The 144179-nt window shown below is 39.1% G+C and overlaps 2 protein-coding genes across 3 annotated transcripts; one reads left to right on the forward strand and one right to left on the reverse strand.

Annotated features, from left to right (window-relative positions):
* The first annotated feature begins 17618 nt into the window (after positions 1–17618).
* Positions 17619–46303, forward strand: SNX7 (sorting nexin 7). The gene is made up of 9 exons (XM_084211746.1): positions 17619–17993; positions 23311–23493; positions 25293–25403; positions 25813–25977; positions 26911–27112; positions 28947–29146; positions 32457–32543; positions 37991–38143; positions 45938–46303. Exons 1-9 carry the CDS (start codon positions 17820–17822, stop codon positions 46016–46018), a joined length of 1356 nt encoding a protein of 451 aa, XP_084067872.1. The 5' UTR covers positions 17619–17819; the 3' UTR covers positions 46019–46303.
* On the reverse strand, positions 41055–119920 carry PLPPR5 (phospholipid phosphatase related 5). Of its 2 annotated transcripts, none has more exons than XM_084211748.1 (6): positions 119503–119920; positions 98547–98679; positions 96075–96325; positions 88124–88300; positions 86518–86637; positions 41055–41099 (listed from the first exon to the last, which is right to left on the reverse strand). In XM_084211748.1, exons 1-6 carry the CDS (start codon positions 119731–119733, stop codon positions 41076–41078), a joined length of 936 nt encoding a protein of 311 aa, XP_084067874.1. In that variant the 5' UTR covers positions 119734–119920; the 3' UTR covers positions 41055–41075. The 2 variants fall into 2 exon arrangements, with proteins under 2 accessions (XP_084067874.1, XP_084067873.1); XM_084211747.1 differs by lacking the exon at positions 41055–41099 and adding an exon at positions 76130–78263.
* Positions 119921–144179: the final 24259 nt, after the last annotated feature.

Consider the following 144179-nt stretch of genomic DNA (forward strand, 5'->3'; position numbering starts at 1 on the left):
CTGGAAACGTTTCCCATTTTACACATTTCCTACATAAAAGAATGCACAATAAACTTCAGCATGAATTGCAGTGCAAACCACATTTTAACTGTACTCCTTCATTTGCTTCTTTTTAGGAAGTATTGTGTGGTTTTGTTGTTTGGCTGTTGGGGTTTTTTTTTGGAGGGGTGGCGTAGGAGCGTGTATTTATTTATTTATTGATTTATTTAAAGCTTGTTGTGTATTGATTTAGCAAGGAACAGGTAATAGCCATATCAATTTTCTCACAGTGAGATGTATTGGTAGAAAAACAATTTTATAACTAAACAGAAATGACTGATCTATTGGCTAGTATGAGCTGTTCTATTATACATAGATTATAGAGCTGATTTATATAAATAACTTAGGCGAGGTCTGTATTTTAGATATGCTTCAGCTAACATAGGCAGTATTGTTAAAAGCAAACGGGCCACATCAGCAGTATAACATACACCAGAAGCTGATATTTTGCATAGGAAATGGGATATATGTCTCTGAGTTCCTTATTATGTTGATTATTACATTTGGGAGAAATAACATTGAGTATTATTATGGCAGCTTGAGAAATAACAATATATCTGAATCTGCAAAAAATGCAGCTTGTAATAATCTGGGCACACACTCAGTGTTTCAGAAAAAGTAAATGTGATAGAAAGTATGTTTTACATCTTCAAGAAGAGATTTCCCCCCGCCCCCCTTTTGGGTTGTATGCTTCTTCATAATCATCATTTTGCAATCTAATGTCAGAATGAAGCACAAAAGAGAAATTTTTTCCAACAATTGGAATTGCCATGGCAACACCCCAGATCTCAGATAAAGTTTCGTCCTATACTGATAGTCACATTAGCATTTGTTTTTGTGCTAAGTGCAATACTGCATGTGAAAAGCACCTCAGTCTCTCTAGCTATGTATAAGAAGATGTAATTTGATTATTTCAGAAATGTGAAATACAAAATTTTGACAGCACCACAGAAAGCTTCATGATTAAAATCATGTTTTTGAAATTACCCAAATCATCAGAAGAAAATTAGGTACAGCTAACAATATTAAATGCAGTTGTTTGCATCTCTAGTCTCACTTATGCTGAATCTGAGTAACTGTCCACTGTCCCCTTTCCAGCAGCTCTTAAGTTTCCCAATCATATTGATCTTCAGTCTTTGAATTCACATACATATATAAAGAAACTGATGAATTTGAGCAACACCTACTAAAGAATCAAAGGAGACTATTTTTACCAGACATATTTATAATTGCCTTACACTACTGCAAAAGATCAGTTGATGATAAAGACAGACATTTCTTTTCTGACACATAAAAATCCTATCCAAACTATAAGGCAACTAAAAACCTTGAAATTGCAAATATTCTATGCTGGCAAATCCACATATCTATAAAATATATACATGTCAAAACATTTAGGATGTATTCGGGAGGCTTTTATTCTGTATCATTAATCTGTAGGTTTGTAGAACAAGCTACCAGAAACAAAATACAGACGGACAACCATGACCATTTGAGCTGAAAACTGATTCCTCCCCAAGCAGAAAACAAAACCAGGATATACTTTCTATCATGGTAGCATACAGTTCAGACTGCAATCACTGTTTTTTTTAATACTGTAGAGCCAAATGCTGTGTTTCAAAAAAACATGATGGAAATATCTAGGAGATAACCATAATCATTTCCAATTAAACTGCCTAACAAATAGAGAGAGTGACAAATAATTGAATTTTAACACTTACGATGACAAAATAAATAGTAGAGAATGCAAGATGAGACTGAAATTCTGTTGCAAAAATAAGCATTGAGTGTAAATCATTGGGCAAATGTAATGAACAATTTTTAAAAAAAGCGATTCAAGTATGTGGTCTTGGTATACTCAAGCAGGTACCACATACTCTGTAATAAATACAGTAAAGAATGTACTACACAATGTTTCCAGCTGGAGAGAGTAACTCAAATGCAAGATCTGTGTCTCCTTTCTCTTTAAGGGACAGATAGGTAAACAGCATTGGCTAGGAAAGGATTGTTCAGAAGCCTGACATTAAACAAAGCAGTCATGGCTGTCACTGGAAAGATCCTAAATTCTAACATCTTGAGTATACAGGGTCTGCCTGAAATACATGCTGATATTTGAATGTTAGTATTCTCCCGTTCATATTACAGATACAACTTCATAGATTCAGGATGACGAGCTTAACTCCTCAAATTAAAAACCTGACAACTGTATTTAAGGGCAGAATAAGCTAATGACCAAAGCTATGAAAATAAAAAAGCCTAGGACCAGATACTGCTGGCTGTTGTGGGGCTCAGTTTCTAAGCACTCAGAAGAACTTTTAAATCCCTCTTTACTTGCCCCAAGAAGTGTACATTATTCTTCACTGGGTATCTCAATACCTTCACACAACAGCATCCTACCCTAACACAAAAGCCCTTAGAGCTAGGTTAAGAGTCCTGCACCACTTTTGAGATCAAAAACCTCCACTGTTGCAAAATCCTTGGCAGATAAATTCTGCATGTCCTGGATGAGGTCCTGAGAAGCCAGGAACGTATGCTGCAAAAAAGTCAACTTATATGTGATTCCTTTTTAATATTTACTGTGGGATACTAGGGAAGAGAAAGGAACATTATGCTACAATTCCTCAACATCTGTTAATTTTTTTCTTTATCCTATTAGTTTCTATCCTGCAGAACAGGCTGAGAACTTTACAATCATCATTTGGGTTTACGCCTGTTTTAATGCACAAATTCTTAATTAAGAGACCTTTGTTATGGAAAAGGCAAAGCATTCTGTTAATGCACATCATATTGCACTATCCCAAGCAAAATGTTTACTTTGTGCAGGTAAAAACTGGGACCTTGTTGAAGGCACAGGCATACTTTGAATCAGCTTTTCCATATTTGACATTGTTAGGCATTCTCTGTGATGTGAGGCAAAAAATAAGTTGAGCAATGAAAACTCAGTATTTTGGAGATCATAAGCTGAAACAGAAAGCTGGGAGGGAGATGGGAAGACAGACAGCAGTAAGACTACATCACTAAGCATCTGTTTTTTCACACATTTCCTTGCTGCCCTACAATTTTTCTAGTAGCTCTTCTTTGAAGGGAGTAACACATAGGTAGCTGTGTCACTGGCAGCTCTATCTGCAAGCATGCAGCTGTGATTTGCTTATGCAGTGCTGTGTTTTAGCAGCCATTTGAAAGCATGACTGAAATATCCCATTGCACATTACTATGACTCTTGCAGCAGTAACTAAAGATGTAGTCCCCAGGAAGTGCCATTTGTGTCAGTGGAGCACAGCTGCTCTGGAGGAAAAAGCCTGGGGCACCTGCAGCAGCCATAGGGTAGCAAAGAGAACCAGCAGCTTTGCTCTGATTCGAAACAGGATTCGCCTCCTTTAAAGTATTTATTTGCAAACACCTTGCCCAACATTTTTAGAGGAGTCTCCATTTTTTCTATTCTTAATTGTTAATTTCTTCAGGTGTTTTGATTATTTTGCTAATCTTTCTCCATGCAAATATATCTATTCCTTTTTAAAAAGTCTATCAGTTCTTTTTTTAGCATCCAGTATGTTTATACATGGAATTTACACATTGAAAAACATATGCCCCTTTTCAACTTGTTCTTGAGCTCTAATGGAGGAAAACCAGAAGCCTTTGAAATGTCTTTCTTTCTATGAAAAAAAGTTAATTTTCTTTTTTTTTTCCATTTTAGAAAAACATTACAGAATAACAATTGGAAGCAGTAGTTTCTGAAAACGTTTCAAACAGGTTTACAACAGCCACCGTATATAGTTATAATTATTTTGGTAGAGAGGCACAAAGAGGACAAAAATAAAATTCAAGACAATTCCAAACTCCTCACCTTTTCCTAATAATCAGGGCTACATTTCTGATGACTCCTTATTTAGTAGGCTGGGCTAGGAATCTGCTTCTCATGCTGTCAAACTTGTGTGTTGTGATATGGAACAGGTCACTCTATCTGTATCTGCTGCTCTCCTTCTCCCTTCCTTAACTGTCTAATTTATACAGTGAAATATCAGGACAGACTACAACACTGCTGCCGACACAGCACATAGAAAAATGAGGCATGATCTTTTAAATATAGTATTCATTATAACACTGGCACTGGAAACACTTTACTCTTTTACAATGCAAATAAGCACATCTTAGTTATGGAGGTTACATATACAGATGTCACAAAAGCACATTTAAAGACAGACAAATATATGAAAAATCCCAGAAGAATCTGAATGAAGATTAAATTTCATGGGGTAGAACTCTGATCCTGAAGGACACTTTCTGCACATTGCGTAATGGATGGTACAGTGTATTCTTTTTATATTCCTCAAATGTGTACATTTTCAGTGTGTACAGTTTCAGTAATTAGAAAAGAAATTTGGATGTTGGAGTTTACATAAAGAACAAAAACCATCAAGATGCCTTTTTCTTGTGATTTTTTTTTCTTTTTATCTGCTTTATAATTTTTAATTTCCTCTATACAATCTCAAGATATTAAAGTCCAAAGCACCTAGCTATATCACTGGCAAAATAAGTCATATGTCATGCTCAATTTTAGAGTCATTAGCTATCTGTAGACACTGTCTTATGCAGTGGAGTTTAAAAACCTAAAGAGAGAAAGACTGAATATATCTGAGGGTAAAAAGCCTTTGTGGGTGTTGATGGGAGTATATTGAAGAAACCAGCAAGAACAGTGGATAATGGAAGATTGCTAGTGCAGGTAGTGGGCTTATCTATATGACAAATTGATGAAGAATGAGGAGGAAAACTATGTTGATTTAATGCTGGCAATTTGAAGCATAGGCTGCACAGCTGTTTCAGACAGAAATACTAAGATAAATTCAGAAGCAACCCCTGCTCTGACAGATTAATAAAAGACCAGGAATTATTTGAGCTTCTTAGAGGAAGGGATCACTAAAGAGCCCTTCAAATACCCAAGATATTGCACATAAGAATAAAAGAACAGCTCATCCAGCCCTTGCCTGTCTGTTATCAAGAACACGCTTTAAACTGAGAGTCAAGCTTTTCTAGCAGACATGAAAAAATACATACTACAAGTGAAAAAGTAAAGAACAAAGTGAACACTTGCTACTGATACAATTTTAGGAAAAAATGTCATTGGTAGAGCCTTCAAACAGGCTACCTAAAAAAAGACTTACCTAACATAAATTTTTTAAAAAGCTGTACTGGGTCTTCTGTTTCAACTTCTTTCTTAAAATCATTGCTTTTTTATCCAGGTGAAGTGAAGATACAGACCTTTTACACTTCAAAAGTCAGACAAACCAACTCCATGTAAACATTTCACCAGTGCTTTAAACACACCTGTGGTCACTGAGCCCTCCATGCTCTGGTCAAACACAAAAGGGCTCCTTTCCCTGGTTCTGCCAGGAATGCACTATGTGTCCTGCATGCTCACTGCTGGCAATGTAAGCATACACAGTCATTTCAAACATATTTTAGCACATTTTACTAAACAGCCAGCCATGCTTGTTAGCTGAATTTCTGAAAGTTTGATTTACTGGGATTACTGTCCAGCTCCAGACAACCCAGCACCATCAGAAAGGTTATGCAGCATCAGCAGCTTTCCACTGCTCTGAGCCAGAACTCTTTGGAAAAATTATATGGATTAATTCACAAACCAAAGGATCAAAACTGAGAGTTAGCTCTATGTCAGGAGAGAAGGTTCCTATGGAAGAATACTTCAGAAGTGCTAAGACTGCAAGGTAGCATTTAAAAAAGAAAAAAAAAAAAAAAAAAAACCAAACAAAAAAACAAACCAAAAAACCAAACAACCAAACCAAAATAAGCAGCTTTGGTATCCCTCCCCTGCTCCCTCAAAAGAAGGAAATACTTCAGAGTGATGGCTCACTAATGAATTATTCACAGAAAGGTAGGGCTTTCTTTCCCAGAGGTTACAGCAATGTCAAGTGAAAACATGTCAGTCTGCCAAGAAACACCAATGGTGTGGAATATTTCAACAGAAGGTGACACAATCACCCCGCTAATGATGTGAGCTCTTTTGGTGAGTGTATCTGAATTACATTCCTACAAAGGATGCCAGGCATTACCAATGATTTGATATTTAATTTTGGGAAAATTTAAAGATTAACAAGCTCCTCTGAGCAAATTCTAAAGCCAGGTTTTATTTTTAATTTATCAGCATTGCCTAAGCTTATTATTCATCACACAGTCCTCTTCCAGCACTCTTCATAGAGAATAAGCACTCTAAGTAATAATTTTAATACTAAAATTACCTATGTTGTAAAAATGCCCACCATCATCTCATCTCAGTTGTGGAAAGAACTTCTCAAACTTCAGTTCAACAGGCAGTCCTAAACTGTGGGGGAGACCACAGGTCACAAAATGCGACTTTTTCCCTGATATTTGTGTTAAGCCTGTTTTTCTTACAGTCCCTGTAGATATAGTAGAGCAAATGTGGTATTTAGGATGCTTTTTGTCAAGCTGTTGGTGCTGATGGTCAAGAAGAAAATTCCTTTGTCAGGATACCTACTGGTAAAAGGGTCTTTTCACCTCTTAAATACAATTTAGAAATAAATTTAATTTTTCTGAACAGATTGCAATTCACAATTTATGCCTAGTGCTATTTAGAGGTCTAAAATTTGAAATTCATCCAGTGGACTTGATTCTTATGGGAAAATATTTGTAGACTCAAGTGTGTCCTTCACAATCTCTCATCCTCAAGAAGAAAGCTAAGATCATTTCACAGAGTTCACTGCACTCATAAGTCAGGAGAGGAATCTAACAAAAACTCCACAATCTCTGTTCTGCACCTATATTAAGTTTTGGTGCATTGTATGAGACAATTTTAGCCTATAACTGAAATTCATGTTTATGCAAATTTTGATCTGCCCAGAATGCACAAAAATTAAGTTACAGGCAAGGAATTAAGAATAATTTCTAGACTGAGCCATGTTCAGAAACTTAAAAAAAAAAAAAAAAGGTCTAATACTACTTAAAGATCCAAATTGCACAGAAATGTTCCAGCCCAACGCTGGGGTAAAGTGGCCCCTAAGAACACATGGTGTCTGAGGAGGTGTGAGTGTGTGTGCACCGCCTGCAGCGCTGCCAACACCGGCCGTCCTGTGACAGCACACACTCAGAACCAAAGCTGGAATCAGTTAAGCATTTATCTGCAGGTACAGGAAGGATTTCCTTTAAAAGTTGTTCTCAAGCCTCAAGGTAGGACTAACGCTCCCATAACCAGTTGGGTCATTATTCCTGCTCCCTAATCACTGTGTATTTGCTGTCATATGGTCAGATATAAAACTTCTTGAGCCAGTAGCTTTCTGGCCAAGGAACTGTTGGTTGCCACCCGTCACCAAACTGCTTGGATCTCAGTTGCAATGATTTGCATTAAGCTTGTGGACTAATTCCTACTAGGCAACCTCCATTTCTCACCACAATTGGCATCAATGCCTTTAATAAAGACAGAATAAAACATTTCATTTTTTTAGGGCAATAGATTTTATCCCTGAATAGTGATTACATGATGTTTTTAGTAGTTTGTTTCTGAAACTGCTCACTTAAGGTTGAGTAATTTTATCATGTTTAATATCAAGTGCAAGGTCTAGCTCTGCTTGACTTGAATTCACCTTACTCCTATCCTTCTTTAACTCTTTTGCATACATTTCTCTGTCTGTCAGTCATTTCTGCAATCTTTTTACATTCTGCTAATTTACTTTTAATTATGTGGCTATTGATCCAACTATATTATTTCTACAATGCTTCTTTCTTTTTTCCAGGTATTAATGCCAGAGAGTGTTAAAGATTTTGAATAAGGAAGTTCCAGACATTTTCCATATTTAAGTTTCAGGGCTTCTTTGGTAGATTGATTCACATCTGTAGAGTACTGAGCTTTGAAATCCTCAGTTACATACAGATTCCTTTTCCACTTGTCATTTAATTTAATCCGAATCACACATCATACATTCCTCAATCAGCTCATCTAGAATATCTTCATTACTTAAATGAAACCTTATTGATGAAGTGAAAAAACTGTCAGCTATTATCAGCAGAAATAACCAGTACTATCAGCATTTGTTCTCCAAGCTATTCTGAAGAAGTTAAATACTTCCATATGCAGGGCTGCCCACCCATCTGGTTACAACTCCTAGTAGTCCTTAAAAGATTTAACCATGCACAGAATGTTAAAACATAAAATGCTTTAAAAAGATCCCTTTTAATATGCAAATTCAACCCTACAATATCCTACAGACTCACAAAACTAATATAATTTTTCTATCATTCTCTGATTTTGAGGTGTTTTTAAGTCAAAAGACACAGCTACACTAGAGCTATTGACAAGAATGTGTGCAATTCTACCTTTTGTGATTACCAGATCAGATTTCTCACCTGTTGTTCCACTACATGCCTGCAACCCATCTAACACAGAATCATTAAGGTTGGGAAAAACCTCCAAGATCATCGAGTCCAACCTTTGACCTAATGCACCATGCCCACTAAAGCCTATCCCCTCACTTTTTAAACTGTTTCTGCTCACTGTCAGCTCCATCATCATTGGAAAACACTCAAACTGACTTTTTCTTTTAACAGGAGGTAAGTTGGGCAGTTCAAAACTCGATCTTACCCTGTTTCTTGGCTTCAGACTCATTTTGTCCATCATGCCAACCTCAGCCCCCGAGGCAGATTACTGAAGCTATTTCCTATTTCCAGCTTCTTCAGTATGCAGCAGTACATACTGCATTATCTACCAGATAATTTGTATCCATTCCACTCTGCATTGTGGTTACCTAAAAACTGACTGACTCATTTTTTAAACAGATATAATTTTGTTTAAAAATCATTTGCATTTCAGGCCATACTTTTACTGGAGACTCATTCCTCCAGCTTCCATGCTGATCTGCATGTTACTACATTACCTGGCTTTTTTGTACTAAAAATGATGAGCAAAAAATGATTAATTAATTAGATTATACTTTTAAATAAATTGCATAAATGGGATTGTCGAAACCTTTTTTCATGTGGGTTTAAATTCATAACTTCCATGTTTGCTTTTATTGTTGCCTTTCACCTCCTTTCCTTACTCCTATCAGGCATGTTTCTGTGTACCAGTATGCATGTAAAATTAAAGCTAAAGCATCCTAAAACCAGTAGCATATTTTCATGGAAACCTTCAGCTAATTTGCTGTCTTGTGAATAATCTGAATTGGTTCTGCGAAAGCACAGAAATTAGGAATCTTCTTGGGGGATGCTCCTAAAGCCCTCAAAAGGCACAGAGATATCAAAGGAGATTTGCTCCAATCTACTCAAAGACTCCTTTTAGCAGAGGGAATAGCTGGAGGCAAGAATGGCTGCAGCACTATATCCAAAACACTTCCGTATTGCTGTATCGGCATAGGGCTTCAAACAGAATCCATACAGCTTATAGAAAATCATATGAGATATTTTTGGTGGAGTAGGAGCCAAATATAAGTCTTCCAAGCCTTGTATCATTCCTCCTGGTGGCTTGAAGGGCTTTCTGAAACACAGAGATACAAATTTACATGAAGGCACTCTTAAAGTATTCCAGCTTGCTAAAGAGCAGGAGTAATTCCCAGCTGGTTCAAAACCAGATGAGTTTACCACTAAGGCCCTTCCCCCGACACTCAGCTATTGAGTCTGGCCTCAACAGAGTTTGCCCATCTAAGATATAGTCTCGAGGGTTCTAGAATGGTTAAACTGGAATGTCTCTTGAGCAAAACCAAAGGTGCTTTCAGAGATGTTGCACATGGAAAATGTACTCTTTCCAATAGCTGTGCTCTGTTCATTGCTTTTTTTCCTCATGTGTATCACATGAGAACAGAAAAATCTAAAATTCTAGTCTGTTTCAATAGTTTCATATATAGTTTAGAAATGTGAACAATTTGGTAGCATAAACCATTAAGTCAGTTTGAAGAGAAATTTTTACAGAACACCGTAACAACTATTATAGTATATGTGGCCACAGGCTGAGAAATGCAATCTAGCAGATGGTCATTTGCTGTCTTAAGTGATATGGCATATAGAAAAGAAAATATTATTCTGTTAATGCTTCAGAAGCTCAACAAAGCCAAAAACAGCATGCAACTTTGCTTCATGGATTTAAAAAAAGCACAATTACATACTTATGGCAGTAGGAACTGACCTCTCTGATTTCTGAACTTTTTCAGAGTATGGAATAGGTTAAGTGTAAATATTGTAGTAAATGCCTCTTAAGTTTTCATATATTCCTTCCTATAGTCTTCCTTTTTGAAGTCTACAGCATCCTTCTAGCAATTGCTTATCAGAAAGATGAATAAAGAAGAGAAATTTAATGTATTTAAGCTTTCATGTAATATGATAGGGATTAATTCCTAGGAGCTGAGGAGGTACACCTACTCTCCCCTGCAGTTTCATCTTGCCTAACAGCTTTTCTCTTTCTCTCAGTGGTAAACAAGTACCAATGCTAGCTACAGAGCTCACTGCAACTCACCAGAACACAATATTTCAATGCCACAGTCTCTCCACCAACTTCATTTTAAACAGAAGTTCTCTTGCAAATCCACAGGGTCTCCACCAACTTCATTTTAAACAGAAGTTCTCTTGCAAATCCACAGGGTCAACATCATCAGTGCCTTGCTATCACATCATCCCTAAGTGAAAAATCTACTGCATATAATAATGACCAAATTAATCCCATTGTTTTCCCTCTAAGACACAGACCAATCTGGTCTCTTTCATTTTCTCACAAAAGAGAAAACTGCAGGAAGCAAATGACTGCTTGTGTTGCCACTGTAAATCACATATGCTGGAATACTTCCTTCCCATCTGATCTAGAGCTCTTGCAGCTGCATCTGACCATACTGTCCAAAGTCACTCTATTCTTGGACTACATCATGGTATAAAGTCTTGAAATTTGTTTCCCCTGCTATTCTTTTCTAGAATTTGGCAATAGTTCTTAGTATCTGAAGACAAATATTTCTCAGTTTTCAAGACACAGAGCCTCCAAAATTGTACACAATGCAAACACACTAAGACATGCTAAGAGGAAATTAAAAAAACTCCAGTCTACAAAATTACTAAAGTCTGTTCCCTTGTGCATTTGTGCTCATGCACACATTTGCTATATAGCATTCCCACCAGATACACCACAAACCTTAGACAATCCAAGTCATGCAGTGGTGAGGGAACAGACAGTAGCTGGTTTGTTGCTTTTTATGTGTTCTGAGCAATGGGAAATACTCTGTCCCTTTACTGTCCACCAGAAGCAACATATATTTTTAAATCATGAAGACATTTGAAGGGCTTAAATATAAAATTAGGGCACATTAGTAGAACAGTTGTCTACTATACTGCCAGTTTTATATGTATGTATCCTGACAGGAAAATTTTGAGGTTTCCTGCAAAGTTTTACCTAAGGAGTAAGAGATTTACCTAAGGCACAGTGTAAAAAACATTAATTATCCTATAAAGCTATCTCAGCTCTTTTTGAGATTTAGGCATCTATTTTAATGGTGTTGAAACTATTTTGAGGTATTTAGCAACTTCATAACAAATAAAGTTAGGAGAGGAAGGGGATGTCAAAGTGAAGAAGAATCTTAGATCAATTGCCAGGTTTTCCCACAAGGGCTTTTCCACATATTAATCTTTGATAAGAAAACTGTCCTCAAATGGTGTGAGCACAGCTCATCCCATTTTAAGCTTGACATCTTCTATACTGGGTAAGCTCAGTCCTCACAAAGGACCCCAATATTACTCCTTTGTATTTTTAGATAATTCATATGCCTGCTTCCCTGATCAATCAGATTGTCTGATAAGATACATTGTTCTTTGGTCACTTCGGAGTCTCACCAGTTTCCAGATTTTTTAAACAACCCCCACTATTGCATAATTTCTTTGCCAGGACCTAAAAACAGCTCTTCATACAGTGAGAACAGTTTTTCCCTTATAGATTACAAAAAATAAAAACCAAAAAACCAACAAACTGTTACAGTCTGTGCAAATGACAAGAAAGCTATCCATGAAGTAAATTCAGAATTTATACCTGAAGACACTTCAGGCACCCCATCAGGCTGTGTGGATTTTCTTCCAGCTCTGGCAGAGTGTAATTGTTTACTTAACCTGGATATTGATTGTAGTTAGACTGCTGGCTCACTTCCTTCAGCTGCAATTCTCATTTTGGCAGTATCACATACATCACTTAAAATTCCTCTCTGTGGCCATGCTGTTCACATTCTTTCCTCTGGGTCATAATCTAGTAACATGACCATACTTTTATTTCTGCATTATGATGATGGGGCTTTTAAAAAATTTTCTGATCTTTGTAGAACAAAAAGTGGAAGCTTTTAGCAAGAATGTCCTTGAGTCACTGTCCTTTACAATTAGTATTATACTATAGAGTTTTATGGAAGAACTCAGATAAAAGGGAGAGATTCTCCAGCAGTGTAGCTGCAATATGAATTTTCTATATGTTTTATTAATACCTATATACATGTCACTTTCTTTCAATTAGTACTAAATTGTTAATCAGGTTGCATGCTGTTTGAAATTTTATGTCAATAGTTCAGATGTGAATTTGAGGACTAAAAAAAAAAAATCCCTTATATAAAACTTTCTTAGTAGTCATCCTGGTAGCAATAAACTAAGGCAAAAGGCACACAAATTTGCTATCTAAAAAATAAATCTATTAAAACGTCATGAATATGGAGTGTTAATTCAACCACAATGTGTCTTCTGTATTGTTTAAGTACTCTCACCTACTACAAACATACTTAGGCTCACCTACTAAAAAGTTTGAGGGTCACAAAAAGCATGTGCAAACATTAAAGGCTGCTAAATCCATACAAAGCAATTCTGTAAGAGCTAATCTTGAAATAGTGGCAAAACCTGTGCCTAAAGGTCAAAAAATGATCACCAGTTTGCACAGTGTTTTCAGAGCCATTACACTGTACCAGCTGAAATACATAATTCTTCAGTTGAAATGGATTATAACAGACACTTGTAAAGAAATAACATTCATATTAACCACTGTCATTTTTTTTATTTTTTTAATAAGCAGGATTACACCTGGTCATTGATAAACAGAAAAATTGAGGTCCAGTATTAATCTGTTTCTCTTTGCCTAGAGTTCCAAACTAGGCATGAGAAAAATTAAAACCAGAGAGAATTCCAACTCCTGTATCAAATTACTTCAGTAAGCCTTGATATGTATTTAATGTATGAATATTTTTGCATACTTTCTGACTAGGAGATACTCTAGTATTTCATGCCATACAGTACAGATTGCTAAATAAACAGTTCCTCAAAAAACTAGGACAGCAGCATTTATTTGAAAACAGGAAACCATTTTTTCAGCAGAAAAGACAATGCTGTATTAGAACAGAGAGACTCTATTTCACATAATGCAAAGTATTACATCCCCTCACCCCACCCCCCCCCCAAAAATGATGCTTTCATATCTAATGAAGCCTGACAACTGGTTTTAGATATTGTAAAATATGTGGGACCAAATAGGGCTTCACCTGGAATATTTTCAAGTCTAAAATTTGACAGTAACATAACTTAAAAGGATGGCACCTCTCCAGATATTGATCAAGGGTTTGTACAGCTGCAATGCCATAAAAATCATCTGCAGCTATAAAAGAGATAACATGATTATGAGTACACTACATTGTAATTTCCTTTGGGCAGTCAGAAAGGAAAAACAGTCTGATAGACTCTGAAAAAAATAAGCTTGCAGGATATCAACCATCTGACAGATGAATCATTTTACAATATTCCAATTAAAGAATCTTCCAAATTTAAATTAACAACCACAAAAATAATACAATAACTAAACAATTACCTTTCAACCACAAAACAAGAGGCAGCTGAAAAGCTAAGCAGCTCACAATGTAGAGAGTTTTAATGTTCCAACTTCCTTGTGATTTCAGGCATGGAACATAAATAGTTAACCTTATTCTAAGCCATTAAATGGAGCTTACTAAAAAGCTTGCTCTAATAAATGGTATGATATGAAGGTCAGCCCTTAATTCACCATCAAAATATCTTCTGGGTGTAAACATAATGACTTCTGCTTATGCACTACACAACCCTGACAAGAATGCTACTTGACAATCCATTTCAGACCTAGAAAAACGTTCTCATTTGCGTCAAGGTGCTGAATGTCAGCAGATTCACTAACACGCTTATTTGCACTGCAGTGGTGGAACAGAGTAAAACACCAGGAGCCCTCCATGCCCCGCTGCTGCCTGGCTAGGGAGATGGTGAAATAAAACAAGATTTAATCCTGTCCATATCACTGTGCAGTTGGTGAAACTTGACAAGTCAACATTAAGTATTCAACGTGGTATTGTGGCCTAAAGGGATCATATGCAGCCTGCACATAAGAGCAAAGGAATAGCTTGGTTCTGCTTCGGTGTTTGTAAATTTAATTTGTTCAAGGAAAAGCAACTCTGGAAGGGATTACTAGCTAAGATTTACACTCTTACCAAAGAAAAAGAGAAAATGCAAGTAGGAATAATATTGACGTTTTTGTAATACAAAATAGCTTTTTGGGTTTAAGTGAATAAATAAAATTTGGAGGCGATTACAGCTCAACCCCAGTATATGAGAATATTCCACTTAGTGCTCCTGAGTAGGAGGTCCTGGGAAGCTAGAGTATTTCATGAAAATTGATAGGAATTTAGAAAAAAAACATATTTTGCGAAATGTTACAATTCATTTAGCAAAATATTGTCAAGTATTGTTTCAGTGCTATACCTATTTCTTTAAATAAGTGGGGCAACAATATTCATGGTACAACATCTAATATATTGACTTAATTATTGCCAAGCTCTCATTCCACAGGTTCACTAAAGGTTATCTGCAGTAAAATATGTAAATCCCTGGTGCTCAGGAAGCATGGAGCCTGTGAATATACACACATAGAAATAATGAAAAACCAAGATTTCCAGCAATGCAATTCTGAAATAAAAGTTCAAGAGAAACCTGCAAATCTCCTTTTGCTAAGTGTAGCTCTGTATTTACACTATCTGCAATATCTTTGAACAATTAAGCAACTATTTTAAGTCATCTCTTGTCCTATAGCAGGAAATGAGTACAAAATTCCTGAGTCTGTAAAATGCTCTTTTTGCTAAACAATGCAGGGGAGAGGTGCTGGCAACCCCCCTGGGACTCAGCATGGGTGGGAAGGTGTCCTGAAGATGCATTTGCTTACTCAGCCCTTTTAACAGAAATTAGGAACAACTGGCATAGAGGGTGGGGAGGACAGCTGAAAGTAATCACAGAACAGCCTCCCATTTTGTTTTAGCAGGGGTCCTTTTGATGATTAAACCTCCAAATGACTGTTAAATGCAATGCATATTTTTCTAGAGTGAAGGACAATGAATACCTTTTCCTTACAGATTGATACTTCAAATATAAAGCACAGAAAGATAAGCACTGCCAGCAAGGAATCTAAAAATATGTCTTCTTAAGCTTGATTAATGAGCTAATAAAAAGCTATAATAAGAAAAAATCCAATTAAAGCATCTTGTAATATTTCTCTCAAACAAATAAAAAAATCCAAGAGCACAGTAAAACTATGGAATATTAGTATGATTCAGACAACAGCCCTAATATTCAAGCCTACAGTACATCAATTTTATAGTTTCTTTGACTAGCTGTCCTTTATTTATTATCTCTGATGTGTATTGTCTGAAATTGTGGTCCTTGATGAGTTTTAATTTGTTATTGCATCATATCATCTGAATTTAAATAGACATATTAAAAACTTGGGCATTATACAGGTTGCAAGTACTTATTCTATTCAGAAAACCTGTAGGCCTCTAGCGGAACATGTGGAAATAAGGGCAAAGCCACTGGAAACAATACTATCAGCTATACCTAAAGTCAGGAAACAAACTAGCTACACTTCTCACTGATGGACAAAGGACAGAGTAGAAAATTTATATTGTAAAAGCCACTTTTCATCAGTCTTTGGTACCGGAAGGTAATCAGAGGGGACAGGTGCAGTGACGACACTGGAAAGGAGCCGTAAAAGACACGGAGGTAGGAAGAGCTGGAGATTTGACTCCGGACGAGAAGCACCTGCACCAGAAGGAGCCCCAGCGCGGCCCGTGCAGCACCTGGAGGCGAGCAGCACTCACCTGGAGGCGAGCAGCACTCGGCCCAGGGCCCGTGGCAGGTTGCGAGGAAGGCAGCGCACCAAAGAGCCCCGGGCCCCTCAGAGGCGCAGAGCGGAGGCACAGCAAAGAGCAGTAGGGCAGGGACAGTCTACACAGGGTCGGAAAGAAAAGAAGCCCGGGCATCTCGTACCAGGGTCAGTTGTTATTTTAATACTACAGGAACTGTTTATCTGCACTTACTGAAAGGTCCTCAGGCATCGGCGGGTGTCCGAGGCTCCAGGACAGGCGCATCCCACCTCCCTCTGCCGGCGGCTCCGGGCGAGACCCCCTGCAGCAAACGCCGCTGGCACCTGAGGCGTGGAGCGGGCCACTGCCCCCGGCTCCTCGTGAATTTTGGGGTATTTTTTAAACAAAAATTAAAATGTCTCAGTAAACACTCTCTCATTAGGCAGCCGTAGTCTTTGTCTCTTTGCACAGTTCAGTGAACATTTGGTGTTTTTTATTTAATCCCTTAATTTCAAGTTGTGGTTCAAGGCTTCGCCGAAAACCATGAAATATCAAATGTATTTCCTCATCAGCTGCCTGCAGCGCTTCACGAAGGAATACTTTTCAAAATACTTTCGTTTGATTACGGGGTTTGCCTTTTCTAATTTGACAGCAAGAGAATAAAGATACACAAAGACAATGTTGTATCTGCCTGTTTAAGAACCCGCCCACGACTCCTGAAATTTACATTAACAACAAAGTTGACTTCAGCTATTTCAGGCGGCGCCTGGAGAGACATGCCCTGTTCCACACTGAGCAAACGCGGGCCTGGCCCCGCAGGGGCGCTCCCGGCTCCGGCCCACAGTCGGTGCCAGGGAAGCGCCGAAGCCCAGGGCAGGTCAGAGCTGCCTTCCCCTCCCGCCGCCTCCGTGCTCGCCCCTGGCTCCGGCAACGAACGGCGCCGGCCATTACTTCCAGTTCAATACTGGCAACTTCGAAATCCCACAATTCCGATGGTTTTACTTTTAAAAACACAGCTTTGCGCTTTTAAATGTTTGGTGTCTCTCTCCCGCTGCTTTTCTGATGTAATGTGCTGTCACTTTGTTCTCACAAGCACATTTCTGACACCAAAGAGTCCCTGGCCTCTGCTGCCCCGGTGGCGGCACCTGAGTGCCTGCCACGAGGGAAGAAAGACCGACCCGGAGAGCGCAGGAAAGCAAGCCTGGTTACGCCCCTGCCGGCCCGGGGGCTGCCGAGGACAGAGCGAGCGGCTGCCTGGGAGCTCACAGAGCTCTCCCGACCGAGACTGCACACACTTTCCAGCGCCTGCAGCCAGCGGCAGCCCCGTGGGCTACTCGCCCAGTGCCCTGGCAGCCCCGGGGGCGGCCAGGGCGGTGTTCCCCGCGCCGCCACGAACACGCCTGTGGGCGTTGAGCCGCCCCGTCCCGCCTCCGCAGAGGCCGCAGCCGCAGTCCCCGTTGTCCGGGCCTGCCGGCAGGCTCGATACCTCCCGGCCCCGCTCCCTCCCAGCCCTGCCCGGCAGCGCGGCCCTCCTGCCGCCGCTTCCACTCCTGCGCACTGGGCGCGCCCCCCGGGCCGGCAGCGGCCAGGGGCGGGCAGGGGAGCCGCCAACTGCGGTCCCGCGGGGAGCGGCTGTGGCGGGGCCGCCGCCCGCGCTCGCTGGGCAGGATGGAGACGGAGGGCCGGGTACCGGGGCCGGCGCTCCCCGCCGGCGGGGAAGGGCCCGGAGCCGACTCGCATCTCGCTCCGGGTGCCCTCGGCACGGCCCGGGCGCCGCTGCTCGCCGCCGCCGAAGTGCTGGCCCTGGACGACGAGGAAGACGACCTGGAGGTGTTCAGCAAGGTACGGCAGCACCATCCGCGCCGGGGGCGGCCGGGCGGGCGAGCGAGCCGGTACTTTGCCCCAGCGGGCGCCGGGCGAGCCGGGGTGGTGCGACGGGACGGGACGGGACGGCTCCGCCCCGGGCGGCGGTCGCGGCCTCTGCCCGCCCGCCCCTCGCACGCACGGCGCTCCCCGGTGCTACCGGGACTCCGTGACGGGCCGGGCTGCCCCAGGGCGCGGGGCTGACAGGGGCAGCGCTCGGCGGCGCCCGCAGTCCCGGGTGACTTCTCGGGCACGAAACGCGGAGTCGCTGCTTCGGACGAGTAGTGCGAGTCATGACTGCGCTTACCTTAAAAATGTGCCATCTAATCTGGACTCGCTGTACCCTTATCATCACTTATGCTCGTCAGGTGCCATATTTGTATCTGTAAATGAAATAAACAGTCGTGTTTAGTAATTGCAGTGTGTTTGAGTGTAAATAAATGTTTCCAAGTTTTAGTTTGAGTTTCCTTTTAAAAGATGAAGTCTCACACCTTCACATGGGAGATTTGAGAAGATAATACCTGATTTTGATGAAGGGAATAAAATGAACGTAACTGACAATGTATCGGTGTCCAGAGGGCACACAGCCAGGTACATGCATGCCCGTCTGGCTGATAGTGCTGGTTTTAATTAAACCAACAAAGGGGGGGGTACGGCATCCATGTGTATTGTTTCTCATTTAGTACTGATTTAGAACAGGTGAAGACAAGACTTACCTCTTGTCTCCTCAGTAGTTAAAGAAGAAGGTATGCCATGGATCTATTTGCCTTATCAAGGCAGCATGTAAAATATAAGTGCATACAGAGAGCTAGGGTGGAAAAAACATGTATAGGGCTCGGGTGTCTTTCACCATTTGAGACTTGTGAACTGCTGTGATAGGATGTGTGCCATGGGAGAGAAATAGCAGTTACATTTCCGATCTGAAAAAGTGACTGTATTTCTATTCAGTAAGACAGATTGTCACAGGCAGTAAGTGTGTGGTTTTTATATTTCTGTAGGTGAGAAACACTGTTGTGGTATGAATGAATACTACTATTGGAATAAGGACTTCCTTCTTAGGAGCTATGCATTTAAATCTGTAATACAATTTATGTATGTATTGTTATGTATTTAAACTGTAATAGAATTATTGAAACTCATGGCTTTTAATGCCAGAAGGGACTCTTACGTGATTTAATCGTCTGTAACATGCAAGAGATTAGGCTAAATTTCACCAAGTTACCTGTATTTTTCTGAAGCATAACTAGGGTCGAGCTGAATTATATCTTCTTGGAAAGCACCAGTCCTGATTTGATTTAAAACAATGAATGATTCACTGAACTTGCATGCAGAAGCAGTGCTAAAATATCATTTTAGTTGTTGATGCTCACTTTGCATCCATTTCCTTTTACGAGTGAAGTTCAGGCAGTTCTGCATGAAGGTATCTGCTTATCAACACTGTGTATTGATGCTTATGCTGCTTCCTTATCAAGAGCAATTCTCCTTGGGAATAAAAAATAAAAACAAGTGGAGTTGATACAAGTTACTGCTGCTTTATGGCAAATATTGAGATCTTTAAATTTCTACCTGGATTCATGCCAAATGTTTTTTACATATATGAAATCTTAACTACTGTTAATGCATGCTACATGAGAAGTTATTCCTGCAAAGAAGAAAATTTGTCATATTATATGAAAATACAGCTTTCCTTCCAAAGCTTGGATACCTGCATGTAGTGGTTGTATATATATCAACCAGAAATTCATGGTTTGCTTTCAAGTGCAATTTGAGATCTGATCTTTTGAGCTGATGAAAATTTGTGACATTGGTTGGGCTTTACACCCTGTTTATTCATGTTCCATATATTCAGAGGAATCTGACAGGCTAAATGTAGCTTACGACTAAGATTTGTAAAACCAATTTTTCCATAACATAGTGTTCCAGGACTGCCTTGTTTTAAATTACATCTTAATGGGGTTCCTCACACAGTGTTTGTAAGGAAGTGGTGTAGCCTTTGCAGGCCAAGTGGAATGGCAGCAGCCATGCAGAGCTCGCTGCTTGCTGCTCTCGTCAGCTTCATCTTTCTCAGTCTAGGCAGTGGAATGTGCCAACTAACAAAATGGTGAAAAATGAGATTCTTAAAAATTGTCAACCTCAATACCCTGAGTTATTACTCAGAATGTAAACACTGGGCTTTTATTTTATGAAAATCCATAGACGTTTAACCAGATAGTGTTATAAACCATTGACCTGGTATCCTCTGACATATCTCAAATATTACAGACCAGCATCCTCAGCAGCCCTAGTAAAGCATTTCATGATGTGATATGCGTTTCACTTTATCCTAGTTTCCACTGCCACTGAAAAAGTTTGTAATTCTTTTCAGCAGAGACAAATTCTGGAAGCTGAGTTATGACTCAGACAGATGGAATGTTTTCAACCTGCTTTCTTCCCTTAGCTTCAAAGTATAGAGTACTGCCTGTGTCACAAATACCCATTCAATTATCTTTTGCATTCCTTGATAACTGATATGTAGCATTGGCAGAGCTGTCGGCAGTTTGGTTAATACTTAAAATCTTCAGCACCTCTGCTTTCAAACTCTGTTTCACAGTGGTGTCTGCATTTCATAATTACAGAAAACTTAATGATATTTTTGAAAAACATGTATATACCACTTCAGAATTGCATAGAAACTAATTTTTTTTTGAGAGTTTTCTTCAAGTTCATCAAGGATTTGAGACAGAATAGTTCCTTGGCCAGAAAATGCACTTATAAATCAGTCCTCCTGAATCTCTTTGCTCCTTGAAGAATGCTCCAACAACCAAACTATTCACTTATAAGACAAACTCTGCCCCATGTCCTTTATCTCAAGACCTGTGTTTGGATCCTGGCTTCAGATTGTTGCAAGCTCTGGATCCTTGCTGGAAGGGATGGAGGGATGGAGGGATGGATGGATGGATGGATGGATGGATGGATGGATGGATGGATGGATGGATGGATGGATGGATGGATGGATGGAGCACAGAGGTAACCTTGGGTCAAGGACCTATGCTGTGGGAGGGAGCATTGTTTAGACAAACCCCCAGGCTTAGTGTCTTCTCCAAAGAGCTGCAGTCTCAGCTCTGTGCATAGCCTTTTTGAGGCTGCTCTTGCTGCAGGAGTGTTTTCTTCCCTTATATATTTTGGAGTGTTACTGACCAGTTGCAGTCAAAGGAGGGAAGGGGCTTGGAAAGAGAAGGGGTACTGCAGGTAGGTGGGGATGGGGGAGGTGTGGGAAAGGACATCATTTTCTGGAACAGGGCCTTGATGTTCTTTGCATGGGTGAGGAGAAAGAAGGTTACACAACCCGAGAGCTGTCAGTTTTTCCTTTGCTACAAAACTCCTGCCCTCATCTGTATGCACAGAAAAACATAATTCCAACCACAAACTTACAGCTGTATAGAAAATTACCATGGGTTTTTTTAACTGCGTTTCTGTGATGACATCAGGCTTAGGTCACATGAACTTCAAGAATTACTGGAAGTTAACCTGAACTATCATGAAGATAAAAAGACAGATGCTTCTTTAAAACTCAGGTGTATTCATTCGTGTGCACATGAATACTAGAGCTATATTAAACAAAACCAAATAGTTGCTTATTCTATGGATTTTTATTGCCCATATTTTGTTTCTCAAACCACATATTCATAAGTCCTTCCACATAAACACATACTTTTAGACACCTCTATGAATAGAGCAATTTTTAGTAGCAACCTAGAAGAAGGAAGGAAACATTACGACATTAATGCTTCATGTAAAATGAGAAAATATGAAACACATTTACCTTAATCCAATTTAGGCTTTGCAGAGTCGTTACTCCTCAAATTATATGGCCATTCAAGTCCCTTACTTGCTCACATCCATTTTTCTTTCCATAGAAATTTCCCATTGCCTCAGCACTTTGAATTGCATGGGCTGCTCTAAGCTAGCAGTCCTCATTCTTCATCTAGAGCATGGTCATCCAGTGCTAGCAGGCTCTGGGAAGAGCTCTCTTTATTCTGCATGACTCAGGATAGTGCTGGCTGTATAGGACAAAAAGCAACTCTGACACAGTTCAGCAGCACTAAAGTGGGGTTCACTTCATTCCTGTGAGATTGGCCTTGGGATGATGCTGTGACTCCACTTAGTGTGGACTCGCACTATTCCAGTCGTGGCGTTTGAGCAGTTTTCTCTTTAGCTGCATCCCTGTTCTCTTTCCTCTATAGTTAACAAGGCATTGAAGAGGGCAACTCTTTGCTACTCATAGTCAGTGTAGTCTAACAACCCTTTTAGAAAACTTCTAGAAAATTGATTAATTTTAAAGTTTGTTATGAATATGATTCTTTGTATTGCATATATTTAAAAAGCCTCATACTGTATTACTGTATTTGATATTTAAAATATAATGATTAATTTCAATTTCTCTATTATCTCTAATGATTTATTAATTTGTTATGCTCTTTTATGAAGTTAGTGAATTCAATTTATATTCATGGTAACTGTATTCTTCAAGAGTCTAGATTACAGATCTCACCCAGACTTGTGTCTAAGGAAGAAAATGACATTTCTGTCCCATTTCCAGTTTCCACCTTGTTTCTCAGCAGTTTAGTGAGCACCATTGAACGCACTAGGAGAAGCAGCTGCTGTGGGGACATATTCTTACTGAGTTGTGTGGAAGTGGTCAGTAGTATTAAAAAGAGGTTTTTCACTTCAGCAAAACAGTGGTTTGACTTTTTTTTTTAGAAATTAAGCAGCAAATTTGAACTGCATCCTTACTTACTGTTTTCCTTGAGAAAAAGAAAAAGATTAATTTATGTACCATTAATTGTTTTTCATTTCAAATATTAATTAAACTAAACACAAACTGAAATATCTACTTCCAGTAAAAATTCTGATTTGGATTTTGCCTTGTTTTTTTGAATCATCATTTTTTTATCCATCCTGTTCAGGTAATTAGAGATAATTCAAACATCTTAAGTCCTCAGTAACTGGCTTCTAACAATTTTAATAAAACTGGTAAGTACCCTACACAATTAATGGGTGCTTGGTTCATAACTAATGTTACTATTCATAGGAAAGTTCTCTTTCTAGCTATTCATAACATTTTCAAATGGTGGTATTTTGTTCTTTCATCCATTTTAGAATAAATCTCATTTCTTACATCCTCACCAAAGCAAATACTGAAAAGGATAACAGATTTGCTCTGTACTACATAATTCTTTCATTTGCTCTGAGTTTTATCTGTTCTATCAGATTATTTTAAAGCTTTGATATGGATGTCCTCATGTCTTATCTGTAGGATACATCTCTGACTGAGGTAAACTCATTCAGTCCTTCAGTGCCAATATCCCCCTCATCAATGATAAACCAGTATAAATTTGAAGATGGGCCAGAATTAAGAGATCTCTTCATTACAGTCGATGATCCTGAAAGCCACATTACAGCCATTGAAACATTTATCACATACAGAGTAGTCACCAAGGTGAGTATCTATTCATGGTTTAATGGCTTGCTTTGATAACAACTGGCATTTTCACTCTTCTTGCACACCATTCTCTGGCATATTGCTAAATTTAAACTTTAATTTTGCCATGAGTTATAGACAACTAAAACTGCATGCAACTGTGCTGTATATAATGGGAAAAAAATCAATGTGAGTCTGCATACACGTGCTTAGATTCTTTGAGAAAGTAGTTAATAATTCTTCAATGGCAAAATGAATACTGTGAGGCAATAACATTTTCTGTTGTGATCTTCAGCAGGAATAGGAAACAGCCAGAGGACTGATCTTTGAAGACACTGTATTAGCACAAGTATTGATGACTTTTGGATAACTTACAGGCTACCAGTCTTATGTTTTGCATAAACATTACCTCCTACAGTCTTTCAGTTCCATTCTTTTCTAACTGCAGCATCCATTAACACATGGATGTTTGCTTCCCATGTACAGTTGCATGAGATTTCTGGGGAAATTGCCACAATTCTCTAATGAAAAAGTAGTATTAGGAAACAATTAAGTGTATTTTTAGTTGTCGTGAATACAACTTATTTACAGGAAATAAGGAAGAAAATCAGCCTTGTGAGACCAGCCAGATCTTCTGAGATTACCAGTAAATATTCTGCAGGCTCCATTTTGAGAATTGCACTGTTCATTTATTTTACTTTGAGTTCTTTTTAAAATATTCATTTAAAAGCATATTTTCAAATGGGAATTATTCATCTTTAAATAAGAGATATCAATTCCTCATAAAATATTTAAGGAGTAGGAAGAGAGATATCTTTGTTATGTTGCTAGCAATAATTTTCACTTTATGCCTGTTTCTGTAGACGAAAGAACATTTTTTTCTTCAGGCAAGTATGAAGGGGCTGTAAGTTGGATTGGTCTTGCTTTTTTTATCTCTTCTTTCTTATCATATTTAATTTGGAGTGGTGGTTGTTGATGATAAAGTAATAGCATTCCTCCCACACACCTTGAAAAATTTTTATTCAACCCTCAAAAATGTTTGGATTACCAAAAGCAGGTTTTGAGGTTTTTAGAATTTACTTGCATCGCGTTATAAATCTCTGTGCAACAAAGAACGCTAAATAAAAACATGGACTCTTTGTGGCTTGCCTCCAGAAGACAGAGCAATGGTAAAATAAATCTCAGGGTCTGACAATTTTTTAATCTGTAATAAGGATTTTTTGTAGGCATTACACATTTGTTGGCAAGTTCTAACAGGGGGCTGCAAAACTGGAATCAGTGATGGGCTGCAGAATCCATTAAGCAGTGCAGGAAGTGTTATTGCTGTGATATGCTGAAGTTTTCATGTTTTGAATGTGAGGATTATTGAGTAATGTCACCAGGTCCCAAGGACGTGTGTCAGCTCTTTGGGCTTTGTTCAGAGTGCTAAAAAAGGGACTTTCCTCACTTGTAGATTACTAATCACTTTAAGAGAAGTGCCCTCAAAGTAACCAACATAACTGTGATTGCAGAAAGAAAAATGCCGCCCTAAAGTAATTATTGCAATAATTTGGAAACTTTGTGGTAAGATAACCATTATATGTCACTGTACAAAGTGCAGCTTAGTGCTCACTTTTTTTCCCACCCAGTGGAACTTTGAAATAGGATGTGTTAACTCTTCAAGGAGTTGATCATTGTTCCTTAAGATAATAGCCAAACAGTATCAGAGACCAAATAGAATGTATGCATTCCCTCAAGTACTCAGTTTTCTCCAAAATCTAAAATTTTTTTTTCTAGTATTCTAACCTAAGCCTGTTTTTTCTGCTTTTGGTTTTCAGACAACCCGTGGTGAATTTGACTCCAGTGAATATGAAGTCCGAAGACGATACCAGGATTTCCTTTGGCTGAAGAGCAAACTTGAAGAAGCACATCCGACACTGATCATTCCTGTTTGTTTGCTAAAACCTAAGTTATTTTTCTTTGTTTATAAGATGGCTCCAGTTTAATACAGAGATGTTTGAGGTCTTTCTTCAGCTTCTGAAGTTTCCCAAATATTAAGCCAACCTATTTTCCTTAGCTTTATATATATGTGACAAAAATCACATAAAGGTATTTCTTAGGTTAATTTGCAGTAATTTATGTCCTTTCTTAGTTGTACTTCTTTCTGTTCTTCTGCACTGTATATTACAAGAAAAATGGTATACCTTAGTTGAATATGATAAATTTACATAGCTTTTGGGTTGTTGCATGGTGGATTTTACAAGGTATACCTATGTTTTTTAGTAAGCAGAAGAACTGTTATAATACTCTGAATATTATGCAAATTATACAATATATTTCTTCTTTTTTTTTCCTTAGCCGTTGCCTGAAAAATTCATAATGAAAGGAATGGTGGAACGATTTAGTGATGAATTCATTGAGACTCGAAGAAAAGCTTTACATAAATTTTTGAACCGTATTGCTGATCATCCAACTTTAACTTTTAATGAGGACTTCAAAATTTTTCTTACTGCACAAGCCTGGGTAAAATGACTTTGTTTTTATTTACAGTTATGTGAAGCCACATGTTATGTTAGTAGGGTATATTAGGAGCCTCCCTGGTTCAATATTCAGTAGTGTCATCCCATGGCTTGTTACAGAAGTAGCAGAAGCAGGCAGGGATTTGTAGAATATTCATAACCTAAGATAACCTTTTCTTCTGTGGTTTTGGTAATCATGTACATGACCATAAATATTGCTGTACCTTCCAAAGTTGGTTTTGTTACTGCATTTTGGATTTTTTTGGAAAATTCATAGTATTTCAACTCTGGATATTTTTTGGTACACATATAAGTTTCCAAGATTATGAGTAAAACAGTGGTATTAATTAATTATTGTTTTGGCATGGCAATGTCTTTTCCTTCTTTCTTTTTTTTTTAAGTTTTACTAATCTCATAAAAGAAAAACACAGGATTTTCCTGTTTGATTGTTGCAAAATGTGTCCAGTTGCAAATTGGAGTTTTGTACTCAGAAAAGCCTGCCTCTGAATTTCAGCAAAGGTTATTCTAGCAACATATAAAAAAAGTTAAAAAAAATAGATGGATTACTTCCTCCAGTAGGAGCATTGTCTGCTTTTCTCAAAGACTTATTTCTTCAATCATTACCTCTGCTTTCCTGTTCAAAAAGCTAAATTGCAAACTAACTAACTCACCCTGAGGAGCAAAGGGGTGAAGGTTCTCTGCCATGTTCAACCATTCTTGCAACACTGTCATACATGGCATGCTTGTGTTTGCTCAGAAAGGCTTAGCCAATAAATGCACAAGACAGGGATGGTTCTGACAGTGATCTAATAATGATAAGATTTATACACTAAAAAGACAGAGGTTTGTGTATGTAGTTTTGTTTAAAAAAAAAAGAAAAAGAAAAAGAGAATTAATAAAAGTACCTGGAAATAAAGAGACCTTGTTCTGTCTTTAGGAACTCTCCTCCCACAAGAAGCAGGGTCCTGGTTTGCTGAGCAGGATGGGACAGACCGTCAGAGCTGTAGCATCCTCAGTAAGAGGAGCAGTTAAAAATCGTCCTGAAATGTTTACAGAAATGAACAATTACATGGAAACATTTAGTCAGAAAGTAAACTTACTAGATAAAATAGCTCATAGGATTTACAAGGAAGAAAGGGGTAAGTAGAAAATGTGTATCAGTTTTACTGATTTAAGAAATTTAAAAGTAAATTAGATTTCATTGTGGCAGGCAAAATACTCTTTCCAGGAAAAAGGGAGATGGTTATATTTATATTGTGGTCATGTTCATCCTTCTAGTCATGTTTTTGACAAACCTTCAATTTTTTTAATAGGAAGAGTTTTAACATAATTCAGCTACTTATAAGGAACTTAGAAGAAAATTTTAATGTGCTTTTTGGAAAGCTGCATGACCTTTGGTTTTTAACTTGCAAGGGAATGGACAGTTTTCTGTGCAATCTCATAGTGACACAAGGCTGTCTTGATTCTAGGTCTCTAAACTTTTTTTAGTTTTATTCTGGAACCTTTTTCCATTGACAAAGTAGATTTTAATTTTTAATAGCTTTACTGTTGGCCATAATTTTTCTCATGGAAAGCTGTGCCTACTAGAGTTTTCTCAAAAAGGATGGGTTAATCTGAATTTTTTCCTTAAGTAAGAGCAGTCACACATCTAGTTGGAATGCTAAATTATTGACTTTTCCTGAGATTCTGAGATGATCCTGATCTCAGACTATGCCTGTTCAATAGAATTTCCACTGGGCAGCACTTGAAGTATTTACTTGTCTATATAATATAATTTGAAGAGCTGTATCCTGTTAATAATTGAATCCTTGAGCTTTCTTGTGCAGTACCAGATCTCAGTGTGTCTTCAATGAAAGGGTGTTATAAAGGAAAAATACATGTTGGTGAAAATAGTAGGAACTCTTTCCCTGGAGAGAGCAATTGACATTGTTCCCTCCAGTGAAAGGAGTTGTCTGAGCTCTGTAGGTTCAAGGTATCAGTGCCAAAATATTTCTTGGAAAAGCTTAAGAATTTTGACATGCTCCTAAATGTTGTAGATTATATCTTCTTTCTAGATTTTCCAAACAACACTTGTCAGAACAGTGTAGGGCCACACTGTTGTGAATAGGAATTGTTGATAGCTGTGATACAGAGAACATTCCTGCTTGCAGTACCTTAACATGGGGTTCTTGATTACATCTTCCATAGAGGGTTTTTTTTTGTCCAAATAATCTCAAAGTAAACATTACACTCTTTATGCCACACGACTGCTTTCATCTTTCTTAAAAATTTCTTCATTATAAATTTAGTAGTGACAAAATTGCATTTTCAGTGCATGACCAATGTGTTCACAGTCTCCTCCTGTGAACTGCAGCTTGCCCATGTTTAGCCCTACCAAATGGCACCGTGATTTGTAGGCCTTCTCTGTTTATGGATTATCACTTGGTCTAGAAACACAAGAGAAGTAATTAATAAGATATCTCTGTATTTAAATTAATAAAAACTACCAAAGGAGATACCTGCTGAGTTGGGGGAACTTCAATGTTTCTTCTGGAGCTTTTGGGACATAACAAAGCTTCTAGTTTTAATAACTGAAACTGTATTTGGAACATTACTGTTACCAAGAAGCAGGGGAATTCAGGGCAGTAGAAGTCAGCAAGTCAGACCAACTGCAGTGGTTGTTGCTCTGTGCAAAGACAACGGAAGGTAATGTAGGTCATTGGTGTATGAATGCAGCTCTTCAGGTCTGCCTGAGTTTGTGTGTCATTGTGAAATATCTGGGGCATTTTTGCTGATAAAGTTCTCAAAGCTACAATACATTAATTGATTCGTTTATTCATAAACAGTGAACGGGAGTTTGCTTATCTTGGTCATTTGAGCAAATTTAAAATTAGCATCAGTCTCTTGCTTGGTTCCCAGTAAATATGAAGTTGCACTTAGTATCACTTAGAGCTCTGTTCATGAAGAGTAATACGTGTGTATGTTCCTTGTCAGACTACTTCAATGAAATGAAGGAGTACGGCCCCATCCACACGCTGTGGTCGGCGTCGGAAGAAGACATAGGCGACTCTCTGAAGGGCCTGGCCAGCTGCATCGACCGCTGCTGCAGGGCTACGGAGAAGCGAATGGCAGGGCTCTCAGAGCACCTGCTGCCCATTCTACATGAATATGTTCTCTACAGCGAGATTCTCATGGTAAGGTTTCCTGAAGGACTCTTTATGGCTCAGTATATAATTTGGCTTAGTCCAGTGACCATGTCCTGGAGAGAATTTGTAGCTGATGAAAATGACTTCACAGTCCCTGTATTTACTCAATACAAAGCATGCACAGCGTATGATACCTGTCCATTATTGGGGAATCCGATTGGTCCTGTTTCTCTTGCTAAGGTGCCCCTTCCAAATAAGAAGAGCTTGATAGTTTTGCCTGGCAGGCAGCTGTGGGTAGCTGTCCAAGAGTGTCTAGTTTTGTCATCTTCAGGGAGCTCTGCATTGTAGCAATGAGGGTTTGGAAACAGGAGTTGAGAAAGACCTTCTCTGACACTGCCAAAATATGAACTCATTGAGTAACAGATTGTGTGTGGGAAAAGGAGGGGAGAGGTTTTTCCCTTTCTAGGAGCTCTTCCTAAATATGTTTTCTTTTTCCTGAACAGCTGGGAACTTCCAGTCCCTGCACCATTATATAAGCATGTGTTAGTCTTTGCCATAAGCTACTGCTCTCAGTTCCCTTTATGTATGTATTTTGCTTACACTTGGAGAGGATGTAAAAAATCAGACTCCAGAGTTGATACAGTCAGTGCTGGTGGATAATCAACATAATAAAGTAACTGAATTCAGTATGTCATAATTCCCACTCTGCTGCCTACAGAAAGCAGAACATGTGTACAAGCCCATCGTTGTCTAGGTTTTGAGCAATGCCAGCTGCAGAATCTGTTCTTGTGTTACTGCTGGGAACCAGCTCCTGCTGCAGTGGTTTCTGGGTAGGGCTGCAAGAGTCTTACAGTCCATGAGTAGAGCAAGACCCAAGTTAACTGAGCCTTTGGTGGCACTCAGCAGGGTATTGCCAGTTTCTCAGTAAGGCTTAGCTACTGAGATTTAGGAATTCCTGCTGCAATGACTGCTGTCTTTAAAACAAGCTTCACAGAAAAAGGGGCCATACAAAATGTCCTGTATCTCACAGTACTCATTATTTTCTGGTAGATGGAGGTAGGTACTGCTTTGCTAAAAGATCTGAGGAGATTACTGTCCTAGCAATTGCAGGTCATCTTCTCCCCCACTTCCAACCTTGTCTAACAGAATTTCTGCACCTGTTACCCACAAGCAATTGTAGTCTTCGTGCTGCTGAGGAGATGCTGCCCGCCCATTGCCTTCTATTTTGCAGCCTGATTCACCGTCACCCTTTCTCAGGCATTCTGTTTTGTGCAGAGCACAGAAAGATTTCGGGGGACAAGCCCCAGAATGATTACCTGGCTCTTCCTGCACACCTTACTGTTGCCCACTGCAGTTTTTTTTCTGCTTGTAGCTTTCTTGATGCAGCACTTGCAACACAGTATTAGGGTGCCATGAGGACCTGTCCAAGGGAGAAGTCTTCAGTAGCTCATTCCTGTTCCACAACTGTTCCTTTCCCTTCGTTCACCATGGATTTTTATTTTACTTACTACTTCCTTCTTGCACTTTGAAGAGGGAAATACAAGTCACTAAAATAAAATGCCTAAATTACCCTATGGAAGTCACCCACTAGTAAGCATTTCAGAGGTGTGTTTAACCCCTCATCACAGGGACCTTGGTGCAGTGCTGCCAAGATCACATGCCAATGTGCAGAACAAGATGTGATCAATACAATACAATCCTTGTATTTTCCAGTGCTGAAAGTTCAGCCTGTAACTAGGAAAAGAGTTGAATTCATGACTAAAATATTTACATCTGGACCAACCCCTTCCTAACTGACACACAGAACAAATCTGCTATCCCTCAGGGTACACATTACAGTGTTAATTAGTTATGGGTCCACATAAAATTATGTGTGGGTTTTGTGGCAAGGTACCATTAAGTATTGTACAAAAAAACTGTAGAAGTATAATAATATGTTTTAAAAGTGTAGTGTCTTTGTTTGCAGTTAGAAGTCAGTGCTTCTAATGTAGCACCTTAATGTTAATTGGTTTTGTCTTGTAATTTAAAGTGTATATGTGATAAATGTTGCCAAGCTGTCATTAAAAGTTTTAAGAAAGGCAAAAGAAATAGGAAAAAAGAGAAAACATTTGTATTATGAAGAAAAGCTGTTCCAGACATTTTTTTTTGCTTTTGTGCTTCCAGATAAACATTTTCTGATTGCTGATCTATTGCTCAGAAAAGCCCTAAGTCAGATTTACCAGGTTTTTATAGTGATTACCTCTTCAAAAAGAAACATTGAAAAATTACTTGAAAATTAAGCTCTTAAATTATTCTATCACGTTAGATAAAGTGTCAAGATTTCAGAGAGAACTCAGTCAAATAGAGCTAGAGAAGGTAGAGCTGCTTGTGCCCCGTGCTGTTTCAACATGCCCTATGCTAGAGGTGAATACTGAACATCTTTGCAGAAGAAGCAGTAAAACCAGTTGTGGCAAGGTAATGTAAAAGATGGTTTTGAGATTTGGAATTATATATGTCCTGCTTCTGATTTTTTTTCAAAAAGACTAAAGCCTTGCAACACTTCTGCAAGATAAGCACATCTTAGTGTTCTTTTCTAAATAAGGAAGCTAAGACAAAGAGACATTTGTAAGGCTTCATGAAGGTCTCAGAGCAAATGAGCATTGGAAATGGAAATTTAATCTGTAATACTGTTTGTGTTTTGTAGCTTAACAGTAATATTGCTTCCCCTTTCTAATTATTTTTTTGACATTATGCTAAAAACCCAATACCTGACAAGATAGTTTCAAAAATTGCATATGCTGAAAATAAGCACATATACTAATGGTAGAAAAGCTTTAATTCCTATGATAACTTTATCTAATTTTTCTGATTTACCAGAACTATATTTGGCACTTACAAAAAAATATTAAAGGTTAAAGTCACAATTTCAATAATACCTTATATATTATTTCTACTCATTCTACTTTATATTGCAAATTTTACTCAAGATACTTCTGTTCATGAAATTTGGCAAATTCATGAGCAGAAGTATATAAATGAATATATTGTAAGTTAAGCTGATACCAAGTAAACTCCTGTAGCAGTTCTGCTCATACAACTGGCAGTGAGTGATATTGTGTATGGCAGATTCTTGTGGCACTGATTTTGGATTTAGTAAGATTATTGAAAAGCCTGTAAGATAAAGTACAGGTATGGAAAAATAAATCTTCATTATTTTAATTTTTTTTTTATAAAACATATGTCAAAATTATTAAATGGTATCATTCTGTGGTCTTGTTTATCAAATAGCCAACTTGTTTGATGATTTTCTTAAAGAGCTAAAATTTGGTGCAGTTTACTTCTTTTTTTTCTTTTTTCTTTTTTTTTCTTCCATACTAAGGGTGTTTTGAAAAGGCGAGACCAAATTCAAGGCGAGCTGGATTCCAAAGTTGATGCTTTAGCCAATAAAAAGACAGAGAAGGATCTGGTAAGTGTTTTCAGAAAGCCAGACTCTTCCAGGCCATATTGTAGCGGCAGGAGAGGTGCAGAAGGACACTGGCCTCTGAGGCACGGGCTGGGACTGGGGGCTGTCTCCACCTCTGGCAGCTCTTGTGCCAGGCAAAGGCCATCACCAGGAAGAAGCAGCACTTCAGTAGCTGGGCTGCTGGTCATGGTGGGCGACCACTGGCCTTTGTCAACACAGACTGTACCACAGCTCATTTTTACCTTTTCTATTCCACACTTGCAGTTAAAAGTAGCAGTTGCTGCAGTGCTCTCATAGCTGCTGCTTCATTGATGTAGGGGAGGTAGAGGGGGAGATTAGAATCAGCAAAACTGTTCATTAAACTTATTTAAAGGAAAATCTTCTGCATTCTGTTCTTATAGGTTTCTGTTTTTTCTAGTTGGGCCCAGGGATTTTTTTTTTTGCTTCCAATATGAAACTTTCATTCATTCTAGTGAAGTCAGACTCTAACTGGTACCCCATGGGGGCAGGCATCCCAAAACCACCAGCAAGGCTCAGCAGCCAATTAAAAACAATCTCTGGGATGAGAACTGGCATTTTTAAAATTTTTGATTGTTAAACTCTCCAGTCTAAATAATGTCCTTTTAGCACAGTATTAACACTAAGTGTTATACCGTGTAAATAATATGTAAAAATGACTAATACCATTTTAGTACATCAAAGGAGAAAATCTTTAACATTTCAGATACTTTTTATTTGGCTTGTTCTAATTAGTTTCCATGTAAAGATGAGCTATTTAGATAGTTTTTGGCACTTGAAATGCATATTTTCATTTGATTTTTTTGGCACTGAGATGAATAAATAAGAATATATTGCTGAAGTCTGATATCTACAATGGCTATGGTATATTATATAACAATTTGCCTCTGTGTACTGGAGTGGGACATTAAGTAAATATCTCTGATTTTGGGGTTTTTTCCTGAAGCAGAAATTTTGTGTTCTGTAATTTGTTTTTATTTTTCTACTTTTTTCTATTTGCTGTTTCTTCTGACCTTTTTTCTTAGTTTAAAGCCTGAAGCTCTTATAAAATGCACAGAGGATGGTGAGTTGGAGAAGCTCCCTAGGCTGGGAGTTGGGTAGCCATGGCAGGTGCATTCAGAGATGAATTCAGTTCCATACAGCTTGTTTAGCAGCCAGACTAGTTTACTGCAGAAAAGACACCATAGCCTGGCAGGACTATCTTTTCAGGATGCATTTCCTCTTATAATCTGATGGAGCTCTCAGACATCGTGCATGCACTCCCTCTTCCTGAACTGTTACAAATAAAAAAAGGATATTTTTATTTTAGCATAGTACTGATTGTACCATTTTGATTTGATACTGAAAATGGTTTACTCTATCATGACATGTTTGTACTTGCTTCCAGTAGGATTTTGAAATCAGTTTGCCCAAACTTATTTTTTTCACTGTGTATATGTTTCCATATCTGCATTTACAGTTTGGTAAAGGCTTTGGACACTCTGATTCCCCAGGTGTTCATATCTTTGCTTTATCTTTCCAACCCCTCTATTTCTTACTAATTTCAGAGAATCCTGTTTTTGAGAGTCTGGTTCTTCTTGCAGTCTCAGAAGAGCAGTAAAACAGATGTCTGTTAGTCTAATCTGATAATAAAATCCTGTGTTCTCTAATTGAGTGGCAGCTGTATCCTGAAGACCTTTTCTTAATTAGAAGCTGAAGCCTTTTTCTAGTAAGGATAGTTTGGCAACAGAGAATGGTGTACTGCTATTTTTAACCATTCAAGTGACTGCACTATTTTCTTGGTCATTTTTTTACTGTATTTTCATTTTTATTATGTGTTGAAGTATTTTTCTAACACTTCTAACCAGACTTATTCCTTGGGAAAGGTGGTCATAACACAGGTATGTTGTTGGAATGGGTCTCAGACACCAAGTTTGGGTGTATTTGCACATATCTATTCCTAAGCAGAACTCCTGTAGCTTCTAATGATCTCACAAATGTCAGATTGAACTTGTCAGTGCAATCTAGTAGCCAGAGATTTTGCTGACAATGAGTGGCATGAACCCTAATCTCATTTGAAGTACATTTCCACCACAGATAAGGAGTTTCAGACTGTCATTAGAGCTGATGAAAGGCTGTGAGATATTTAGCATTGGTCATGGCAAACGTTAAATGATTTAACAAATGCAAGGTTGTACAGTGAAAGAATGTAAAACATCCCTAAGGTCAGTGCAGATGAAATAAGCTGAAATTGCAAATTAAACCTGATGGGACATTAGGCTAATCAGCTGGGAAAAAAATGTTTTCTTGAGCTGTGTTAGAAACTGCTTCTGGTGTTGCCACAAAAGCCAAAACCTTGGTTCCTACTCCAAAATTTTGTCCACAAAGGAGGCAGTTATTCAGGGTATGGATGATTTGAAGACTATGATTTTGGATGCAGGCTCTGACAGAGAGATTGGGCCCGACTTTGGTACCCTCCTGCTTATCTAGACATTTCTTACCTGCAGAGCTGTGGCTGGAAAGATAGTGGCATATGCTGCTCCATGATTCCCTCATTCCCTCACTCCATCCTGAAGGTTACACAGCAATGCTAGTGTATCCCTCTATGGTTTGGGCATTTTTAACAGTTTTAGTCTTGCCACTAGGGCTGATAATAATTCTGAAAAAAGGTTTGAATTAATGTGCTCTGACAGAGCAAGATAAGCATTTAAATGCTAACTTAAGGATTCTAGTGTTCAGGCTTGAAACTGAGTAGTAAGGAGATGAAATGCTGAATCTATTACATTCTGAATATGTTTTGTGTTTTAACTCCAGGCTAAAAAGGAGTTAGTATCACCAAGCTGTAGGATTAATTCACATAGCAGGTAGAAATTCATGCTGTTTTGCATAATGAGATGGTGTAAAATACTGTGTCACCATGTAAATTGGCTTTTGGGCCATGTCTCTTTGGCTACAGTCACACAGTCCATGTCCGGCAGCATCTGCCCCAGCAATGCCTGGCTCCCACCTTCCTGAGCTCTGGTCCCATGTCTGATGAGTGGCCATCACTGGTGGGAGATTTCATTTCTCCCACTGGCTGCCTCAATGAGATCCATGTAAGAAAATGGATTCAGAATCCTGTTTAATTTGCAGGATCAATTGTAACAATTTACACCTTGTAAATGAGAAACACACTAGGTGTGTTTTGGCTTGGACTTAAAAACTAGATGTTTTTGTTAAGTCCAAGCCATTCTTCTTCAATTTCTGCTGTCATGGCAACTAAAGAGAGTCGCATTGATGGGTTTTTGCAGTTTTGAAAAAGTAGACCTTGAATGTGTCTACGTGACATGGTGACACGTGGCATAATGCTGCCTTTAGACCATAAGTCCAACCCCTGCCTTAATACAATGTGTGATTTCTTTGGGGCTTTAGAGTGGGATGTTTAAACTGCATGTCCAGGCAGAGTTGTATAACAGAGTCTGCCTGTCCATATCATGTTCTGACTACAGTATGGAAGAAATTTGTAGTTCCTAGAAAAGGCTAGACAAAAACAAACTGTAAAATAACTTAAAGTTATAAGGTTGTAAAGACTGAGGTAAGGAAAAGCTGCTGCAGCCAGGACTTCTAAGTCAGAGAAGTTCTTTATGTGTGCAGACTCCATAGGAACTTCTTTTTTGCAAAAGCAGAGAATGGATTCAACTGCCTTTCCTACTCTAAATCATCTTTAAAATGTCATCATTTTCAGTATTCTGTGTGCATTCATTTTTTGGTATTTGAAGGAAAGGCAATTAGCATGGAACATGGTCAAAATACCAAATCCAGTTGTCTGTAATTTCTTTAAAGGTAATCCCCCCACATTTAAGCTTTGGATTAGCCTTTTCATTTTGAATGCAGTTTTAATAGTTGAAATTATACGTGTCTGTAACTTGATTAGTGGTTTGGCCAGATAACTGAACTTGGGCTTTTCAGTAAAGTAGAAATAATTTTTTTTTCATATTGTTCCTCATTAATAACCAGTATGTCATTAACCTAGAAGTGTAGCAAAGAAAATCAGTGTGAAAATCAAATCTAACTAAAAATGTTTGTTATTGACTTGGATAGCATTGATTCAGATGAAATTTTCAGTTTTACTAGCTAAGGAGTTCTTGGCTTCTTTAAGAGCTGAATGGGATCCAGGTTCTTTGACCCTTTCAGGCACTGTTTGATGATTGAGTTTGTGTTTGATGGCAGCATCACTGCTGTTGCCCTCAATCACTGTTCTCCCCTGCATGGTCCAAGCTGGAGGCTGTGCACCCAGACTTTCCATGCCTTGCTCTGAGTTCTGAGGTTTCTGTGTTCTACCAGGAGCATAAGCATTCTTTTAAAATCCTGGAAGTTAGTCCTGGAATCCTGAACTTTCTATCAATAAAAACACCAGCTCTGCAGAAAGCAAAAGCAACTATCCAACTTTACACAGGTGTGGTATAAGGAGGAAACTATTTGCTTTATGGCAGAATATAAGGACGAAGAAGAAATGTATGGAGCCTGAGTTGCAATAGAAGCAATTCAAGGAATTAAGTTTTCCTGCTTGATGTTCCTTTTTTTGGTGGTGTTTGTGCCTGCCTTCCCTCCTGCTGCAGACAGTGGCTCTGCAGTCCCAGCAGGGGATTTTGCACTGTAGCCACAGGAGATCTGCCTCGTTCTGTGACCTGGTGCCAGCCAAAACAGACACAGCTGATGAGTAAATGACAATAGGTAACCGAATTACTAAGACCAGAAAACCTCATTAAAGACAGGCCTGCTGTCCACTTAGTCCCATCAGCTGGCAAGTCAGCTTGTGCATTTACAGTAATTAGAAGCAAGTAATGTCTGTAGAGTAGCCCTCAAAGTTTTGGGTCCTGGATTGCTGGGAAATGCTTTCTTCTCTGTAGACGTCCTTTCATTTAATTTCTTTCTCTGCTTCTGTATTTCTTTTTCCCTCATATGGTCATACACAGTTCCACAAGAAAAGATGGTAATGCGACAGGCAAGAAATCAGAAAGTTTATGATTTTGATTTCTGCTGACTTCTCCCCATTTTGTTTTCTCCTGTTATCAAAGATTCTGACAGGATTTTCTCAGTTTTCCTCGCCAAATCTAATTTGTACAACTGATTCTGCTTCAGTAAAGCCCTCTATATATTTCTTTTTTGATGCAGTAATGTCAAGTGCTAGTGAAGAGGTGCCAGAGTCTGTAACTTCTCTCAGTGAAAAAATATATTTCCAGAAACATTTTCATTCTGGTCTTCTTTTCGGTTATTAATATTTCAGAAATTGTAGTGAGTTATTAATTAAGAATTAATTTTAAATTTATCCCTGGGAAAAGTTTTTTTTTGCTAAGTGAAATACCAACCTTAGTTCTGCAGTTCTCTTGGTCTCCACTACAGTCAATTGATTTAAATAATTTTGTAATTGGTGATTTTCCTAATTTTTTTTAATGTTTAAAATTAATATTTAGTTCTCAGAAGAGATTGGGAAACTTGAAGACAAAGTTGAACGTGCCAATAATGCTCTGAAAGCAGATTGGGACAGGTGGAAGCAGAACATGCAGTGGGACATGAGATCAACATTTATGAATGTGGCTGAGAATAATCTCCGTTATTATGAAGAGGTAAAACTCTTTCTCACAAAAATGTTATTTTTTAATTATTTCAGTGGAGAAGTCCATGGGTTCTCTGTAAAGACGAATTTTTCCATTTTAGTTCAAATGTTTGATAACTTTGCAATCAGTTTCTGTGGGAATAGTGGGGCAGGTATCCTTAATTTGACAGATTTCAATGAGAATATGTTTTATTGTGCCCAAGTCGTTGATCCTGAGTTCATCATCGACAGAGGGCACTCTTGTTTTACTAACCAAAACAACTTGGAACATGATTTTTGGTTCAATGTCAGCTGCTATGTTTCAGTTTGGAAACATTTTGCTGTGAGAGCTTGAAGAAGCCCTCTGGAACACTCAGACCTGTATGAGGAAAACCTTTAAATGTGATTCCACCAGATTTTTATTTTCAGCTCAAATGCCTCAGGCAATATTCTTGGTAAGAATTTCCAAGAATATATGCTAGGAAGAAGAATTTGAAAGCATATAACAAAATACATTAAGCACTCTGTGAAGTTTTCTCATGGGTAACACAATGTTGATTGAAATGCGCATTTTGAAAATATCCCAGATGTCTTGAAGTTTTTAAAATAATTTCTCTTTACTTTTGGGGGAAAAAAATAATGGAATGCACTGAGCCATCTCTTAATCATAAATTAGTCATTTTCACAGATATATTTGGTATCTGTAACTTCAGTCCTGTAGTCTGAACCTTTTATGGATTGCACATTAGCCAATGGCAGTGCTCTGATTTTACAAATCATCCTGTTAAAACATAATTGAAAAGACAGAGCTCTTGATCATCAAGTCTAATTAATTGACATGCAGTCTGTGAGATGCATGGACATTGACAATCTGTTGTTATATATTAAGATCAAAATATTTTCAGAAATCAGGCAGCAAGCTTTTGGCTTCCTCTAACATTGTCTTCATTTATTGATGGTCTCTGACTTCTATAGCAGCAAAATGTATGTTAAAGCAATGCTGAATATATTAGAATATTTTCTTTGTGAATGATTAGCTAAAATATAAAAATAATTGAGTCTTTTTCCTGTCTAGAAATGGTTTTTTTCTGAATTAGAAGTTTAATCCTGAGCACCAAAGCACATATTGTATATGAAATTACTGTTTTTAAGCCACAAACTGTAGAAAACTATTCATCTGTCTCTGTAATTGCCAGAGGTTCTTCTTAAATAGCCTCTGAAATACCAGACAAGTTGGTTCATACTGAGGCACAATCTTTTCTTGGTACTTTTCTTGAATAATGAAATCTTCATTAAATGGTTTTGCTGTTACATCTTTGTAGACCTACATTTTAGAAAAAGCCCCTTATCTTCCTACGCAGTTGCAATAATAAGTAACATTGTGCTAACTCTATCACTCCTTGTTTGCAGAGTAAGAGCTTACCAATTTCTTTCTGTTTTATCAGAAAATCATTATCTAATCATGATATTCAAAAGAACTTGATAAATTTAATATTTTGATTGGGAGTTTTCACGTAAAAATCATTTATTTAAGACCCGTGGTTAATGGTTATGGTTAATTATTAGAGAAGTGATTACTGATTACTGTCAGAGGCCTGTGTATCTCAAACTACAAGTGTAGTTTCCAGAAAGCAGCAGGAAAAGAAGCTCTGGCATCTGCTCCTGCTGTTTGGGAGTGAAACTTCAGAAATCTCAGAAACCTGAGAAGCAGAATATTATTTTTACGCTTTCAGTAGGAAGGAGAATCCAACCTTAAATGTAATCATTTGAGTCCGACTCATTAAACTCATGCACAAACACACTGTCTGTTACAGTGTTTTTTACTTGTTCAGTTATTACTTGCTTCATTAGCATTCTTTCACATGTCTGAAGTTACTCATTCAGACTTTTGATGCACCCTTTGATGCTTACTAAGCCTTTTCTTGCTGTAACATCCCTCATGTTCCTGCCTTTTCTCTTCCCCAAAGCATGATCTGTGCATTTTCCCAGTAATTATGGATGCTATGAATGTGATTCAGTTGCCCAGTTCTTCTGTCCAGCTCCTATAAGGAATCATCTCCTGCTTTCTAACTTAGTGACTACCTGCTTCTCATCCTTTCCACAACTTCCTCCACCCCTCACTTAAACTATTTGTGCCTCTCCACGAGCAGTGTCCCATTCTCTTCTCTACAGCAGCATTTCACTGTGCTTCTCATTATTCCCCTTGCTGACTGCATTTCCCAGGCACACAATCAAAGGAGGAGTCATTTCTGTTCACAGTCATTCTCTGCAGCCCTTAAATTTTGGGAACCACAAAGTACTGAGAGAAAGGCAGTCTTGTATTTTCTGATGGCTGCTGCAGTAGAGAATGCAGCCCTTCAAAACTGTATAAACCCAAGCCATTGTGGTCAAAAACAACCCAGCAGCATGTCAAAATACACTAGAATTTCCAAAATGTCATTTCATCTTTGTCACAATGGGCAAAGAATATGACCTTACGTTTGTTTGGGTTTTACCTTAATTGTAGTTGCCTAAGGATTGTGCTGTCAACTTGTCAAGCATCATGTAGCTAGCATAAAAGATTATCTCTTCCTTAAGCTGAATTAATGTTCACATGAAATAAATGTTACTCTAAAGTGTAAATGTTACTCTAAAGTGTTACCTGTAATTATGTTTCTCCAGATTTACAATTTAAAAGTTATTCTTGTAGTCTTCCAGTTCACTGGCTATCTGCATTTATTAAACTTGGATAAGAAGTGTTCCTTTGTTTCTACAGCTGTTTTGTGTCTCTCAATGCTGTGGTAACAAAGACGTGAATGAAAGCCCAGTGTTGCAGATTTACAGGGTGCTCCTGTACGGGCCTGTGTGAAAGCTTTCAAGTGATAATGTGCAAGCTTTGTTATAATATATTTAAAATCATTTAGGAGCCGAGAATTACCATGACTGACCAATCTTTTGGTATTCCTGTAGCTGGTCTCAGTGGTTCATACAGTTCTGTACTTCCTTTCCTGTGGAAAAGAGTTGAATACATCCTCAAGTTTCTCTGCATTCCACAAAATAATATTGTAATTACAATGACAATAAATGCATTGCTAGAATAAGGAGGACTTTCTGAAACAAAATGAAAAGGTTTTAGTTTTTAAAAGTTCATCAATTCATTCCTATTTCTGAAGTAAATAGCATTGATTCAGCAGGTGGTAACACCTTACCATTTATTTTATTTCTTTTCATCAGGCCTTAGGCTTGACACCATTGTCTGACAGCTTAGTCCAGCAGAGGTATCTACCAAACAGCTGGAATCACAAACTGTCCACAGGGTGGAGCTTTCATCTGAGAAACTGAGTGTCACCATGAATATTTTCATTAATTTAGACATAGATATTCTAAAGATGCAGCATCACTAAATCCAAAGCAGGATACAGAATTAATGGTGGTTCTGGCAGTGTTACTCAGCTGGCAGGTTTGAAGTGTTGCTGCTGCAGACTAGCAAAACCAAACCAGGCATTGTTGAACTCTGGCTTCAAAGAATAGAAGCATTAAACATATGCTAAATTTTTCACTTTTTCTCATGTGTTTAGTATAGTTAATACGTATGTAGCCAATGAATTTTGGTAACCTATTCTTTTCAGAAAAACCACCAGAATAAGTGGCTAGGTTTTATAGCCCAACCCAAAGACTAATTATACATTGTAAATCCAGAAAATATACCAGAGTCTGCATTTCCACTGCTTGTTGGGTACTCCAGGAAATGAAAACAGATTGGTGTTTTTTCCTAAAATGGGACAATAGTTAGTTTTGGCATTGAAAGAATCTGTTTTTTCTTGAGCAAGGATGAACCTGTGTTTTACAGCATAGCATTTGATTTTATTTATCACATGTGAAATGAATCCTGTTAAACCCTTGCATCTTAATCAGAAAATCAGTTAGCTTTGATATAGTCAGATTCTTGTTGGTATTGGCGCACCCTGCTATTTTTCAAAAATATAAATAATTTCCTGATTTTCTTAAGTGTTTCAAGCACAATTTAGTATATTTCTGTGACCTACATTGTTGTACAGGCATTAATTGATCCAAAAGATTCATTAGGGCAAAGCAATACTTGTGCCCCATAACAGCAACTTCCCTCTAACTCCAAAGCCCTTATGCACCTCTTGGTCTTGTAAAAGCTGTAGAAAAATAGATGAGATTTGTTATTTGCCCTAGAGCCTCTGTAGTGATGCATTTAAGCAGCCATGTAGCAGGAAGTTGGCTGTTCCTGCATGTTGATCACATCCTACCTTAGCCATGCCTGGGAGTTCAGCTACCAAACTTCACAAGATTTTCAAAAGCTCCCCCATCTAAGCCCGTTTGTCCCCGTGCACGTTGCTTCAAAGGCAGATGCATCTTTAAAGCTTCATGCATTTCAACCTTTACAATTTTTTAAAAATAATTTCAGGAAGATGTTTTTGGGAGTGAGAATTGCTATTTCTGTGCAGTCTAGTTTTTGTTCCCCTGCACACAGAAATCATGAAAATACTTTCTGTTTCTCTCAGACACAAACAAGACTTCATTTTCAGATTCTACTCCAAAAAATTCCATCATAATGCTATTTTAAACATATCAGCTACGGATAACTGGGAACTGGAACAGAAACACACATGGCATGTGACACACTGCTTCTGCTAGCATCCTTACTACATGTTCTATTGTTATAGCTCCTTTTTCATTATATATGCAATTGTACTACATGAAAAACTTTTTGCTGCTTTTTCTAAGAATGATGTTGTAGAGTAGATACGTGTCCTGCGGTAGTAATCAGAATATTTTAGGTAAAGTAGCCTTATTTAAGTTCTTGCTATTTCATTTTGTGTATTTAGGCTTTTTTATGTTTTCCATTGGGCTTTTACGAGTAATTGGATTATGAATTTCAATCCTGTGCAAACACATTTAATTTCCTCAGTTTGGATTTTCTGGGGTTTTTTCCTTCCTGTCTCCTTTGTGAAAACTGGCTGATCCTCTGTTTTGATCTCCATTTTCAACTTCCCAGGAGAATGGAGTAAAATAATTCAGTAATAATGTTGAAGCATACATCACTAACAAAATGTCGTTTATGCAGTTCATGCTTCACAATGTGAAAAGCTTGAGCCTAAGGCACAGGGACCCAGTTTTGTTTTGGTGTGGTTAATTATAAAATTTGTCAGCTGTAGGAGCACTGTGATGTCTGACAGTGAAATGAGCCACTATTGCTCTTACATTTTGAAAAATGTGTTTTGGTTATATAAACAGGGATAAATTAAAAGCTGAATAACTTGTGTGGAAAAAATGCTTTGCATCTTTGTCTGGACAGACTTCAGTAGATCATATCTATCTGGTTAAGCGATGTATTATGATTGCATTTTAACATGTGCAGCTTGGCTCAGTGTTGCAAAGATAACACAAAGCCATTTTTACATTGCAGCCAATGCTGAAACATGTATTTTAATTCACATTACTGAAATTATGGAATAACAAAACTTAGACTTCTGTGGTAATTCAATTAAACTGTGGTTCAGAAAAAAATCTGTCACTGCCAATGAAAGATGCCTCAAGAAAAAGTGATGTTTTCTTGTACCACACCTAGAAAAAGCTTAGAAAAACAGCTGTGCCTTGCAGCTTTCTAGGATGGTGATCCAGGCTGGGCTCTAACAAACAGAAATGGAGGAGTTTGAGTGCCACAGCGAAGACACGTGGCTGGCAGCTGCCTCACTGACATTTCACAACCAAGAGGCCACGTTCCAGCTCAAGCCTCTCAGATACATTCAGCTGCCACAGTGTCACATGAAGTAGGGGAGTATCTAATGATCAAACTTTAAGGCTTTATACAAAAGCTCAAAAAGACCTTTTTAATCAGAAATCAGTTTTCAACACTTGTAGTTCACTGTTCAGGCTGGCAGTATCTTCACTGTTTCTCCCTGGTGTACCATTCCAAAAAGTCAATGAAGAAAGTGGATTTCCACATGAATTTTACCCTGTTAGTCCTCTCTTTTCACAATAATTCAGACCTTAGATACACTCTGAACAGCAGCATAATGTTGTGTGCAAGAGCAGCAGAAGTTACTTGGGGCTTTTGTCAGCAAGATCTGAAGAGAAAGACTGAGGCAGTAAATTCATGGTATCCATAGTCTAGGGGACAAAATGTGAATAACAGGAATGACCTCGTGCCTGATAATAGCCAAAAAACCTGTGCAAAAATAAGCTCATGCTTTTTTCTTTGTGATCTTTTAGTTCAGTTGGCTGTTTTAACTGCTTTCATTTTCTTGCATACCCACTTGTTCTACTTTCTTGTCTTTAGAGACAAAGCTACTGCTTGTTTTTTCTTTTTCTTGTTACTTTTGTCACTCTTAATTTCATGGGTTCCCCTGGTTCTGTATCCTTGAATCATCATGGATTCCCCCAGCTCCAGTCATCCGGTGTGTATTCTTTGTCTTTCTGTTCGAGCTTATATTTAACATTATCAGATCCTCCCACTCATCTGCTTACACACAGACATGCAGTTATACCAGGACCTAGCTCTTCACTGTAGTATGATTAAATCTCCATATTTCATGGCAGAGCTTGGAAGTCATTCACAAGAAATGTCTAATGGAGTTAGGTGGCTGCAAGTTCAAGCAGGGTCATTTTCATGTCTCCTAAGCAATGACAGATGACAAGGTGTTTCAATGCACTGGGCTTAGCAGGTTGCTGTGGCTTGAACAGTTGATGGCAAAAGATTTCAGTTAGGAAATAAACTGTTTTTAGGGGACTGATTTAATTCAAAGTGCAGGAAAATGGAGTGTGCTGTCCAGGTTTTAATATATGTTTCCTGGGAAATTTCAGAAGACTTATTTATGGTGCATAATAAAGATTCTTCATGGGAAAAAAACTGTGTAGAGGAAGTAGTAAATCAGCTGCATTGTCAAGAACAATAGGTATGAATGTATAAGTCAAAATTTTGTAAGAACATTTCCATTTCAAGGGCTTTTTTTCAATAGCATCAGAACGAGGAAATTACTGCAGCAATTTGCCTGTCCTGTTCTACTGGCAGACTTGAAAGAGTAGAAACCTGGTGCTTTGGGTAACAAGCATCAACTCACTGCAGGTTACCTTGTGACATGGCTCTCAACAATAATTTATGATTTAGAATGGCTTGCCAAGCTGCCAACACTCATTTAAGCTTAATTGAACCAAAGAAATTGGGGGGTTTTGTTGGTTTTCTGATTTTTTCATTTTACTGCCTGCAGAATTGATGCTTCAGATTAAAAAAATAGTTTTTACAATTGTAAATACATTTTTCCATAAGGCGAGAAACACCACTTGTAAGGATAACAATTTCCCTACTCCCAGCCTCTGCCTTTCTGGTTCTGTTTCTTTCCCATTACTCTGGGGAAAAATGAATTCTCTCCTTATTTAGAAAAAAAAAATGGTTTCATTTAACTTGGAAGGAAAATTGGGTATACATTAGGAATCCACAGAGATTACCAGGGAACGGCGCCTGACAATGTGCTTTCTATTTGGAAGAGATCTTTGCCTGTAACTAAAGGAAGAGATTAAAGAAGAGCATAATTAATGTTAGCATCTTCCCTGCTACAACATACAATTACAGTGCTCACAGTGTGTGCCTGTCATTATGTAAAATTGACCTTTACAGCTCACTCAGCATGTTAGCTAACATTTTACATATACTGAGCTGCCTAGGAAACCGTATTTTGCTCTTCCCGTGGTCCTACAAAAGCAGCTTGTGACAATGCGTGTGTATTCTGCAATTTTTTTTAAGTTCTTTTTCTCCTTGGCTAACAGTTCACAGAAATCTCTCTGCTGTACTCACATGTATGTGTTTGGTTTCTTTAAGTGCCTTGCTACATGGGAGTCCTTCCTAGCATCTCAAACAGTGGATCTTCGTGTGGATGAAGATTCTGAAGACAGGCCTTGAGTAATATCTCTGCTTGATCTCTGCCTTTTCCATGCAGTTTCTCCCAACCAAAGTGCTTTATATGAGATCAGATACATTATTAAATTTAACTGTTAAAATCAGTGAAATGCAGGAAACCAGCTTATTGTGCACTCAGGTATTCTAGTCCTGAAATACATTTTGAAACATGCTATATATTGCTTTGTATTGCTTAGCTCTGATTTTACATATTTTTATGCATTTGCCTACAATTGTTTTCATAAATATTGTGTAATTTTGATATAAAGTATTTTAAATATGTAAAAATAGCTCCATTTTAATAAAAAGTTGAATAAGGAAAGTTTGTCATCAGTCTGTATCTTTGTCTTTTTTAAAAGTATTTTGGTATTTTACCATGCTTCTTAGATTCTCTTTCTTGAGTAATTTCTTGTACTTACAGAATTATGTCACATAGTCCTCAAGGACTAGTACTTTAGTATTATTTTAATAGATCTTTCTAGTTGCCCAATGGCAACATAGGACATAAAGATGCCAAACATGTTCTGTAAGATTATTGCTGCTTTAAAGTGTTGATAATTTAGTTTTCAGTTTGCATTATTTAGATGTTTATTAGACATCTTCAATTTTACATTTTTTATAGGATAAAGAAAAAAGTGACAGTTCACGAAACAGACTGTACAGCGATACCATTAGTCACAGCACTGATCCTGCCAACACAAGAACTTCCATTTGAAGTTTGCAGGGTGAAACCTACTCCCATGGCTGACACTCCTGTAATCCTCACCTTCTTTCCTCTTTAGATAATCAGTGTGGAAGAGGAGGGGTTAAGAAAATAAGAGGTTTGGATTAAAATGATCAGCTGATTCACTCACACAGTATGCAATAAAGTCTTCCAGTCACTGAATTACTCCACCCACTAAGTCCTCCAGTCTGCAGCTGTAGTTTCTGCAGTTCTCTCTAGTGGTTAAGGTCTGAGAAAGCCACAGGCTTTATATGGAAAGAATGAGGTCCAGGAATCAGAGACAGCCTAACCAGGGCTCTGGCTTGCAGAAGAGCAGGGCTTCAGCCATCACCTGCACCTTTTGTGGTGGCATTTTGTGAGCTTGCTCTGGTCAGTCTCCTAATGGCTGCAGGGGAAAATTCCAGAGCACGTCGCTGCTGCTCCTGGGTGGCTGTGGACCTGTCTAAGCTGGGCAAGGATTTTGTGGCTTTGATCTTAAAAAATGCATATTGCAAATAAGACCTGGAATACCAGCATGACCTTTTCAGCAATGCTAGGAAAAGTACTCTCATGCTGCCCTCATGAAGTTGTAGCGAAAGCTCAGCTCTCTTTTTTTCATCTATGAAGTGGCAGTTAAGGTGCCCCTGAAATCCTGCAGGGGGCATGAATCTCTCCCAGTGTGGACAGCTCCCCGTGCAGAGGTGAGTCTGTGCTCAGAGGGCAGTGCAGTGCTGAAAGGTTGTGCCTCACAGGCTCTCCTCCAGCCATGCTGGCAGTGGATCCTTGCAGGAGGAAGGGAAGAACAACGTGGCTAGACTGTGCTCTTTTCCCACTGTACCTTCCTGATGCTTTTTTTAACATCAGAGCTTCTATCAATACTATCAATATGCTTAATAGCCTTAATGGCTTTCCCTTTTTTTTTTTTCATCTAAACTCATAGGATTTACCATGATGAATATCAATGAATTCCACAACTTAATACGTAGGAAAAATCAATTAATTTTGTGATCTCCTAAACCAGCTGCCCAACAACTTCAGGTAACACCTTCTGCCTGTTAAATTGTGAGAAGAGATGAACAGCTCTTTCCTATTTGTCTTCCCTGTGCCACTCAAGAATTTACAGACCTCTAGCATGTTTTCCAAGTATTGCCTGTTTTCCCAGAGGAAAAGCCATAGCTTAATACCATATTGTACAAAAGGCACTTCACATCTGTGTTCATTGTTACTGCTTTTCTCTGTATTTTGTAGTTCCGCTGCAACCAGTGTTCAAAATGCAGACACACCAGAAATGTACATGTTGTCATAATTATGCTTTGATTTTTGTCATCATATTCCTAATTTATTTTTTGAAGTACCACTGAATGCTGAGCTGCCATTCCACAGAACTGTCCACAGAGCTCTTCTGAAGGTTACTGAATAATTTAATATCCATCAGTGTGTATATATAGGAGAACTGGCTTTTCCCCAGTGAGCATTTATTTGCATTTATTAATACTCAATTTAGCCTGCTGTTTTTAGCTCCTAATTTCTCTGTAATGTACAGTTCTATAAACAGGATTGCAACAAGACAGACATCTGGTATTCAAAGTGTTACTGCTAAGTGGAGGTTAAAGGAATTGAGCTTGAACAGGCTTACTGGAAGGCTAGAAATACTTGAGTGTAACCAAAAATTACTACCATGCTGCTAATTTAGGCACCTCTAAGGACATATAATGTCTGGTTAGTGGAGACAGGGAGTGCCAATGTGTGTTGCATTGATTTTACCTGTATATTCTGTTGGACTAGAACATTATCACTTGAGACATCTGGAAATCAGAAGCACCAATGGACATTTTGTTTTCTAGGTAAAAATATTCATTATCTTCATGATGCATTTTTCCTTTCTTTTTCTCTTAGCTAGGCCATAACTTAGGTGGTAAAGACTTAAGCAGTCAGTTTTAGAGAGGCCTTCTTGTGACCATGTATTCCTGATTTCTGGTTGCTCTATCATGTAACAATAAGGTCTGTTGTTGAGACTAAACATTGTGCTTTGCATGTCATGCAAATACTTCCGAAACTTCGAATTTTAGAAAATCTATTGCCCATTTAGACTTATTTCCAAAGAGTTTTCCTTTGTGGAGTCTTGCCTTCCTTAGGCTTATGATTGGAAAGTGCTTAAACTATTTGATTACTAAAAATCAGTCTGCCTCTCACTGGATTTTCATGTTCTGTGTATGTCAGTGGTTCATATCTAGGGCCTGTAAACAATGCATTTCTCTCTCGTTAGACTGAAAACACATACAAAAAAAAAGAACAAAAGCCTTCTCTGGTAGCTAACAGGGGAGCTATCACCAGAGGAAATTGCTGGCAGTAAAGGTGAAACAGGGATGTGTGTAAGAAATCAGTGGCCCTAAGCACTGAATGATTTTAAAGGGTTGCCTGATACAGACTCTATTACTTCACAAGTGATCTATGGCAACATGTATGTCTGGAGAAAAAAGAAAGAAATACAGGTTCTTCTGGCCCCTGCTGCTGTCAGACTATGCCTGAAATAGTGACCATTCAAAAAGATTTGTGCACTATGTATTGAATTATTTTCATTTACCTGATAGCTGTGACTAGGATTTCACTTCTAGTATCACTAAAATAAGGGTAATGCTAGCATAAATTAATCATGAAATCAACATTTTTGCAGGAGCTTTACAGGCCATGAGGAGTATGAAGTGTTTTTCTTTCATATGTCTAAATCATATTTTAATATCACACATCAGGACTGCCCACTATTTTGGACAAACTCCCTTACAATTTCATGAAGAATGGATGAGGAAGGAGGTGTGTGTAATCAGCTACTCTGATATGTTTTAAATTTACTCAAAGAAAATGGCTAAATAACCCTGTTTCTAACAAACGGAGGAGTTCCTACCTGCCAGCTGGTGCAACTGACCTGAGTGAGTAGAGGAGGAGATTGTAAAACCTTTGCAGAAAGCACCTGGACAGCAAAACATTAATAAAGCGCTTGCTAGCTCTGCAGCTGTTACTGTGTGGACCTGCTGTTAACTGCTGCATGTCACAGACACCATCTTTCCTCTAGTCCTGCCATCATCGTGAAGAGAGAGAAGCCTTATCTATGCAATCCCACAGAGGCTCCTTATTGCATGCAGAGTGATTGAAAGAAGTGCAGGCCAACAGGAGGAACCCTGAACTCCTTCACAAAACCCACTGTGCTGCAATTTTCAAGCTGCACCAATATCTGGATGCAGCCCCCAGTGTTGGTTCCACTGCCTTACTGGGAGGAATAGAGAGGCAACAACTTATCTGAACCTGAAAAGGATGGACACAAACTTTCAGCAGATGTGGGAGGTTCTGGAGACCTGAAAAATGAGGTCTGGGAGCCAGGAGCTGGGAGCCACACGCTGGGCAAGGACAATCCCTGGCTCCTGGCCACCCCAGTGCCCAGAGATGCTGAGGAGCAAAAGGAGGAACTACACTTTGTCTCTTACTCAGATTCTGGGAGTGGTAGAAAGATAACTGGCATCTATCACTTGGATTGCAATCTAGACATAGATTTCAGAAAATAGAAAATCAAAAAATAGGACAGAAGGAAAAGAATACCTTGGATACAATTAGAAGGATATTTGCTTTCATGGTTTAAATTATATTTAGCTTGGTTTTTAACACTTAACTTGAAATGTTCCTATATTATATGGGTTGCTACCTACACTGAATGTGTATGTAAAGTTTGTGAGGGTTGCCATGGGAATTCTGGCTTCCATGCCTGAAAAATCATCTGCAATTTGATAAAGCTCATCAATGATATTGCTATACATTCATTTGCCCATAGAATAAGGGCAAATAACATGTATAGCAATATCATGTGTTTGTCTTTTGGAAAACCTTTATGGAAAAAAGTACTTTTTCATCTCTGCTTTGTAATGTCATCTCATTTATCAAAAGTATTTATTCAGAACAAATACACTGCAGGGTTTTGAAGATTATTCTTTGGAGTCTCTCTCCAATAACACGGATCCAGATGTTAGATTATTCTAATTCATTTTTTGTGGTACATATATTTTACTAACGTATTGGTATTAATTTTAGTTTTAAAAAATGCAAGATCAGAGCATAAATGAATCTCTGAGTAATTCTAAGCAAATTCAAATGTATTTATATGGTGTTTCTTGGGTTTTTGGGTTTCTTCATTCATTCTGAGATAGCTAAACATTCCCAATATGATTGCTGACTACATCATCACCATGCTGTGATCCAGGACCCATGGAAATTAATGAAGAGACCAAAGACTCTCTCCCAACTGATCAAAATTCAATTTATTAACAGTATTTGGAGAGAATTTGCTCATTGAAAAGAAACAGAAGCAGAAAACTATAATCACTACCTTGACTTACTCCTGTATTTGGCACTGACCACAGTCTTTCTACCACCTTTTCCTAAAAGGTTGGAAGGTGATTTTTGGGGGGAGGGGGCAGCATTTTCCATTGTTTCATTTAATTTATCTCAGCCGTTCTTCAGCAGTGGCAGTGTATTTAGAAGGGAAGCAATAAAATCTTAATTATAGGGCTGTAGAAAACAGTTACAAATGCATTTGCTACTGCTACATGTTGTTCAGAAGAATGTAATCAATTCACACTGTTTTTGAATGATGTTTCATATTGTCATCTTGTAAACAGAGCTTAAAATAGCAAGCTTATAAAGAAAGCTAAATCTCTGTAATTATGAAAGCTTTTCTTTTCTTCCCAGTTAATCCTAGAAGAAAAGGTGGAGGCTGGAGGTGCAACAGCTTTGATTTTGAACCCCCTACTGAAGTAAAAGAATGTTGATAATTTGAAAGTGGGTTTGGAGGTTTTTTTAAGAAAAATGTAGAGCCATGAAACAACATACACAGCTGAATGTGGTATGTCAGAGATGAACTTAAAATGGTGTTTCTGTAATGCCACATCACCATGACTTTGTTAATGTAGTGAACAGTAACACATTGTCTTGGATTTCAGTAAGAAACATGAAAACAGAGTTGACAGAATTCAGCCTTTACAGAATTTGTTTGTTTTGTATTATATAACTAGTGGCCAGTGGCTTCTGATCCACACTGTGAGGTCCTGTTGAAAACTCAGATCTCTTGAGAACTGAAGTGTAATCTTGGGTTTTAAACACGCCACCAGCTGAGGCTGATAATGTACTATCAGTGAAAAACTTAACTAATGTTTCATTACAACAGATCTTGAGAAAAGCTGCAAATCCCATGTCATGGAGATGGAACTATCCAGAGTATATTTCATTTTTGGGATGAACGTCGAAGAAGCTGCAATCAATTGATAAATCACAGTTGTAACAGCTCTGTTTCAGTATCTGTAGTGCCTAGCGAAAAAAAGGAACCTGAATGAAGTCCAAGGGAGTTACACCAGCCCTCTGCTCGTCCCCTTTGCAGAGACATGTCCAGTGTACGCACAGGCTGAGCATTGGTGAACATGGAATAGTTCTATCCATAAGCCAGTGGCACAAAGGTGCCATTGAACCAACTTTTGGTAGCTGAGGCAGAGCTCCATTTTGGATTTTAAGTCCCTCTCTCCTTCAGCACTTGCCAGCAAACTTGAGCAGAGCTGACAAAAAGCTCATCAACAAGCTGAGAGTTTCTATACTTGCTACATATGAGTGTCATTTGCTGTAGCAAGAGCTTCTCATCTTGGACTCCCATGTCAAAACTTCTGATGAGGCCCCTGTCCATCTTATCTAACCTTTCCTTGCAAGGACATGTTCATAATATTTTAATGACCAGGGAAAGAAGGTGTGCCTGTTTGGGAATGCTATGCATTTTTAAACCATAAATTATTGTTCCAAAGTGATCACTACTAGAACAAACTATACATTGCTTTGCCTTGTCTCTGGAAGTTGCTTAGGACACAGTGATATCCCCACCCTGTGGCAGAGGGCAAGAAAAGCTTCTCAGTTTCCTAAGACTTCAACAAAATACACACAGTAGGAAGGAGAAAGGCTGTCAAGTCTCTTGGCCTTTTCTGTTTCCTAAGTTTTATCATGTACTTCTGCAGCATATGGGTGTAACTAATTACATTTTCTGAGCAGATGTGCAAGAGATAGATTGATATGCCAAAGCTGGTAAATGTCCAATAAGGAGGCGACTGGTGTGCCCATGACAGATTTTGTAAATGAGACATTTACAGAAATGATGAATGTAAAACATTTCATCTTAATATGTAACTCCTGAGGTTAAAAGAAGACCAAGTCCATTGTCAATAGGGAAAAAATGTGTAACGTGTCCCCATTTCTACTTTAGAAAAGAAGTTTGTTTCAAAATCTGTTTGGAATATGATGGTTTTTAAAGCTGCTTCCTTCTCTCCTATTTTCTATTTACTGTTGTAAAGGAGAGGTCAATAGGAACGCATTTGGAAGAAAAAGAAGGTTAAATTCCTCTCTCACATAAAAATAGGATTTTAAAAATGGGGGTTTTTTTGAATATTAAAATAGAAGAGTCAACTGATAAGACTAATGAGAATCTGTACACACTACATCTGAGCAGAAGAGCAAACCTGGAATTAACGCTGTTGTTCCTCAACACAGCATGTCAAAGCAGATTTGACTGACCATTCAGACATGATCAGTGGCCCAGCAGCTAAAACTGCTGAATGTGTACCCAAAGCATAATAAAAGCCTTATGGATTCTGTCCTTAAGAAATACACAGTCCTATTCTCCTACTTCAGTATTAAGCTGTTGAGAAGTTACTTTGCAAAATAAAAAAGACATTGTTTGATATTTAAAATGGCATTTTTCTGCATTTCAGCCCTTTTGTAAATCTGTACCTCTGATCATGTAACGCCCTTAGACAGATCTAGATATGGTCCTACCTGGCTGACTCTGGGGAGGGGGCTCTTCTTTAGTTTCCCTCATTTTGTTTTTAGACAGAGATGAAGGAGGTTCAGGAAGTTTGTGTATTCTCTGTAGAGAAAGAACTAAGAGGAAAAGTATTTTGCCTCTTGAAGTGACTCAGAGTTGCCACCCTTTTTATTTCTGCCTCTTAAGTCTCTTCATTATTATTCACATATCTCAAATCTTTGTATTCACCTTCTCCAATTTTCAGGTGCTTTTCCTTCGTAGTTAATTTCTTTCTTCATTTCAAAATTCTTCATTTCCCTCTGTCACCATGTAATATTTATTGCATCAGTGCTAAAGCTGCATGAATAATTCATCAACTATTTTGCTTCTTTTCCTATTCAAGTATGGCCCATAATAATTCACTTGAAATATTCATTATTTGAAATGTGTCACTGAATAATTTTTTGCAAATAATTCTTGATTTGTGTATTTTTCAGAGATGCAACCAAAAACCCAAGTGGCAAAACCTCAACTTTCATCCAACCATCCCCTGATGGAAGCTCTTCTTCCTGTGTGGTGTTTGGTGCACTTGCTGAAAATGACCCCACTTGCAAGTGGCTTCTTGAAAATGCTCCTCGAGAGTAACTTCATATAAGTTCTGATACAGAATAAAATACCCACCAAATAAGTGAATATTTTTACACTGCTTGGAAAAGAAGGACATGAGAGTCAGTGGGCTGTCATACTCTCTTCATTCATTTACTGGCTTTGCTCCTCAGCACCATCAAACAGCATAAGTTACACATTTTTTAAAAGTACATATGATTTACATTCTTCTCTGTGAGAGTGGTCAGGCCCTGGGAACAGGTTGCCCAAAGTTGTGGATGCCCCATTCCTGGAAGTGTTCCAGGCCAGGTTGGATGGGAACCATGGTCTGGTGGAAGGTGTCCCTGCCCATGCAGGGGAGCTGGAACTAGATGATCTCTAAGGTTTCTTCCAACCCAAACCATTCTATGGCTCTATGATTCTGCATAGCCAGAGATAGCACTGATACCAAGGGCAACCGTGCTGGGGCTTCCCTTGCAGCACTGATCCTGGACTGAAGACACGCACACCAGAGGCTTCATTTCTATTCAGCTGTATATTGGTCAGCCCTTAGTGGCACCCTGAGTGTTCTGACCCCTCTCTGTTTACAGGTTTACACTTCCTCACTTTGGGGAGTGAGGGGCTGAGCTTCCAGGAGTTTGAAACCTGGCGGGATCAGAAGGTCAGATTTCTACAACTCATAAGCAGGTGACAGTATTTTCTTGGCTACTTTGGAAAAATTGGATGCCAGATGGAAAAATTGATGCCAGAAATAAAAAAGTGACAAATTTTAGTAGTTTATGTTTGTTTCCAGACATTTGTGCAAGCACCTACATAAACACTGAAATCCTTAGATTGTCACCTTTCAAGACCCAGATGTGTTTCAGTTTTGAGTAAGCCTGAACACAGCAGTTTTTGCCCTGAAGTTGGAACTCCTGCTTGCTGCCACAGTGGAATTAATATTTGCCTCTGCACAGGTATTATTACTATGTCCTAGGGTGCAGGCTATTTGCATTTGTAGCAGAAGCAAGTACTCATTGCAACTCAGGGCTAGGCCCTATAAAAGTGTTACCTATAAACTACAGTAAAGCTGTTTGCAAAATACTGTCAGATACTAAGTTAGTTCTCAATGACATTTCTCTTGCAGTCAGAAGGCTGTTTTTAATTTAATTGCAAATTAAATTTCAATCATTTACTGCTCAATATTCCCAGTGTAGCAGTAAATGAACATTAAGTGATGTAATGGCTGCTGAGGTCCCTGACCAAATCATAAAAGGAGGGATGGGGGCAATCTTTCAAAGCATCAGGGCTCGGTCTGTGCTCATGTCAGTTTTCCACCTCCTTTCATTAGCAATGCTAAGCTGAAAGTGCTGACCCTCAGGGTTTGCTCCTCTTGAGCAACAAAATTGGAAGTGAAATGTGTATGGCAATCTGCTGCAGTCTGAGATGCCAGCTGTACCTGTGCTCTGCAGAGGCTCTGGGAGTGTGTCCAGGGCAGGAGGGAGAGAAGCACCAAGAGGGAGAGAATGTGGATCTAAGGGAGCTGTGCTTTGAAGAGGACCAGGAAAAGGTACTGTATGTCACACCAAAGCAAACAAGTGCAACTAACTTAGGAGGACAGAGGAAAAATACATTTTTTTTCTTCTGAATTCCTAGTAAAACCTTGATACTTAGAAATATATATACACAAGGAAGACCAAAAAGTAAACAAATGGCACTGAAGTATTCTGCAAATCATTGGCTAAAAAGCTGTGACTTTTTGGAATCATGCCTTTTTTTCTGTTAGGTGGAGCTGTCACACACCACAACCAAATTCTGTGGATGAATGCGTATCCTTTAATTACTTATTACTTATTGTTTTTCTTTCCGACCCCTGGAGTTGGTCTTTGCAAACTGCAAATTGTCAGAATCTGACTCACAGTTAGTGCTTCTGGAAGTGGGAAAGATCAGAAGAATTCACTTAACAAATGTAGATGATAAAATAAAATGTCACATTTTATTATATATTTCATTCCATCTGTCTGAGCAATTTTAAATGCCAGATTCAAAGAAGTGCCAGCAGGCCATGTCTTTCAGGGATGCTTGCACATGGCTGCACTCACTTTAAGCATTTCCTTTCTATTAAGAGGATAATTTGGTGGCATGGTAAACTCCTAGAAGGTGCAAGAACACGTGTGTTTGCATGCTCCTGCCCCCGTGCCAGCTCCTGGGGAGTGCACTGGGAATCACCACATCTTGATTTCCCTCTCCCTAGCTCTCATGATTGGTTTTCATGGCACTGTCTTACCAGAGAAGCTGCATCATGCTTTCCCATACAGCTTTTGAAGGTCACCATCGCTCACCTCCCTGCTGCTTGCTACTTAGACACTACAAGAACATGTCCCTTACTGGGCTTTCTATCACTCACAGATTTCTCTTGTTCACCTACCAACTATCCAGGCTTGGGAAAATTTCAGATTATGTTTTAAGTATTTTTGTTTCCATCAGTGAGGCAGAGGAATGGTGGCAGTGGTTAGTCATGAGGTTGGGGTGCCTTTTTTTTGCTCCAGTGAGCAGCTCCCACCAGGTTGCTCCCACTTCATCTTAGTTTTTGCTGGGGACAGGACCTGCCCTGCTTACCAAGGTTGTCTGACCAGCCAGATCCACTCCACTCTCAGCCACTCCATCCTCACCAAAGAAAGAAGTGAATCCACATCTGCCCAGAAGTCCCTTTAAGACTGAGTGTATTAGTGTTCTCTTCAAACTCAAAGCATCTCTCAGGTATTTTTTTATTCAAAAATGTGAAAAAAAATGAACAGGAAAAAAAATTCCCCAGAGGAAATAACAAACAGAAAAAAGACTGGGAAATGGAGCACAAGGAGGTAAAAAAAAAAATAGAGTCTCAAGTTACAGAGTATTGAGGAGAAGAGAAAAAAAAGAGATAATGAATATGTAAGTAAATAGTACATACTACTTGTCCAACTCCTGCTCTCTGTGCCTGTTCAGTGGCACTCCAGCTCTAACGCAGAGAACTGGCACTGCACAGGGAGGAGAGTTTTCTTCTCTTTGGTAAAATCTGACTGTCTTTCAAGGGGGACAATGGTACTATACAGGCCAATCCGTTACTGCCCCAGCATTAGTGAAAGTAACGTACAAACCAATGAGCTGCCAACAGTACCTCTGTTGCCACATCCACCCCATGAAGCAAAACTCTCATTCCATTCTTTACCCGTCAAGATTTTCATAGCTTAACCCCAGATGGGCAACTAAGCACTCAGGCTGCTTCATATAAGGCTTGTCGTCCTTTGGTTCAGATGGCTACAGCAATTTCATAAAATGCAATTCAACAAGTTAAAGGTATTTCTGTGACAATGTCCACTCCCAGCTCCTTTGGACTAGACCTTCATGTTTAGTGTTACAATGAACTCCTCCCCTTACCCCTGCTCTGGCTTGGATTCACCCAGACACTGCAGTCCCTCAGGTGCCAGCCCAGGCCATGGCCAGTGCTGGGATCAGAATGCCCCAGGGTGAGGGGATCAGCTGCAGCCAAAGCACAAAGCAGCTGCTATGAGCCCTAATGCACAGTGAGGCCAGTGAGCCCCATGGCAAGCACAGGAGCCTGTCAATTATTAGCAAAACAGCAATAACAGCTGCAAATTCTGTCTAGCGCATTCCAATCAAACCTGTCATTATTTCAAACCCTTTGAGCCCCATAATGAGCACCAAAAAGGGCTGTTGTAGTTTTACTCTAGATGACAACTAAGCACTCCACAGAGGGGCACTCACTACTCCCTGGTGGATGGGGTAGAAGATCAGAAGAGTAAAAGTGAGAAAACTCGTGGGTTGAGATAAAAACAGTTTTATAAATAAAGCAAAAGCCACATGTGCTGGCAAGCAAAGCAAAACAAGGAACACTTCCCATGGGCAGGCAGGTGTTCAGCCATCTCCAGGTAAGCAGTGCTCCATCACACATAATGGTGAGTTGGGAAGACAAATCTGAATGTCCCCTCCTTCCTCCTCTTTCCCCCGAGCTTCATGTGCTGAGCATGACTCCATGTGGTCTGGGGTATCCCTTGGGTCAGTTGGGGTCAACTGTCCTGGCTGTGTCCCCTCCCAAATCCTTGTGTACCCCCAGTCTCCTCACTAGTGGGGTGAGGTGAGGAACAGAAATGGCCTTGAATGCTGTGTAAGTGCTGCATCAATAGCCAAAACATCCCTGTTTTACCAACACTGTTTTCAGCACAAATCCAAAACACAGCCCAGAGCAGTTACTGTGAAGGAAACTAACTATAGCCCACCCAAAACTAGCACAGCTGTCCCGTATGTAACTCCCTTTGAGAAGTTCCCAACTTGCCAATGCAGGTAAAACCTCAGCCATGTTTCAGACTGGGGAACAGGCAGTTCCCTCTATACACACACATGCATTTCAGATGGAAAGACCCTGAAAGGTGCAAAACCTCAGCCCACAGATCCTTAACCACTGACGGACAAAAAAATATTCTTTTCTGGTATCACAAATAAGCAGCTACTTGGAAATCTAGGCAATAAGTTTTTATGTGATCTTCCAGGGAAATTTAAATTGCATTTTGAAGTTAAAATTTGCACTTGTTTACAAGTGTTCACAACATCTTGCTTTAAAAAAAAACCAAAACATTACTTCAGCTCTTTTTAGGTGCATGTATGGAGACAGGCATAATTGTGAAGGCATAACCAAAGCTATTCATTCCTCTTGGGACCTAATTTTCTATATTGAATTAATTAGACTTGGACTTCTCAATTGCTAGATGTTAAACTTTCATGCCTGTGAACTGGAAAGCAAGATGGTAAATTGCTTTGGCTGTCTTTGAGGAACATAATGTATTTCTCTTTCATTTAAAAGCTGGCAGTACAATGGTAATGGTCAGAGGAGAAGATGCCAAGCATTTATCAAGGTAAGGATAATTTAAAAAAATACACCAGAAAATATGTACAATAGGGCCAAATATGTCACATATTTTAGCAACCATTAAGCACAGTTTTGCTAAAAGAAAAAAATGAATTTATTAAATACTCCATCTTTCCATACTAAATCTTTGTAAAGACCTTGGTTTCTTTTTCTTGTTTGAACTTTTATCTTGAGACCTGATCCCTGCACATAATACCAGAATAATGTAGATTATTAGAGAAGGTAACTTGAGTAGTGGGATTTGAATGTGAAAACTTTGCTTACTCCAGGCTACTATTAGTTTTGCACCCTGCCAGTGAGCAAAGTATGGATTAGACTTGCAGAAATATCCCCAACTGTGCTCATGCCTTGGGGAGGATTTAGATCAGACTGATTGTTCCAATAAGTCCCCAGTCTGGTGAGAAGTCACACAAGTAATTTGCATCTTCATAAAAGAATTAGCAGAGCTGTTGCTTTGAAGTTCAATTATCCATGAGCATGTTTAAAGCAGAGTATTGGAAATTCATTGTGCTGTTTGCACAGCTGCAGAGAGCTGAATACAGGGGATTGCTACTGAACTTTCTGCACACCCAGGGAAACAGGGTACTGGGAGGTCTGCAAAAGGCCTAAACACAGGGGCAGGCACTGAAGAGAAATGAAGCTCTAAAGAAAGTTTATAAGTGCATTTGTGGACATTGAGGATAAATTGAACTGACTGCTTAAGTGTTATGAGGTGCCAGCTGCAGCTCTATAGTTTAGGCTGAATTGAGCTTCAAATTTAAAGCAGGGGTTCATGTTCATTATTTCTCTGGATGATGTGGTTTCCTTTTTTACCCTGTCTCAAAATTTACAGTACTTGCTCTTTGAGAGCATGATGGATTTCCTATTAAATAGAAAGTAAATCAAGCAGTTAAGGATTAAAATCAAACAGCAGAAATAGGCCTCTTGTGAATTTAGATTTTGTTCAGAATACTACTGATTTTTTCACATTGTTATCACTGTTAAAATTCAGTTATAGAACACAGAAATAGTGGAAAAACACAGTGAAAGTAACTGATCAATTTTTATACCATTCCTGTGCTCAGAAGCTCATTTATACTTATAGGGGCTATTACAACATCAAAGCTTATACAGCCTATTATCCCTCCTTGCCAGCAGAGCCATTCATTGCCACGGTCCTCCAGCTTCCAGCTTTCCATGCCCCAGGACTTCCACTCAGAGGAGGGCAAGAGGCACCTTGGCCCAGCCATTCCACCCTGTGTCACCTGTGAGCTCCTGCTCTGTGGGTGACCCTGCATGGCTCTGTCACCCTCCTTGCACCAGCACAGCCCTGCACTTCCCTGAGCACTTTAAAGCCTTGTCCTATGGACCTGCCTCAGCTCTTCATGTGGAGCCAAACAGTCCTAGGGGAAACCTGGCACCATCTGTGGGAGCAAAGAGTTCACTTGAAAAAGCACCTGGAAAAGGCACTGATATTGGCCTGCTGACCTCAGTGAGAGAGATGTCACAGCTGAATGGGGCTTTAGAGACAGACACAGCTTAGATTATCCACTAGAAACAAGATGCACTGTGAGAAAAACTGTTATTAAAAAAATTGACCTAGGTAAACTGCAGCTATTGCAGTCTAAGCAAGGCACTTGGTAAATGTATTATTTTATGTCCTTCATCCTTACATAACTGACATAATATTTCATGGGCCACTCTACTGCTTGCTGCCACTCTGCCACATGTTGGCTGCTGGTCATTTTTGCAAAGAAAGGGAGGGATTGCTTCAAGAGAGACAGGCATGACACATAATATTTATCTATGAAAAAGGAAAAGTTTTGGTATGACTTTCATATTTATTGCTAATGACTAATCAAAGTTCCAGCTTGGCACGAGAGGATCAGATTTCTAATCCACTGGCTGCCCACCTCTTAAATCATCATCTAACATCAAGATTCTGCAGCCTGTGGCATTTGTTACAGGAAGGTACTTCTTTGAAAACCTAAGAGAAACAGATCTGCTCACAAGAAAAAAATAATACAGTTGTCACATAATCATAATTAAATGACTGCATCTGAATACACTACTATTCTTATGGCAAAGAGAATTACAAAAGAAAATACAAGTGAAGAGGGTTTCTGAAATGCAGTAAGTAAGGAAGGAAATTTCATGTATGAAAATCCAGGGTGTTCTCTACAATTTCATGCACTGATAAATCTTTGCCAAAAGGAATGGAATACCTTAAGCTTACAACTGTACGTGTGATTAATCACATCAAAATGATAACCCACAGGAATTCAACAGTTTGCCCCAAAACATCATTTCATTGCACATTGGGGCAAACTATATGATATACAAGAAACTTAAAATGTTACAGTCAGATCTGCTCAGTTCACAGTGTGTTCAGACAGCTGTGTCTTCTCAAATGAAAAACCCCAGTGGAAGAGATAAAAATATACTTAATTTATTAAAATACTACTGATTCTCAAAAAGCTAAGTTTGGGGGTAATCAGATTTACTGCAGTTTATTACTTTTAATGTAGGAAATATTGGAAAAGCATCAGCCTTGTGCACTCAAAACCCCTGAATAAACTACTAATCAATATGAAAATCGATCCAGGCTGTTTCCACAAGTGTAAATGAAGCAAGTGTAAATGTTATACAACAGTAACTAAAACACCCCAAAACTTTAACATTATACCTGATTCCTGGCTACAGCTAAACAGCTCTAGCCCTGGAACCACACTTGCACTAAGTGTACCACAGTCTCTATGTGCTGCTTTTCAGTCATTTACGTTCTTGTAATCTGCACAATGATTCATTTATCTTTATTTAGCACTGCAATAAAAAGTGCCTTTTCTCTGTATTATCATTTCTTTATTATCCCATGCTGTTCACACTACTCTTGAGAAAAACCAAGTTTTCCATAGTTTTTACTATTAGAAGGAATTCTGTCTGGCAAAGAAAACAACATATAAGAAATTGCAGTGCATTATATTATGCCCTACCATGATTTATGTTATTCTCCTTAGCTGTTTAGGATCCACAAACTATTTCCTGTCTGCACAAATCATCTTTTCAAACTTGCAATATTATTGCCCCCTAATCAAGTGACTTTACCTTGTATTTTATTACTGACAAAACCCACTTTAACAAAACAACTTACACCACAGGTCTGCTTTAATAAAATGTCTGTATATTTAGTCAGGCAGAAAGCAGAAACAATGCCACATTCCCCATTTTCTCATTTCCAAACAGGACAGCTTAAGCTGTAAATACTGCTAAACATCAAGGTAAGTCCCTAGTGAGAAAAGCCTCAGAGAATAAAGACTTTTGTCCCAAAATGTGGACATCAGGGATTGGCAGCTACAAAGAGCCCAGTTGCAAGTCCAGAAACTTTAACTTGCAATCAGAAACTTTTCTGAACCATTCTTACTCACAGCAGGTGATTTCTGCAATAGAGTATTTTAGATCTTCCCAATAAAATGTCTCATGAACGCTGTGGGGGCCACAGTTCCTGCTGAAACAATAACTACTCCTTGAGAAGTGCCAGAGTGCCCCAAGCCCCGAGGAGCAGTGGGAGGGTGTCCACTGAACAGCAGGCACTCCTTGCACTGCTGCAGCAGGACAAGGGACAGCGGATGGGTGACAGCTTGAGTCATGGCACATGTCTGCTTCCAAACCCAGCAGGAGCAGAAAGGAGGCAGAGGAAATCACTAGGGTAGAAAAATTAGCTCTCAGAAGCCCACAATGACATTTGTAGAATTAAAAATAAGTCTGTGGTAACACCCACACACACAGAAGGTGTACTGTGGACAGAATTGCAAGTGGTTATGAACAGCACACAGTTCTTACAAGTGTCAGCAATAACCATTAAAATAAATACTCACTAATATGTTGGAAATACCTGTAAGAGTTGTGCAAGCTGCATGATTAATTTTCCTATATCACTGCTAGCATACACAGCGATTTCTACTCCCAGTCCCCTTAAAAAATAAATTGTTTTCTAACTCCTGAAGGGGAAAAGGAAGAAAAAGTAAAAATTACTCAGTTGGCAGCAATCCAGTACCAGACAGAATTTATTGACACTGAAACAACAAAAAAACCTCTGCATGCTCTGTTTGGTTCCCCAGCCACAAGAATGTTTCAGGGAGGTGATGTGTGGGGGAAAATTATATTGTTCAATTGGCTATTATTACCTATAAACTACCAGGTAGGTCCTGAGGTGTTTTGTAGTAACTGTATAAGCATCTGCAGTAAAGAGCATGAAGAAAATCATTCTTTGCTTATTTACCACTTGGAAATATTTTAAATCTTGCTTTTATTTCCAAGTGATCTCAGCCTGCAAATGTACAATGCACCATTATAACAGCTGCAGATGATATTAGAAATTAATTGCAAGTACACTGTGCAGCACTGCAGTGAATCATAGATGAGTCCTAGAGAACTGTTCTTCCATTATTTTAAACGTGTACACATTACCAAATGAAATGAAAATATCATGTATTATTAACATTGTTTTAAAACACACTGGGTAAGTTTCATAAAATCAAGAAAAATATAACCAGAAAAACTCTATAAAGTTAAAATATTTTAATAAAGTTTATCGAGTTTAACTCACTACCTGAAAAAATTATAAAAATGAGATATAGATACAGGATCTACCCTTAATCTCAGAACAAATTTCATTATATTAATTTCATTACAGAAGAAACAGCTTTTGCATGATTTGGTTTTTTCATATTTTAATCATCACAGGCTTTTCTAAATTAAATTGCATGTTCAATTGTTTGGATAAAGAAGCATAAATTATCACAAATACATTAGAAAGTATTTTTAATAAAATCATGCTAGGCTCTATAAATTAATGGTGGTAAGGACTAAAATTTCATTTTAAAATGAACTCTTGAACATCAGAGAAACATTCTCATGCTTAAATGCAAGGACATGATTTTTGTCTAACATGGGAATGTTATTATGCAATGAAATGCTGGAAATGCCATAATATGTCACAAACACAATTTAATACTTTTTTTCCATTAGAGGACTGCTTGGAGGCACCAAGATAAACTTATTACAGCAGAACCATTGGTGCTTTCAAAGTTAATATTTCATTGCTTTTTCATTTCAAATTTGTGTACTCTATAGTTTGTAGTTTGATTAATTTGCCCTGGACCAAAACATGGTTCCTAAGAACCACTGGTATGGACCTCATTTAACAAATTACATTTAAGTATGTATTTTTAAAATAGTGTAAAAACATTTTCAGTGACTGGATGCTAATAGCTTGTGACAACCACTGAGGATGCAAAGGAAACTGATAGGGATGGTCAATACCCACAGAGCAGGTTAAGCATTTCCTTTTCAGCAGCTTCAGAAGGGTTATCAATCTGGCCCTGAAAACCACCATCCCTGCCTACAGGAGCCATTGCTTTGTTTGAGCAGCATGAGAAACAACTGACACTGGGAAAACACGAACGGTCATCCGTGCTGTGATGTGTGAGCTAACAAAGTAGGAAGGGTTCTCCATCCTCTGAAGGATCAGCCATCCTCCAGTAGCTCCTCTTAGATGCCTGCTCAGTAGCTGTGGGATAAGTCACTTTTGTTTCCCAATGACTTGCCCAGAGCTTAAAAACTCCATTCAACCCTCAGCCTACATGACATAAAACTACTCAACTCCCCAAACTTTTTCTTCTCCTTCCAAGAGATAGTCATCTAAACCAGAAATTTGAAGTCAACATCAACACAAGGCCTGATTTTTCAGTATCTCTGTTTTCCTTCTGGTTTATTCAAAGACAAGAAGGAGCAGAAATTCTACTAAATTGCTTGTGCTAAGTGCAGCAGAACTAGGTTTCCCAAATAGAACAGTGCAAAGTTCTTTCCTGTAAGCATGGGAAATGCACACTAGAGTGAAAACAAAGATTTCCTTCCTTCAAGCAATATTCCAATATGGAACGTAAGAGCTTTTAAAAATCCACAAAACTATGATTTCAAGAGAAGTGGCAGATTCACAGACTCTGAAGAGCCCTAAAACTCTCAAATGAATAGCACAGACTGTGCTTTAATAGGCACAAAAAACCTTCCAAACTCCCATCAGAAACTAAAGCATTTGATATTTGATTTCCACAGCATCTTCAGGAAATCCCTCAGCTATGGTATGTAAGCACCTTTTCCTGGCCTAAAGAAACAGCCCCCTGCAGAAACTATTTTATGGCCTAGCAGGAACTGGCTGGGCAGTGTCAACACTGGCCAGCACAAACACCTCAGATGAAACAAGCAGGGCTATTCCATGAAGGAGAGCACTTCTTGCCATGTCTGTCCTTAGAGCACATGCTAGAAGGGGGCATTCAAGGCCTGCTTTCTCCACCACCCTGCTGGAAGGAGGTATAATCTCTGCTTTTATACTTCTCATTCCTGGGAATCTTTCCAGGCTAATCTGTTCTGCATGGACTGTTTGGGTCACCTCTGCCCCCACTAACTAAGTGATGAGGCACTCACTGCTTTCAGTTCCTGCTGGCTGTGGCCAATGAGCTCATCAAGAGCTTGAGAGAAATCCAAAACCTCAAGCTGAGCTCCTCAGCATGTCTGAAGCCCTTCACTGTGTCTGTCCCATACTAATTTCCACAGCTCAGCATCCTATGCAATCATACTTCACTGCATAGAGCCAAAAAATGAAGCTTTTCAAGCTGACCCTTGTAGGATCATTCAAGCAGCAGTTCATAACTGCCTGCACATTAAGCCCAAATCCAAGTTTTTAGCCTAATATTAGACTGCTTCAACCAGACATAAGCACATTCAAGTAGATAGAGGCCGTTAATACCTTTGAAAAAAGACTAACTTTTGAAAGTTAAAATGCATTTGAAAACTTTGATCCAGAGACAGAAAAAATTAAAATTGCTACCACCAGTCAGCTGGAACTCACCTAAGCTAGCCCTACTACCACCTGTCCAGGCCTAAATTCAAGCTTACAGTAATCAAAAAGAGATCTATTGGTATAAAAATAGCTATATAAATAAAATAAAGCACTTTTAGAAGTAACATAACTTCTTATAAGCACTTAGAGCACTTTCTGGAGTTTACAAAATAATAAAAACCAACTCCATACAAAACACAAATCAGAATGTGATTTCTCCGTGAAGAATGACTTTCAAAGCACATCATTCAAAGGCATCTCATTCTTATATGCACTGCTTTCCAGACTGAATGTCCTGCTTTAAATACATTTTCCATATTTCCAACTCTAAATTTCCCTTCTATCCTCTTGTTCTTTCACACTTTATAATAACATTTCATGCATTCACTGCACTGTTCTTCAGTTAATTCTATTTTCTACAGTAAGACAGATACCAAAGTGTGAGAAATCTCAACCACCAATCTCTGCCACAGATCAGCCAAACCCTGAGAGGCTACAGAATATACAAATATGAAATCACTGAGTAGGCTACAGAATATACAAATATGAAACCTAGTAAACTATTGATGCCTTTCAAAATTAACTTTCATATTTTCCTGCCCAGAGACAGAGCTTTCCTTGTAATATTTCTCTTATAGTCTTCTTCCTGCTGTATGTTCTTTCCAAACAAGGTAAACATGAGGCAGATTTCATGCTCAAAATCCAGTCTGGACGTATTTTATGCACCTGTCATCCTTGTGAAAGCTTTCTAGGTATCTTGGCAACAATATCCCCTAAGCCAGTGAGGCCAGACCACCGGGCAGCACTGTGCTGCTGGGTGGTGTGTGGCTGGCCAAGGGCCTGCCTTTCCATCTTCCCAGTGACCACCTAGAATTGGTGGGTTTAGTGCTGGACAGCAACACTATACCAAAGTGAAGTACAGGAAGCCAAAACTATCAGTCTGTTGGTGGCACTGAGCAAATTAAACCAGGCAGAATATACCTGGAGCTTAGCCAGAATACAAAATGTACTAGAGATTTTCTCATCCAAATGACTAAGATCTTGGATGACAAACCAAGCTAAACTCCATTCAGCAAAGGAAATAAGACAGCTACAAACATATGCAACTAAGGTGACCTTTAGAACACAATTTCTGAAAAATAGGGGAAGAGAGAGATGGGCTCAGATCTTTTCGCTTTTGTCTGCAACATCCTGCTTCTTTGTTACTAGCTGGGGGGACATGGAGAGCAGGAGAAGACAGAAACAGAAACAAGAGTAGTGCTCATTTCCAACAGCTGCTTCTTTGCTGCTGAAAAGGGCAGGTTTACAGAGGAGCATAGTCCGCAAGGCAATAAGCAGTTTTTAATTAGAGCCGGGGAGAGACTAGCCAAAGGACCAGGTCTTTTGTTATCAGAACTAAAGCATAAGGATCAAACTGGCTGGTTTTGCTGAAAAACAAGTCAAACTGTAATGTGTTCTGCTTACCTGGGTCCATATCTGACCAACCAAAATCCCCGCTCATTTTAAACATCTGTTTAAGAAGTATAAGCAAGCATATATTTCAGGGTTTTTTCAATTGTTTTAGGATTGTGTTAGGTGAAAGAAATCAGAACACAGGAAAATAAAATAACTCTTAAATGGTATTTTTGTTTTGAGGAAATACAGCTTTTTGTGTTCTATGTTTAGTCTTTTTCATAAGAGTATCCAGTATATCAACAGAAAGGAGAAATGCATTCTTTTTAAATTTTCAGGAAAATTCAATGTATACCCTGTAATTTTACTGCCTGCCTCCAATTCTTAATGGTTTACTTATCTGCCAACTCAAGCCAAGATTTTGCATTGGCAGGGTCTTCCACTTCTCAGTCTTGGGTTCATTAGGCTAACTCTGAGGGCAGCTACTAAAAGATGCAGAAGACAACTATTACAGAGAAAAAAATTCCTCAGTTCCTTCAAATGGAACTTTCACTTCTCTGGAGTCTCCTAAGTGCTTCAGAAATATCTGTGGGCTGGGCAGGTGTGGCAAGGAGCAGATGACTGTGCTAGGATGAAAATAAAACCATGATGTTGCTTTTAGATTCCACAGCAACCAAATGCCTCAACAGATGATGAGTGTGAATCCTCCTGTGACACCTTCCCATAGCTACAGAGTCCCTTAAAGCTGAGTACCTTATCCAATAAATGGAGCCCTACGTTATTACTCAAAATGCACCCACACGGCTGTCAAACTTTTTCCTCATGTTTCCTCACTCTCTGCCTGACAGATCTTTCTTCTAGACCTCTCCAGAAATAAATGAGCAGCAAGAAACATCAGAACTCTGATAGCTGAAGTCAAACTGCACCCAAATTGTCAGTCTGATTGCCTAGAAGCCTCTAAAATCACTGCTGTAATTAGAAGCAGTAATACTATTATCAACAGTCAAAATACCTATTGGTCAGGTCATAAATTGAATGATTTGTTTATAATTTTTGGTAGGAGCATGGGTACATGAAAAGGGAATCAGGGAATGATGGATTCAGTAGGCATTACCCCCAGCTGCTAAGCTGGTTTTTATCTAGCTAGTATCAGGAGGTCCTGCCTGCAAAACCATATTCAGCAAAACTCCACTTGATTGCTCATAGTGATCATGATGAGCTCCATTCAGGGAACAGTGGGTCAGAAACCAAACCCTTGTTACATAACTATAATCTATAAATACAGTCAATTTACACTTTTGTACACTGCAAATCACATACTGCAATTTCCTGCATAGGATAGCACAGCAAAAGGCTCAGTCTCACAGAAAAGGCAGAAATCTATTTGCATTTTTCTGAGTTTACATTGTTTCATCAGTAAAATAGTTGAAAAACTCCCTTTTAGGCTGAGATTTTTTTGGACATTTTTCATCTGATGTACTTATCATGGTTTAACCCAGCCACTGAGTCCCCCTGACCCACTCATCCACTCTGTCTTCCCCAGTGAGCTGGGGAGGGGAATCAGAAGGTAAAAACCGTGGACTGAGATAAGAACAACTTAATAATTAAAATTGATTTTAATTAATTAAAAGCCCAAAAAACACCTCCCACCCCAAAACCCCAAACATACATAATAACAACAACAACAAAAAAGAATGGACATAAAAAAAGAGAGGACAAAACCAAAATAAACACAAGTGCTGCACAATAGAACTGTTCAGTTCACCACGGTGTGACCCATGCCCAGCCCAACCCCAAGCAGCAGCTCTTGGCCAGCTCCCCCCAGTTTATTTACTGAGCACGACATTCTGTGGTGTCAATGTCCCTCTGGGCAGCTGGGGTCAGCTGTACCAGCTGTGCTCCTAACACAACTAACTAAACATCAGTGTGTCAGCAGCAGTATTCTCATACTAAATCCAAAACACAGTTACAAGGAAGAAAATTAACATTCTCCAAGCTGGAACCAGGGAGCAACTTTTCCTCTTCAGAATCTTAATACCTAAATATCTCTTTAAATATTTCGACAAATTTCTTCCTCCTTTTCAATTTAATTAATTAATTTCATTTTCATGCCTTCCCCCTTTCACATATCTCAATTTCAAGCCTTCAGCAGAATAAAAGACATGCATATATCCTGGCTGCTCCTTCAAGTTTACACACCTGCTGAAGCATCCCTATGCTATAGCTACTGTTCAAGGTTTGCAAATACTGTGCTCAGCAATGAGACCCAAGAGCCATGAGGACACTGCTGCCCAGGCCAGAAGGTCTCTCCCTGCTGCTGGGAAGTGCAACATTTGTCCTTGCCCGCATCTCTGCACTGAAACCAACACTTAAAACCAACAATACAGCACCTGCAGCATTTCAGTTCCACCACTGCCACAGGGAGCTGTGAGCCCAGGCATTGAAAAGCCTGTATTTGTCTCTGATATATTCTAAGAAATTATAAACTGCAAACCAACATCAAACAATGATGAAGATGAAATGCTTAAACACTAGTGAAGTGTAAAGCTCAGCAGAGAGAAATGGCATTGAAAGGAAATGGAAATTTTTTTATGTCAGGTTAATGTCTGCTGCCATCTGGAAATAACAGCAATAAAAAAACAACATGGAAGAATGAATAAGTTCAAAAACTAATCAAGAACAAGAAACTGGCATATGAAAAACAAGATGTCATCTGTTACAGAGAATGAATAGAAACCACATCTATCTCATACTCCAGGAGTAAGGAAAACTGAAAGCCTATTCTGATAACACACTGTCCTGGAAAAGGGCTATGCCAGGACATCTGGAAGTTTCTGGGAGCCACAGCTGATAAATTCTCATCATAATTCTAATCTCCACCTGGCAAGTGAAAGAGTCTTCCCATATTCCAGGGCTAACCACTGACTATGCAAGCTTGCAGCCTCTTGCGACAACCAAGAGTGTAAGGAAGAACAATACCAGTGTAACAAATCAAATGTGCAAACACTCAGCAGCAGCTGACACCACAGCATGGCTTCCCAGAGCACCCTGTGCTGCTGAGGACATTTGCTATCCTTTTACCCCAGCAGGAGGAAGCATCACTGTACATCTCAACTCTGGCTACAGATCAGCAGTGAGAGGGGAAGGTGCAGCTCTCCCGTGTCCTCCTCAATGCTAATGCAAAAGCTCTGGTGATGGTCCATTAGCACAGGCTGGAGCTGTGGCAAGAGCAGAGGAGAGATTTGCAGGAGAGGAGGTACAACTGGATGTGCAGCAGGTGGCCTGCATCTGAGGCCCAATTCAGCCGGGATCAGGGGTGGGGTGTGGGTTACCTTTCAAAACAGGAAGATACAATGTGGCTACCCAACTTGCAATAACAAAAAGATACAAAAGCAGCATCCCCCCTCCCCAACTCCCACCGGGAGTTAAACAAACCAGAATCAACAGAGCACTATCTAGGCCTTTCTTGACCAATTTTCTTTCCTGTTATATTGCAGAAGGTATGATCCACACAGTCCTGTACATATTGGCTCTCCCATTCGTTTTTGACTCGTCTCAAATTCAGGCCATATTTGTGCCTATAGGCATGACTATCAGACCACTCTCAGTGGGATCTGCAATGTCAAGAATTAATTTATTATGATCTATTTGCTTTAGCAGCTGTGTAGGGAATTCTTATTCACTATCTATAAAGTCATTGCAAGTTGTATCCTTTGAAATCTCACTTGCATTCAGAGTTCTCTTTAGCTGAAATTATCTCACATTTATTATCAAATTTTCACCACCACCCTTCATTTTTCTTCTGAAATCATCTCATTTTCTGCTGTTGCTCTACTCCCTTTAAAATAATTGGTACCACACCACATTTTTCTACTTTTATATTCATACCTGCATCTGAAAAAGCAATTTTATGTTGGCAAAGGCCTAAGTCCAATACACTTGCTGGTTATTACACAATGTGACACAGCAGAGTATGTGACATCTACTGAGAAATAAAAATGCCAGAAGCAGTCTCAGGAAGTGAACACCAGGCACAGAGCCATGTAGCAAAAGGCAGTAATGCAGGTATGTTAAAAGCTAATGAGGATGAAGAAGAAAGCCATGCTACTGTTCTCTTTTCTGTTAATGTGTATGCTTCTCAACAACCTTCCTTCCAATTGAAACCACAACCACAGTGCAGTGAGTAGGACATCTGAAAGTCAAGACATGTGATCAAGAAAGCCATAAAGAGACTCCTAGGTGAGCAAACTCCCGTGTTATCTTCCACCACACTGCTTAAAATTTGTAGCTCTTCCATTGAGCCCATTGAGGTGACTCCTCCTCTCACTATAAAAAGCTTTTACTGTCATGTCTATAGCAATATACAGGTAGAAGTGAGTTTACAATCCCAAATTTCAAAAGAAATTACATCCATGAGAGAGAGTTTCTTAAGCTCTATATACAGGTAACGAGGTTCCTGAAGAAAAAGTCCATTTTATTCATTTTATTAAAATGCAGTATACAGCCTTTTATCCTCAATATGGAGGCAAGCCAGGTTACCAGGCAGAAAATAAAGGCAGCAGCATAGCATCCAATGCCAGGGGAATATCAACTTCTCTTAATCTGACAAAGAACTAAGGTTCAAACATCTCACAATTATCTGTTCCTCTAAACAAAATGTTAATTGAATGAAACATATACACTATAAGCTGACAGCATTCCCACAGGAGACCCAGGATGACAGAATTCTGTCACATAACCAGCTGATATCAAGTCTCCCTACTCATTTGGTTTCTTTCCTGAAAAGACACAGCGTGGGAAATCTCTCACCCTCCAACTGACAAGAAATAGTTTGTTTAGTCCTTCTATTCCTCCTCTACTGGGCTGGTGTTCACTGGCTTTGAGAGGGACTCTACAAAATACACATAATACAAAATCAATGGCATTCTATGTTTTTCTTTGTAAGATTATATGATCCAAGCCAACATCCTTACAATGTTTTCTCTAAATTCTCAGGGGACAAAAAAAAAAAAAAAAAGTATTAATCTCAAAGAATATCTATCACTGTGTCTTGGTAACATTGTAAACTCTTGCCAAAAGACAAGGGTCTTTATCTTCATCCTTGTGTTTTCTATGAAGATAAGCTTCCAGTCCCCTGTCTTCAAAGGGAATGAATGGGCATTTCCTTTTGTTTTGCTAAATAAGCACTTTAGTCTCATCACATCAGACTTATTTTTAGAATATTTGACTAGAGTATCTTTGTCAGTTGCTACTTTATAAATACAGGTTGCTACGGAAGGAAAAATAGCTTCATTTCCTTAAGCAACAGTAGCAAAAGGATATGAAACAGCAGATGATTTCTTAGCAGAAACAGCAGACTAAAAGTAGCATTTTTCTTCCACTGTGAAGAAAACATATTTCAAAAACAGAAATACCATCCCTCTAGTTTTTCTTTTACATTTGTAGACAGGCTCACTCCCTTTTTTAGGATTATTTGCCTGCTTAGAGCAATCCTAGGAATTCACAGCTTAAGGTTAGTCACAGCTTGGTAGCATTAAAGATTGCCACCAGGACTACAAGTTCCCTGTATCTGCAGAACATATGTATTTAGGTTTAATTTTGGTATGTAGGAAAAAATTTGTCAGAAAAAGGATTTGGTTTTTATTATTATTTATTTTGCTGTGAACATTGTCAGATGAGAACACTGGCGCCAAGAATTTGGTTTGGAGGAGTCAAGCTCTTTACTGGGGTTTCTACATCCCCATTTTAGAGGATGGCTTCAGTAATTCTTTGGGAGGCTGACTGCTGCACACTGTTCTGGCTGTAGTCACTAGGGGAAGATATTAAAACAGCAGACCTACTCTGGCGGGAAAATAAGAGAAAGTCTTGGGATTTGTTCACACAAGAGACAATTCAGAACAGTTTATCTGAACTAGCTAGAGATTTGCTGTGAATTAGTTAGACTCAAATAAAACCTCTGGGTGTAAACTTTCGTTCAGAATTAAACTGCCCTACTTAAATTAACCTTCCAAATGTTTTACACAGCCAGTGACAACAGACCAGAGTAGAAGGCACAAAATCTAAAATATTCCCCTAATAAACACAGCCATGCTCCTCTTCTGCCTCATGAATATCCCATCTCACAGCAGAATGCAGTATCAAGAGCTGACAACTGGAACAGAAGAAACCGAGTTCAAGGACACGACAGACAGAGAACTAACTGGCTGTCAGTTCTCAGAGAACAGGCAGCTGGAGCCTGGGCACAGGCCAGTCACAGTGCTGCCAGCTCCAGCAATCACCAACCGCCTGCATCACAGGATGGTTGCCTGTCGCAGCACACACCACAGCCTATGTCACAGTTGAGACAGCACAACGCACAGAGTAACATCAAACAATTTCAGAAAGCTTCACCCCATTACAGGTAACACCTTACCTCATCAGAAGGCTTCAGGCATCTGCCCATAATAACAGATCACTTCAGGAGGCTGCAAGCTCTGCCCTTCTTGTTCTTTGTCCCAACCTTTTATACCCTCATGTAGATGCACTGCACCTGTGTGCCCTCTGTTCCCTTTGGTGGTTGGTCAGTGCCCCTGGGCACTCCATGGCTCGTCGCTGTCAATGCTGCTCACCTGCTGCTCACAGCTGTACTAATTAGGAATGAGGCTCGGCCACAGTCCCACTCCCAATTACCATGAACTTTGTACCTACAGTTGCAGCCAAGTGGAAGCTAAGCCCCTTGGAAGACTTGATGATACCCCACTTACCTCCAGCTTGACTAGGAGAGCATCAGCAGACACAGGGGACAAGTTTCATGCAGGATATGTTGTAGCTGCTAGGATTCTCTACAGAAAAAGAACAAGCTCCAGTACTGACCATGGAACCAAGTACCTAATTCTCTGTGCTGGAAGGAGACTGAGGCTTCATGATAAGGCAAATACAGGCAGCTTACTATGAGCAACAAACCTGCTTGAGTCATACCTTGGTCTGGCAACTCGGCTAGTGCTCAGCAAAAACCAGGCTTATCACAGTCACATGAGAGCTTCAATTCCCACCCTGGCAGGGGTCTTTCTGGGGTGTTCACAGTGTCTTCTTCCCTAAACATCAGGTCAAACCTAGAAACTCTAAGAAGCTTTATCAGCTATTTTCACACTGGAGAGGATGACAAAAAGGCAACACTTATACTGGAAAGTCCCTAGTGGCCAATAGCAAGAATAAAGCTTTCTCAACCCTAAGCATGCAGCAGAAGTTCAAATGGCAGAGAGACTGTAAATAAATACTTGCTTTGCTTTTCTTTGTGGAACTCCCTGAAAACCAAAAGCCCTAGAGAAAGTGGAGGAGAAGGCCAAAATCTGAAGCCATACTACGTCCTCCTTTAGCTTTCCACTTGTCCAAGTGAGAACCAGGTAGCTGCTGGCTCCAGCTGCAGTTATTCTTGTAGTGCACTTCGTGATCTGTCCAGTCTCTCAGAGGTGCTTGAGGGGAGAAAAAAACTGTTCATGCTGGTGTACAGCAGGAAAATCCAGTATGCTGGGGTTGAGGCAGCTGTCAGAGGCAGAGCTGGGTAAAAATGCTCTTGATGTGCCTGGAGGGAGATGCTGCATGGCTGAGAGGTCTGGAGGTCTGCTTGCCCTTCCGCCTGCAAATGCTCCTGAGTGTTGCCAAGGCTGAGGCTATGCAGATGGACAGGGATGTATTTGATCAAAACAAAATCAGTTTATCTGGTCCTAAAATGGAATGCACTCTCCTTTCTGATGGCAAGCCTCAGAAATACCAAAATTAGACTTCAGAAGAATATAAAAAGCTCCCTGCTAACAAAACGTGCAAATGGACTGTTGCACTTACTGTGATCTTGGGCAGCAACAAAATTAGAAGGCAACAGCAAAGAAAACTGCAGCTAAAAAATACAAACATTATCCTTTTTTAATACATATTATTAAACTGAACATTTTTAAAAGCTGATGAAATGTGAGCCCGGATGCTATCACCATATGTCTTACGCAGTTCCTGATTATACTCGAACAGCAGAATCCATGTAAGAGAATCTAAAATGGTATGGATAGGAGCCCAGCTGGTGTCCCCATATGCCTTAGAAATTCCATTTTTAGGAACACAGCAGCATATAACATTAGGGATGCTTCTCAAACATCTCATTTATAAATGGAGCAGAGCTCTTTCACTGAAGTACACACAGAAAAGGTCCACAAGAATAATAAAATCAGTTGCATTCAAAACCACTGAAATGGTTCAACCACACTTTCCAGCAGGAACCACTCTGTACCAGAATATTCCCTGAATGAGGAATGATGCTTGCTCATCACTGGGATTTTTTTAAAAGCAATCACCAAAAAGCCATTTTAGTACAAAAGTGCCAACTTAACAATTTTGGCAAACTGTTCCTATTCAAAGCTTTTTTGGGTCCAGAGTGGAAGAGCTAACGCCCAAACTTCAGGGCAGCGGAGAGCTACAGACGTGGGAGGGCAACTTCTGAAAATCAGTCAAAGCAGAGTCTGGAGCTTGGCTGGTCCACATACTGGGGAGAGTCCCTTCCCCACAGGCTGCAGACTCTGCAACACAGCTCTTCCTCTCATGCTTTTCAAGTTCACCAGAACCACTTCAAAGGGTTGGCCCCTAACTGGGAAGATTCCTGGTTAATTGTGAGAATATGTTACCAAATGCAATTCACATAAAATCACAATTTCATTACATACACATCATCAACCAAAATCTATGTAAAGCAGACCCCTAAAAAAATACACTACATATGAATGAAAAATTATTTTATTTAAAAATACATTATACAGCAGAGTGTCTCTCTTTTTGTTTTCTCACTGCTGGTTCACAGAGATAGTATGATATTTTTAACCCAAATATTTGACTGGGAAAGATCCTGAGAAAGAGACCAGTTACAAGCTGATGATATACAGTACACTGAAAAAGAGTCATCTCTTTTAACATAAAAGAATCTCTTGGTAATCTTATAAATCAGATATAAAAAATGCAGATTTGCTACCATGCAAAAATGAGTGAACACTTCATTTAAATCTGCACACAGAGAAATCATTAGTACCTTGGAACCTAACTAGCTAGACTAAGAGCAGGGTGAGTTTAACACGGTGATACAAACTTTGGATCTACTACAATTTTGTAAACACAGTTGATAGTCTAATAAAGGTGGATTTTCAATCACCTAAATAACCTAGCTGTAGCTAAGGACTCTATCCTATGTCTTTGCTCCCCACAAATAGATTTTTTCAAACTCTTCATTCTCAGCTTAGCACAATGACTTCGTGGCATATGCTCTATTGCACTCAGAGATGACTTGGCCTTGCCCTGTTTGCCAAGCACTCTTTAGGTAGTTCTATTTTAGTGAAAGCAGAGGTTAAAACAAAAAGTAAAAGCAGGCATTACCTGATGACTATGTGAGAATGCATTAAAATTCATCATAGAAAAAACATACCTGATTCTACATCCTTGTGTTTCAAACATACTCTAACAATGATTAATGCACAGGAAATACACTGAACTCTGGAAAATTTAAGGCCTAAAATGCTCAAGAGCCTGCACTGACCAATAGTACTCTCAATAGTTCTCTGGTGCTAGCATTTTATCAGCTCTTGCCAGGGGGAGACTGTCTGGCACATGTTAAGAATGTCTTCAGTATTTACAATATTCAGATCCATTTGGCGCTCAATTTTTATAGGACAACTTCCCTATGAATAGTCAGCAAGGCTCTTCCAAAGGGGGGGCTTAATCTGAATGTTCACAGCAATAACAGAGATACGGTAACATTGGCTGATGTTGAAGAAAAATCAGTTTGTCAACATCATGCAGGCTGGCAGAGGATGTTTTTTTTCTTTTTTTTTTTTTTTTAAAGAATATGAACCTCAAAAACAGAGATAAAAAGCTTTGTAGAGAGAAAGTCTGCCTGTCCTGGTCACTTAGGCTGAAAAAAAAATTAATTGAGCTATTTTGGTTTTTCCATGAGTTTTCCATGAAAATGGAGAGTGGAAACTCAGATGAACTTTTCTCACTTAGCTGGTGACCCTCTTCTTATCTTAGCACCCATTCTCCCAGCATAATATCAGGGAGTACAACAACCATGAGAAGATGCAGGCTGCCTTGAGTAATTTGTTTAAATGATTTATGAATAGCACAGCTTCCCATCAGATATGCTAAGCTAAGAACAGAGCCCTTAACCTTTCATGGGATATCATTAGTAATAAAGAATATATCAAAGATCAAACTCTCTAAATTATTCTCACTTCTTTTAACCTAGATACATATATGTCATCCAAGACATTCAAGAACTACAAAACAACAATTCAACTACAATTATGTCAGGAAAATATCCAAATAAATAAACTTTTAATTATGATACAATACTTATTACAGTAAAAATTGGCATTTTTTTCTCTTCAAAAGCAGAAGCACCAGTCTTACATATAACATACTGTTTGAATGATATCTTACATGGAATACAGCGTAATACAATGTGCAAACAGCATTTTCATACAGAACATAATATTTGTCTAGTTTTTATACACTGAAATTGCCTCAAATGGAAACAAGTTCATGCTGAATTAAAAATGTAGATTTTAAAAATCAAAGTTAAATCAAAATACAAAGTACTGTTGGAATAGGTACATGAACCATTGAAAACAATGAGAAGCCAAAATAGAGGGTAATGTCAGATAATTAGTGCTCAGTTTGTCCCATTCCATCATAAAAGTAAACAGTTAATATTTTCCCTAGAAAGTAAAGTGACGTTCTAATATTTAAGAATTCTTCAAAATGTTGGTATCATTTTAGTGATGTAAAAATCAAGTCAGAAATAGGACTTCTAAAAATTTCTTATTTTTGATACACTGCAAATATCATATGTGGGCTGTGAAAAGAGATGAAGTCCAGTGGAGTGAATATACATCAGCGTCAACATCATGTGACTTCTGCAAAGGCCGTGATGTGGTTCTACGAGTTAAAGGAAAAACAAAGAGATAAAAACCACAAAAGCAGACAGACAGCAGTCACCATTGTGAAAACTTTTGCCTCCTGTGTTTGAAGGGCAGTCTTGTACTTGGAGACCATAGAAGGATGATGTAAATAAAACTGATTTTCACTGCAGTGCTCTCACTCACTCCCATAACAATTCTTAACTGTTGAAAGACTTTATAGGGAAGTATGTTGAACAAAGTAATTATGTGTGACGGTTCTCTTATATTTTAATTTCACGTGGCTTTTGTTTGTTTTAAAATAAGTTTAATTTTAAATTACATGTGAATAATTGAGTTAGCTGTAGTTTTATTGCTATGTTATTCATAATTGAAAACAAAATTCCCAGAAATTAAAATAACAGTTTCTGACAGATTATAATACTCTATTTCAGTGTAAATGCAATTTTAATATTCATTTTTTACAGATTTTCTTCTCCCCATGAGCTCAATGGCACTGAATCAAGTCGCAAAATGCTTGAAATCAAGTGGCATTTGGCAGTTAAGAACTCATATTCAATTTTTTTTTTCCGAATCACCAGTTGCAATCTAAGAACATTTTCCTCTTTCCCTCAGTGGGACAATTCTTAGGAACACTGAGATGTGTATTGGAACACAAATATTCCATGTGCAACTGTAAACCCTGCAGCATCCCAAAGAGCTTGGCTACTTTTTCATACTCGAACCTAAGCAAGTGACTCTGCGAACACCTGAAGGGGAAAGCAACCACAGAGTGTTGTGCAGGATCCAGAGGAAGTGCATTTCCCTTTGGGCACACTGTACCCTTGACTGCCATCATTTTTTACAAAACATGCAATGGTGAAATTAGTAAAGGGAACCTTTATGTTAAGCCATGTGTTTGTTCCCAAGCACAAAAACGCACAGAGGGTAAAACACCAAGCAAAGCACCACTATTTTTTTTCATCACTTTGCCTCCTTGGGCAGATAAACTCAGAAGAGAGGAGATGTGAGCTGAAGAGGAGGGACATGTGGATAACCAGGGGAGAGTGGGACTTTCTGCCTAAGGGAAGTCTTTCTGAAAATCTCTTATCACACAGCATAAAAAATGCTGGAGAGAAACAATGTCCACCATGTAAGTTTCCATTTCTCAGTTCTTCTTTAAACTGCCTGAATATCTGTCTACCAGTCTGAGCAGGGGGAGACAGGCAGGTATCTTTCCTTTTTCACATTAGAGAGAGGAAATTAGAAATGCTTTGATTGGAGAGCTGCTCCTTTTGCCCCCATCTGGAAGCCAGGCTGGCAGCTTTGCCCTCTCTCACTGTGCCATAACTGTACTGCGCGCAGGGGGAGAAGCTCTCTTCCACCTCCCCTAAAATATGCATTTTAGCTCTAGCAATATTCTTGCTGTATTTTATGACAGTTTTCATAAAAGAATACTACTTAACAGCAAGCATCTATTATATTCTCCTCCAAAACAGAATTTATGTATTTTAAATAAACAACAATTATTAAACCATGGCCAGGTTTTTTTAAAAAGCAGTAGAAAAAAAAGAGTGCAACTTTCTATGAAAATGTTTTCAGTAAAAAATAGTAACAAATGTTATCACTTACAGATTTTTATTCTGCAGAAGAAATGTAAAATCAGACTTCCTAAATTAGAAAGAAAATCAACTCCATTTTATTTGGCCGGCCAAATTCTGTTTTGAGTACAATACAGTGGGCAAACTCAATGACTCTGGAGGTGCTCTGAGGCTATGATGACATTTTCTTCATAGTATTTACTTTATTTTCTTTATTTAGATCTCAAAAGTCATCCTGTCAACTTAACTATCCTCAGTCTAAAATTATTCACTTTTTTCATAAGATGGTTTAAAAATGAGGAATTGGAGGGAAAAAAAAATTCTCTTTATTTCAATCAATTCTTTCAAGCCCTGCTATGTGCCATCTCTAAGTGACACACTTTGTCTGTGATGCAGAGAACCAAATGCTCTTTCATGTGGCATTAATTCAAGAGTGGATAATGATTATTTAGGGAAAGAAAAATGTGGTTCACACTCCTGCCAGCTATACTTCCAAAATGAGCAGGTCACCATCCTGGGAGACATGCAGAGAATGGGATATAATAACACAGAAGAAAATCCTCCTTCCTCAATAAGCCCTCAAACAGAACTGCTAAGCTGCTGATCATGAACCTATTGATTTGGACCCTTACTGAAGGCTGGTCAATTCATTTCCAATGGACTCAGCAGGGTGATGCATAACTAGGTCAAAACTAATCACTTGCTGACGGCAAGAATCACTGATACAGATTCATGCAGCTGTCTGGTTACTCCTGTTTTTTCATGCTTCTATCTCAGGCAAAACTACAAATAGGCCTTGCTGACACTCTGCAGAAAAAAACCCAAACAAATGGCATCCCTCTGGAATAACTACATTTCAACTCTTTTAATTCTGTTTAGATTTGCTGTGACAAGGGTCAGAGTGAGATACTAACTATTGTCAGCCAACAGATTCACACATGCAGCAAGACAAGCAAAAAACCATGCATGAGACCTCAGCTTCTCCAATTCCATGGGAACTTTTTTTTCCCTGAAGTTCTCAAAAGAATCAGAAATGCTGAGGGTGTGCTCACTGGCAGCAGTCTCACAGACAGGCAGATCAGCGTTTGTACCATCCCTTCAAAGAGGACAGTACCAGGCTGGGGAGCAAAGCATGCATCATTACTGTGCTCTCACACCACTAGCAAAAAAGGTAAAGCCAAGGGCTAAGCCTTGAGTGCAGGTTTCTGGGGAAAATGATCCACAACTGAATATCTTCTGTTAAGTTTTAATTAATTTCTATTAATCAGCAATGCTATAATGTCAAAGCATTGCAAAAAATTCATTAAACTTCTTGTGATTTGCAGTTTTTATTATATATATAAAAAGTATTTTTCTTTTTTTTTTAAATTTGTTCTTATCAATACAGTTAGAAACATTCAAAAAGAGTCATCATACTAAAAAGAAGATTCTTCCCTTTTTGAAAAGAGGACTTTGTAAAATTGTTTGTAATTTTTCCCACAGTAGAGTTCATTAAATAGAAAAATATTACTGTAGTACCTTAGGCAAATGATAATTGATCAACCAATAATAATAACGTTATCAAGCAGCTCTCTGAGTCAGCAGAGTGTATTTTCTGCTTTTACTGGAGCAGCGAGTCCCGGAGCAGCAGGACGCACTGAGTGCCCGCTCCCTGCACAGAAGGCGCGCTCGCGGAGCGGTGCGGTGCTGCGCACACGCGGTACTGCCTTAGAGCAAGGGGCTCGCCGCGCTCCGGCCCCGACAGCCACGAGAACAGCCTAAGGATGCGCGCCTTCAGGGAGCGTCCTTGCAAAGCTTCTTCTTGACTGTGACTAACGCCTGGATTCTGTAACACCTACAACATGCACGTTTGAGGAGGTCACTCTGAATATATTGTTCCATTTCCCGTGTTTAAGTATTAGTTTATCTGAGCATTAGATGTAGCGATCACCGTTTGCATTCAATCAGAAATAATTCTTGTACAATGCCCCAGAAGCAGATTTCAGCAGAAGAGTAGGACATGAATACAAATTCAAACGTTTGACATTGAAACAAAACCGCTTATGATTTTTTACCAGCTGACTGTCCTGGGTATGTTTGTGGTATGTGTGTGAAGCAATGTTGTACTGTATCTCCTTGTATTATCAAGAGAGAACAATTATGCCAAAAACTGCCTACAAGCTGACGTAAGCACATGGGCTCTCATCAAACCCTCCTGGAGAAACAAGTACGGACACCTATGGAGGCTTTTGGACATCAAGCACTACATTATTTGGAGACCTCTCAACTAAAACATTTTGAAGCAACAGAAATGGACACAACCCTCTCCCTCATCTGCCCGTAGTATGATGAACTAAAGCACCTTTGTGTTTTGCTTTTAGCTGCGAGCTCAGTGAGAGGTGATCTCCCTGGAGAGCTTCAGAGAGCAGACCAAGGCCAGGCTCCCTAGGCCATGGTGCTGTGTGCCCACCAGGGCACATAACAATTGAACACTTGGTACCAACATGCTTAAGACCAAGAAAAAACCAGTAACATAGAGAATTAAAATTTTCTGACATTGAAGAAGCTGTTCTGTACCTCATGAGCAATCAAGATGGAGTAAATAGAAAAAACAATACTCCTTAAATTCTGAAGAGGAAATCTTCCCGAGTCTTAAAAACACTAGCAGAATTCATTGCAATATCTACGCTTACTATTGCTAAAATATTTTATCACCATCATTGCCTTTGGCAGATACACAATAGAAAAATAATTACTGTGTCAAAGTCAAGAAGATTTCTGAGACAGTTAATCCTGATAGTCACTAAAAACCGATATGATGGGCAACAAGAATGTCAGATATTGTGAGAGGAATTCCAAATCCTTATGACCATTAAAAGTTGGAATTGGCAGTAGAGAGCACGTAATCTCTCTTTTGAGTTCAGTCATGCTGGATAGTCAGTCATACAGGGCAGTGTAAGAAACTTCATTGAACAAGGAACAGCGACTGTGTTTGGGAAGGTTTGGGCACTGCTGACAGAAGTAGCAGTATGAAGGAATGCCAAGCAGAACCTTGGGAAATAAATGCAGTTTAGCTGTCAAACAGGGCACTGCCAAGAACCCACTGTGCAAATAAGTAGTACTGGATAGCTACAGAAAGCACTGATAATTACACACAGTAATTATCTGATCTCACCTCACAGGAGATGAACCATGGTGCATCTCCAAACTCAACGCTTCCTCCTGAAACCTTCTATCTCAGTATTCTATCTACTGCCTCCATTAGTCCTGAAATACTTCATGTTGTATTTGTATTTGATTTTTTCAAAGCTAGAATACTTATAAAAAATAAATAAGACTAGCAGAATCATAAGCTACTACATGATGGATAGGAGATGTCTGTAAGCTCTGGCCAATTTCAGGAGACTTGCATGAAAAAAATGTCTGAAACATGAAACATAATTTGTGACTGCACTTGGATAAAGCTGAATCTCCAAACTCTTCCAGGTACTATCCAGAATATCCCCATTTCTCAGTAATTCCTGAAAAAGAACAGAACTCTCTAATCTTGACTGTGGTAAGATGAGAGCTTCCTCTCTGTAGGAGACTGCCAACTAACTGAAACACCAACTCTCTTGTAAGAGATTAAGAAGGTCAGAGACAGAACAGAAAAAAACCCAGATGGGTAAGTGATGAGGTTTCTTGGCTTTCATTCTTTTCATTAATTCTGAGGATGATTATAGTTAAGGTAAAGGCACTAAGTCTGCACTGCTGAGCAGGCTCTGACAAGGATTGCTCAAGGAGACTCTGTAACTACAGCTTCTTTGACTGCACGTAGAACAGCTAAATCATCTGCATGCACCACAATGCAACAGAAGTGCCATGCAAACAGTGATCTAACCTTGTCACTAAGCAGCAGCAGCTCAATTCAGAGTATCACAAGAACTTATGCCTATTTAAGTGCACTTCAAATGCAGCTAGACCTCCACCAGAACTCAGAGAGTGGCAGCATGGTGAGCATGCCAGGAGCATTTGTTCTCCATGGAGAAAGCACTGGAATAGCAAGTAGCAGACCTAGAAACAGCAAGGTAATGTGCCTCCAGGTCTGTATGATGCATCATGTGCTTACTCATTTACAGGTGAATTTATTACAAAATGGCAGAGTGGAGTCCTATCTGGCAGGCATTTCTAATGAAGTCATTCTTTAAGGCAGGAGTTTTTAATTGCTTGATCCCAGATACCTATATAGTTACTGTTTTTTAGTACCAGTCACATAGCTGCATTGCTTCCAGCTTGCACTGCCTTAGCCTTTGATAACTTCAGACAGTTAGGATTTGTGCTACTCCCTGTAGCTAATTTCTGACAGTATCCTGCCTTTAATATTGGTACAGGAACTTGCAGAGACTGAAAATAAGGGAAAAGAGTTTTAAAATAAGCAAAATGTAAATCTAGGTGCATTCAGAATGTTGAACTGGAATAGTCCTCACTGAAATGTAGCAAAAAGTAACTCATGTGTCTAAAGGAGGAAGAGGCAAATAGCACACAAATTATGTAGCATCACTCTCTCTCCTGGAGAGAGCAAATGATGTAAAATAAGAAGGGAGTTTAAAAGGAAAGACTAGTTCAACAATTCTTGTAGCAATGGTAGTTAATTGTGAATACATAACTTAATTTAGAACCTTAGTTCCCTTAAGTTCTGTTCTTAATTCCTTTTATTTAACAGGGTCTGTCTTCCATCTAAAACTGTAGATTAAACAAAAAAAAATTACATTTAAAAAAAGGTTAAAAAATCCATAGAAACTCAAAACCTAAAGCACTCACAGGTAAGTAACTTCATCAATTATTTGCTAATTCAATTTTAGACTTTTTGGAAGTGGAAACAGAAGAAAGCATTTCCAAGCAATTAGCAAAGTCTTCACCTTATTGTCCTTGCATTCCATCCTCTCTGTCTGAAAAGGAGAAAGACTTTGCAACACAGACAAAGATGGGACCTCAACAAATGGTATCCCTTTGTGGTCAGTCCCCAGTTTAACAAAACTAATCTCTAGAGAGAAGCTGCATGACAGCAAACAGCTACTGCCATAAGAATATGGGTTCAGAAGGAAAGAAGCTAATTGATGCAATAGAGTCCAGGGAAGATCACAAATGGCAGTGGTTATCCTCCAGCTCTGCTGGAGGATAACATTACTCTTGCCACCATCCTCCCACAATCTCCCATAGCTTTCCCCACAGCATCTCAAACTAGGCCAAGCCTCAGAAAAAGAACATTGTTGATTATGAATGCGACGCTCTCAAACCAGGCAGAAACATGAAGTTAACATGAAATCTTTATCCCCAGGAAAATTAAAAATTACCATATCCAGAGAACATATATGTATTACCTATGATGGCTTTTGAGCCACAGGAATGACTTCTATTGCATGAGAGCCTAGCACATAAATAAAACATGTTCTTATTAATATGGTATGTTCCAGGCCAGCTGACAGCTAGTTTTGTTTTGATATTTTACAGAAAGTTTACTGAATGGATTATTTTGAAGATACACATTCATCATGTAAAGGCTTGTTCAAGCAAATAAGACTCTGACCTCCTTACGACAAGATATCAGCAGAAGTAGCTTAGACATATTTGGTTCAAAAAAGGCAAGTTAGACCATTCTGAAAAGAAATCTTCTTTCCCTTCAAGGAAAGGAATAAAAAATCCAGGACTAGCAGCAATTCTTACTAAAGAACAACTTCCACCACCTTCAAGAAGACAGATTGGGAAACCTTTCTTATGTTGAACATGGAAAAAAATTATCATAAGTAATCTGGCATTAAAATAGTACCACAGAAAAATACTTTTGGGGCCCTACTCAGTGTAGAATTGTTTGCTATCTTCAAATATGGGCATAACCCAATAGATTTTAATCAATTATGACAGATACAGTCATTAGAAAAAGTAAAACTTCCTTTAAACTTTGCATTACTAGTTCAAAGTTTCCCCTTGGTAAACACGTTTAAAATATTTTCTGTATTTAGTATGCTATCTCAATCTTAACACATAGCACAATACCATCTTCCAAAAATATAAATGGTTATCACAGTAAACTAGAATACATTTTATTGTGATACTTAAGCAAAACATCTTGGCATATCCAGGAGACTCTCACTAGAATGTTCTAGTCTAAAATCCCACGTGCTCTGACAAGAGATCATGGGGTTAGTGCAGTTACTGTATGGCCCATTGCTCCTCTCTCTTCCAAGTGTGTACCCTGTCCTGGGGCTAGCATGTGTCTGATGACAGAAGCCCCACACCTAACCCAGAAGGGACTGCATCCCATGCTCTACACCAGGTTGAGGACATCCTACAAGCAAATAGGATAAATGCCACTTGTACCTGAATTGCAAAGCCCCTTGGGCCAGGGGTTAGACTTTCTTTTTAAGCATTCTAAGAACTTTCTATGTTCTGTGGACTATCAGGCAGAGTATTAATCATATTTACTTCAGGAACACAAGGGGAGAGGGTCTCAGATCTACTCAGCCTGACTCCATGGGCTTAGCAGCAGCCACAGCAGTGAAATGACAACATGAAGAGTCTCCCAAGGGCTGTCACTGAATTTAATTCTTTCCTTCTTTCCCTTTCACTGACATGTTTCTTTATTTTAAATCTGGTACTCTTGTCAGGATAGTTTGTGATCATCCTTTCAGGAAAGCTACATTTTATTTAACTGATTTTTAAAAAGTCAGACATTACCTTTTCTAAAGGGCTTTCTACTCTGGGTATGCTGATCATGGGCATCTGGGCCAGATTATCCAGATGAGAATGTTCATGTTCTGGCTGACGTCCTCTGAAGTTATTTACCACACAAACAACCTAGAAGGGATTTGAAGATAAACAGAATACCTAAGGAACAACTCATTTTTTCAAGCTTTGATCCTGACAATTATTCATTAGGCAGAAATGACAGCAGCTTTAGTCACAGCTTTACAGTAGAAACACTGAAATGTGAAGTTCATGTTTTACAGAAAATTCTTAATTAATATTTCAAGACAAACAAGCGATTTATTGGTGCATGCATCATTTGAGAACCAAAGAAACCTCTTATCTAAAAGAAAATCCATTACTGAAGCTGCACAATAGAACATCACTTATTATCAATCTCATGAAGAGATGTCTTGCAGCATCACAACATTAACCTTTAACTCCTGGGAAGGCCAGTGCCATTTCAGTTTTGATCAGCAAAGTACATCCTCAAATGAAGAGTAAGAAAGGGAATAAGAAGGCAATGACCATGCCCAAGTCTGAATGTAACTTCAAACCTGCTCAGGGCAGCAGATTCTCACACAGGGACTTCGTAATGTGATGTGTAACAGTTTGTGCTTCTACTAATTGCAACACTCAGCTGAGCAGTAATGTTTGCCAGCTGCATTTTCTTCAAAACACAACTAAATTTGATGTCATGCTACTGGACACCTTGTGTAGATAGGAACATTTGGAATTGCAAGCAGATGTATTTTAAAGGAGACTTGAAGCTACCCTTTCAGTCTAGAGGAGTGAAAACACCCACCCCAGCCACCCCTGGGACGGTTCTCAGCCAAGCCATGCTTTCAGATCCAAGATCTTAAGACCAAGACCCTGTGATCCAGGAGTCAAGCTCAAAAGTGTTTTCATGGGGAAAGACTTCAAAGGTGTATTTAGTGCTATTACAAGCTGCCAGGCAGACAAACCTACAGGCATTAAACAGCAGTGACTGTTCTATTCTACAGTCTTGCACTGCAGATATTAGTGAAGGTGATTAATAGATTAGAAACAGTTTTCTGACACAGACAGTAGTCATTGGCAACTGTAATTAACTATCTGGGTTTGGAACACAGCTCCAGAAAAGGAAAAGGCTAAACAGAAAATTTTTGATACAGAATAATATGAAATTTTAACATAAACCTGAACCACAATGAAACTACATTAGAGTTATTGTAAAGCCAGAAAAACAAATGCTACCTATTCTCTGATCGCTGTGGCTACCACTATATCAAATTTAATACTTTATCCATGAAATTATATATAACTATGTGTTATTCTGAGGAATATATATTTCCTGCAAGTGGGCCTTGCTGCATAAATTACTGTTTGAAATGCTACAATCTGGTTTATATGGAAGTCAAAAAAGATAACTGAATCAGTCCTTTTTTGACTTCCCATTTCTGAGTGTATGTAAATACTACTAAGGAAACTGATGACTAATTTAAAAAAACTAAGAAACATGTCTTTTGTTATTTAGTTACCTGAAGGCTTTTTTAGAGATACAACCTTATACATTGATTTCTTTTTTCAAACAGAAGTGACAGAGACACACACTTACCAAAAATACTGCTATAGATATTCCAATTACAAATCCTGCTATTACATCCGACCAGTGATTCCGATACTCTGCTACTCTGTTGATTCCAGTAAGGAAGGCCAAGCACATTAAACCCAAACAAAGAACAGGTTTTGCAAGCCTTGTTCCTCTGGCTTTCACTGTGTTGGTGATATACATCTGAAAATTAGAAAGGAAGAAAGTGTAAGACTGATGAATGTCTCCCCCTAATTAGTGAGCAAAAGATTTATATTTTATTTGAATAGACTATGTGTATTTGGTGGTTTTTTTCTGAAGTGGGGGAGGGTGTAAAGAAACTAGGAGGCAAAGCAGTAGATATAGTCATCACACCCACTTCCTAGGGATATAGAAAAAGAGTCAGACCATACAGCAAAATTGCATTTTACATGAACCTGAAAAGCCTACAGAAAGTCAGACAAATTGGACAATCCTATCTGATTACTCTCAGTCTGTGTATCTATTTATTAATGCGTAGAAGTAGAGACTGATCTTTCACTGGGCAGTGTTGACAGTAACAGAAAAAATATTTACCCTGAAGTACTATTAGCACTATTACAAGCTGCCAGGCAGAGTAAGAAAGGGAATACATAAAGACCTTGTTTTTATTTGCAAAAGCCTTTCTTCCTTATACACCACTTCTTAACATGACTAATTCGTGATTTGTCAATAATCAGTGAAAAGGTAAAAAAGTGTCAAAAAGCAGTGAAATTGAACTGAATGCCAGCATCTACTTTCACAAATATAGTTTCAAGCAGCGAATATAATAATAGTTTCAACCAGTGCTGAACTAATACAACCCCATGCTTCACACAAACCAATCCAAATGCTGCAGGTTTTATGTATCAAACTGAGAAATCCAGTTGTCCTGCTGCAGTCTAATTTTCCCTGTGCAATACTACTGAATTAAAAGCAGTGCCTGATAACAGAGCAGCTCTTCTGCCCTAAGAGTGCATTAGTGACTACCAGGTTTAACCCAGCACTTCCCAAGCTCTGATGAGCCAGCAGAAGAAATTAATACCAAATATTTGACTTTACATTCTCTTGAATCTTGGCATTAAGACCGCCTGCAACACCCCTCCTCCCCACCCTCAAAAAAAATTATACTTCAGCTAATAAGATTTTTGACTAAAAGTTTCTACTCTCTGCAGAAGATATTTCTGTAATTAAACCACGGAAATCCTAAATCTTCAAATTTTTAACAGGACTTAAGTTTTTGAGCAGAAGAATGTGAAGAATTTCCTACAGGGTTTTACTAGCAACTCCAGTTTCATAATGCTATCACTTTGGACTGCAAAGGAAAACAGATGAGCATGCATTGAAGAACCAGTACCACTTCTCTGGCCAACAAAAGGGCAGTCCTTTGAGCTTGTTTGGGGATTTTTTGTACTGTCTGAAACTTTGATGGAATTTACTAGGGAATCAGTTAACAAAGTGCTGCAATAATCCAGCCACGAAGGAGTTTAGGAAGTGTGGTTGTAGTTACAATATGTTACGTGAAGAACTAGTGCTTGTCTAAAACAAATAACATCTAACAGCAATTTTGTTCAAAACGCTAAAGAAAGATCCATGGCTTAGAGGATGAAACAAAGCTTGATCATAAAATAACATCAGAGAGGTGCAACACACTAACCTTCAGTATACTTTATATGATGAACAGGAAACTAGTAGAAAGATAAAAAGATTTCCACTAATTCAGACAAAGCAAAGGTTTGGAAAAAAGAGTTTTGGGGTTTATCTTCAAGCCACATTCTCCTCTCTTCTTCCTAGACCACTTCAGAAGCCATTAATTTTTTTTGCTGATTATCCTTTTATCTTAGCTCCTTGTACTTTTGCTGTCATCAGCGAGCTACTCTTACCATGCGGGAAGGTGATAACAGAACTGCAACCTGAATATCCAGCTTTTTAGCCCCACTGGTTTTCTCCAAGCTATAGACAGAGTACTGCACACTGAATTAATTCAGCAACCATCTATTTTAGTGAGTGTCATTGTTCTACGGGATACTACCACCATTATCCACATCCACACTATGTGTTAGGACAGCTGGTGCTAGGAAAATACTGGAATATTTTTAATACACAATAAGAAAATCAAATTTCAAATACAGCTTGGGTGAAGTTGACACAGGGGAATTAGCAGAAGCTATCCTGCATTTAATTCTGTATTGTGTTATATTAAATTGAAATGACTACTGAGAAGGAAAAACTTGCTTAAGGCAGGTCATGGTGACACATTTCACTTATCTATAACAACTGGTCATTGCCCAAGAAGATTATCTCACTTTTTAATAAGAAAAAACACATTATAGCACAAACACTTGATTCTGCAGTACTTCAATCAAATTTCAACATTCTTAATACAAAGCTGAACCCAAAAAATGTTCTGCATAAAATTCTCTGGATGTTTTTACAACCAAGCACGTCCTTCAAATCCTTCCTCAAAGCACTGAGGAAAAACAACCACAGACTCATGCTGTGCCTCACATGAGCAGAGACCTCCATTTATCAAGCCCTCTCCCTCCATGAACAGCCATGGTTGTCATGCTCAGCTCCATTCAAAATAACCTGAGGGCTCTGCCAGCACAGGTACCATATCTATGTATTCTTTAAAGACCAGGTACTACTCATGTAAGGAACAGCATAGCCTTGGCATTTAGCTTGTACTGAGAAAGTACTTCAAAAGTGTCAGGCTGCAAGTCTCATGTGGAGTTTGTCCTAAATCTAGCACAAATAAAATAATTCCAAAACATGTTAAGAAAAGAACAGAAGCTGTATGTAAAGTGCAGGACAAAGTGGATTCCTGGGCTATGCTGCACGCTTTTTCTAGGCATCTTTCAGCTATCTTTGGGCCCACCCACGCCAACATCTATGCACACAAACACAGGCGTAACAGGTCTCAGAATCCCATCTTAGCTACATTGGAGCTACACATCAGGCTGGGTGCTCCAGCCAGGAGGGAAGATAATTTTCCTTGCTGATTTCATCAGCCTGGGACCCAGGGATGCAGGTAAGCAGATCCCTTCAGAGTCTGCCATTTATTCCTCCCTGATTTAGATGGCCTGGGAGACTGACAAAGACCAGCCTACCACTGGGCAGTGAATAATGACTTGTAAGGCAACAGGAAGAATGAGAAAGAAATCATTGCAAAGGCACCCAACCCAGGCAGCACTTCAAACATAAATTATCTCATGTTTTCTTTTGTTTTTTCAATGGACTAGAATTTAAGAAATTATCTTGAACTATTTAAGTAATATAAGTAATGTTATAAATGTTTTACCCAAGGAATTTTCAATATTCATCAGACCTACAAGAAAAGAGACACTCATATCAAAAAGCTGAAAAAATAGTGGGCTGTTGTAGTCTATAAACAGGTTCAGTGTTTAGCTAGAATTCAGTTTAACAATGCAAAAATCTTTTCAGCCTCCTTTGGTAATAATTAATGGGTCAAACTATTTCTAGAGCAAACCAAAGTCATATTCTCAAATCATCTGGGTCCTTCTGCAACTGTCCACTGAAGGTTTCTTTAAATGTTTCTGAAGCCTCCTCCAGCTTTCTCTCCATGTTTTGATCTAATTATTTATGACATTAGACCAAAATTAGCTTTCAAAGTCAGGGGGCTGGCTTGGCAAAAGGAAAGGAAAGCTCTAGAATTCTGGACCTTACTATTAATTTTCCCAATATAAGCTCCCCACAGCTGTAACTGTAAAACAACTGGAGAAGGTAAGAGGCAGCTTTCTCTGAGGATCTGAATTGTAATGAAGAGCTGACATGAAATTTATAGAGGTCTTTAGAAAAATTCCTGGATCAAATGCTAATATTATTTTATTACTTAGTCTGAAAGAAACCAATGTGCTCAATTTGTGAAGCTCATGACATATGTTTTATTATCAGTATTAAGGGATACTTGCTGCACCGGATACTGAAAAGAAATTCCACATTCCTAGCACTGTTCCTGAAAGGCAGCCAGAAGAATCTTTTAATTTTCTAACAAAAAATGGACAACAAATTAAATTCAGTGAGGTGGCTCTGCTAGTCCTTTTCCTCCTGAACATTCCCTCAAGTCTGTCTGAGAAGCCTATCATGCCTTCACCAGCTGCCCATTTAGCTGGATTCTAACAGGCACTTTAAGACAAAGGACAGGCGAGACTACACCTACACCTATAACTGGATCAAGGAGTGACACTGAAGATAATGTCACCATGCTGCCAGCACTGTTAACCAGACTGTCTTCTTGTCTTTTCCCAGTGACTTACAAAACACACTGAACAGCAAAATCAATGTAGCAAAATGCCAGGAGCAAGAGCATTGCAGAAACCATGATCATGGGCAAAAGAAAAGTTCTGCAGAGAGGAAAAAATTATTTGTAGGCTTTACAATCTGCTAGTCCTGTCTGAAGTCATAGTTGAGGCCAAGGGTTCAGAGTACAAAGCAGCAAAAGCTGCCTACAGACTTAAGGGCTGCATCAACTACCGAGACATGAAGCCTGCTTCTCTATCATTACAAACCCAAAGCAAGCCTGAAATGTGTGCAGTAACACAAAGTTCAAACACTAGCCTACCCAACTGTTTTTGTGCAATGCATTAAGAACAACAAAAAAGGGCAAAACTTCAGAGAATTAAAATTTCCCCTAAACTACAGCTAGCCATGACCAATCCCCTAGGTCTGCAGTACCAAAGGATAACTGTTAGTCACAAATCTTAAATTTAAATCTATGGGATTAGGATGACTAAATCTGCATATTTCACTTTGAAATCCTAACAAAAAAAGACTCTTGACTTCCACTTCCTGTGTCTTAATTGTGGAAAACACCCCAAGTGTGTACCTACTTGGCTGCTTCAAAACTTACCTCTAATTGTCCAGGCTATGTCAGCTTATGTATATCAAAATGTGTCTTATACAATTATATACTGTTTAATAAAGCTGCAGAGTTTGCCTACGTAGCAAATATTGTTCCATCTGAGAAAGGGTGAATTGCAATGCTGGTAAGAAAGGAAAGTAGATGTAGTCAACTTCTTAACCCAACTCAACCAAAAACAAACAAACAAAACATCTCCAATGAGATCAATGCAGACACCTAAGGAAAAAACCAGGCACCAGCCAGATTAATTAGAGATTTCAGAACATATTTACAGTGGTCCATTTTGAAAACACTGGTACACTGGAAAAAATAAACCTGGAAGTCTGAAGAAGAAAGGCAATGCATCTGTGTTTGGAGCAGGGTAGAGAAAACACCTAACCACAGCACTGACATTCGATGTTTCCATTGCTAAATCTCCCTTGATAGATACTGGAAGCAACGGAGGCAAACATTACAAAGCTCTAAATACTAGCAAAACAACTGTTTGAAAACGACTGTACTTTCAAGGGAATTCTGAGTTACCATAGCAGCCACCCACTCTCCAAAGGGGGAAAAGGGGGAAAATGGGAGACTCAAGAACTTAGAAAAAAGAAGCTATTGTTAACAAGACAATATGCACAGATGCTAGGTGATAAAGACGTGGCTGCACTTAAATGGAACGAGATAGGCAAATTATTAGATAAAGCATAGGCTTTGTTTCTAAATTGGTTGACTGGTGAAATCACACAAGTCTAAAAGCATTTACTTCACCACCTCAGAGAGCAAAGACCCTTGGGTCAGCTCTTTGTGATTTTTTTTTCCTTTAGGCTGGTTTTGTTTTGTGCCCAGGGACAATTCCATAACAATCTCTCCTCTCTCCAAAATTTCTGTTAACCAAAAAGAAAGCACATACTGTACCACAGATTATATGCTAATGAAAAAGTGAGTAATATATGGAGGTCTTTATATCTATGCTCTCAATAACTGTCGTGGCATGGCTCATAGAAAGACTAGGCTACTGTTTTAAATCTTCTACTCCAGTGAACAGTGATGAGAAAATTGTTATTTAGGGCCAACTATCCTGATAAACATCATGGCAGTGTAAGGACATGACCCCAAATACTGGAATATTGAAATTTTTTTCCCTTGGAGTATATGTAATAAACAGTATTTTTAGCTTCAGTCATGCTTAGGACTTAAGAAAAAAAACCAACCAAACAAAACCAACAAAACTAACAATATTGTAACAAGGATCTACTACAGGAACTCCAAAGTCCTGAGAGTAGTTATTAGTGCTTTAGTTAAATGATAGCAGTGTCAAGCACCATGCAGGAGTAGAGTAATGACATAGGATATATTCATTTCTCTAGTTACTGAAAGAGCAAATAGTAATGAAAAGGATCTCCACAGCTTTAATGTTTTATATTGCTAACTGTATCTTGACCACAGACAAGGTTTGCATAAAGTATTCTTGCTCATGTCAAAAGCCACTTATATTAGGTATTAAACCTTACTGATGTCTGCTTGTTTTTAAAATGTATTAATACTATTTTACTTTCTGCTTTGCAGTAGCTGAATAGCTGGTTTCCTAGTTACTCTGACTCTTGGCAACAGTAGAAATCCGACTTTACAGATGGATGAGAAATATAGGAGCAATTAAAATGAAAAATTCTGAGTATTTTCTAAAATAGCTTGCATCAAATTTAGAGTGTTTCCTCCTTAGATATCTCCCCAAATAAAGACAATACTAGTAGAAGACTTATACTTGTCTCAAGTTAGAATAAAATGTTATTGTTCATCTCTTATTTGCAAACACTTGCCTGTGCTAACTGATTGATGATCAACATCTCTTAAACAGACATTGCTCACAAGGAACCTGATAAATGTTACCATCAGTGCTGCAGATTTTAAGCAGCTGGTTCTAAAACCCTGTGTAGAAGCACTGAGTTGACACACTGAGGCTGACATCTTTGCAATGTTGTCAAGTATCAGCTTCCAGATCAGTCAGGAATTAAAAGCTGGCTCAACTGTATTTACTCAAAAGCATTACACACTCACACACTTGTATATCTACATGTGCATACATGCACATACACACTCCTATGGGCAAGCCACTGCTCAAACGCTGAGGGAACACAAGGGCTGACTCCTGCAATGACCACAAAGCTCCACACACCTGCCTAGTTTCCCACTGACACTGTGAAGGCAGCCCTGGGCTCATCCAAAGGGCTGCAGAGGGCTGTCATTACCAGCACAGGTCAGGGTAAGACCTCACACACTCCCCAGCATCTGCTGGGATAAACTTGTCCCCAGCAAAGGAACAAGATGTGCTTGCTCCTGCTTAAGACTAGAATGACATGAACTCCAAACTAAGCCAGAGTTACTTGAGTGATACTAAACAGTGACTCTTCCTCTCCCCAACCTATACAACAGCTCTGATCCAGGCAGTCAGCACCAGGTTTTTACCCCAGTGCTGCTCATCACTCCCTATAAAAGAGAGGAGAGAGGGGATAAAAGGGTGGATCGTCTTGTAGCCCACTTTAATGCATAATAAGAGCCAAACTGCCTTTGCATGAGGTACCTATAAATACCAATTCTGGTACCAAAAGACACACAGGGATATTGAGAAACATGCAGAGATCAGACATACATATAGCTCATCCTCCTGTTTCACCTCACCAAAGAACATGCCCATGTGTGATTCTACTGATCTGCACTGGGTTAAAACACAGAGAGCTACCACTACCAGTCAGAGGAAATCCCTACCCTTACTCCTTAGCACCCAGCAAAGGATTGTCCCGCAGACCCTGGAAATGGGGGAAAAGTAAACCAAGGAACTGGGTACCCTACATCCATACATTATAACCTTTACAGACAACTTGTCCTCTCTTAGCATTGTCCTGGCTTTCAAGACTCAGAAACTACTACACCTTGTCAGAATTAAGCCAAATGAATCATTCTCACAGTTACTCACAGAAGGTTTGCATGCAGAAAATCAGCCAGTTTTGGGCCTTATCTTCTGCCCATTCCTCCTTCTTCCCCCTCACAGTGCCAGCCATTTGCTCTCAAAAATAAAGTGATATTAAATAATATACTTACAGCCAGATACATAGCTGCATATATGCTTAGTGCTGCTTCTTTGGATGGGAAAGTCTTTCTGGCTTTCATGATAAGGTCTGGATTTCCAGTACAGGCATGTACGCTACTGATGAACTGGGTATACTGTTTACATCCAAGTGCTGTATAGTTGGGTTTACAAAGTGCAAGAAAATGGGGTGCAAGATTCCCTGTTACTACTTGTCCAGCATTTACAAAGATGTCCGTAGCAAACAGTCCAAATGCATAAATTCCTAAAGAGGGAAACAAAGAGTTAAATTTCCTGACAATTTATAGTATATATCTCAGCAACAGACCAGCTTCTTCCATTCAAGAACATGAAAAATCCTCCCATGTACTGTACCCTAAAGACCACGGCTCATGCTGGAGATGGTGTTTTCCTACAAAACTGCAGCAGCAACACTGCAACATACCCACACACCTGATGGCTCTCCCATCTTTCATAGGAACACTCACCCCTTGTGCAAGTAGCCTGCTTTCCTAGGCCCCACAGCCATGCACATCCCCTGTTTGGGGTAGCTGGCTTTACTGGCACCTAACTTTTGCCCATGTTCACTAAACAGAAGTGACAGAGGGAAATTCTTCACCCAATAAATCTGCTTGAAAACCAAGGTCAGACCCTGATGGAGAAGTAATTTGTGAAGTCATAACACACACTGGAAAAACTTTTTTTTCCCCCTTGCAGCTGTAAAGAATCTAAAGTACTAAATAATTCAATATTGCCATGCACCAGTTGTCTTCATCTGCCTGCTACTGGGTAAATCTCATGCATTAATATGCATGGCATATTAATCACAGTATCCACATAGTAAGCTAAAGATTTATATATTTGAGGAACTACTTATGCTAAAGAGTTTTTTCAATCAGACATATCAGCAAAGCATTAAGCACATGTACTCATTCATTAGAATGTAAATGCATGTATCTGATTACTTAAAAGAAAACAGATTTCTGCCATTCTGAGGTCTCTCTCCATCCTTTTGTAAATAGAAAATGAGCTCTGGAAGAACATGCAAACACAGCAGCCTAAGCAGCAGGCAAAGCCAATGAATGCTTGTTCCAATTCCACCTGAGCTATAGATTTCCCCCTGTCTTTCTATGGGCAAATCACCTTACCTTTCCCATACTCCAATTCACTGTGATACAGGGTGAGCTCTGGAAAATCCCTGTTTCATGGGGCACTATGAAGACTTTAATGGATCAACATCCCAGCAGACTTAATTCCACAGAAACATACACTTATAAAGGTCAGGATTTTTCTCAACAAAGCTAGAGGACCAAGGCTGATTTCTGGGACCCTGGCTGGTCAGCAATGTCACACGAATGTTAAAATTCCTCCCAAATACTAGACTCTGGTGAGCAGCACCTTATGCCTGCCCATGTCACTTCACAGAAGGGCCTTTCAGCAAGTCCCGAGGGTGTGCACTGCACAACACAACTCAACACATCACTCTGGGGGAGCATAATGGGCAGCAATGCCCCATCTGCTGCAACAGCAGAGAGAATCTTTGTCCACTCCTGCCACCCCTACCAAATATTTTTTGCTTCTGTGAGGAAAGAAGGGACCACTGAGTGGGAAAAATCTCAGGCACTGATTATACAGAGAGGAACTGGAGTGGGAGGAGCTCCTCATCATCACTGCACCTTCTCCGGACCTATACAAGACAGTCTCCTTACAGGGAGCAATCGCACTCTGGGAAGGCAGGCACAGTTGTTACACAAACACTGGAAACACAGACACAGCTGCACATGCCCTCCCTCTCCCTGAGACTGGGGCACGCAGCAGGATTAGCTGCCCCAAGGCTTCATTCCTCCAGCTGTTTCCATGAGAGAGAAGCAAACAGCAGAATTGAGCCCTGCTATGGCATCCCTACATGTATTAAAAAGCAGCATCTGGAAATGTCCAATACACATTTTGAGTGGTGGGACTTCTCCCTCCAAACGCATTTAGAATGAACTAAATAGAAAAGATGACATACCTACTAAAGTCAGTGGGGGAGTTTCAGCTAACAGCAATGTAGCATGGATTTTGCACAGTTTTCTGCTAGAGACTATAATACAATATCCAGGCTAAGAAAGCAGCTAAATTGGCTTGGCTTCAAACACATTTATATCCCAATGTCCTCAACTTTGGGGGGTGTGTGTGTTTTCTATCAGCTATAGATATGGCACAAAGATAGCCACCTTTCTCTATTTCACCCCACTTCAGGCCTGCTGGTTGTTTTTCCCCCCTAGTGGTCCCAGTTCTTTCTACTTGTACTGCTGTTTCTGCAACTGTTTTTTAATCCAAACTTCCAAAAAGCTTCATTTGCTACGTAAAAGGAAAACTGTACCTGAGTTAAGACTACACATGAAATGTTATATGGTTATCTGAGTATTTTCCCCAGGTCAAAATTAAGACATAAGTGATCACTCCCACCATTCAGAAAATGAAAGCAGTAATTTTGCTCATACCAAGGAATCGGATGGTCCTGCGCACCAGTGGATTTATATAACAACAGTCTCCAGTTAATATTGTTTTCTCTTGGTTTTCAAAATCCTTTGTAGCTAACTGTAGACAAAAGACTGCAGTTTCTCCAACGATAATCTTAGGGGAGGAGAAAAAAGGGGAGAGAAATGATGCATCAGATTACAGCAAGTAAAATACACTAATATTACAGAGACAGACATCTCATCTGAAAGAAACAAGACCAAACCAGCACAAAAGACAGCATAAGTGAATCAAGTTCTGTACATTAATCTTCTTATGAGGGAAATATGCCTTATGGCTTGCTTTACTTTATTTGCCTTAAAAGAGAATAAATTATTACAACCAGGATTTGTTGTCAACATAACATAACCCAGTTTTCAGAATGACGGGAAAGAGAAAGATCTATTAGTTCAAGAACAACAGATCACATAATGCACAAGATCTGGACCACAGTAAAGGCCTAATCCTGCAAGATGCTGAACCTTTCATTTCCCGCATGGCATTCACTGACACCCAGCACTTCGCAGGGTTGAGCTTTAAATTTTGGACTACGATAGAGAGAAAGGGGGGGAAAAAGCATAACAGAACTCCTGTTCTCATCAGAGGTTTGGTTTGCCAGGAGGTACTTAACAGGGTTTGATTCACATTTTACTAGCTAAATTTATCAAGTCTGGCTTTAGCTCTGTTCCTCATGCTTGAACAAAATGTCATCACTGATATTTTAACATTAAGAATGGCCTGTTGCATATTCACTCCACCAAAATAAATTTCTCATGTCTACCATTCACATTATAGTTGGCAAAAAAACCATTAAAATCACCAAATGAGAAAAAAAGTATTTTGAACGTAAAATATTTTCTCTAGGTTACGTATTTACCGGTACAATAAAGCATGACCTTTGATTTATTCACTACAATTATGGATTGAGACTTGACAGCCAAAGCCAAGACTTTAGGCAGATATACGATACGAAACTTTATGGCAGGGATAATTTAAAAGCAGAGCAGAAGGGTCAAATACTGACCACTGGATTCTAACTCTGACTCACTGTGGGACTTACAGGCAAGGCCCTTCCACTCCTCTACATGAAAAACTTAAAGCTTATTGACAGGTACATCACACTTTGATCAACTAGAATGAAGACTACCAAACTGAAATCTTAATACTCCACAAATAAAACCAATAATGTCATCAATCTGATTAATTGCTGAGGTTTTTCTAAACCTTTGCCCTAACAGGAAAATATAAACATTTTCATTTATCACAATAGGTCTGAACAGTTCTACAAAATAAATAAAATAATCTGTGGGCATTGGCTCACATGCACATTTTGTTGTCAACAGGAAGGATGCAATTAATGACATTCCTTAGCTGTTTGAAAATTATGCAGATACCCTTGAGCTAAATTGTGGAGAGTGCTATTTATAAATAATGTGGAACAAGTAACAAAAATAAGTCTGAAGGCAAGTGTGTAAAAAGTAAAATTCAATTTGTCACCAAAAGAGTCATTATCTATTACTTTAGACTGGCTTCAGATCCTAATGGAATTTTTAGATAAAACAGAAATTTCAATACCTGAACTAACAAATATCCTCTCTCTTTTGTGATGCAAGCAAATTTCCAGCCCAGTGAAGTAGAATTTCTTCAACTATAATTAGTAAATGATCAGCATACATGAAAAAAAATTCAACCTTGAATTCAAGATCATCCAAATTATGAGGAGAATTCAACCCAGTGATCCCTATAGCTCTCATGAAAAAAGCATACCAAAAATATCAGTTTTAATGTGATTCATAAGGGTGAGAACAGAAACAGTAATACTTTTACTGTGAGTCACAGTAATGCTTTTCCTCTCAAGGACCAGGCAACCTGAATAGAGTCAGATTCTGCCTTTAATTCTTTCTGCCAAACTCAATAGATTGCAGTAAAATTTTCACGGATTTTGAAACTCCAGGAAAGAGCAGATTTCAGCACAAAGGCAGCATCTGTGAGATACAGTGCTCAACCATTTGCAAGAACACCCAGAGTGCCAGCAAGCTCAACTCTCCAGCTCTAAGCAGAGACTGAATCTGCTGATCTAAGAATAAAGGTTGTCTTCTTGCCTGGTAGGGAAGCTGGCGTTTACTAAAGAGAGAACTGCTTGTTCAGTTATAGGAAAGGAGATTCTCACTTCCAGCAATGTCTTCATCGGCTGCATCTAGATCTTTGCTGCTGCCAAGAGATTTTCCCTGTCTTTGATGGTGACCTGTATGAAGAAAACCCTCTGTTCCAAGAATAGCAGCATTCAAGTTCTTAGCTGGACGAGACTACTCTAAAGGTGGGCACGTAGGTGCAAGGGTCAGAAGGATGTGGAATCTGGCCAAAGACAAAACTTCTGCTACAGAAGGCCCAGTGCTCCACTGTCAGTAGTATTAAGAGTCATTGAGCACACAAGGCATTCATCTCTATGCTTCCGTGGATTCACTTCGAGAGAATCCTTCTAGAATTTGGCAATAAATACAGCTTCTTTATTTTTCTGTACTGGCAGCTCAGCTAAAGCTGTTCTCCTTCCTCCATCCTTCAGCACAAGCACTGCTCATCTCAATAATCAGCCTATTGATGTTTCAGAAATGGAAGAAAAATCCTTTTCAATCTCAATAAATCCCAGAAGAAATTCTTCCCAGTGCAATTCCTTCCCCTTCTTCTCTCCAGCATCACTGGCAATAATCAGGTCTACAGGGGAGAGAAAAAGGAGAGCAATATCCCCCCTGCACTTTACAGCAATTTGCATGCCTGGTATATTCCTGGAAAGAACAATTTCTGTACTCCTGCTGGCACAGGAACCACCATCACCCCTTCCACCACATATGCCAGTTGTAACCAGCCAACAAATGACATTTTAATTTAACAGAATTATTTGTGTACTTCTTCTCTAAGTCTTGGGGCAAAAAGTTTTTGGAATATTCCAAAACTGGCAGCGAAAGATTGCAATGGAGAATATGAATGTTCTGACAACATAAACGCCCAGACAAAACTACACAAGTTCAGGTACAGAAATACAGTTGCAATGAAAAAGAGAGGATATTAGAAATACCTTTTACCTTATTCTACAAGGGTCATACTACCTCAAATCACTGTAAAAATTTCTCAAAGGTATGTATTAAAATTGTTAGCTCAGATATATTTTAACAGTTTTTAAAAACAGGGGAGGCCATCCTTCCCTAAGGCAATCCTTCCATTTTGATATACAGCAACAGCATATAAATTATAAGGAAATGAACAATTTTCATCTGAAGTCTAGCAGTACAAAGTGCAGGCTCTCCAGTATTCTGAAGGACGTATGTATAAACAACTTGCAGAGTCCTTAGATAAAAACAGTGCACATAAGTGTTGTAACAAGGAGAAAGACAAGGATGATCATTTACTCTTATGGAATCATATAAAAATATTAGCCTAGCAAAAATTGAATTAGAGAAGTTCTTGAAACCATCTCCATGGCAATTACATCCTGTCTGTGATGTGACAATCCATTTGACAGCCAGGAACAGAATTTGAGAGGGATGTGATCTAAAATTAATATTTCTTCTTGTCTCACCTCTTAACTCCATATTAATAGATTATCTGATTGATCTTCATGGTGTGTTTATACTACTAATACATTTTTTTTGCATTTATTGCCAACTACCTAATATGTGTCCCCTTCCTTGTTTTCTCTCAGCATTCTTATAGCATTTTGCACACATTCCCTATACTGATTCCCTCCTCCCAAGTCCAGGTTTTTTCTGTATTAGTCATTTTTCTGAATCCAGGCAAGCTGTGCCTAGTTTTAGCACTGCATGTCAATTTAAAAATCTAATTTGTCCTTCCATCCAGTATATTCTTAACTTGGTTCTAAATTCTGCGTTCTTTTCAACTTGAAATGTCAAGCCTGACTCATTCCAAATATTAGAGCTAGAGCAACTCTGACATTGTTGATTTTCCAGTAAACTGACTTCATAAACAAACGTCCCCTAGTGTCTCCTATGCTTTACAACAGCCAGTACCTCTATAAATAAATGACCTTAAATCTGCACTTCTTAAAATAATAATGAGGTTTATTTTATGATCGACATTTTCACATATTTCACATAACTCCCTATAAAGTCCCAGGACTTAAGTGAGACTTAAATATTCACTTGCATGACAAGATATCTGAAGGTACATGAATAAGTTTAAACAAGATAAATCCTGAAATGTTAGGTTTACAATCTCTATTTGGGATTAAATTTCTGCGTATACAGTCATAGACCTTTCCAGCTAACACCTACTTTAGGCTACAGAAATGTTCAAGAAATATTTTACGCAGGCCAGGGAATGTCACAGAATACACGGTTCCCTCTCCGCCAAGTCTCAGGGTTATGCTGTAACTACAGCAACCACTTAGATAGATGAGTAACACTGAAAAGTGGTTACTGCATTAAAAAGGCCGCTAAATATTCATCCATGCGCTCAACTTGTCAAGAAGAACATTTTACAATACTGTGCACTGTAGTTTCCCTTCTAACTTCATTTCATTCATTGTGTTTCTCCCATTTCGGGATGACTCGAACAGTAACCAAGGCTTCTATGAGACCATCTTCAAGAAACAACCTTGGGGGAATGAGCGTCTCCGGCAGTCCACAGCTCTGCTTTTCTCTCTAGAATGAAATTCCTTGTTCTTCCCTATCAGGCAAGAAGGGAAGATAGGAAATGGAGCTAAAAGTCTTGGGGATAATTTACATATCTCTAGGAAAACTGTTATCAATTAAATTGCTTGGCCTCCCTATTCATTTAACTTATGAGTTCCCACTTAGTGTGGTACAGATCTCTCCTAAAAATATGGCGTCCACATGCTTTATTCCTGCTCTTTACCTTGTCTTTATAACTTTTGAGACCATGGGCTATTCCTGGCCTATTTTCTCGTTAAAAATGCCATCCATGTACCAATGAGCACAGTGGCCTCAGTTTGGGAAATCCAGCAGCATAAACCTTGGCCTTTAGTGATGCTCAAAGTAAAGCTCCACTCTCCACTTGAAGCTAAAATTGTTGAGTGAGGTGACAGCCCTGGCAGGAAAAGCAGCAACAGTATTTCCAGCAGTAGCAATTTCAAGCTCATTATGCAGAGCTTTCCCTTGAGGCCATTTTCTTTGTGTTTTTCTTGTTCTCATTGCTTCTTGCTTGCTTGAACTGACAGCAAATGCCCCGGTCAATTTTCAGAGAAGTACATTTCCTATAGTAACAAATGACCAGTAGCTCTGCAGAAAATGAAAAAATAAATCCTAGATAAATCTATGTGGTATTGATTAAATAGAAAATATTCTCTCTTGCATTCAACATGAGGATATAGGACCCTACAGCATAGCAGCTTCTAAAGGTCTACAGAAAAGCTGTAAAAAGAAAATTGCTTTTCTAAAGAAGGATTTTGAAAAAAATACTCAGCCTTTTTGAGCCTGTAAATTTTGTTTTAAAAATATGTACTCCCCATATTTTTTGAGATAAATACTAAAATTTAATATATTTGGTCATATCACTTACAAAAGCAGTAAAAAATTACATATCAAATACTGAAATATTATCTGCTTTACTTAGTTATCTGTAGTGTGGAGTAAGGCTATATGGTACTAAACAGTAATGTTGCTTTTGACAGGAACAAATATTCTTTATTTCCCTTTTTAATACATTGCAGACATACTCAGTATGTAACAATGGTGAAGGCTGCTCTCTTCACAAATTTGAAAGCAGGAGTATTTGAAAGCAAGAGGCACATGGTAGCCAAGCATCTATAAGCAGGAAGCCAGAAATGAACCACATGAGAACATAATCACAGAGACATGGACAATTTCCTCATTCACCAAATTATCTTCATTCATTACCACATGAGAAAAAAAATGAAATATTTTAAAGTACAGCGTCTCTTAAGAGCTTTCATTTTTCCTTAACTAAGCAATTGTTCATGTGTGCCAATGGCATCTCCTCTGGAGCCCATCTGTGGTGTCTGATGGGCAAAGCCTCTGCAGAGCAGCACCAGGGCTGAAATCTCCCAGTGCCAGGGCAAAGGCTGGTCATGTTAAAGGTCATTTAGAGAATCAGTAAGCAGGCCCTGCTGTTCCCAGAGTAACTAAGAGAAGGCCCCATGCCCTCACCAGAGGGCCACAGCTGTTGGTACATGACAGCAGGGCCTCGCACGGCCCTTGGTCCTCCAGGACTGAGCACTGAGCACACAGCCGGGGCGGTGTGCCTGCCCTGCTGGGCTGCCCTCCACACCGAGCCCTGCATTCAGCCCTCTCCACCCACCGTGTTTGCACCGCAGCTCCCGCTCACGGCTGCTGAACCTTTTGTACCGCTGTGAGATGAAGAACACGCAGCTGCTCCGCACTGCAGCTCTCCAGGCGATTAGAAATGGCCAGGATGTGAGGAACATGCTCAGGAACGCCAACGTGGCAGTCTGGGGGCCAAGTAAGTGTCTGGCACCTGACTAAAACTATCCAAATGCTGGCAGCTTTACAATACTGACATGAGTATTCTTGCTGAACACATTGCAATAGGTAGTAGACAAGAGACATTAATGAGAATTCTTACATCAAGCTTTTCTAATTTTAAAAAATAACATCAAAAAACCAGACAAAAAAATGTTCTTCTAGAGAAAATCTCTCCATCTAAAAAACCCTAGCAAATGGTGAGGGGAAGAGAGAAAAATTAATTCAAAACCAAAGGCATAAATTCACATCTCAAATACGCCACATAAGGTTATCAGAGGAAATTCTTACCGTTTTTAAATTTTTCTAATTTTCTTTTAACAAAAACCAAGGATGCCATTATGTAAAGTTTCTGAACTCCACACTTCACAAACACACCTCCTTAGGAAAATGAGTTGTAATATGACCAGATATCATTCAGATATCAACTGATTTAATCTCCTGATCTCTGATGGATACATGAAAAAGGTTGTTAAACAATTATTTCATTAAGGAGTCTGAAAAAGAATTCTACACCAAAATTTTTCATTTTTCTCAAGCACTTAACCCCAACCTTTAAAATACTGAAGTATTTGTGAAGGAAAAATAAAAATTTCAAAGCTCCATGATTTATCTTCTCTATTAGAAGATGAATTTCATATATGTTCACCTCTGCACTCACCTGTATCAAGGAAGTCTTCCACTGGATTTTGAGTGACACATGTGGAGAACACTGTGGTGCTTTATGACCTGGCCTTGGTGAACCCCTTTGTTTCTTCACTGGCCAAGAAAACTGTACATTGTTCTGTCTGCTGAGGCACACTGGTGTCCTAACCCTTCTGTGCATATTGAAAATATGATTCCTTAATAAACACCATACCAATGCATCTGACACCCATATCAGTGATCATTTCCAACAGCAATGTTACTCTGTATTTTAAGCCTTATGTGATCTATGCAACTGCACTTTTCTACCCAGGATGAACATTCAATTGCAAAATTCAGCATAAACGGCCTTTCATCCCTGTTTGAATAAAATCTGATTACATAAAAGGCATCTCTTAAAGATTCCAGTCACAAAGTAGTGGTTTTACAGTCAGTATATGACTGCAGCCAACTGTTCTCAGGGCTCAGAAGAAGGAGAATATCTGTATTTCTCGCTTTTCCCACCGTCTTACTTCTAGCTCATTTCTACTCAAGGCCAGCAATGTTTTGCAGATATATTATTCCAGAGATCAGTTCAAGGAAAGCCACTTTCAGTGAATTGCCACTGCCATCAAACAATGGAAAATGGAGGACCAAACACTGGAACAGTGTAAGTACCCTGTGTTTCAACAGAGTTATGAGAAAAACATGCTGTACATAAGATTAATGCCCGTAAGATTCCACAAGAATTTTTTTCTGGACTTTTGTGGCAAAATATGTATGTCTATAAAACATACACACAACTGGTTTATTACTTATGTTTATTATTATCAACCTGTATTTGATTCATACTGATAAATTTATAAGTAGACAGCTCAATAAAATAATTCTAAGCTTTTTAATAAAAATTACCTTCAAAATAAAATATCTCTTTGTAATCACATAAGTAGCTCCACTCCTACTAATAATGGCCTCTGTATAAGCACCTCTTCCTTTACCATTACCTTAAGCTACAGAATAATTGCCAACAAATGAAATACATTAAGGTAATTAACCATTTTTAGTTGAAATCCAAGGTAGTAAGCTCACTAACTTCAACAGGAGCTGGATTAGTTGTGAAAACTATAGCACTCTAGGTCAAGAGCAATACCTCATCCAATGTCTGGAAATAGGTCTTAGATATGAATACTGTCCCAAGAAAAAAATAAAACAAAACTAGGAAGACAATCAAATTTTACAGAGAAGCAGTACCAAATATTTGAGAAAGAAGTTTAACAGGTCAGATAAATCAGAAAGATAAGTCAAAAAATACAATGCCCACTCCTGAACATATTAACTTATAATTCATTCTTCTAATATACTTTGCATCTTTACATTGTAAGCATTACTGCAAAGAATCCAGGTGTCATTAAGAATGAATTTAAAACACTTTAAAAGCCCTTGCATAGAAGGATTTGGTCTGAAACTAAAACTTATTCTGAGCTGCCTCACATTAGCGTTACTTGTGTATAATATGTGCATTCAGCATAAAACCAGAAGTAAAATTACTCAGTAACAAACGCTGACAGTATTAATCCACACTTCCAGTGCCTCTGAGAGCCAGGAAACAAGTGACCAAATAGAAGCTTTCAAGTAGAGACAGCACCTTGCACTGACACTTGAGTAACACAGTTAAAGAGAATACAGAAGTTACCTTTTCAAGTTTCACTGACCAGGCAAACTCATGATGTTATTCCTAGAACAGTCACTAGAGATGCTGATCAGGGAGAAAGGATCCAAAAGAAAAGAGGTGAGAAATGCCTCTTCTAGTCTCACCTCAAACAACTAGCAGGCCCAGATACAAAACAGTGGGTGACCATTCCCCCTGCATCTCCTCCCTCAGAATTGAAAGCTGTAATTTCACAGTGTGCAATTATTTCTCCTTAAGAATGCTATTACAATAAATTAAGATACTGAAGTGATGTTTATTAAAAACAGAATCTTAATGTCATCCAAATGGGGGTAGAGGCCTGTTTATGAACACCAGAAGCTTTAATAATTACTTACCCCTGCTCAACAATGCAATGGGAATGAATTAGCCAGCAAGCTTTTTCATAAAAATTGCACAGCAGTAGCATATCCCACTTATCTTCATCTGATAAATACAAAAGTAGAAGGACCTTTTCAATAATGATACTGTAAATTCTGTAGATCAAACATGGTGGATTTTCTTTATGGTGGGTTTCTCTATGGTGGGTTTTCTACAAATATGATTTGCACCACTTTTGTCACTCTTTCAACTCTGCTACACAATGTCTATTTTACTGCTCCTACCACAAATCCAGATGGCTGCAGATGTGCAGCTGGCAACATTATGTTGTCTGACCCTGTTTAGAAGTTTACACAATGCAGTGCTTGAATCAAGAGGAAGTCCCAAGTGCCCTCATTGGCACAGCAGCCAATGAGCTGAAACAGGAGTAGCAAGAGTGGGAAATTTCAGCAAAAATTTCCAAGTACAGGAAATGCCTACAAGACAGAGGGGAGATTGTATACTTTGCTGTGAAGACAGCAGAGCATAAAAACAGCTCTTTAAGGCATACAATGCTATTCTCAAAACTAATTGCAAAGTCTATTGGCTGAAGTAAACCCAGCTAGTCTGCTTCAATATGTGACTGTATCTCTTTCCACTCATGAAATAGTGCATAATGGTTTACCCTAACAAGGATCATCTCCTTTGCACAGATCTGTAAAATAATACTAAATATGCTGCTGGCTTTAACAAATATCTTGAAAAAAGCTCAAGTGGTGAGAGAAGTGTTTTAAGGATGAATGAGTCTATTTCAAATTTTTAGATCTTGTGAAGCTCTGACACTGACTGTCTTCAAGGCAGACTTTGTAATAGCTGGTTTTTGGTCTTCTCTATGAAGAGAATAAAGGATATTATATAAAATACATACTGTTACATAAATGCACAAACACACGCTTTTTTTAGCCAGTCTTGGATGCAATCATTATTGGAGCAATTTAAATTACTACAAAGAGAAGTTCAAAGTGTGCTGAAAGGTGCTTGCACACATTCAGTGATAACAATATAGGTACTCTGGTGTAAATGAATAAAATCTTTGAGGCATTACATTTTTGCCATTGGTATTCAAGGTTAAAAGTACATGTGAACTAAACTATGGATACAAGTCAACCATGTAAAGATGACTTTTTCTGGCAACATATTGTGCATACACACTAGCATAAGTAAACACACTTAGTTTTTTAAAGAAATAGTCTGCTCTATGATTTCCATCTACTCCAAATCACACAATAATCACAATTCAGAAACAAAAGAAATACCGAGTAAAGCTGCAGTACTGAGTATTAAAATGATAGAAAGAGAAAAAGATTCCAGAAAAAAGATTCTATCAGCACCAAACTCATTCACACACAGCACTTCACCTCAGGAAAGCCTTGTGATTTCAAATAGCACTGAAGCATGTGATTAAACTCCATCAATACCAACATAATTCATTAACAATATCAAGATAGCAAATTAACATTCTAGCTCTTGTTCGTACACAAATCTCCTAGTGCTTTACAGAGAAGCCTAATTTCACAACTACCATTTGACAGCGAGGCATTAATGGCTATGTGTCCATCCTGCTTGAGTGGTCAGATCCCTTTACCAAGGCAAAGCCTGACAGAGCTCACAGCCCCAGCTTGGTACGTTCATTCTGCCAGCTGCAGATGTCCCCAAACCATTCATATGGCCCAAGGTCAATCTGCCCACAAATTTCATCTGCCTTTGCTAAATGCTCTGAAAAGAGTCCCCGTGACCGACTGAAGCGCTGACTTCAGTCAAGCGTGAGCACTTGGCAAAGGGGCCCATCCTAACAGCTGGAATGTCCCCACAGCATTCACATGGAACATGCTTATGGCCTACAGCCTAATGCAAGCTCCCCAGTCCTCCCCTGAGCCCTCAGACGCTCAGACTCATGTCTGTGCACTTTGAATGCATGATGGCAGTAGCCTCAGGCCTGGCCTCATGGCAGAGCCTTGATACACCCAGCAGGGCCAAGGACACTCCTCACAGGAACAGGGAAAGCAGAACCTGAGCAGTGGAGAGGCTCTGGACATCCTGCTCACTCTGTGTAAGTGTGATCAAAGTATTATTCCTATGTGCCAAAGCCTGGGCACGTCCACACATCGTTCTGCACAGAGCTGAACTCCTGCACAGACCTACACTTGGTAGGTCAGGCTCAGCCACGAGCCATTGCACCCTGTGAGGCTTTTCCTACTCAGCACAGCCCTGCCATGGACAGCCTGCCCATGCACACTGTAAAACCCAAAAAATGAACACATCTTGGGCTAAGTCATGAATAAAGCAGGTCAAGCTCAAATACTTCACCTCATGCTCCCCACAGGCTGCAAGTTCATGTCATTGGTTACTGCAGCTCAGCTGGCCCATGATTAAGAAATCTTTAAGCAGAATTAATTCAGTCATGTCTGTGCCCTAAATTGCTACAGACAGGTCACAGAAATCCCAATTACTACCCAAAATAACTATACTGGGAAGCTGAGTTCCACTTACTGATTCTAATTTTCAATACTTAATTTATAAAGAGCCAAACTATACATTGATCGAAGAAATCCCCAAAATATTACTCGAAACTTGAACAATAAAAAATAAAATTAATGACTGATCCTTTTTAGAGATAGCATGAAACCTATCAACCTAAAACAACAGGCATTTCAATATGCTGTATAGAGAAAGAAAAAAATTAAATCTGCATAGCAGAATACTGTTAGGCTGACTTCTGTTCTTGGTAGCTGCTTTTTTCTTAATTATTATTTAGAAAACTAAAAACTCCAAATGCCTTCATACATACGCTTTAACCTGAGAAGGATGAGAAGCAAGAAGGAAAAACAGCGGAGATAGAAAATAATATTTTTAAAATATAGCTATACTATAACTGGCTGTACATTAGCAAGTGCATATGGTTAATGAAATTTTCATATAAATCTAAAATGCATAGTAATCAGGCAATGGATATTTATGATGCACTTACACAATACACACAGAACTATAGACAATAAGTTGTCCAGACTGGCAACCAGAAGTGGAATCCACAACCCAAGTTTTCATACTGTATAACCAGGAAGGTTTTTTATGGTGCCTCATACCCCAGGAAGTGGCATCCAGAACTAAGAGTTAGTTTTGAATCAGTACAGAAAAATTTTTTACACTAATAGATTCTAAAAAGCCTCAATACATACAGTCATTTTTCTACTGCAGGTTTATTGTCATTTTACATTGAAAATAAATATAATCTGATCCACAGGTAAATAGAAGTGCTCTTAGTAAAGGCAGTTTGCCCACCAGAGATAGCAAGTGCTAGAACTGCTTTCCTAGTCACTATTCAACACCATGGTCACTGTAATATGTGCAAATACAAAGGACTTTGTTTTCAATAGATATTCCTCCTTAAAGCAGAATGTCTCATGTACAACTTTTTGAGAGCCAGAGATACGGTATATCCACTTCAGCTGGACTTTTTACTTGCAATCTGTGAGGTTACCACATCTCTGCTAAATAAAAAACCATGCATGATTAAAGCTAGGCCATCATGCACTTCAGTGTATCTGAGAAATGCTGCAAGATCATATAAAGCTTTTTAAACATCACTCTGCTTTTAAGGCTGAAAAACACAGCTAAAGCTACTTACAATTCCACTTTGGCTGTCATTTATTATGTATCATATGGACACCCATCTCCTCAATCCTGCATGATGTACAATGAGCAAGAATTGTTTAGCTAAAAAACTGATTATTACTTCAAGCCTACTATTTTAGATTATAAACAACGATACAAACTCCTTAATCGCTCAGGATTAGTTGGATTAACAATTTCTCACTTAAACATAAGTGCATCGTTTGTAGGACAAGCAGGCATTCAGCTGTTGCAAACAGAAGCCTGCCTGCCTTGTTCACATCTGCTTGCCACTTTACTTCCAGAGAACCCATCAAAGGATGAAGCATATGGCCTCGATATTGTTAGTGTTTGTAAATCACATGCATACTAAGCAGAGCAGAAATACATTCCAGTGCAAGTACAAACATAACTTCTGCAGGCACCATTCATGTAAGCCATCACAGCACAACAGGAAGACAGACAGTTAAAGAAGAATTCCCAAGAAAACACACAGTAGTTCTGAATTTTTAATTGTTTCTCCAGGTTATAGCTCTGTTGGATTAGTGGTTTAATGCTGAGATAAAACCAGCATCAGACTATCAAATCATGTATTTGTCTTGCTATGTGTGCCAAGAGGCCAATACTGGCATCTGGTACACAAAGTTACTGCAGACCTAACAGCATGATTTATTTTTTTATTCTTAAGTAGAGTTGCAAAGCAATTACCAATTCACAAAGAAAGAGCATGAAATAAACTGTCCCTTAGCTTTAAACCTCTCCTGCATTCCAGACAAGGGCATTCCTCCTCCCAGAAAAGTGCCTTCCTGAAGTCCCCAGCACATACATATTTCAAAAAACAAAACAAAACAAAAAAAAAGGCAGCAGGTTTTATATCTTTCCTACAAACACGTGGGAATGGAAGAAGAAACCTATCAAGGAAAGAGGCTGCAGCTGTGCACACAGGTTGAAACAGGGCTATGATGACAGGGACCAAATGAGCCCTGCAAGAACAATGGGATCACAGAGTAAACAAAGTTTACTGGTAATTCCTTATTCATGTAAAGTTTTAACAGATGAAAAATGTGCCAGCAAGAGAAAGGCACATAAAGCTAAAAATCTTTAGCTTTTTGATATATAACCTATTTCAATAATCCTGGCATTATTTTCTTTGATTAACTAATTAGTTTCTCAAAACCATTTCCATTTGATTTCAGAGGCTCCTTAGTCTACCCAATTCATATGAATCAGGATATAAAACTTTAATCTTCTGTTGCTCTATCACTGTCTTATCAAAAACAGCATCATGAGATGTTCAAATATCATAATAAAAGTTCCCAGAAAAAGAGCAGTACGATAGACTACATGCATACCTTGCTGGGCAATTCCTTAACTTTTTCAGTAAGTTGTACATAAAACTGAAAACCTGAATACCTTGCTACATACCCTTGGGATTTTTTCTGCCCTGTAACACAGCTGCTGGCAACTGTTCATCCTTGCATTATTTATCAAGCTTCCTTGATTCTTTTCTGGAAGAAATGACAAAACACTTTAATCTCCTTCAGGATGCACAGAGGTCACTTCTTCTTCAAGTAGCAGACCAGGAGAAAAGTCTGTTCAATTCTGAGCATCACAGGATGGCCTCAGTTGGAAGGAGCCCTTAAAGATCATCTGGTTCCCAATCCTTCAACCAGGTTGCTCAAAGCCCCATCTAACCTGGCCTTGAACAATTTTAGGGATGGGGAATCCACAGTTTTCCTGTTCCAGTGTCACAACACCCTCAAAGTGAAGAATTTCTTCCTAACATCTATTCTAAATCCACACCCTTTCACTTTAAACCCTTGTCCTATCACTATGATCCCTCATAATAAGTCCCTCTGCAGCTTTCCTGTAGGCCCCCTTCATGCAGTGGAAGGTGTTCTATGGTCCCTCCAAAGCCCTCTCTTCTCCAAGCTGAAGCTCAGCTCTCACCCTGTGTTAACAGGAGACATGCTCCAGCCCGTTGATCTCCTCTGTGATCCTTTTCTGGACTCCCTCCAGCAGTCCACGTTATTCTTGTGCTGGGGGCCCCAGAGCTGGATGCAGTACTCCAGTGGGGTCTCACAAAAGTGGAATGGCCCTGTGTTTAGGTTTTTTCCCAATACTTATCAAGGTGCCCATAGAAGCCAAAGACTTGGTATCAGCCACAAAGTAGAAAAAAAATCAGCCTCAAGTATATTGAAGGAACACTTGTGAAAGTAGTGGCTTTTTCTGACTAAGGTGAGGAAGGAAGAAACAACTCAGGCATGAGGCACAGCAAATTCACAGAAAATATTTTCAGGACTCTAATTCTAGATTATGCTTTTCCTCACATTATAACAGACAATTGAGTATTTTGATGTCCCAGCTATCACAATCTAGAACCTAAGTTACACACTAGTAGAATAGTTTCAGTGAACTGCAGGTTAACTAAAAGCTTCTCTGCCAGGAGCATTTTGAGAACTCAGCCTGATTAAATTTGATCAGTCCCTGATGCCACAGCAACAGAATCACAGATGTCAGAAGGAAAACAGGTACTAGCAGGTTCAGAAAGGAAGACTGAGATGGGAGGTGTCCGGTCACATCACCTAGATCTGTGTGTTGGAATCAAGTGGTGCATCTCCTTCAGGTCTCTGCATATTCTTCAACTGCTCTTGAGCTACTCAGACCTGGAGCTATTAAGATAGCAAGACAGTGAAGAAGAAAGCAGACTTAGGAAAACTGCACATACTCCAAAAGGTAGCTTCTCTTTTTCAATTTTCACAGAATGTTCTTGTTTTTTTCTTAAGTATTGGGGTACAGTCAATTTGATACAAGAACAATTATACTACATCTTTCACTTTACAGTCTTTCTTTTGCCAGGATTCAAAACTTCCTCCTCAAAGGAAAAAGTTACTGACTAAAGCTAAGCTCAAGGAAGACTGTCTCATTTTTGACATCCATTCCTTGTTTGGGATTTGTCCAATCTAGAGATTCCTTCAGTCCACTTAAAAAAAAAAAAAAAAAGAATGCAATACTTCATGTCTAAATGACAAATATTTTTTCATTGATGACATTAAAAGTATTATCCTAAAATAAATTAGGATAAAGTATTATCCTAAAATAAATTAGTCTTTAATTGGTTTTAATTAGTCTCTGAATTGGTTTGCAGAGAAAATATAAATATGCTAGGAACTCACCTAAGCAAATAGAAGTGTATATTTTATGGATAAGTATTGTAAAAATGTATTTGTTACTTGGAAATAAAAACGAGCACCATTTGCATAAGTGAACTGTTTACATATGTTAATGAAAATGTGTCAGTATCTCCTCCTGGCTTTTACATGGTAGTCAGCATAGATCTTAGGTCAATACATCACATTTTATACCATTTATTGTTTAAACAGTTTCGGCATTTTAAATAATCCATATTAGCATGTGGAATAAAAGAATTCTTGAGTGCACTTCACAGTGTTTTAAAGAGGTCAAAATTATTAACATCTACCAGAAAGAAACAATGCAGAACTGATCACTCTATAGATTCTGAAAACATGAGACACTAGCCTCACCGTTCTAGAAAACATCTCTACTGGAAGCTAAAGGATTAGACTGACGTGTATTTCCCAAGCTACATCTGTCATAACAAGTTTAAAAAAGCAACCAGCCCACTGAGCAAGAACTGGCACATTGGGGAATGGCTTAAATAGCACTGAGCCCTCAACTAGCAGTTCTATGCTTATTACATATTTGAATAGACTCAAATCAAGAACCTATTTCCTGTCACCTTCACATTTGACTTTAAGATTAAAAAAAGAAAAAAAAAGATAAACCACGCATTGAGAATTCCTCAGTATAGCAGAGCTTTCAGGGTATTAGTGCTATGGACAGTAAAAAGATAGGAGCACTGAGCCAGTAGTACTCTTCCAAATCTGATTCACAAAGGGGAAAAAGGGACTCCACAGGGGCACTGCCTCTGCCCAATTCTCAGTCCTCCCTCCTAGAATACCATACTTAAGGCTTTTCCATTCTTCTTATGGCAATTCCCACCTCATCCACATTTTTTAAAGATTTTACTGCTTGTGTGCCTAATGTCCCTTATGCAAACACATCTACTCATTCAAGTCATTACCAGCACCTAAAAGTATAACCTAGGAGACCTTCAACAAATAAAATTCTAATACTGGAAGGGACCATATATTTTATTATATGTTAAGCTGCAGTTGTTTTCAGTACTTTTTTAAAAACAGACTAAAGAAAAGCAACTGTTTGAACCCTCAAAATTCTCCAATGGAAGAACTTAAAATTGATTTAGGAGATAAGAAACAGTGCCTACCCCCTCCTCTAGAGATAACCCAGAGAAAACCAACATTATAACGTATCTTCATTTCATGGAACCTACATAAAAGCTAGGAAACCAGCTGGAAAAAAAAAAACAAAAACCAGTAGCTCTTATCCTACAGCAAGGTTGCTGGATTCCTCTACAAGTTTCCTACAGCTGCTGCAATACCTGTGAATCCCATGAATGGTTTGAGTCAGAGGGGATTTTAAAGCTCATCTAGTTCCAGCCCACCCACCATGGCAGGGACACCTTCCATAGGCCGGGCTGCTCGAACACCACCCAGCCTGGCCTTGAACCTGCCAGCTGCCACAGCTTCTCCAGGCAACCCTGAAGCTGCAGGGGCTTTAAGCAGAGGCATCTTAGCAGACAATAAATTTGTTACAGCCTAAGTCAATAGCACAATTTGACTCCTTATTAGATCCTACACAACTATGAGATAATTAGAATAGAATAGTTCAGCTGGGAGAGGACCTGCAATAATCATCTAGTCCAGCTGCCCACCAAGTCGCAGCTGACTAAATATTTGGTAAATACATGATAATTACTTGACCAAAGACTGTAGATACACAAACCCAGGAAGTCCCCAATACACAGCATAAAACTTCTTTCCTTCAGTCAGTTTCCCTTTCCCAAGAGCACTTGACTCAAAAATTTTTTAAAAAGCCACCACGAAACAAACAAACAAACAAAAAAAAACCCCAAAGAAAATCCTCAACAACAACAAAAAACTAAAGTCAAAACAAACAAACAAAACAAACAAAACAATTAAACAAGAAATCCCTATACACAAAAAAATGCAAACAAAAAGCCAAAAGCCCATCAGAAAGTCAAGTATTCCAGCAGAGCAAGCAGCCTCTGCTTCTGCCCTGGGACTGCACTTCTCAGATCACACTCCTGAGCACCTGTGCCTTGCCAGCCAGCTGCATCTGTCCCTGGATGGCATGGGGGCAGATGGGCTGAGGAAGCAGACTGTCTCAGGAATGAAAGCCTGGCAGCAAGGCTGCACCAGAGCAGGAAGCAGCATTTTAAAGACTAACCAGAAAATTTCCAGGATGAACACAGCGCTCACAGTACGTCCCTGTCAGGTGACACAGGTTGTTATTTAGGTCTCTGCACATGCCTGTGGCTGCCCTGTGAGCAGACACTAAGCTCGACCCCACGGCCTGACACTCAGGGCTGCTGCAGCATCATCACAGGGCTTTTGGATGAGCAGCCACATGACAGCCTCAGAGCAGCCAGAGACCCACTGTTGATGAGATGCTCATCAAGACAGGTCCTGCTTCTGGTACTTTACTTCTTTAGTTTTCTACTAGCAGGCATGGAGAAAGGAAAAACATTAGAAAAACTCTTTTTTTTTTTTAATGATTTTTGAGCAACTTCATTCAAGCTCAGTGCAATGGACCCATTAATTGAGTCACATTAAGATGACCTGCCTTAACTTGAAGCACTCCATGGTTCCAACTAAACAAGTCCAGTCACTCAAGAAAACCTCAGTTACTGTGAACACCAAGGTAGAGATTCTGTTGCTCCACCTCAAAACTCCAGAAAGAGCATTAACCCCATATACCAAACAAGCAGGGGAAAAAAAAGGATTAAAAAAAAATTATAGTATTTAATATCCTATCTTCAAGGACAGTACTCATTGTGGGAAAAAATGTGAAATTGCATTCACAGAAAACTATTTCCTTCACTAGCCACATTTGCATGTAGACTTTACAGACCAAAACTGGGCTATGTTACATGATTCATTTTTATATTTGGTCTTCAGAAACAAAGTTACACAGAACATGTATGTCCAAAATGTCACAGACAAGAAACAAATGAAATTGAAGAGAACCTAATCTCTGAAACCTACTACAACTGAAAACATACAAGTTGTTTTGGTGAAGAAATTTACTTTCATCACTCCTTTCAATGAAAAAGAACAAATAAAGGCAATGTACATGTTCTGCAAAATTGATTAAGTGCCATCCTGGGTAAACACTAAGTCCAAGAGGATTGCTCAAGGCAAATCAGAACAAAACTCTATGCAATACATGAAAAATCCATCTATTTAATAAAGTTAATTACTAGACTTAATGCTGTTGAATTCATGAGACTCCCAGGAGCTGAATTTTTGTTTAATAAAATGAAATAAAAATACTTTTTAAAAAAGTTAAACACAGGCATCTACAATGCTTTAGGATATAAGGGTTTTCCATGCCCTGACACCCCAAAGCATGTCATCTTTTCAAAAGACTGGTGACTGGGAGATGAAACACAGTTAAGTATCATTAAATTCTATTACTAGCTTTTTAGCAAGGCTAATTACAAGACTGCCAACCCAAAATGTCATGGAGATTTCTCTGACGTAATCATCTAGCACCCAGGAAATGAATGCAAACTACCAATCCATCTTGCTGACACATAACAGGAAAAAGAGATGCTCCACGTGAATATCTGACATAATCTTTATAACTTCCTGAGGCAAACAAAAGAAATAGAATTAAAAGCAAAACAAACATCACACGCCAACATCAGAGAAACATCACCAGGAAAAAACCCAACGAAATTCCCTTTTAGAATCTCATCAGTATTTAGGGGTTCAAAAGAACAAACAGGTAAATAAAGTGGTCAAATAACCAATGTTCAAATCAAAAGAACCCAGCAAAGCCAAAATGCTACACAACAGGTTTTGCCAAATGAAAAGATTGAATCCCTTGGAAGAAAAAAAAAATTCAAAAGAGAACCAAGTCTCAATACTAAAGCTGATCCTCACCATAAGGTTTTATATTTGATACCATCTGAGATTTTATGATGCTACAAAAGCAGAAATCGTGTCTGGGATTACCATAGCCTTATCCTGATGAGACTTTTTCTATTCCTATTTTGCTACCTTTTCCTGAAAAAAGAATTACTGTGATTAAAAAAACCCTGCTATCTTAAAAGGCCTCTTCTTATTGCATTATTTTATTATTCTAATGCTCACAGTTGATTAAAATTAACTCTTTACAAGGGCTTTCTGTATGTGTAACTGTGCATACACCCAGTAAGTCTATACATAAGCCATCCCCAATAGTCAAATGTTCCCCTTCAGGTCTTTCCTCTTCAGTATGGTGAGGGATCACTGAATGATGCTAATGTCCTCGTTATCTGCAAACACAGAGAACCTTCAACAGCTTGAAAGGAATCTCACTGCTTTTCCTAAAAGCTTTCTCTTAGCTGTTTCCCGAAAAAAGATCCCCAGGGAAAATCGATTAAATAAATCACTTTTTAGCCATACCTGTCTAAAACTGATTGACGGAAGATCATGTTCAATTAGAGACACAGGTTTCATTTGCACACACATCACTAACTGTGACATACGGAGACAACTAAATCAAGGAAAACTGCTCCCTGCTTCTTGCACGTACCAGTTGACTTTTAGAAAACAAAACTGACAGAGGGATTTTCTAATTAGTACCGGATGACACATCAGTAAGTGGTTGCCGTAAACCGGGTTTTCCTCAGGTTGCCCATCTATCTGCAAGCGACGCGCGTTTCGAAAAAGAAAAGATAATTTTTTACCAAAAGGAGTCGCACGGGGCTGGAAATACTGGCACTGGCAGTTACATAAACCGGTGCTAAAAATAAACTTGAGAGGCGCGGTGGGCACGGTGGGGCAGGGGCTGGGGGCGGCAGCGCTGCCCGCCGGGGCCCCCGGGCCGGGCCGGGCCGCAGTCCCGGCAGCGCGGAGGGTCCCCGCCCGCCGGGCCCGGCCCGCAGCCGCCCGCCGGCGGCACTGCTCCGGCCGGGACCCGCGGCCCACCCCGGCCCGGTGCGGTCCAGCCCAACAAGTCACCGGAGCGCGGGTACGGGCGGCCCCTGCTTACCACCAGCACGGGCACGCCTGCGGTCAGCGAGTAGAGGAGCACCGGCGGCACGGCGCTGCGGTCCTCCGGGCCCGGGTAGGGCTTGCGGTACGCGCCCTCGTAGCAGAAGAAGCCTTGCACGTTGACGGTGAAGGTGTCCGTGTACTCGAAGTAATAAGCCAGCATCACGGTCCCTGCCATGATCACCATCTGGAAGTAAAGCATGCTGGTGAGCGGAGAGGGCACTCGCATGTACGTGGGCTCCGGCGGCCGCGGCAGCCCCTCTCCCCGGCGGCGCGCTCCGCCCGCTCCCCGGCGGCATCCACCGCGGGCGGGGGCGGCTCAGCGGCGCCCGGGCGCACGGTCAGCCCGGCGGGGAGAGCGGCCCGGGCAGAGGAAGGCAGCGGGGGCCCGGCCCGCCGCTCCGGCAGCGGCTCCAGCGCCGGCACCGGCTCGTGCGGCGGGCGGGCGGAGCGTAGCGGGGGCAGGGGAGGCCCGGCCCCGCCCCGCCCCGCCCCGGGAGCAGCGGCCGCACCGGACCGGGCGGCGAGGGGAATTGCTCGACGCCGGGGCGGCTCTCACGGCACAGCCCCGCGGCCGTGATTAGTAAAGGAACCCCCGCTCTTTCTCCTCCGCCTCCTGCGGGGCAGGGGCCACCGCGGGTCCGTCTCTGCGCCGACACACACACACCTGTACGACGGACGTGCACAGGGCAGGAGAGCTCCCGCAGGTGCACGCCCTCCCGTCCCGTCCCGTCCCCTCACGGAGCCGGCGGGAAGCGGCCCCGACACTGCCAACAGCCACAGCTCGGACGGGCCCGGGCAGGCGCACTGATCGCCACCACTGGCCGGGGTGGGAAAGATCTCAAAATGGAATCGCAGAAGCTCAGCATCATTTAGGTTGGAAAGGACCTCTGAGGTCATTGAATCCAACCTATGGTCGAACACCACCAACTAGACCATGGCACCAACTCCCACATCCGGTCTTTCCTTAAACACCACCATGTATTCTTGTGTCATTCTGTGATTTTACAAGAAAATCATTCTTCATTTTTGCTCTATGACTTGCCAGGCACTTTTATGGCCGCAGTATTGGAGATACATTGTAGTTACATGTTAACAAAAGAGTCCATCATAAAGTTTAAAATTAGATTCCTTAACATACCCCCAACCTAATAAATTCGGTGTATTTATTTATATTAAAAAACTTGTCAACACATAACATTTATCCTGAGCATATCTGCTTGTTTGGGTGATCAGATATGTGAAATGCATTTGACTTATACAATCAACTTGTGCTCTGGCTCATTTCTGGCCACAGTAGAAGTTCCTTACAGTCCCACAACTAACCACCCTGACTCCCCAGTCCTTCCAAAACTGGGAATGGAATTACAGTCTTTTGTATATGCATAGCTATGAAAACAACTAACACTTAGAGCTTTTATTTAACAGCGATAAAGAAAACTGGTAGCTGGCCTTGAATCTATCCACACTCAAGTAATATCCTAGAATAAGAGGAGAGTCTGAACCAGTGCTGCGAGAAGTCATCCACATAGGAGCACAAAAGAGTTCTATTTAAAAATACATATACAGCAATACACATAAGAATAGACAGCTGTGCCCAAGGCTTGTACAGAATCACGCATGTGTAGGCTCTAGTCTGGATCCCCAGAGCCAACAGATAAAACAGCTATTTAAAGGTACACACCCCACCCCAAATGTTACAAGGGTGGAAAACACTCTTAATGGACACTTCAGCCATAGAGTCCACTTATCTTACATAGTAAAGGTGGTAAAAAATAACAAATGAGATTAGATCACCCTGCTTTATAATGAGTAGTCATTCTTCTGGTGCTGTACTTTGGCTTTAACTGTTCATTTTCCTCCCTTTCTTGAGAATTTTTTCAATATTCAGTGATGTGAGTCTCCATGCATTTATTTTTAATCACTTGAAGAACACACTCGTCATGTCTGGATTCCACATCCAGTCTATTTTTATGTGCTTTTAACACACTCTCCAGAAGAATCTAAATCATGTAATTCGCACTGCACTCACCAGACTTAGCTGGATAGCTCCCTACCTTTGTGAAAAATCTGTAGTGAGACATGAGACATCTTGTGGTGAATTCTGCCTAGCACAAATTCTATTTTCCCCATTTCTTTAGCACAGTCTAATACACATTACCATATACATAAAAATCGTAATCCCAGAAATTGCATACAGACACCCTCATTGTTAGGATGCATGGCCTGATCCAAAGACAAAAGTCAACAGCTGGACTGCAATGAGCACAAGACAGCTCTCAGTTCTGTTTGAGGGCATGCCCCATAGAAATGCTGGTAGCATATATCTTTCAAATATCTGCATGGAGGAAAATCAATCTTTTTCCACAAACCAGCTGATAAAATAGTCCTGCCTTTTTCTATCACAAACCAACTTCTGTTTATAGATGTACAAATGTACCACAGCTAGCTGATCCAGTAAAAGCAGAGATAGCTTTTTATTACAATGAACATGATTATTGCCTGCACAGTTGAATATGCAAACATATATTAAATCAAACATATAGAAGCATATGAACACAATCCCCAGTGACTAATGCAACCAGCTAAATATATTCTGCCACCACAGTGATATGCACGACAGAAGAATGGCAGAGAAAAGCCCAGAACCCACAATTTTTGTTTCAGAAGGCTATTCATACATTAAATTGTCAGCTGAAACTCAGATAACTGACAGATTTGTTTTGAAATTAACTTCCTTGGGAATAGTGCCACTGATCTCAGAGCAAGAGTTCCTCTGATGTTCCTCATGGGTTTATCTTGTTCTTTTCATTTCCTATCTAATTTTAAGTGAATTTTCAGCTCAGAAGACCCAATGTAGAGGAGGACAGACAAAGAGGAATCTTAGACACACTAGGTTGCAATATTTTGAAATCACGACCTTTATTACAAAGAGGTATTTCCAATTCCAAACCAAATTCACTAACCTTTCATGTGCTTACATCACCACTGCTTATTGTATTTTCTAGTTAAAAAACATTGCTCTGGCAAATGCCAGTAAAGAAACAGAGCCAGCCCAACAAAGCCTTCCCAATAGGAAGGAAAATAAGAATTGATATCAAATCATCCCACTATTTTTGTCTTTCCTGTTTACCTCTTTCATGCTTTATCAGAGTGTCAGCCACTTGAAGCCCCATGACTTTCACTGTTCGATCTCCACACTGCTACACTGAAACACTAACCCAGCCCTTTCTGAGAGGAATGTTTTGTCTGTGCTGATGGCACAGCAGTAGGGAAAAGACAGAATATCTCTGCAGATATTTTTAAGAGACAACTAAAAGGACATTTTAATTGATAAAGTAAATTGTTTAATGATATGCTGTGATCTAAATCTTAAAACCCAGGACATTTACTGCTAAAATTTATGCTTGTAGGACCATGATAATGCAAGATAAAAATATATTCCTGGCAGCTGGAGCAGCATCATCCCAGAATCAGAAATGGGGGCACGCCCAGAACACTTGCAGTATGATTCAAACCAGTTAGGCACCAAATTTAAGTTTTTCCTATGGTCTTAGCATGCAGTTTACAGAGACAACTCCATTAGGTGACTAAGCTCTACTACATAAGGGCAGTATGAATCATCTTCTGAAAATGTCATTCATTACATCCTAAGAAATAACAGCCTCTTATGATACTACTTGTAAAAGTAATGACACAAGCTTTGATGACTAGCTTAGACTAGCACCCTTCTTTTAAAGAGCTGTAGTGAGATGTCATCAATTCTACTCTTAAATTTCATTGACACATGGATAAACTAGCTCCAAAATAGCAATTATACTTTCCAAGATTCAAACAGGGAGAAAAATGGTCAAATCAGTAGCAGCATAAGCATTACTATTGTATTTACATTGCAGTATTATGTAGAGCTGGACCATATTTTTCATAGAAGACAGCACTTTGCCCCAGTAAGCTTGGGTACCTCATATGATGCAGTGCAAGTAATATGAGAGAGTGAGCAGATGGAGATGAAACAAATGAGGAGGAGGAGAAGGCAGCAATGAAATGATTTGGTTTGATATAATGAGCAGCAGTCACGGCACATTAGTTGCCTAGTCAGTATTTACATCAGTAATATAATTAATCTTTTAAAAACTGCTTTCTGTATTCAAATTAAGAAGTATAGTTCTTCATAGGTTATAACAGAAACTTGGGATACCAGTGGTACACCATGTACCTAAGGCCTGTACATTCTCAGAATTAAAGCCTGTGTTAGCATATCTACCACTATTTATAATAAAAAAACACAGACAAAATTTAGTCAGTGTGAAATGAAATAAATCACTGGTACTTGAAAGCTCAAATAATAATTGTTTAATCTTTTCTAAGATAAATTTAGGAAAAAGCCTACCACTCAGAAAATTACTACCACAGCTACAAATTTATTTTCATTGATAGACACAATTTTGGTAACTGCAATGCTATACAAACTCTACACTTGGCAATCTTTGGCATAATTGGCTCAATAAAAATCATATCACTAGCCTCAGAATATGTACATAAGCTACCTCATCTCATTCACCCAGAATTCTTGTAATTTCTTATAATGAAAGAAAGCCACCTCCCAAGGTGATCCCTTGAAAGATCGACAGATCAGATTACTGCCCAGTATTTGAAATAGCACCAGCCTATTCATGGTGCAGTATTCAAGTGGGGGAAAAAGAAAAATCACACAGACTTACCCTGTGTAGGACACTGTATGTATTCATACAGCTGGTTTTGTACATAAACTAAAATTAGTTCAGACATTTGAACAATGCCTGAAGGTTCTACAGACCAGTTCAAAAACTTCCTTTACATATAACTGAATTAATTTCACTCATTTGAATATGACAGTTTTCTGCCCTGTAGTCTGCCTCCTCCTTTGTACATTTTTATTATAAATAGTCAGACTAATTAAGATAATTTATTGATAAAGGATTCTGTACCGCTATTAAAGGGATACACTAAAAGTAAATGTTTGCCACTCCTCAAGGTTCTATGTTGTCAGTATAAAGCTCTCATCAAGTTGAAAATCCAGAAGTGTGAAGGAAGGAAATGGTGAGCTCATCAAGACCTTTTTGGGGTACCTTATGCTGTCACCCCCAGTTTAGCTGCCTATAGAAAACGGACCCTAGAATGGACCCTAGTGTTTTTACAGATACTATGGAGACATTGCTCAAGGATCTATGAACAACAGCTAAAGTTACCAGAGAGATGGAGATGAACTTCTGTTTTAACTGAAGGAGACCTTGTTCATTTGCAGGAAAACTTGTCTGATGAATCAGCTTTGTCTACTCACAGGCTGGCTGTTTTAGTGGCCAGCATTGCTGGTTTCTATCTGGATGAATCCACCCTCTCATTTTTAAGTTCCACACTTTAACAGAATTACAACTAATTTTTAGCTCTGCATTCTTGTTATCATTATCTTTTGCTAATGTCAGGACTGGAGAATAAAATATTTTATGATACTAAGGAGGAAAACCATAAAACCATCCGAAAGTGCATACAGAAATTAGACTGTCACTTTGGCATGGGACTGTGAGGTCTTCCTTTCATGTCTCATGATTCCCCAGTGGCAGTTACAGAGTAAAACTTGCAGAGTTCCCTCTTTCCTTACCCCAGCTTGCCCCTAGCAGTTGTATCCTGGCAGGAAAGGTATACTTCACTTTCAAGCACAAATCTGGACATAAGATTGAAGTTTACCCACTTATTGGCTTTCTTGCAGACGGGAAAGACAAATGGATTAATTTCATGAATTATGCACCAAAGTCACAGAATGCTTCCAGCTCTGGTTGTAGTTTAATGTATGCGGCTCATGCTGGCAGGAGTCCCACATTTCCTCTGTAACTGTTTCTGCTGGGTAAGCTCACACACAGTTGTGCCGTAGAACAACTTATGTTCTTACGAATTATACCAGACATTTCTCATTAGCATTACACGTGAAATCCCGTTCCTGAGTTGGACATTATCCGTTACTTCATAAAATTACAATGAAAAGCATAGAAAGAGCAAGTTCAGGATATATAGGCAGCGGTTCAATGGAGAAAAAAACAACCCAAGTCCACAGAATTTACCAAACAGAATTACAAACAGTATCCATTGCTACCAGCTAATTGTTGAAGAAAACTAGATATAGTGCTTATTATTTTCTTAGATTACTTTGAAAATTTTAAATTTTAAAAATACTTAAGTCCAGTTCATAATACTCATCAGACCTGTTCTTTGGTATCCTCATGTATTCCTCCGCATTCATGATCCTTGGAGATACAAGAAATGTTTATGATACATTTAATTTGCCCAGCCATTCACAAGACATTCATGTTGCATTCATGCAACATGCACATGCATTTCACGCATGTGCCTCTGAAAAATGCCCTTTCTTTTGTAGCTTGTTCATGAGGATGCAGCAAAGCCAGAAAACTCAAGAAAGTGGAAAACTCGACTGACGAAAGTCAGCTACAAAGATACAAAGCATTTGTAAGCCCTGGGATTCTGCCATGAATGACACCATCACCAGGCCACTGAGGTTACACCTCACAGAAATTTCCTGCACCGGTTTCTTTCCTAAAGCTACACTTTTTATGCCCCCTGCAGGACAGACACCTCTGCACTTTAAGAAACTCCCACCTTCAGATATCTCCTCTACACTATCCTTTTGGCTACAAGGCTAAGCTCAGCGGAGGACTAAAAAGAAAAATATTTTGAAGGCATAGGCATGCTCACAGTGAAAGTTCTGTGTTTCTCCAAATGACTGGATTCCTACAAAACAATTCCTGCAGGAAGCATTAGTTTCCATCAATCATTATTCAGATACTTTCCTCCTATCGAGGTATTTTTGTCCTTGGAGATATATTCAAAACTTCATTTACAAGGCTCTGAGGAGAAAAGTGAGGTCAGCCCTGCTCAGAACCTAAAATTTTCTCTGGTTCTGTGAATTACATTTGATTTACTCCAACCTAGCAATTTGCTGTCTTTAATCTTAATGGTTACAATCTGTTCTAATGGTAGTTCACAGAAATTATTGTAATTCACTTCATTATTGTCATTCATATCTAAGAATAAAATCATATTTCCTCTAAATTGCTTAATTGATACAAATGAAGCTGCCCATCCACTTACCTAAAGTGGTAGCAAGAAACATATCTCTTAATTTTCCACTTTCTAAAGAGACAGTACTCTCTGTGTATATATCTATATATCTATATTTATATGTATGTATGTATGTGCTCCAGTAAGGTGCTACATAAAACCTGTTACAGGATTGATTCTTAAAAAATAATCTAGGAAATTATGCCTTTGACTTAATAATAATTTCTCATCATAATTACCTTCCAGGCAAAAACTGTACTGTCAAGCTCTCAAGCATTAGCAAAAGACTCACGAAGGCAGCAAGGAAGTAACTAAAGCAAACAAAGGGACAAAAAGTCACTTCTGGGAGAAGGCAACAGCCTTTGCAGCTTTCAGAAGTGAAGCCTGAACTGAAAGTAACAGTTGGAAAACTCAAGAGACATAATAATAATAAAATAATAAGTTAAACCAGCTTTTGAAGATTCTTTGTGGTAACTTGGCACTGTGAATTATTAATAACCAAAGCTTTCAAGCCCGGCTAAATTAACTTACATAAGATCGCTCTCCTCATTTAAAAATAATCTGTTTAACAAGTTGTTAGGCTAAAGGATAAGAAAATTATTAGATTAGAATATGTCTACCACTGATATAACAGGGAACACTGTCAAATTATTATATAACAAAATATATGCTTGCTTGGTTAATACACAACTCTTTACTTTTATCACTGCTGCTGAAAATCCTTCCTCATTCAGTGTCTTATTCATCCATCTGGCCAGCTTAACTGCAGACAACTGACTGTACTAAAACAAAGAAGTGGCAAGTGATCATGTGGGGAAAATTATTAGAAAAAGAAAGGTGGAGAGCGAGGGATTTATGCAAGGATACATTTGCAAAGTTGGCAAGAATATCAGAAGCTGAAATTACAGGTCTCTTGTGGGAAAATGCAATAAGTGGGGCATTCTGGAGGCTCCTGCCAGAGCAAAAGGATTAAAAGGCAGCAGCTCAACAACTCATGTAGGCAGCTGATGATCAATGTGGCAGCAGGACAGTGTGAGGAGAGTTTGAGTCTGCCCAGGCTGCCTGGCTCTGCACAGGCCTGGCAGGTGACAGAGGGGGAAGAAGGCTGAATCACTGGGACAGAACCAAGGAACCTGAAATGTCTTCAGGATTTATTTTGGGCAAAGATTAAACAATATCTACCAGAACTAAAATTCATATATCATTTCTGTTATGACTGCCTAATGACTACTTTTATGCCCTTAAAGCATTATGCAGTTTTTACACTCATCATATTGCCAGAAACTATCTGTATTGCCAGCACTAGAGGCAAATAAGGCTGATTTCCTTTGAAGTGACTGCTATGTGGTAAAGCTGTAAATGTGGCACAACTAGCTCTGAAAGAGAAAGGCATTAAAATATTATTAGTGTTTGGTCTTTCTCCTCCCTCATATAGGAATTTTGCTGATTTAGAGAAATCAAAATCAGTAGGAAACCTGAGAACAGAACATAAGGGCTACAGAATCCTGTTTTCCCAAGCTGGCACAAAAATTAACCTTTAGGAAATTGAGTGGACAGTTGCTAAAAAGATACAACTACCTTAGGACACATAATGTTTATGGCAATAAAGTTTTCTTCATATAGCAATGCCAATACCTAACATGCTGAATACTACTTCTACAGTGACTAGACAGCATCCACATTGAACTTAGGCAAATTATTTAGCTTATTAGGTATCCTAATGTTCAGTATTTAATTCCATGAGAGCAATTAAACCTTCAGCTAGCAAAAATAAAAAAAAAAAAAAAAAAGAAAAGAAAAGTAAACCCATAGAAATGAGAAAAATATCAGATTTTTCTCAGCTGACCTTGACATTAATTACTCAGCCCAAGTCAACAGTAAGCTTAGGGAAAGCCAGGTATGTTGTATTATACACAACTTTAAATAATGCATATAATCCAGACAGGTTTTAATCATGTACTCTCCAATTTATATCTCAGTTTACAATAACATTGCAACTAGCAGTTCCAGAAATAAGGATAATGTAAATAGGGATGTAGAGCAGATTTTATCATATAATCTACCCCAAAGATAGAAAAAATCTTGGATGGAGATCTTTTCATTGCTGTTGAGACACAGCAATTTAATTCTGCACCAGTAACTGAATCTCACTAGTTTTATGCAATGAACAGATACTTCTACACAATCTTTTCATTTCAGTTTTCAAGAAAAATACCAGCAGTGTGGATGTTTTAAAGAACTATAGAGTAATAAAGCTTTTAAACTAATTGGGGTAGTTATGCTATACAAGTTCTTAGAAAAGACCTCCCACTGTCTAAAAACATCCCTAAGCCTACTAAAAATAACCCCCAGAGAAAGAAAAGTTCAACTACATGTTCATGTCCTATAGGTGCTCAAATCACTGTGCCCTCCCTTCTAGGAGAGCCAGCAGGAAAAGTAAACCACAGTGCATCCACTGGGTACCAGGGATTTTCTTCTCCCTGCATTTCTCACAGTCAGGGCTGAAAAAGTCATTGCATTACAGATAAGAGCAAAAAGCTTGGGAACCTGTTCAGACTTCGAGACAATTCCAGAAAAAAACATTCATTAATTAGTTTCCATCAGAGCATAGCTGACTTGGATCCTACTGTCCTTGACACTTTCTCTTCTTGCCTTTTTGTGCTTTGATCTATTTCTTATAAATAAAAGAGGCACTATGAAAAGCAGGGGACATGGTACCTGCTTCTTACCCCAATCAGTCAGTGCCAGCAGGGGAGGTTGAGCAGGGAGGGGGAGGTGGCTCTTCCTGCACTGCCTGGGGTGACCAACACAGTTCTGGCACACAGAACATTTCAGACATCTGGGTCTCTCTTTTACAAGTCTTAAACAGCCTGCTAAGGTTCAAATGCTAACTAGGGTGTTAGGTTACTTACAAGAGCTAAGCTCAGAAATTGATTGGGAAGACCACAAATAAAGAACATTGATTGAATTACTATGCTTTATCCATTTCAAAGCAGCAGAAGCTTTCCAATGCCTGCCTTGTCAGCAGAAGACATTGAAAACTTCATTAGCACCATTAGTGGTTTACATCAGCATCAGCTTGGTCTCTCTCAGTTGCATTGCTCTCAGTGAATGATTAATGTTGAAATCCTCTTCTCTTTGAATGTTTATCATCCTGTTAGATATGGCTGGAAGTTTAATTTCTCAGGGCATTGTCAAATAAAATGTGTTGCAGTTCTTGAAAGTTAAATACTACACAGATAACCAGAGCCTCCCCTGTTTCTAACAGCAGGCCATTCCTTTCTAGCAGTGACAGAACAGATCTGTATAATAGCACATATATTTTTCATTGTAAAGCATTTCTAAAATGAATAACAGAAATTAGCAACTGAAAAGAATTGTGAACGAATTGCTTCCACAAAAGGTAATTTCAATCCAAAACTCCCTTAGAGGACCAACACAGTAAATGTAGGCCTATCAGTGTACGGCAATAAGTTTCACAAAGATCAGAATCTGGGTTGGTAAACTTGGCTATGTTCACAAAAGAAAAGAAGAATCAACTAGAATGGGAAACTCTGACACACTTTCCTTCCATGCTCCTTGACAGACAATTGATACACCAAATTCAGCAAGATTTTAAAACAATCAGTGATTTTTTTTTTCTGTTTGTGGAATGGGGTTAAGAGGAAAGTCAGTCACAAGAGCTGTCTTGTAAGATGATCTCTATAATGTCCTGGACAAATGTAATGACAAAGACTGCCTAAGCAATTCATGTCCTAGTTCAAAACTCATCATGACATCATCAGAGTTTTTGATCCCCTAATGCCATTAGATGTGATGACACAGAGGCCCTGAGTCTTGCTGTTGTCTCAGTGTGACATTGCACAAGCAAGAAAAGCCAGTAGATCTGCAATGATTTGTGTCACAATGGATCATAAACATCACTTGAAAATAGTGAACATAAATTGCCAAGTTACAAAACTTGCTGAAATTATGTGACAGAAATAATGCCAGACAATGAAGCAATTTGCTATCCACACAGAAATAACTTCCAAAATGTGCTGATAAAAAAACGTTAAACACCTTAATTCAAAAGGCAAAAAGGCTCCATGACCTCATTCAGGATGAGAATTTCTCCAGGAAAGGTCATTTAAGTCATAATGTTTACACCATAAAAGACTTCTGCTTGACATGCTGCTATATTCTCCCTCAATTTATGACATCCCCCACTCTTCATTTATCAGATAACTCTAAATGTATCACAGAAGGATCTCTGCATCCCACAGGAACCAAAGCTTTCTCACTACCAGTATGAGGTAAGGAGATGTGTACCGAGATGCAGAGTCTAGGAATTAGATTCACGGAGAAATCTTAAAACTTGTCAAGTTTTACTTGTGGAGTCTAAGCACCTCTGAAATCCCTGGAACAGCTGACGGTCTGAAATGCAGGGATAACAATGTCAAATTGCCTCTGCAGTGAGGCCCAAGAGGGTGTTCAGGACAGGGCATGAGTCTGTGGCTGAGCAGAAAATGGAATGCGAATGCCCCACTCTCACTCAGCCTGAGATGTTTATCTGAAGAGGTTCCACTTTGATCTGCAGTCCACAGAATCCAATGATATCAGTGTGCACACGTAAGTCAGGAAAGACTGTGCTGAAAATACAGCTTAATCATTTCCCTCAGGCTCCCTCGTACCAAGTCAGCTGGCAAGCTGAGAAGAGCCATCAGTATTTTTCTTTATAATTAGCATGCACTCAAGGATAAAAAAAATGTTGCTGGAATTTTTTGTGTTATCCAAATATTTTGGACATAGAAATGGCTTAAAATAAACAGGAACAAAACCTCTGCCAATATAAATAAGCACAACCATTCTAAACTGAGTTACCCTGTAAAACCTGGCTATGGAGGTTTACATTCTCCTTCATAGCAGTGTTTTATTGGACTCTGCAAGATATGCAACTCTCAAATTGGTAAAGTGGTTTAAGAACAAAAATAATTGCAGACTTAGAGAGTATTATTAAGATTTAATCACCAAAATTATGGGTCCAGGTCAGAGGTACTTCACTTCCCTGTATTCTGGCACTTCAGAACATCACAATCACTTAAAATTTAATTGCAGGCATAGGGACTCCATTCCCTCTCATGAAAGAATATTATAGGGACAGGAATTTTGTTCCCAGCTGCCACAAGTGATTGCAAGCAGAGAGCGGCCCATAAACATAAGCATACTGATAGTTGCTGAGAGTATTTTATTAAAAAATACACCCAAGAACTTAGCAATGTATCTATTATATTTTCCTACCTCAACTAATATGGAGTATGGCAACATCACGTGGCTTCTCTGAGGCTGACGCCAGCTGCTCGAAATCATGTTCACCTGGGAAGGAAACACAGGATATTGTGTCCATCTGTCAGAAGCTGGCCTTGTTTATAATATTGTGCTGACAGCAAACTAGAAAAAAAAGAGGCCTCGGTAAAACACAGGTTTGTGGCATAATAAGGAGTGGTGAGCATTACATCAGGGAAGACGACTGTTCATGTGCACTTCTTTATTCCAGTTTGAAAGATTTTCAAGTTAGTTTAGATTTTACTAGTTTTTTACAGAGATTACAGCCATTTTTGTTGCAAATAATAGTACCTATACTAAGATTTGTACTTAAAATTTTACTAATTATATGCCTGCATGCATCAACAAAACAAATCTTTTATCTCTTTTAGGCAGAGCTTTTCTAATTCTATTGACTTCAAAGAAACTTAAGCATGTTCTTAAAGTATAAACAAGAGGATTTTGGTGAAGAGGCATTATTGAAGCTTAAAGGTTTTCAAAATTTAAATTTTAATCTATCAGGCTTCTACAGAAGCATAGGAAAACAGAACTAAAAGGAAGTGCCAAGCTGTGAAGTTGTGTTGTGCAACCTCAGTACAGTGGATCTTTGGTTCTTAAGGATCCACAGAATCCTTATTCTCAACACTGCACCTACAAAAACTTTCCTATTCCCTTGCAAGAAAATTAGGATCTGTTGTTAAACTTAAAACAAAAAAACAGTAAGTGCCTGAAAGAAAAACCTTCACTACTACTACTTCTGCTATAGGAAAAAGTATTGTGGATGTAAGGATGCTAGGAAACAGCCCATGACTGATATAGTAAATTGACTAAAATCTCTGGAGAAGTTAGAATCTTCAAGAATTAGAAAACTTCTAAATGCTGGGGACTCCTTCTAGATTGCTCTCTTCTTCCTTAAAAACACCCTGTATAACCAATCTAACCACTATTTCTCTGATTATTTAATTTTTAAAACTCTACTTTAAAAGCTTCCCTCTAGGCTCTTCCCAAAAGATACTGAAATAGTCCATTAGCACTCTTCTGTTTTTCCCAGCTGTTCCCCTCGCTGTTCTTCATTTATGTCTCACCATTCACCCATTTTTATGCTCTCTCCTTCTGGTGTCCCTGTGTTCTCCCTCCAGTTAATCTTTAATCTTTCCACATACTCTCTTTCCCTCATTCAATTTCTTACATGTAGTACATTTTTCAGCATTTTGCATCTCCTTCTATCTTTCTTCCATGGCCTCCCAAATTCATCTTTGATTCCTTTTCTTTCTCTGATGCTTTAGTAACCTGCAGCTGACTCTTTCTCCCTCTCATGCCCTGCCTGTGCATGTGCATATTTCACACAGGGCTTGGGGCTCAGCAGTCTAGGAGTCAGCAGGCTAAATAGAAGAGAAAGCAGATGCTTCCCAGCAATATCAAAAAAACCAAAATGCTCTGTGTTTACAGCCTGGATCCCAGCAATGCATTGCCCAGCTCTGATGCTCTGCTCCCCTCAAGAAGGTGGCTGGAGGAGCCTGACTTTGTGCATCCCTCCTCTCATGAGGGAGGGAGGAGCAATGGGAAGCAGAGCAATTGCTCAATTCTGTGAGACTTAGGCATGTACCAGGCAGGTCTCACTGTTAGCTGGGAGAATTTTAGCTGTGACCCTGTCACTCTGGGCATTTATGGCCCTGTCTTTGGGGCTATAAAATACAGCTGCAATTATCTGCATTCAGCTTGTGCTTATCCAAAGCAATGAAAAAAAAGTGTTTCATAAGCAAGCGAATATGGCATACATTCTTGAAGTTTCTCTTAGATTGTTAGAGGCTGAACTTATTTATCAAGTAAATAGAAAATGCTGCTCTACTGTTGATCAATTCACTTTTATGAATCCAGGGCCAAACTCTGCTGTTCATATCCCTTTCAAATCCTCTCTCAGGCAAGAGTCCCAGAGACTCCTTGACACTCCATTACACAGTTACATAATAAAACCATTAATACTGCACATGGCGATGTGCATGCACAGCTACTGCACATTGGGACTATAGGCTCAGCTCATTAAAGAGACACCAACATAGCACTTATTTATTATTTATTGAGTGCTAACAATACATTGAAGAAAAGGGAACAAGCTCTGAGAATTAAGGACCAATATGTGCCAGCTCTTCAGCCATTAGCTCAAGAATAAAAAGGGTCTAAGATCCATCTTCTCCAGAACAGCACCAAAGGAACAATGTGTTCTTGTTAATGTTGTATAAGTACTGCAGATGTGTGTTGGCCAGTGTCAAAAGCTCTCAGTGCACTCAAATGGGGATGAACTCTAGAGCCTGAGATGTATCCCAGATTTTTTTTTTTTCCATAGCATTGAGGTAGGCAGTGGTCAGAGCCTGGAACACTCTTTACGCAGGATAAACACACATAATACATGCAATTGCCTTTCCAGAGGTTGCTGCTATGAGTCTGGAGAGAGATGAGTGAGCCTGAATGAGACATCAAGAAGCCATCTGTGAGAGCATAGCTGAAATGTTACAAGTATCCCTATAAATATCTCTCGATAAGGAACTAGTTCTGTTTTAGTGCTATGAAGTCTTTTTCTGTAAGTAGTTACTAGGCAGCCTATGAAACATTTTCTCTGGCAGTACCCCACTGAATGCACTAGGCAGCCTGTCTCCCTCGAGCTGCTGTTCTGGGGGCATGCCTAACAACAACCTACAGGATCCCTCTCCAGACAAGCCTACCCCTGGCACACATCATCACCAATCTGCCTCACTGCCAGGCTAGAGCATCATATTCCCGGCTGTGCTGGCTTGGGAAGAGACAGCAAGCACACACCTCCAGGAGGAGCTCTGGACAAGAGCATTTGGCTGAGCAGCAGCAGCTCTGAACAACAGCAGCATGGGAGCCAAGGGTGAGCTTCACACTTGGCAGCTGTAGGCTGAACATCCTCCCTTAGTACAGTTGATGCAAACCTGCTCTCAGTGTTTCTGATGCCATTTGGATCAAAACTCACTCAATTTATACCTCTCCTCAACATGAGACAATTGCACTAGTGTTTCTAGGGCAGGGTTTTCACAGAACCATAGAATCATAACGTTTGGAAGAAATCTTTAAGACATCAAGTCCAACCATCAACCTGGCACTATGATTGTATGCCCTAAAACCAACTCCTAGCTCCTGTGAGGGGGGGTGGGAATTAGGCAGCAAGACCAGCGTCACAACAGCAGAATAGTCTTACAAAAAATAGTCACTGTTCTGGGTAGGGTTTAGGAATCAATTCTATGGGCAGTTTCTAGGCATACCTACTGACTCAGGTACTTCAGATGCACAAGGAGACATCCCCTTAGAATGCTCTGAGAAACTTTGAACAACTTTCAATGCAAAAAGATGCTTAGATTTTAATAATTTCCAATTTACTAGGAAACAGAGGAAGAAGTACTTGTGCTCATAGTTTGAATATGACTTCAAGGGCTTTATTTAATAATGCATTTCATAGCCAGAAAAATTAACTCAAATATCCTTAGTTCTGAAATGGAGTTTCCTGCCCAGATGATAATCAACATATTGAAACACATAAATTTTTCTGGGCATAGCGGGAGCTGCCCGGGGAAGCCTTCAAGACAGTCCAAAATTCCCTCCAAGATAGTTCCTGTACTAATTAGTCAACCACTTAGCAGTGAAGGTGACTAAGAATTAATCCAACCATTTTATCTCATGTCAGCTCATTGTTTAAATTGTCCACGATATTGTCTCTGCAGCTGGCCAGATTGAGAGTTGCTGCAGCAGCCAGTGGTGGCAAATTGGTGAGCACAAAGGCACAGCCCTGACACCCAGCTACACAAGAATTAGAGTTGCTGTGCAAACCCGAGGAGTTTCAGACTTACTATTTACATTTCATGGCTCTTGCTCCTGCTGAATGTCATTGGGGTGAGAAAAAAATTTAAAGTTAATTTTTACAGTAATTGATACTCTACTTATGAAAACTGCTGTTAGTGAATATCTTCCTTTTGATTTTCATCTGTGTGCCAGCTACTTCTCAGTTCCATGTGTATGTCCAGGGACAGGTGCTTTTTCAAATACTACTCGGACTTTCACAGACAAGTGTTCATTTTTATATCAGAAAGGATTCTTACATGATCTAAAGCTGACAAAAATCAGCCTTAGCTGATTTTTTAGCTTTGCTAAGGCTGACAAAAATGATCAGAGAAAAATACTGTAACAACCTGAACCATATTCCTGGTGGAAATACTGAAATGTATATTCAGAACAATCTTTGGAGGAATGGAGTTCATCAAGTTATTCCACATGTTCACACTTTGATTTCTCTTTCTCCAAGAGGATTTCTCTTACATTTTAAGCTTGGTGCTGTAGTAACTAAAAGTCTCTTTTTCCAACATGCATATTAGTTTTGATCCCAGGGTGTAAGGACAGAGGACAGACAGAGCAGTTGGAAGCTAACTCTGTGAACAGCAAAGGCATTCTTTGAATAACTGACAGAACAGAGATGAGTCTGGTATGTAATGTAACCTGAATATCAAACCAAACTACAGAATATCAAAGAACTCATCTGCAGGTAGGACTGATAAAACAGAGAATTTTGTACACTAATGTCTATACCTTTTTCTGTAAAATGCTAGGGAGTTTGTTCTCAGCCAAATGTGTGACATTTCCAAATTGCTTTTCTCTTACAAAAAAATACTGTAAAATGAAAACTTAAGAATGATGATCCCTTCAGGCTTTAGATCTGCCAGAGAAACACATGAGAGGCATTTCTCTCTAATAGGAGAGAGAGCTTATCTCTATATACATAACAGGAAAAAGAAACAGAAGAAACACAGCACATACTGATGGTAAAGATGCTCGGGGAGAATTAGTATTTAAGATAACCTGGATGAAGATCATACAGATAGAGTCAGCATTAAGTGTATTTTCAAAAGTAAAGTGTGAAACCAATGATATACAAAATGTGCAAGAATAGGTTCCTATCAGCTGAGAGACACATGAGAGAGAGCAGTTGCAAATCACTCTGATTAGAGCAGGGAATGACACACTTGGCTGCTTTTGCTACCTGAAAATTCATGAGTGCCACTAACTGGTGAACCTTAGTAATGAACTCAGATGCTCTTTCCCTCTGAAGCCCAGGACATTTACCCTCTTTGCCACTTCCTTGAAATAACCTTCCACCTCACAAGTGTATTAATCCACAGGCAACAAGGTCCCTGTAGCATCTGTCAGGCTGTCAGTGATTGCCAACACACAGCAACATCTATGTCAAGGACAAATGAAATATGGGGGAAAATGTCACCAGCAGATTGGAAGAAATGCAATATATACCAAGAGAGTATTTTCCCCAGTGGCTTTCACACATGTTGCACAAATGTTTTGTTTCTTCATTTTTTGCTGACCTTCTGATGGGTGTATCATTTGTGATGATACTGAGAGCTAAACTCTTCTCTCCTGTCTTGAAATTAAATAGAATTAGTTTTTTAAAAACTGTAAAACAGTTGTAACAGGATTTCACATTTTCACAAAAGGTGAAAACTAGGAACTAGAGAAACTATATCCCTCTCTTTCTTACATTACTCATTATCTGAAGATTAACATGAGAAGGACCTGGAAGCCTGTCAAACACCAAATCAAAAGCTCCCACCGGAGTTCAGACAGTAAAAAGTGTTATCAGGAAGAAGAGGATTCATGGGATTATGTTTGTAGCGACAGGATTAAGTTTTGCCCAACAAGCTGCAGTAGCAGAAATAACAAGGTCATTTTTCTGTTAAGATGAGGGAAGAATGCACTTGTTTTGCAAGCAGGAAAATTATTGTGGGATTAACCAATAAAAGAATTCCACAAAATTACACCAGCTGTGAAATCAAGGCAAATCTTAATCCTATAGCTTTGTACATAAAAAAAAGAGCCCACTGGAGTGAAAGAGCAAAATTCTGGTGCTGACATAAAATCCAATCCACCACGGATGTGACAGCAACCCTCTACCATAATAACAGGAAGCCCTTGCCACTCAGAAGGCATCTACACAGACACCTTCCCACACAGGCAGCTGATGGTGGGAATCTCTGCAGAAATTCACTAGAATAGCTAGTGCAGTGTAACTGTCTGGAATAATATAGATCTTGGAGTGGCTTTTTGTCTTCATTTTGCTCTCTGATTTAGAATCAAATATTCAAATATATGGAATGTTATGTCATACTCTTCAGCTTGCTCTCCAGTCAGGAGAGGATTTACAAAGCAAGGCCAAATCAGCTGCAGTTCTCTGTGCATTAGCAATGGCCAGGGAGGTATGAATGACGCCAGCAACATGGTATTTATGTTGGGTTTTAAACCCAATGAAACCAACTCTTCAGTCCTAAAAGCTCTCAAAAATAGTTCACAAATGAAACATGCAAATTTCAAGGGATTGGTTTTAATTACACACTGATGACACTAGAATTACTGCTGCCAAGAGTTCCTCACAGGCATGGCTGGAGTGCTGTGGAGGCGGTGGGTGAGTCAGGCTTGATGGATGTATCCACGGTTGTACCAACATTTGAGAAAATCTTCTGTCCCACAGTTCACTGACTCAGTGCTCAGCTGAGTGTTTAGAGCCACTGAAGTACCTGCTGGCCAGGCACACTTTCTCTGTTCTTTCCAGTTTGGGCATTCCTTATCTCAACTCCAGGAGTAATCAGTCACAGTCACTATCCAACAGTAGATGTTGAGCTGGCCCACTGTGAGTATTGGACATTGACCTGCCTGTCATCTGGAATCAGATGTCAGACAGCTGCTGATAAAACTTATCCAGTTGATTAATGCACTTTTTCTGTGTCTCATCAACAGCATTATTAGAAAAAAACTAGCAGAGTTTCCACCTTGTCTTAATTAAAAGTTAACTCATACGTCAGCCTGTGAAACTCACTATTTCCAAATTTCTTTTTCAGCAAAAGTCAATTCCACTAGTGTTCAGCAAAAATACAAAGAAGCAGCATAGAGTCACCACAATCACATGCATATCAAAAGTAATTTGTACTTGAGAATAGCTGCATCTCCAGTTGTCTTGAACTGCTGATCTGCAGAATTTCTGATGGTGGCTTTTGGGGAGCTGGGATGAATAAACTGTAATGGTTTTCTTCCCAGTCTTTAGCTTCTGTTTCTCTTTCAACTGTATCCTAAAATACATTAAGTACTTTCTTCATGTGACTATCTAAGCAAATTCTGTATTGCCAACAAGATGTGATACTACTGCAGATGGGAGCAGCCATCATTCTTCTTTTTCAAGATCAAAGTGGTGCACAATGTCAGCAGTATGAGAGTCTCTATGACACTGCTGCATAATAATTTATCAATTATTTCCCATTTAGAAGAACTTGATGGAGGCTGGCATGTATAAATCTCTATATGCTATTTCTTCAGATTCCATTTTTTCATTCTATTTCCTTCAGGCCAAATAGACTCAGCTAATCTAAGACTAAAACCTGGCATTATTTCTGCTGTAATAAAATTCACTGACACTTCTCAACTTCTGCATAAAACCTAATTTGAGCATAATAATGTGTGCAAAAAGTCACAATTAAGCTTCAAAGAACTTAACCATGATAATCATCTTTATACTTCATTAAAACAGCAATAATTTAATTTTTTACTGCATAATTGTAAACTTCCCAGTTAGCTTATGCAGTTTTTTTATTTTTTCCTACTCTCTGTCACTAAAAATAAACAAAAAAACCCCAAAAAATCACAGAAAATAAGTAACAGAAAAAAAGAAAGAACATAATTTTGTTTTCACCAGGGAGGTTTAAGTATGGACCTGTAAGTGAAGGTATATGAGTTGGTGAGCTGTATTCTGGGCCTGCCTGAACACCAAAACACTGCCTACACTGGCCATCATATATATTGAATCATTCAGACTCCTCAAACAAATTTACAAAATAAAAGTGAAAGATATCAAAATGAAAGTGAAATAGGGCCTCTATGTTGTCTTTATATTTTTTGTGATAAATTATGTACTTATTATCCAACTGGGATACATCTCTGAGGGTGGGTGTGAGCTGCTGGATTTTCTATCACCTATCTAACAGCATGTTCACAGGAGTATATAGCCATACTATAACTTTGGGCCAAGTAAACAGGAAGTAGAACCTCAATATGTGTTTGCACTTTGTATCCAACCATGAAAGATTCATTGTCTAAATATGTCATTGCAGCCAGCGATTCAGAAGTAGAACACTTCCATATGGCAACAGATGGTCAAGATGGATCTTATTTACAGGAGAGTCTTCTGCTAAAAGAACCAGTCTTCAAAATCTGTATAATCAGATAAGCAGGTTCTTTCTAGTTCTATTGCCATGAGAAACCACACCAGAACATTATCTCGCAAGTTCAATCAACTCTGTATACACCTGCACCCCTGCTTAATTGAGCATCCTTCTATGTACCACAGCCACTTCTGCATTTCACTGCTAATTTTCCCATTGATAACGTGCACATGATGTATGGAACAGCTGTACAGTTCTAACACACTAGTTCCTGCTCTCTATCATTCAGTGTGCTGTGATGAGCTTATCACCAGCTGTTCTTATTGACTGACGGATGCTTGCAGCTTCCTACTAGCATTTGCCAAAGATTTGCAAAGCCATCCCCTCAGACTGAACCTATTGCATTGTTTCACATGTGTTCAGTCACTCAATTACAAGAGACAGTGTCTGTGGGAGTGACAGATGGCTGCTAACCAAGTTGGTCTATCCTATTTCCTCCCTAACTATACCAGGTATGTGGTGCCCATTGCTGACTTTCTTCTCTAAAGGTTTGTGGAAGAATATTCCAAAGCTCAACACCCTAAACAACCATTCAATATCTACTCTTTGTAAAACTCCAATAGATTCTCTTTCATGGTAACTAGAAAAAAAGAAAAAAAGGTTACTTTCACTGAATTACTTTTCATTGGGATTTGTTCACTCAGCTCTGAAGGAAAGGGCTTAAACATCAGTCCTACTGGAGAGTTATGAGTCATCAGATAAGAAAAATCAGCTCTTCCATTTTTATGTGATGTGGTAAACAAGAAAAGCACTGCAGAATTAATTCAGTGCTTGCTCTGGTCACAGAATCTGAAGTGGCTGTTGCCATGGGTACATAGAATCAAGTATTTAAAGGGGATTTAAGGACGTGAAGAAGGAGAAATGACAACACATCATGGAAGATTCAAGAACTGTAGATGCCTGAAGAAAATGATGATCTGAAACACAGAGACACGGAAAAGAAAAGTAGCCATTCATGCGATGAACACAAGATAAGAGAAAAGACAGCTGACTGTGCTAGCAAGGTGCAGAAATAAAAAGCAGAAACTGGCAGGCACACCAAGAGGCAAAGAAGAGCAGCTAGCTCCATAAGAGGAAGGGGAAATGAAAATACGCAGGGCCATGAGGACATTGAATTCATTATACAGAAAATCATAAAAGAGACAAGAAAAGGACAAAAAGAAGGGATAAAAAGAAATAGCAGAGAGAGGATAAGGGGAGAAGCAGATTTCCAACATGAAAACCAGGTATGTGTGAATGATTGAGGATTTTCATTGAAGAGTCTATGAACAAGTCAGCAAAGCTGATCTGGAGGAAAGCAAAGATGGTGTGGCAGGAGCAAAGAATACTTGTCCTGAGCTACAAAAATTTATCATGGGAGAAAAGAAGCAATCATTAATCCTCCTTCATGCTGATAAATGTCACTGCAAAGTTTTCATCAAGAATAGGATCAAAGAGCTACCAGCTAGGAAAGATTGCCTTCTCTTGTCTTTAATAGAATTCTTCCAGACGCAGAAGGAACATACATGAAATATGGTATTAAATAAACTACAAGTTGGCTCAATGTCTAATCTCAGAAGGCAGGGTTTAGGTTGCTTGGTCACTCAATAGAGGACTTTTTTTCTGATGAGAGACATTTTAAGGAAGGGATTGTAAGCAGGCACAGAAGATAATATTAAGTAGTATCATCAAGTGAGTCAGTGACACAGCTGCTAAAATCTGACTTTTAATATAAAGTGGTTTAAAAAACCCCAACAGTAGGCAACACCTGAAAAGTATTTGCATAAAGGAAAAGAACATCTAAAGGGGAAGCTTGTTGAAATAGCAGTTGTGATGAGGATACCAGCATCAAAAATAACTTGGTTGCCAGAAAAGGGCCATAAATGTAAATAAGGTGAAATGACATTTCACAAATAAAGATGTGACAGATGCTAAAGAAATAAGGAGGGCTACTGTGGATGAAGCAGAATCTAAGGGGGCAAACCAGTGTGTAGAAGCACTTCTAGTGAGTAGTGTCAAAATCATGTGATCACCACAACTGCCTGCTGAGTCTTTGTTGTGAGATCAGAAAATGTTCATGTAACTGTTCTTACCTCAAGTCACTCACTAGAAAATACAAGGCTTGTAGGCAGCTAACAAAGACTACTGGGACAATGGCAGTGCTTGAAAATGTGCAATGACATCTATTCATTTGAATGAACCACTGAAAGATTCAGCATACTCTGGAAGAACAACTTTGTGGGCAATAGAGGGATGCAGCCTAAAATGACTTCTACACAATTAAGCATACAGATCATAATTTCACACACACTGAGTTGAAAACTATGGATATAGCCATGATCCATCTTCAGTTTAGCTACAGCTATGAGGTATATTTCTATTTGGCTTCTAGCTAACTTCCCTAAACAAAATGAATAAATATTTAATGCCACATAGTAAAAAAAGAGTGCAAATGCACCCCACTGCCACGTACAGGCACAATTTTTTTCTGGTTTTGTTTTAAATAGCATTAGTATGCTGTCTGTTCCGGCGATCAAGATGCTATTGCAACCAAAAGAGTAGAAGAGATAGATGGAAAGACAAATTAATGTCTTGCTTCACATATTTTAAAAAAGTGTATTATGAATAGACTTTTATCAAGGTAGGCAGCAGTAGTAATAATAGAACACGCAGTGACTACCTCACACTGAAATCCGGCACTGACATTTGAAGGACAGCTTGAATTGTGATATTTGAAAGGTTCTGGAAGAGAAGTTAACGGCTCTTGATAAGGGCAGTTTTTAATTTCGTTTTGTCATTCTTAGAAAGAAAGAACTAATGAACTTGCTTGTGCTGTTGAAATGAATTGGACTTTTGGCCTTAATGTGCAGAAAGACAGATCTCAAGATATTGCTATTTTCTGAGCAAGTTTGTGGCTTTACTTTGGGGGTATCACTTTGCACACTTTTGTACATAATTTTAGGTACTTGGTGATAACTGGCCATACAAACTGCTTTGTTCTTCCACCACAGGCCAAAGACCACATGCTAATTTTCATTAAGGACTCAGTCATCATTGGGATGGTGTGCCACAGCCAATAGGCTGCCCAGAGACCCATATCAAAAGCAAGATGCATATGTTTCCCTAATATGGGAATCAGGGATTTGGGAATTTTCCAATAATTTCCTGTAGGAAGAACACCCTAAGCATGATTATAGTGGATGAATCCAGTACAAAATCAATAAAGCTTATTTGAGTAGGGCAGGAGGTTGGGTGAGTAGTGGGCAGATAGCTGCTCTGTGGACAGGAGTGGTGCTGTGTGCCTCTGCAATCAGAAAAAGAGTGATATGTGATACAGCCATTTAGAGGAGATAATCCAGAAAACCTTGCTCTGGTTTCTAACAGACTTTTTACTAATAATTAGGAAAGTAGTTGTTTTAACATTCATCTGAGACACAAATAAAATTCTCACTTCACCTGCTGCAATCTGGGAAGCACTATATTCTAGAACTATGGAAATTATACATCTGGTTTGGTTATCCTACTAACCAGACAAAAGTAAAATCCTGACCAGAAGGAGTATGTCCATTTGGCCTATTTTTGGTCACTTTATTGCTATTTAAGCTCTTCCTTTTTAAACTGTCTCATTGGATCCCATTCTGGGTATCTAACTTGGAGTGAGGGACTGTTAGGCAGAAGGGCATTATAGCCATCTAGCACTGTACCAATATAAATCAGGGACTTCAGCAGAAATGCTTTGGTCACTGAGGCATTTACTGAATTAGCTGTTTCCTTTCTATTTTCAGAGAAAAAGGCTTTATGAAAGGGAATTTTTGGTGGCTAGAAAATGAAATATACGTTACGATTTTTACTGATAAATATTACTAAACACTTACTTAGTATTCTACATTTTTATAAAACTAATATTCTGAACCAAATTGTAATACTTCAGAGATTTATCCACTGTCTTCAGTGGAACATTTTGTGTAAAGGAAGAAACTATTTTTTGGATCAACAT

This window comes from Fringilla coelebs (genome assembly GCF_963513975.1).
Source record: "Fringilla coelebs genome assembly, chromosome: 9".
Classification (NCBI taxonomy): Eukaryota; Metazoa; Chordata; class Aves; order Passeriformes; family Fringillidae; genus Fringilla; species Fringilla coelebs.

What these genes read in the sequence shown, in the direction of transcription:
- PLPPR5 (XM_084211747.1), bottom strand. Translation starts at nt 119,733, where the DNA reads ATGCGAGTGCCCTCTCCGCTCACCAGCATGCTTTACTTCCAGATGGTG. An exon ending in CAGGCGTGCCCGTGCTGGTG is followed by an intron (nt 98,680 to 119,502) that starts GTAAGCAGGGGC and finishes TCCTCCCCTAAG; the next exon opens with ATTATCGTTGGAGAAACTGC. An exon ending in TAGAAAGCCCTTTAGAAAAG is followed by an intron (nt 78,264 to 86,517) that starts GTAATGTCTGAC and finishes TTTAACTCGTAG; the next exon opens with AACCACATCACGGCCTTTGC.
- SNX7 (XM_084211746.1), top strand. Translation starts at nt 17,820, where the DNA reads ATGGAGACGGAGGGCCGGGTACCGGGGCCGGCGCTCCCCGCCGGCGGG. An exon ending in ACCTGGAGGTGTTCAGCAAG is followed by an intron (nt 17,994 to 23,310) that starts GTACGGCAGCAC and finishes TCTTATCTGTAG; the next exon opens with GATACATCTCTGACTGAGGT. An exon ending in TCTACAGCGAGATTCTCATG is followed by an intron (nt 29,147 to 32,456) that starts GTAAGGTTTCCT and finishes TTCCATACTAAG; the next exon opens with GGTGTTTTGAAAAGGCGAGA.